Source organism: Phallusia mammillata, chromosome 5 (assembly GCF_965637545.1).
Source record: "Phallusia mammillata chromosome 5, kaPhaMamm4.hap1.1, whole genome shotgun sequence".
Lineage (NCBI taxonomy): Eukaryota > Metazoa > Chordata > Ascidiacea > Phlebobranchia > Ascidiidae > Phallusia > Phallusia mammillata.
The window spans coordinates 12,021,515-12,124,391 of NC_137256.1; the positions used below are offsets into that span (position 1 = coordinate 12,021,515).

At 39.1% G+C, this 102,877-nt stretch overlaps 10 protein-coding genes across 12 annotated transcripts; 7 read left to right on the plus strand and 3 right to left on the minus strand.

The window, feature by feature from the left end:
• Positions 1–9,569: 9,569 nt before the first annotated feature.
• On the plus strand, positions 9,570–11,983 carry LOC145229979 (sodium-dependent noradrenaline transporter-like). Its single transcript, XM_080095331.1, has 3 exons — positions 9,570–9,714; positions 10,217–10,393; positions 11,778–11,983. Exons 2-3 carry the CDS (start codon positions 10,220–10,222, stop codon positions 11,862–11,864), a joined length of 261 nt encoding a protein of 86 aa, XP_079951457.1. The 5' UTR covers positions 9,570–9,714; positions 10,217–10,219; the 3' UTR covers positions 11,865–11,983.
• Positions 11,984–14,275: 2,292 nt separating this feature from the next.
• On the plus strand, positions 14,276–21,435 carry LOC145228377 (cytochrome P450 2U1-like). Its single transcript, XM_080093423.1, has 9 exons — positions 14,276–16,075; positions 16,133–16,281; positions 19,080–19,182; positions 19,532–19,644; positions 19,726–19,841; positions 20,036–20,148; positions 20,260–20,404; positions 20,553–20,710; positions 20,948–21,435. The coding sequence occupies exons 1-9, from the start codon at positions 15,773–15,775 to the stop codon at positions 21,257–21,259; spliced, it is 1,512 nt and encodes a 503-aa protein (XP_079949549.1). The 5' UTR covers positions 14,276–15,772; the 3' UTR covers positions 21,260–21,435.
• Positions 21,436–22,232: 797 nt separating this feature from the next.
• LOC145228378 (phosphatidylinositol N-acetylglucosaminyltransferase subunit P-like) lies at positions 22,233–24,999 on the plus strand. 2 transcript variants are annotated; one of them, XM_080093424.1, is made up of 5 exons: positions 22,233–22,340; positions 24,331–24,412; positions 24,526–24,598; positions 24,667–24,767; positions 24,836–24,999. In XM_080093424.1, the coding sequence occupies exons 1-5, from the start codon at positions 22,236–22,238 to the stop codon at positions 24,997–24,999; spliced, it is 525 nt and encodes a 174-aa protein (XP_079949550.1). In that variant the 5' UTR covers positions 22,233–22,235. The 2 variants fall into 2 exon arrangements, with proteins under 2 accessions (XP_079949550.1, XP_079949551.1); XM_080093425.1 differs by lacking the exon at positions 22,233–22,340 and adding an exon at positions 23,725–23,770.
• A 21-nt stretch (positions 25,000–25,020) lies between these two features.
• LOC145228376 (cytosolic endo-beta-N-acetylglucosaminidase-like) lies at positions 25,021–30,123 on the plus strand. The gene is made up of 6 exons (XM_080093422.1): positions 25,021–25,277; positions 25,576–25,767; positions 25,901–26,018; positions 26,332–26,480; positions 28,341–28,523; positions 28,816–30,123. Exons 1-6 carry the CDS (start codon positions 25,021–25,023, stop codon positions 29,879–29,881), a joined length of 1,965 nt encoding a protein of 654 aa, XP_079949548.1. The 3' UTR covers positions 29,882–30,123.
• A 3,994-nt stretch (positions 30,124–34,117) lies between these two features.
• LOC145228569 (uncharacterized) lies at positions 34,118–60,470 on the plus strand. 2 transcript variants are annotated; one of them, XM_080093656.1, is made up of 38 exons: positions 34,118–34,561; positions 35,204–35,338; positions 35,497–35,606; positions 41,017–41,121; positions 45,404–45,526; positions 48,474–48,596; positions 48,840–48,968; positions 49,712–49,834; positions 50,007–50,129; positions 50,810–50,947; positions 51,174–51,296; positions 51,519–51,641; positions 51,813–51,924; positions 52,026–52,153; positions 52,465–52,593; positions 53,307–53,432; positions 53,532–53,666; positions 53,838–53,972; positions 54,733–54,861; positions 55,061–55,189; positions 55,258–55,383; positions 55,454–55,582; positions 55,658–55,786; positions 55,879–56,007; positions 56,082–56,210; positions 56,291–56,419; positions 56,546–56,674; positions 56,745–56,885; positions 56,965–57,081; positions 57,161–57,289; positions 57,368–57,496; positions 57,742–57,882; positions 57,979–58,107; positions 58,180–58,308; positions 58,381–58,509; positions 58,750–58,881; positions 58,961–59,089; positions 59,245–60,470. In XM_080093656.1, the coding sequence occupies exons 1-38, from the start codon at positions 34,437–34,439 to the stop codon at positions 59,430–59,432; spliced, it is 4,896 nt and encodes a 1,631-aa protein (XP_079949782.1). In that variant the 5' UTR covers positions 34,118–34,436; the 3' UTR covers positions 59,433–60,470. The 2 variants fall into 2 exon arrangements, with proteins under 2 accessions (XP_079949782.1, XP_079949783.1); XM_080093657.1 differs by lacking the exons at positions 34,118–34,561; positions 35,204–35,338; positions 35,497–35,606; positions 41,017–41,121 and adding an exon at positions 40,449–40,786.
• A 1,098-nt stretch (positions 60,471–61,568) lies between these two features.
• Positions 61,569–70,290, plus strand: LOC145227871 (uncharacterized). The gene is made up of 5 exons (XM_080092800.1): positions 61,569–61,863; positions 66,621–66,668; positions 67,138–67,233; positions 68,801–69,026; positions 69,234–70,290. Exons 1-5 carry the CDS (start codon positions 61,620–61,622, stop codon positions 69,379–69,381), a joined length of 762 nt encoding a protein of 253 aa, XP_079948926.1. The 5' UTR covers positions 61,569–61,619; the 3' UTR covers positions 69,382–70,290.
• Positions 70,291–71,041: 751 nt separating this feature from the next.
• LOC145227870 (ubiquitin-like modifier-activating enzyme 1) lies at positions 71,042–84,964 on the plus strand. The gene is made up of 21 exons (XM_080092799.1): positions 71,042–71,410; positions 72,460–72,530; positions 72,605–72,773; positions 73,238–73,372; positions 73,460–73,660; positions 74,399–74,485; positions 74,763–74,909; positions 75,198–75,344; positions 75,579–75,752; positions 76,005–76,112; positions 76,174–76,437; positions 77,148–77,313; positions 79,462–79,658; positions 80,053–80,259; positions 80,415–80,543; positions 80,608–80,755; positions 80,866–81,002; positions 81,129–81,308; positions 81,378–81,482; positions 82,282–82,493; positions 84,504–84,964. Exons 1-21 carry the CDS (start codon positions 71,267–71,269, stop codon positions 84,640–84,642), a joined length of 3,267 nt encoding a protein of 1,088 aa, XP_079948925.1. The 5' UTR covers positions 71,042–71,266; the 3' UTR covers positions 84,643–84,964.
• Positions 84,965–85,297: 333 nt separating this feature from the next.
• On the minus strand, positions 85,298–88,854 carry LOC145229467 (uncharacterized). The gene is made up of 9 exons (XM_080094805.1): positions 88,750–88,854; positions 88,523–88,640; positions 87,656–87,739; positions 87,406–87,586; positions 87,123–87,261; positions 86,842–87,047; positions 86,321–86,723; positions 85,805–86,151; positions 85,298–85,631 (listed from the first exon to the last, which is right to left on the minus strand). The coding sequence occupies exons 1-9, from the start codon at positions 88,839–88,841 to the stop codon at positions 85,327–85,329; spliced, it is 1,875 nt and encodes a 624-aa protein (XP_079950931.1). The 5' UTR covers positions 88,842–88,854; the 3' UTR covers positions 85,298–85,326.
• A 225-nt stretch (positions 88,855–89,079) lies between these two features.
• Positions 89,080–92,523, minus strand: LOC145229558 (uncharacterized). Its single transcript, XM_080094912.1, has 8 exons — positions 92,264–92,523; positions 91,973–92,201; positions 91,545–91,694; positions 90,930–91,191; positions 90,383–90,502; positions 90,190–90,326; positions 89,925–90,118; positions 89,080–89,347 (listed from the first exon to the last, which is right to left on the minus strand). The coding sequence occupies exons 1-8, from the start codon at positions 92,521–92,523 to the stop codon at positions 89,080–89,082; spliced, it is 1,620 nt and encodes a 539-aa protein (XP_079951038.1).
• A 1,174-nt stretch (positions 92,524–93,697) lies between these two features.
• Positions 93,698–102,579, minus strand: LOC145229559 (uncharacterized). The gene is made up of 11 exons (XM_080094913.1): positions 102,427–102,579; positions 102,042–102,219; positions 101,821–101,985; positions 101,592–101,747; positions 101,095–101,262; positions 100,542–100,736; positions 100,176–100,303; positions 95,210–100,112; positions 94,662–94,801; positions 94,212–94,413; positions 93,698–93,993 (listed from the first exon to the last, which is right to left on the minus strand). Exons 1-11 carry the CDS (start codon positions 102,526–102,528, stop codon positions 93,920–93,922), a joined length of 6,411 nt encoding a protein of 2,136 aa, XP_079951039.1. The 5' UTR covers positions 102,529–102,579; the 3' UTR covers positions 93,698–93,919.
• Between the last annotated feature and the right edge of the window lie 298 nt (positions 102,580–102,877).

Below are 102,877 nucleotides of genomic sequence, written 5' to 3' on the forward strand. Positions count from 1 at the left end.
GTGGTCCTGAGAGCCGCGTTTGAGAATCACTGGTTTAGATGAACGGTTTGTGCACTTTTACTCCACCATTTTAAAATTTAATTATAGGTATCTGCAAACGAAAGAATGAGACAAAGTTTTCAATCGCCCGAAAGTCACTCTGTTTTCGAAAGACGAGTGGCCTATTCATTTTAGCAATGTTAAAGCACATTTTTGTATCAATTTAGGATCTCTTAATTAAACATTTTCTGTAGTCAGTCCTCGGTCGACAATTTTAGGTAACACTGTGTTCACTGTGTTTTTGTAACATCGGGTCTTGCGGGTACGTAGGGTCAAGATCTGTTATTTGTAAACTCTACCTGAATAAATTCACATTTTATCTTCATATGAACATAGTCGACACTTCCTTTAACCTTCTTGCAGGCGACTTATCCTCGTTCCCGTTTAGGCCCGAAAGTTTGATTGATTGGTCAATACTAAAGAAGACATACACAACGGGCAATAATAGACAATGGCTTCAAACACGACATTTTAGGGCTGCTGGGCACAGAGTTGTAAGCGGGCCCGAAAAAGTACAAGCACGGTCCGAACCCGAATCATTTTTGAGAAACCCGTTTAGCTACTTACTTGGGTAATTTTATTTGAAAAACAGAAACGGAAAGAATTTAAAGTCAGGCCCGTATCAAGCCCGTTTGTTTAACAAACCCCAAGCCCGAACCAGACCCCAAACTGAAAAAGCCCAGCCCGACTTACAACTCTGGTCGGGCATTAATTACAGTCTAGCAAATAAGGTAATTTATATCGGAAAAAAATACGGACGAAGCATGTCGAACCAGAACTCGGCCCGCAAAACCCGGAGTTCTGAATCGAACCAACATCAACAAAATGGAAATATTTACAATTAAAATGAAACAAGTATCGTTTTACGTATGTGTGCAAAAAATAGATTCGAAGACTTCCGGCACAGACTATATACAAAGTATTTGTTATTGCAGATTTTACGTGGTACAGAGCTTTAAAACTATACCTGTGCGAGCAACTGATTTGCTACAAAGAAAACGACACAAATGAAAATCGGAACCAGCCACAGCGACACCAACACTCGACCAACAAAACACAAACAATAACTAAACTAGGTGTAGCATCCCTCAGTCAGTCCAAGCTTTTAGTTTACCGCTCGCGATTACCGGTTAATTAAGCAAAATTCCTAGTTTTAAGCAAAAAAAAAAAAAAAAAATTAAGCAAAATTCCTAGTTTTTGATCAGCAAAGTACCAACATCAGTATATAAAGCGTTAAAACAGACCAAAACGCCGTCAAACGTCGGTAGAGCTGCGATAAGAACTCACAACAGACCAAGTTTGCTAATTACCGATAGATGACGTAAAGGGCATAGTTATTTAAACTAGAAGGGTAGCTTAGCACATATTGCCCTTGCATATACACTATAACCTATTTTAAAACATTGATATATTTCCTATGCTTATTTTATATTGGGTCCCATACCATCTACTGTCTTTTATAACCTTAGTTGTTTCTGCAAGCAGAAACTCATGGGTCCCCACACATGCAAAGTTGTAGATAATGCATCAATGACTCAATCAATAGTACTGCAAAATTCAGCCAAATCCTCCAATGTTTAAAATGTCGACCACTAGAGGTGTTTTGAGCAACAACCTTTTTTATTTTTTTATTAAAACTGAAACCCTAACCAGGCCGATAAAAAACAACCCCGACACTGTTTAAAAAACTGACCCATTTTAGGGGGCTAGTAGGGTAACTAATGGGGTCCGACACACAAACTTAAAAAATAGGAAACCTCAATGACTCAATCAACAGTGCTGCAAAATTTGAGCCAAATCCGCCAATGTTTAAAATGTCGACCACTAGAGGTGTTTTGAGCAACAACCGACGTCATAGGGCAGAGATGGCGAACCACTGACCCGCGGGCCACAAAGTGACCCACCACGTGAATTCCAGTGACCCAATTGTAGTTTCAAAAATTTTTACTGATTACTATTGGCAGGGTTATCAGATTTCCAAGATTTAAAAGCAACACAACAGTTAACTTCAAGCCCTTTTCCAGATTGCCTATTGTCCTAATACAGATGGTTGAGTGAATTGTGAGGCAACAGATATGTTTATTAAAATGTACAAATTGAAACAATTTGTTGTAACTTTGTTGACGTTGTTCGGTTCCACGTATTCATGCGAATCCTTGTTTTCACATATGAATTTCAAAAAATCAAGTGCCAGGAATTGTCTCAGCTCAGACATGACTGCTGCGTGTATTAAACTGAAAACTTCCTAGGATTGCAAGACTTGCAGAGAAGATGCAGCAACGCTTCTCATTGACATTGACATGCAATAAAATATGTGACCCACTTTGTTTTCTTTTTGAAATAATGATCTCATGTATGACCCATTTAATGAAAAAGGTTCGCCATCCCTGTCATAGGGCAACAACCTTCACCAAGCAATCCACAAAGTCACAAACGAGTAACATACTTGCCCTTGTAACACTATTGAGCAACAGAAATCTTTTGTTTGTGGTGTTCAGTAACATACAAATACGTTTTACGCTTTGGGGGCTTGTGGGGTAAATACTAGGGTTCTTTGGACAAACAAAGTGGGATGCACATCTACATAACTTTATCTACCATCTGTATAAGTTTCAGCCACATCCATCAAACATTTGATAGAAAAACGAGTCGGACAAACTTTGGGAAGAAAAATACCCATTTTAGGGGGCTAGCGGGGTAAATACTAGGGTTTATCAACAAAAACAAAGTGGGATGCACATCTACATAACCATATCTACCATCTGTGCAAATTTCAGCCAAATCCATCAAACATTTGATGGAAAAACGAGTTGGACAAACTTTAGGAAGAAAAAAAAAGAAAATAAAATAAAATAAAAGAAACAAAAAGAAAAAAACACAAATCAATTTGAGTAAAATCAATATGCGTCCCATTCAGGGAAGGGGACCCATAATTAACAGACTGGGATTGGGTTTGGAACTAAATGTAGGGTTGGGAATTTATTGCTATAGTTATGGTTTATTGCTATAGTTGTTAAAAACCTCACCCCAACCCCAATACCGTCAGACTACTCAAGCATTTATTTAAATTGCTTCTGCAGAATCTTTGGACTTTTGCAGAATCATTAGCAAAGGTCTTTAAACGGAACAAACCGTTTTATTTTTTATTTTTTTATCAAAACTGAAACCCTAACCAGGCCGATAAAAAACAAGTTAACTTTGTTTGGGTTTTAGATGAACTGGTTTTCGAACTCGTTACTTAAGCCAAAGCCACTTACATAACTCCTAGGCACAAGTGATTTTGTTGTTAGGTGTTGGCAGTAGTCGGTGATTTTAGCAACTTGATACGTGCCAAAAAAACGGGTCCTCAGGACGAGCGGAGATTCCGTTTCCATTGAAATGTAATCAAGTTTCAAATAGCACGCTGTATGTTTTGCGAACAGAAGTCAGGATGTCATGTTCGTTTGCCACACGGCTAGGTTTCTCGGATTGTGACAAAAACGTCTAGGCTTGCCGTTGTTAAACAAACTAAAACCATGCATTTCAAAACTGGATGATTGATGTGTATGTTCATGTAACCTTCGTAACTTTTATTCGCATGTATTCTCTTTGTAGAGTGTAAAAAAAACCTATACGACGCAAACTGGGGAAAGGCACACTAACGCCTCGCCTTAGCTGCGTCGGGGCAGATGTTTGTTAAGCCTTTGTTGAAGCCCTGTGTTTGTGTAATCTATGATGTGTTGTTAGTATGTAGGGTTGTTGTCATATTATGTGTGTAAGCAGATAATCTGGCATTTTTGCCCTGTACTGTGTCATATCGTACCTCCTTTATTAATTTGTGGTGTGTTAAAGGTTGTATGCATTTAGAGGTATTTTCTTGCTAAATAGTTTCACTCTAATTTAAACTGAAATTAGCACACAAAGATCCATAAACGCAAGAATGAATACACGTTTGACTTAGTATGAATTGAAAGACTTCCTTGTTAATAGAAAACTGTATTTTAATTTGTGACGCCAGTTTAGACTTGAAACAGATATAGTAGTCTTAATAGGCTAACTAGGAACGTTACTTTCACTGATCCAAAACAATTTGCTTTGGGGTTGATTTCAAATACTACGTGACCAACAATGGATGAAAGAGATTTGATATTGATAAGAGATGAGTCTAAGTGGAGTAAAAGAGCAGAACACTAGAGCAATGAACAAAGAAGGGACAAGAGATAGGCCGACGTGGAGAAAATCTATGGACTTTTTAGTTTCGGCGATAGGGTTAACCGTAGGACTGGGTAATATATGGAGGTTTCCATACCTGTGCTTTTGAAAACGGCGGAGGTAGGATATGTGTTCATATTTTGGACGGTTTCGATCCGGAGTCGGCAACGTACGGCCCGCCAAGAAAAAACATTAAATTGACCGATTTTTGTCTTCGTTTTTTAATATTGGCAAAACGCAGCAAACAGCGAGACAATTTGATGTAACGTATATGCTAAACTCAAGAGGTTTAATAACATGGCAAACAGAAAATACTATACTGAACAAAATATGAATAATTACTACGGCCCAGGTCGACTTGGCTGATTTTAGTCTGGGCCCCTTCCACAAGGCGTAGACTAGAAAAATCTAAACCCTGGTTTGGATGTTGTTTAATTTTACTTAAAAACTACACGCATATTGAGAAATCGCTTTACTGGATTTACCATTAGGAAATTAAGCACGTCCCAAGGGCATCAAAGAAGGTTTTATCACATCAACATCTTACTTTTTATGGCTAAAAGTGTTTTTTAATATTTGAAACTACAAACAAATGAAGAGAACAGCATCCAATACCCACCATGTTTATCATAAAGTCTCTATGTCTTGTCGCTCTTATTATTCGCCGGCGCATTTCTTATTCCTTATCTTCTCTTCACTGTCCTGATTGCGATTCCTGGTCACGTCCTTGAAATCTCGATGGGCCAAAGATTCAGACAGGGACTCGTTAAAAGTTGGAGAATTTCTCCCATAATGAAAGGTCGACACTTACATCAACGATTTATTAGAGTTGCAACTAGTTGTTTAGTTATACTGGAAATGCACTTTAGCTTAAAAAACCAAAACTGCCAGAGAGTTTGTACACAGGGAATACATTTTCCCTCAGCTTAAAAAAAGTTGATACAATCATGGTTGTCTGCAATGTATTTCGAAAAACATTTCCTGCATGCAAGGTCTGGCAGTTTCGTTTTAATCACGTTGTATTTACTATTATTTTTAAACGGTTATTTTTTTCATTTACTGACTGTCAAATTTTCCAATTTTTAGATACTAAGCTTATGTACAAGTTTTTTTAGTTTATCGTTTTGGATTATAGACTTTCGTATAAATTTTTGTTTCAATAATGATTTCAAAAGTATTGAATCGTCTCTTTCTGTGCAATGTCCACAAATTACGTTCTTACCACCTTGTAGACGTTAAACAATATGTTTGAACTTATATATTCGTTGTTGCGTGATTCGTCTTTGCTAAAGAGGATAAACTCTTTCAAGTCAATTTTGCTTTTTAACTCAGTCACAAATTTCAGGAAGCATTGCATTAAACAGTAAGTTCAAGTTTGTTTTTTCACAGGCATGGCTTTCGCACAAATCGTGCTGATGATTCAATTTTCGATCTCCTACCCCATAATACTAGTATGGGCTGTTAAGTATACAGTGGCGAGTTTTTCGACAAATTTGCCTTGGTCCACTTGTCATAACGATTGGAACACTGCCGACTGCGTCACGCCGAACTATGTGAAGTTAAACGCCACACAGTTGCTTAGCAACGGAACGGCGGGAAATTTAAGCGGGATAGTGTCTGCGGCCACGGAATTTTGGAAGTTAGTGGTCATTTTTACTATCTGGAATTTTTTAAGTTTCATTACAAAATAAATGTCAGTTCAGATGAACATAAATTAAATACTGTGTAGCCCCGTTGGTAGAGCGCAAGTTTGTTCCGTTCGAAGGCTCCGTTCGTGGGTTGAATCTCACCGCATGCTAGATTTTTCTAGTCTAGGCTATGCCTTGTCATTCGTTGCAATGCTTAGTGACCGGCTGAATCAGTATGACACTTTCAATAGGCCTGAGTACTATAAAATAAATATTATTAACACATTAAATGCACAGAATTGATAGAATTCGAAGCGAGATTACTCAGATTGCAAGTTGACTTTGCCTTGTTTCCATTTATATGATTATCGAAATGTATAACAATATCACGTTAATCCTCTGTGCCATACTGCAACATTGGGGTAGGTTTTTTTTTAAGTGTTTTGATTTACAATTATAGTCTTGCGCATTTCTAGCCTTCAAGTTCTTCAGAAATCCGCCGGTGTCGAGCAAATAGGAAGTTTGGTTCCTGATCTGAGTGTTTATCTTCTTATTATTTGGATCGGACTCTACTTTTGCACATTTAAGGGTATTGACTGGTCATCGAAGGTTAAATTAAAAAAATTATTAACTTTCTTATTACAATTACAACAGTTTTGTTTACGTCATAATACAGATTGTCTACGTCACAGCTACACTCCCCTTTCTTTTTATTTTCGTCATCCTCATACGCAGTTTGCTGCTGGAGGGCGCTATAATGAAGGGATCCAGTTTTTCTTGATTCCGGATCTAAAAAAGTTGTTGGACCCTTCGGTAAGTTTTGTAAACATAGCGACAATGGCTTGCATTCAAATCTCAACCACTTACCCGGATAACGAAGAAAATCGTTGAACTAGTACGCAATAGGCTTACTTGAATTAACAAGAGTTTAATCAACAAAATAAAATTACCATAAAATTTTGCATTGTGCATTAATATGAAGTTGTACATAAATGGCAAACCTTATTCAAATAAAATCTTGACAGGTCTGGGTCAGTGCTAGGTCTCAGGTTTTATTCACAAACGGTGTGGCTTCTGGCGTTGTTTTAACTCTCAACACATTTAACGATTATCACCACGACTTGTGGAGGTAAGTCTGTACATAGTGGTTACGTTTGTAGAGGGTAATTTTTTTTTTTAATTTTTGGTTTTAATTTTTGGTTTTAATTTTTGTAGCACTACGTTGTGTAATAACAAGTTGATTTTGCACAAGAAAAATCGTAAATTAAACTTAGAGACAAAATCCGTTTTTTGGTATCTGAAGAATATATCTATTTTTATACGATTCCTGAATTTAAACTTTTGCTTAGAGATGCTTATTACATTGTGTCAGCAAACCTTGTCGCAAGTTTCACAGGAGGATTAGCGGTATTTTCGACACTAGGATTTATGGCCAACTACCAGGTATTACAATCTCTACACTGAACATAGTGTCACGGTTTTTAATAAAGCTTGGATACCAAAAAATTCAAAATACATTCCTGCATATAAATAGAATTGCAGTAAAGCCTATTACTTACTTTTTGAATGTTTTGAAAATTCGGATTATATCGAGCTCTCAAGTGCACGTTTTTCTGGGTTCGGTTAGAAGGTATTGTGACAAAATTAAAAGAGGCGTCACACATCGTAGGTCTATTTGTTCCTTTTTTTAGGTTTGACACTATTAATCATTTCAAAATAGTTTGAGCAGCAAAACATTTGAGTGCTAAAACCTTTCGCTGAAACAAGATCAGACAGTTCTTGGGTTAAAGGAAATAAACTTTTATGTTTGCATAATTAGTTCCTTATTCAAATATAATATATGTTAACAGTGATCGTCGATATCCCATACTGTTTTTAAATCCTTTTGTTAAAATGTAGTTTTTGTGTAAGTCTTGTATTAAGGCTCTGCATAACGGTCACAGAATAAAACCTTAGATGAAGTGGCCACTTCCGGTCCGGGCTTGGTCTTCATAGTTTACCCGGAAATCCTTTCACTTCTACCAGCTTCACAACTCTGGTCAGTTCTGTTCTTTCTCATGATTATTTTCCTTGGATATGACTCACAGGTGGAATATTTGGTGTTTTTTAAGATTGGTTGCATGTGGCATCAGATTACCAAACGTTTAGGTACAGCTTCATAATTCATTGTTATCAACGTCTGACCGCCTCATTTCTTTAACTTCTTTTCACATGTTGATCTCAACATAAGGAAAGCTTTTTGTGCTATTAAGATGTAGCCCGCTACGAATGTTTGGCGAGGGTTTATGTAGCTAGCTACGATTGTTTGGAAGGGTGGATCGTAAAATGGGTTTACTTATTGTCAAAAAGCAACAAAATGCCTTAAAATCATTAAATTGTTTGCATGTTGCCCCACATTTCGTTTCAGCTTAGCTTTAACAGAATAGTGTTTGTGTTTAGATTGTTTGCTTGGAAGCATTGATAGCAACAATTATGGACAACTGTCGCATGTTGAGACGATATAAATATGGCAGGGAAATATCACAAGCGATACTCTTTACTATTTTCTTCCTACTCGGCCTTCCAATGGTCACACAGGTTGGTGTTATTCAAGTTTACGATTTCGTTAAACTTTAACTATCACTGTCGCACTTCAATCATTTGTAAACTAATTAATCTCACTTTTGATGATTTCAAGCACTTTGTGTTAAAGCAGGGGCGGGCAACTTCTCCAGTCGGCGGGCCTGATATGGGAAAATGAAGTACTTGGCGGGCCGGATTCCTGAATCGATACATTAATCGTGTATTTATCCAGTGATTTAAAACGGATTTTTGACCACCTAAACCAAATACACTCAAGAACATCACAAATACAATACAGTCCAAACAATCTAACTGATATAACATAAAATTATTCACCACAGCAAATTTAATGCATACACCACAGACTTAGATACTGCTGAAACACTAACTAGGCTACAAGTGTGGAAACAAAGGAAACCGTGAAAGCAAGCCACACACATGGTTGCAATAGTAACAACGGCGGGAAAGTTTTTTTTGCTATTGGGGAGCGTTACTGTCCGGTACAACTATAATTTGACGCAGTAAGCAAGTAGTGGGGGATTGCGGCAGAGTGTGGCCGCGGGCCAGATTATCATGTAAGATTGTAAGACCTGAAACTGTCTGCGGGCCGCTCAAAATCCCGTCGCGGGCCGGGTCATGTCAATTGGTTTACAAAATATACTCAAGATACTAAATACACGCAGGAGAAATGTACCATGTCTTTAGCTGTGCCATTGATCTCGTAACATGTTTTCCACATTACAATGGATTTTATCTGCTTTCTAATCATAGGTACCAATAGCAATCACGGAAAATTCGTATATGTCTAAATCACGGAAAATTCTTAACTTATATGTCTAATTCCTTGTAATACGACTTTCTTCACTAATCTTCACCTTTTCTGTTTATGTACAAAATAGCTTATGACCATACGTCACCAGTGTACCAACGTTTACATAAACTGGGGTTTTATGATTCTATTTGAATAAGGAAATAATCATGGCATTTTGGGTGAAATATGTATTTTAACGTTTTGCAACAACAGGCTTTGGTTTTTGGAAATGTGCTTCTATTTTCAGCAAGCTATGGTGTGAAGGTAAATTTCGTATCTACTTACAGAGAGGTGTTTACATCTTTGAACTACATAGCTCTTACGGTGTTGCGGGTTGGTGCTGGCTTGTAATGGTTGTGTGTCAGTGTGTGACCGCCTCGTGGTTCTACGGATTCGACAGATATTGGGAGGCCTTAGTAAAGATGATTGGCGCGAGGAGAGGAAAAATGTGGTACAAAATTTTATGGAAGTTCATCTCACCTGGTTAGTTGTTTCAAAATTGTGAATTGCATCTGCCCTAACCAATTTCCAAGTGTTCATAGCGGCAGGTTGTGGTTTCTGATTTCTGTTTTGTATTTAGCTTTTGATTTGGCTTACAAATTCTCAACTGATACGATCTGGTTTGGTCAGATTGTTGTAGAATCAGCTTGCAGACTTTAGTTAAGACATTTGTTACTCTTTTACCCTTTTACTTACCAAATGATTTTTCATAATTTCCACACTTCTGCACCATTTGCATAATTTTAGTTCTACTAACTATATTGATATTTACTTAAATTTTACTGAATCACCCAGTCCTAACATTAATGTATAATATCAGTTGACGTATATATACTACTTACACCGTTCAAAGCATCTGCGTTGCCATATGACAGAAAAATGCTTTAATTAACTGTAAAATTGTAAAATATCTATAAAATTGTAAAATATTTTGGCATATTTAAACAGTTTTCAGGGAATGGTTAATTTTGTATTATACAAACAGACGATGGCAATCTACCTAATGGCGAACATCAAACGTCCTACATATGATGACTATACTTACCCTGTATGGACTGAATGTATTGGACATCTCACAAGTCTAAGTTCAATTGCATTTATACCAGGGTACGCAATCTACAAACTTGTAAAAACTTGGAGGAACGGTAGAAATATTAAACAGGTTTGTAGCAGTAGTCCAGGCGAAATGTTCACATTTGTTTTATCACAGTATACCTGGCCTATAACTTATAGGCTATATTACAGGGGCGGGCAACTTCTCCAGTCGGCGGGCCTGATATGGGAAAATAAAGTACTTGGCGGGCCGGATTCCCGAATCGATACATTAATCGCGTATTTATCCAGTGATTTAAAACGGATTTTTGACCACCTAAACCAGTGGTCTTCAACCATTTGAGCGAAATCGCCCCCTTGCTAGGGCACTGACTCAATATCGCCCCCCATTATATCGTTTTTTTTTTAAGTTCTTGACTCTTGAGCATTTGCGTGCAATTAGATTTACCCAGCACCAACGAATGCTTATGTTAACAGTTAAAACCCAATGTAATTGCTTCAACAACACTGAGGGTCAATTTCACGCAATTCTAACGCATCCAAGCAAAGTTTGTGACGTCATATACAAGATAACATCATACGATTATGCGCAAACAATAGCTATTTTTGTTATTTTGATTAAAAGTAATGGGGCATTACTCGGCAAAAGAGAAACCTATACATTCCACATTAAAAACTTACACTAGATTTATCAAATTTAAGGATGATACAAAAACTTCGCAGTTTTTGAAGCGCTAGCAGACCTATAGAAAGTGTAAAAGTGAAACAAGTTTGAGGGAAAGCTCGTTACCGTTATATTAAAAAGGTATAGCCGGTCACCATACATAGTGCATACATCAATTTAATGCATACACCACAGACTTAGATAGTTTTTTTTTTTGCTTAGATAGTAACGGCGGGAAAGTTTTTTGCTATTGTGGAGCGTTACGGTCCGTTACAACTATAATTTGACGTAGTATGCAAGTAGTGGGGGATTGCGGCAGACTGTGGCCGCGGGCCACATTACCATGTATGACCCGGAAACTGTCTGCGGGCCGGTCAAAATCCCGTCGCGGGCCGGATCCGGCCCGCGGGCCGTATGTTGCCCGCCCCTGGGCTATAAGATATAAAATTAATCGAGTTTTACAGACATTTTTGTTACCAGCCTAGGCGTGATATAAGATATGAATGTGTCGTTATCGTAAAATACGCCCGTATATTTACTGTTCACATCTGTTTGCATTTCGTGGAATATGATTTTCTTGTTATGCGCAATATGTTTCGCTACCCTTTCACATGGTTTGTTACTTCAGGTTAAACGCAAACTTGCAATTTGTATCAGCCACTATAACAATTTTTGCCCTACCTACATCACAATACATTTTGCGGGAAAAATTTTGAGGATAAAATCATTTGTATATCCTTGTTATATTCACATGTGAGGTTGTCTGTCATCATTGTCACTTTTTCCTAGTTGAGTTTTTGACCAAAGCGTTTGTGTGTGTTTGATTTAGTTACTGGCTGCCCAGAAGATAGACGAAGAACCAACATCCGGGTTCCCAACCACATCTGCATCTGACAACAAAGAAACGCTGCTTTGACCTCGATCTGACCTTCAGTCTGATCAACTGTACTGGCTTACTATTACCTGGATGTTACGCTTTACATTAATTTTCGATTTTGTGAGAACCCAAAGCTAATTAAAATTAGGTCTGTTTTAGCCGTTTGCACTCATCGTCAGCACTTTCACACAGTTTTACTTTCAAATTTACGTTAATGCTTTTTTTGCGCAATCCATCCGAATTTAGCAAACTTTTCAGTTCTTACGTCAGCAGATTTTCCATAGCCTGCAGCAGAGTTGTAAACGGGCTTGAAGTTGGACCCCCTACCCGAACTGAACCCGAATCGTTTTTTAAAAGTCCGTTTAGGCCCGAAAGTTTAATTGACCGGCCTATAGGCCTACATTGGAGCCTCAGTAAAGACCAAGATAACAAACAAAATAGACAATAACAAATGGTCTTGAACAAGGCGCTTTGGGGCTGTTTGACATTATAGGTCAGGCCCAGCAACTTGCTACTTAGCTAGTTAAATTTATTCAAAAATGAAAAAATAAAAAAATACTGACACAAAGTGTAAAGTCGGGCCCGTTTGTTTGAAAAAACTTAAGCCGACACCCGGCCCGACTTACAACTCTGACCCACAGATCAGTACCAATTAAATATTTTCCACTGTATTGGTTGCAGCAGTGGTCGGCAACCACCGGTCCGCGATGAGTTCGTTTCCGGGCCGTATAATTTTTCAGGTTAAATGCTCAAAAACATTTTGCCCAGGTATCCCGGGGGCATATTTCCAAAATGTAATCTATTTTGCGTTAGGGGCTTTTTAACCAATCCCAGGGACGGATTTATGCGGACTTTCGTTACGTCATGCAGGTCGTTGCGTAGTGGTTTTCTTTGCGTGTTTTCGATGTTGTGAGGTCGTCTCTGCTTTTTTAAGTCAAAATGAAGCATTCAGTACATCAAAAGTGCAGGTAATGACCATTATATATTGTATTGCAATAAACTATGCACAGGTTATTATTTTATTTTTCTGCATATTTTTTCTCTGCATAAAATTACTGATATTATGTGCACAGGTTACTTTTAGAAAAATAAATGCAATTTTGTTTTGGAGACAAGCGCATCGTGAAAACAACAGCACGGATAAAGCAAGCAGCAAGATAGAAGTGTGCATGTTTACTAAAATACAATGCTTGCACGTAATGACAACAATAAGGGATGGTCTTTTATGTAAAAAAAAATATTTTTAAGAGACTGTAAAGATAAAGAGTTCGATAATCACCATTACTTACGACATTTGAAATGACATAAATATCTGAAATCAATTCATACTGCTTAACCTCACAAAAATGTTCACAGTAGTAGTTCTATCGAAGAACATATTGCAGAGGTTCTTGGTTCTGTAGTGATTTCTATTTGTGCGATTAAACCCAGACAGCAGACACGTGAAGTGGCAAAGGTTGTTGCGGGGAAAAGTTAAGTCAAACTATAGCACAAGCAAGGAGGACCTATACCTAGCATTGGTGCGGCAATTAACCCTGCCTTACATTCGATGAGTGCACAACACAATCATCATTTTGATTTGCGTTTTCGTTTTAATTTTCGTTTTAATTTTGATTTGCGTTTTTATTTTTTAACCCTTTTTCATTTTATTGTGTTGGCACTCATGGGCCGCCATAGAACTGTTTCTCAATCTCTTTTCTTACGTGTCCCAGAAGTGTAAAAATTACGTGAGCCACTTGTCCGTAAGATTTACTTGTTTCTAGTGGAAAACTTGCCGTTAAAACTCGTAAACCAGTTTTTGAATTCTAGTTGGTGTCGACGAAAGCGCCTAAAACTACAAACACCAGACAAGCTTACAAAAATATAATTTTAAATGTGGGATGTAATGAATCTCGCCGGAACACTTGCTTTCACAACAAGTAAATAATTGTTTCATCAATAGGCGCCGAGTAGGCGGTGGCGGGGTGGCGCCGCCACCTTGGGTTTGGAAAGCACGGTGGCGGCCACCGTGGAAATTTTGGTTTGTTTATAGCGGTATCGTACGAAACACCGTAAAATCTCAAGAAAATTAGTAAAAATTTTCAAACAAACGTACTGACAATACAGCAACAAAACTTACCTTAAAACTCCAACCCGTTTTGGTTATAGTGCCTTGTTTATGACATCAAACAAGCAATTGTTCGCCAGTAAGTGTTTGGCCATTATTGTGTGCAATGCGAATGTGATGTAATAAAAAAAAGGTTATTTCAAGTGATACAAAGAAACAACAACTTGACGAAACATTTTTTAAACGTTGCTAAACCAATGATAAACAGCAACGTGTTCAATAAAACAATGCTTCAAACATTTAGTTTTTTTCTAAATTTTGACCAACGTTCCATTCTATGGGAAGTTTGTTGGGCTTTGATTTGAGCTCTTTGGTTTTGCACGCATTTGTGACGTCATATTTTATGTCCGCCACCTTGCATTTTTGTGAAACTCCGCGCTTACGGCCTATGGTTTCATCAGTCAAAGACAAAGGGGATTATGAAGTCCCATTTGGAGATGAGAAAAATTGGAACTGCGTGAAGAACATTATAACTTTTGTTTCGTGCAAGACAGACTTGGTCGACCCGTCAAATCCAGTCTTGCAATTTTGATTAGGTCTGTGCGTCTGTCTGTGGCCCACTTCTAAACTGTTCTATGGCCCACCCGCTAAGAAACGCTGCTATACACTTTGGGTATAATGTATGGGTAGTGGTTGTGAGTAATTAAAATGCGATATTTTGTATCAAACGTTTGTAGCAAGCTATATTGTAAAAGCGTCAAGCCAGATAAAGATATGCTGCAGAGTAGTGCACACAGTTTCGACCTGTAAGGTATCATCAGGTGACCAGAGATATACCGTATTGGCTAGTATAGGCTAGCCTACCCTAGCCATCCAAGGGTTTGTTGGGAGTAACAGCTAACAGGCTGTATGGGGCCGGATGGTTTATATCTTTAAAAAACCCACAGCCCCCATAACATGAAATTTTTAAAACGGCTATACTTGCTAAAGCAGATGATTCTGGAGTTTCATACTTTTTTGATTGGTACATTGCAGCGTATTTTGTAACTTGAAGTTGTTTATATCCATTTTCACCCCTTTACCCTCAAATATTTGTTTGTTTGTTCACATGTTAATGAGGTCAGAAATACCAGACTTAACCTGCTGAAATTTTAAACAGCTGTGGATAGGGTGCTCCTTGTTGGCTGTTAAAAATTTCAGTGCAATCGGCTCAGTAATTACTCTTACAGCCCCAAATATGTTTTTACATGCTGTCTTTTGTCAAATTTGTGCTAGCTCAGTGCATAGCTGACGCAATGGGGGTGATTGTCGATAGTGGGGCATGGAAAAAATGCCTCTGCTTCATGCATGAACGCAGTCGTCACTTGACCATTTTCTCACTGGTTGGAATTAAGTTGTTACGATGTTAGTTATATTGCGTGGTAAACGTTAATGTAGGACGTAGGTCAATCTTTTTCCTGGCACTTTATAACATAATTGTTTCTGCAAGCATAATCTGATGGGTCCCCACACATGTGCATATGCAATTTGGTAACAGTAAAAATAGGGCACAATCATTGTAAACTGGAATAGTGGTTTGTCCAAAACCTGTTCTGAAACAGTTTTATTAACGCTTTCACTTTGAGAAGTCACGTTACACAGGTGTAACAAATCGTGCTGCATTGTCGCCCTGTGTTTTGAAACACGAATAAGTTGACCTGGTCAACAATTATGTTATAAAGTGCCAGGAAAAAGATAGGGGCCCAATCAAATGTAGGTGCCAAATATATACCCATTATAAATATAGTAAATGGTATATGTGATACATCGTTAAATATGATGTAGTATATATAAACTGGCAATATACAAAACGACTATTCTAGTTAGTAATTGTGTTTCCACAATCAGTTCATTATTTTCCATGTTAGATTTTGTTCCAACAAACAAATGTTCAGGAAACGTAGGCTATCTTCAAATGGATTTGATTACTGCCAGTTTAGCTTTGTGTTTACTCGTAGTATTTTTGCTACATTATTACTCGAAGCAAGCTAAGAATTTACCTCCCGGACCAACTGGCTTTCCATTTCTGGGTTGCATACCATACTTAAGCAAATATGTTGAACGTACATTTTCGCAATGGTCAAAGACGTATGGACCAGTTATGTTTTTAAAAATAGGAAACCAACCTACTGTGGTATTAAGTAGCTTTGAAGCAATTCACCAGGTATGATATTTATACTATTGGTTTGATAGACACTTGGTTATAAAAATATTTTCACAGGCATTCGTTGTGCAGGGAGTTGAATTTTCAAATCGTTATCATACATACTTTACAAAATGCAGTTGTGAAGGAGGGTTTGGTATTTTGTTTTTACATCCATATAAAAGTTGGAAAGTGCAACGGACCTTTGGATTTAGAGCTTTAATGGGGTAGACATTCATTTCTGCTTAACATACCTTTCACTGTGAATGTACACAAACAACTTTTTGTTGTAAGATTTTGCTTTAACTCTTTTATTAGCAAATGTTTTTTTTTTTTGCTTTAAACCACTTTATTTGCCTGTGAATGTTGCTTATTTGCTCATGAAAGTAGATCTCTTCTATATATAATTATGGGTCCCCTTCCCTGAAGGGGACACATATTGTTTTTGTCCGTATTTTTTTTTTCTTTTTTCTGTCTAACGCTCGTTTGTAACGCTCGTTTGGTCAAGAAAGAGTGCTTTAAATTTATTGAAATTTGGACATATGTTAGATATTAATCCAAACTTGGTCCACCTGAAGTTTGACCCCAAATTACCCAGCGGTTCACCCACAGGCCCCCGAAACGTAAAATTTTTAACGCTGGTTTGTAACGCTGGTTTGGTAAAGAAAGAGTGCTTTAAATTTATTGAAATTTGGACATATGTTAGATATTAATCCAAACTTGGTCCACCTGAAGTTTGACCCCAAATTACCCAGCGGTTCACCCACAGGCCCCCGAAACGTAAAATTTTTAACGCTGGTTTGTAACGCTCGTTTAGTGAAGAAAGCGTGCTTCAAATTTATTCAAATTTGGACATATGTTAGATATTAATCCAAACTTGGTACACCTGAAGTTTGACCCCAAATTACCCAGCGGTTCACCCACAGGTCCCCGAAACGTAAAATTTCAACGCTGGTTTGTAACGCTCGTTTGGTAAAGAAAGAGTGCTTCAAATTTATTGAAATTTGGACATATATTAGATATTAATCCAAACTTTGTCCACCTGAAGTTTGACCCCAAATTACCTAGCGGTTCACCCACAGGCTCCCTAAACGTAAATTTTTAACGCTGGTTTTTATCGCTCATGTGGTGAGGAAAGAGTGCTTCTAATTTATTTAAATTTGGACACATGTTAGATATTAATCTGAACTTGATCCTCCAGAAGTTTGACCCCGATTGACCCAGCGGTTCACCCACAGGCCCCCGAAACGTAAATGTGTCTAACGCTCGTTTGGTCAAGAAAGACACTGTAGGCAGAAGTCCCAAGAGAGTAACTCATTGGTTTACGATAGCAGGAGGGCTCAGCTTGACGTCGGACAGACGTTTCACGACACGTCGTTTCGGTGATTAGAAATCAGCTGTTTTGCACAGCAATGCTATTTCGTTTTATTAAGTTATCACTCACATTTTCAGTTTTGGCAAAGGTTTCACACCTATGACGTGATTTAAACCTAATAAGCGTGCTTCGGTTTCGTATATGTCAAGCAAAACTTTGTAAATCAAAATAAAGATGAAAAAATAAACTTGACATTTTTGCAAGATAAATGTTTTTTAAATGCTCGTTGTCAGGTTGGCCGCCGCATGACCACGGGTTACTTAAGGTCAACTAGTAGGTATCACTAACACAGTTCAGAACTTTCTTTCGTCATAACGTAGCGTTTTTTGCAATCGATTTAGGAATCAATACACAAGGCATGTATAAATTAGGTTAAACGGTGTTGTTGAACACCAAGGACTGCGTGCTATTGAAAACGGTGTCAAAAGGTCAAACAGTCCTTTGGCGTGTGCACCCTGAGAGGTTACTACAGGTCAATGATACTCGTTTTGCGAAACAAAGTTAAATGAAAAACAATTTGTTATGTATACACTTGTAGCAAATTGCTTTTTAATTTAAAGTGTCTGTAACACAACTGTTACAGCTTTTTAGAAAAAAAATGTGTTTGAAACCTGACATTGGACGACAATATCTGGGTCAAAGCAAGAGAATCAATTGAAATTATTTTTTTTGTTCTTTTTTAAAGTTTTTGTAATTATACGACAATAATAGTGCAAAAAGAATACGAACAAAATTTTTTTATTGTTGGATTAATGCATTCTAAAAATTTGTCCTTAAAAAACTAAAAATCACCGCAACATTTGTTTACCGTAAATCCGCACAAACAAGCGTGTGGGGACCCATTCGTTTTTGTTTACAAAAACAATCATATGTGTAGATCAAATGATGTGTATAGTCAATTGGTAAATATCGTATAGAATATATAAAATGGTAGTATATCAGAAAGCCACCATTCTAGTTTTCTATCTATTTTTATGTAGTTTAGTCAAGAAAAAGTGCTTAAATATAAAATATGCTCTCATGTTAGTTAGTTAGTTATCCAAATTTTATCCTTCTGAAGTTTGACCCAATAATTCACCAACAAGGAACCAAGATGTCATTTTGTAATAAACAGCAATACTAACAAGCACAGAATCACATACTGAATTGGTTGATGCATTGTAAAGTATTTCATATGATTATGTACTTTTAGTTATTCACCCGTTTATCCTGATATATTTATGATATAATTGGGCTTCATGTAAGTCTGGCAAAAGTTGTAGATGAACATAAAAATTTTTAAAAGATGAACTAAGACATCTCTGAAAATGGCATTAGTTGGTCAATGAACAGTAACTGTCAGCTCGGCCTGTCACCCTGCGAGGGGTTTTTGTTGAATACAAAGGTTTAAATTTGGCCTTCAGAATCTTTTTGTACCATTAGCAAATTAAACAACACATGTGTGGGGACCCACTTGTTTTCCGAAAACAATCATGTTAGTTGGTTAAATGGTGTCTGTAGTAAATCGTTAAATAGAATATGGAATATAAGAACTGACAATATATAGTAAAGCAACTTTTCTAGTAAATGTTTCGTGGTAAATAACTTTCTTTCCAATGCATCTAATTTCTACACATTTTATTTCACACTTCACAAATGAATTTTAAACAGAAAAGGGTTAGGAGGAAACTCCATTGAGACTCGTATTTTGACTCAAGTTGAAGTTTTATTGCAGCATCTTAAACAAAAGAATGAACAACCATTTTTGTTGGAGGTATGGTTCATTTATATATTTTTTTCTTTAGTTGCTTACAATGCACATTTGGGGTGTCTATAAAAGGTAGTGATCATATAGGCTAGTGTGGCAACTTTCTGATACTCCAGTTTGTTCAGAGTAATGTCCCTAACTAGTTGAAAAGCTATGCCACACCATTTTAATGCCACTACTAGACATGAACAGTAGAGAAACTGGTCATTGTTTGTTCACTAGAACAGATAAGTGCATATGGCTGGAAACAGCTTACATTGATTGCAGCTGACATATCATATAAGGCTCCATGCTTATATATTTTGATTTGTGTTTGCTATTTTGACAACTTTATAATTACTTACATTGTGTTTAGGATGACTTACTGGCAAGTGTCGCAAATATCATCGGTGACATAATAATGAAAGAATATTGTGACAAAGAACAAAATGAAAAGCTTCTTAATTATGTATTTGAATCCGTAAAATCGTAAGAAAGATTTTGAATTTTTATTTGCAACTCATTTATGTTACAGTTTTAGGTTGTTAGTTATAAACTAACTATTTTTAGCATTCGTACATCAGCATTTGTTTTTATGGCTGTCTCCATGTTTCCATGGATACGTTTTTTTCCACCAATTTGTGGACAGTTTAATGAGATGAAAAAAGGAATGAAAATTGGCAGTGGTAAACTGAATGAAGTGTTTTAAACTTTTTACTTTAATCGATATATAATTTTGGTTGGTGTAGAATGCCCAAGCATTATCAATATGTCACATTTGTCATGGAATACATTATTCACTTGCTCTTATTCACACCTACAAATGTATTTATGATAAATATAGTTTTTCAAAATATCATGTTGATCTATTGTTTTTTAGACATTTTTAATGAAATTATTGAACAGCATCTGAAGGACAGTGAATTTCATGAAGCTAGAGATTTTACTGATTTGTTTTTATTGGAATACAAAAGAAATACACCAGGATTTTCAGTCAGTTACCGTTTGCAGCTTACTGTATTGTAAACTTGAATAATGTCAAACTTCCATTTAATACTGAGTTAAAAATGGTCTCATGACTATTCCATGTTTTTCCTTTTGCAGAAAAAGCAGCTTTTGTACTATTTGAAAGATCTTATTGCTGGTGGAGTTGAAACAAGTGTCAGCTCAATTCGTTGGATGTGTTTGCATATGGTAAAATATCCTGAAATTCAGAAAAAAATCCACATGGAAATAGATTCTGTGATTGGTGAGTGTGTCATGGTCTTGCAAATTAAAAATTTAACAGTGGTATGCTTTTTCATTCCCGATGATAAAACTAGGCCATGTGAAAATAAAGGGAAGCTTACAAAACCCTTTAAATAAAAACCAATAAATCCAAAAGCTTCTTGCAACAGGTCCAGATGGCAACGTTACATTGTCCTGTGATCTTCCATACACCAAAGCTTTTATTCAGGAAGTCTTTCGTACTTCTCCCCCTGCACCAATTGGAGTTCCACGAGCTACGACTGAAGATCTGTACTTTATGGGATACTTTATACCGAAAAACACACAGGTAAGAGTAGTTGGGTCGATCAACAGATTAATATGCATAATTGTGTTGTGGGCAATAAACTGTATGCAGGTTTTACATGCAAATAATAGTGTTGGTAAGGTTATTAAATAAAACTAATGCAGCATTTTGAGGCAAGAGATTATCAACCTAACATGGAAACTAACAAATAATATACTTTTCCAAATAAACCATGTTAAAAAATACATAAAACTTTTGTTAACCCAATAATTTTGACAGGTAATGGCCAATTTGTGGCATGTCCACCATGATCCTACAATCTGGCCAGACCCAACTAGGTTTGACCCCGAAAGGCATTTGGACAACAATAGACAGTTTGTGAAATCTGACAAAATAATTGCATTTTCGATTGGGCCACGCAGTTGCATTGGTGAAAGCCTGGCAAGAAAAGAAATATTTTTATTTTTTGTGTCAATTTTGCAAAAATTTGATGTGTGTGGAAACAAAGAACATCCGGTACCATGCATGAAAGGTGCTCCGGGTATTGTTTACTCCCCTTATCCTTACAAATTTGTGATGAAGTTAAGATAAAAGGCTTTTTTGTTTTAATTTGCCGTTTATATAGCCTATATGCAGTATGTTTGTGTGGTTACTTTTTCAGGTCCCGCTCATTACATTTATATTGCACTTCAGTTTTTTTGGGGGTTATTGAATTTCTTAGTCGCACTTTTACTAATATTGTGCAATAAACAGAAAACATAAACGTACTCATTGCAACCAATTGAAGGTCCAACATTTTGAAATGCCTTCTGGCGCATTCAGTAATGGTCCTCCAAACAAACAGAGGCCTGAAGTAGCGTTAGTTTAAGCCAGAGGTGAAAGGTTAGTGTTGCCATATCTACGTAAGCAAAATTTCGAACGGTTTCAATAAATATCTTTGGCGACACCAAACATTCGTTCCAATGCGTTATATCGCATGTTGTTACGCGTTACCAACCCAAACAGTCCCATTTTGAACAAAATAACATTACTACCACAGAGACGAAAAGGGCAGTTTTCTTTCCCAATAAGTTACAAAACAAAAAGTTTCGTAGAATCTTGTCCATTTTTCAGATTATTGTTGGCTTTCAAGGCGCAAAAAATCACCAAACAGCCTTTAATTCATGCTGATAAGTTGTTTTGTGTGTATGTAGTCAAAACCATCCCAGGTAAAATGTAAACTATTGAGTCCGTCAGGAAAAGAATTGTGAAAACTGCTGCAGGTGATGCTACAAGTTGCTAAAATTCAGGCTACATAAAAAAACACAAAATAAAAATCTGCAGCATAATCGATTGTGCTTAAAATCTCAAAAATGGATCCGTACCCGCAGTTTGCTGTTAGTTTGCAAATGAAACAAATTTGGACTTGGACTTACGTCGTACGATACTAAGCAATTATGTACATATTGGCAGAAATTATATGCAGTGGGATTGCGTGTCCTAAAACTTAAAACATCTACAATGTAAAAAAATCCCCATGTAGCCACTAACGTGTACCATTTTGTAAAACATGGATGTTTTGGAAACAATGGCAGAAACGAAAAAGACGGACAGCGGTAAACTCGATTGCTCAGATGGTTACTGTCTTATTCTCCTTCATTTCGCAGAACAGGAAACTTTTTCAAATCATCAGGTTCTTTTTTTTAATTTTGAAATATCTCTCTTGTCCCTTTGTTCCAGCGCCCATGCCCAGACTTGGGTGACATGGCGCGGTCTAAACGGTCTTAGTAATTAAGCTTGTAGTTTTGGACGGAACCCGAGCATTTGCACATCCGTACAAATTGTTTTTTAATACTCTGATCCTCATTAGGTTGATACACAAAATACTAACATGTGTTTAGTATTCTATGGTTAATATTTTAGCATGTGCAATCAACCGTGACTCATCAACATGTTTGTAAATACTAAATCAGTGGTTCCCTACCTTTTTGACCTTGCGGCACCCTATCAAAGAGATAAATAGTTTGCGGCACCCTGGCAAAACTGGATAAATCTTTTGAGGTTTCTGTATTTCAAATAACTGTATGAAATAAGGAGCCGGGAATAACTGCGAGACGCGAAACTTGATACGCACTGAAACTCGGTTAGAAATAAATAAATTCCGCACTTAACGGGTTAAAAATAAATAATGGACTGCAATATTGCAATATATCGCGGCACCCTTGACCACTTCAATTGGCACCCCAGGGTGCCGCGGCACCCCGGTTGGGAACCACTGTACTAAATAGATACAGCTTAAGTAAACGAAATATATAGATTGGCAGCTTGCGTGGGCTTAGAAAAAAAAGAAGATTTCTTTTTTGTTCTAAAATGTTCCGTTTTTAAAAAGTATGCGAAACCCTATCCAGTCGACAACTCGACATTACCTGGCAACCCTCCTTACGAGGTTATTTTTGGGCAACCAATGACGCACGATGGTACATCTAAAATATGCAGGATCGGTGCACCTTTGTAGCGCTCGGTACATGTTTTTATCACTTGGTGTACCCCAGATTGGAAAGTTTTATTTTCGCGCGGAGGATATTTTTTTCGTCACAATAATTGCGCGGAATTACAATTTTCTGCGCGGATTGATAGACTTTTGATTGATAGGTGGATTTAACGATTAACGCAATTTGTATGTAACGCCTGCAAGACTATCCAGCCGACAAAAAGAACAACTAAATAAAGTAATAAACACGACGAATCTTCAGTTTTGCTCCATTGCGCACGCAGCTGTTCTGCTAGATTCTACAATTTTTCATTTTCATAACGATTCAAACATTTTGCTGATTTGTTTTATGGGGATAGTTTGTGATTGCCAAATTGCTCTTAACTGTTTTTAATTATTTGTCACACAGGAAACATTATTTTATGTAACTTGCCTGGCCGACAGTCACTTTAATAGTCAAACTACGTCCTAAAAATACAGATAAATGTACTTTTAACGACTACGTTAGCGAAATAGAAATGTTATTTCAAGCGTGACGATCGGTAAGTTTCGATGTGCTTGACTGATTTGCGTGGATTGTTCGTCAAATAAGGCTTGTGACGACATACGGACATAGAACTTCATTGTGCAACGTAAATATAAAATTTTAAAGAAAGTTTATTGTAGTTACCTACGAAAGCTGTGCTAAGTTGCGCGGACAACATTTTTTTTAGGCCATTCTTTCCAATCTGGGGTGTACCCTTACATCACGTGATGTATCTTTACTTCGCTCGTGATCCAAGTGATCCTGTATATTTTAGATGCACTTGGCAACGATACTATATATAAGGTTAACTTAAGAACCACTAAAAGATTTGCATGCCAGTTTTCTTATTGCATGCGAAAATAAAGTGTTGCCTGGCCCTGTTTATCATTGTGTTGTACATGGTATAATTGGCAATTTGGCATACCCTAAGTCTGCACACAGAAAAGACATAGTGGTCCTTAGCTGACTCCTGCACGCCCAAACCATGTCCAGAACTGCCATATTCTGCAGACTGGTCACATGCTGCACCTTAAGTTGCTTGGTGCACTTTTTAAATGCTTGTTGCAGATATATACTGCTTATTTCACCTTCATATTGCTTGGTTCAACTTTTTTTCTCCTCTAATTAGCAATTTGTTTTTATTTTGACTACCAATAATAAATACAGATGCCACAGCATAGCCCGGCACCAACCCCAGAAAGAGCTATCTATGGATTTGTTCTTTATGTGACCAGCTTTGTTTTGTTCGGTATGTTACATGTGGTAACTTTTGAAAGAGAAATGAGCAGTTCTGTTATAATTTGTACATTTGTTGTTGTTTTTTGGTGTGAGAGTTTTCACCATGATATTGCTTTGTTTCAGGTTTCTATTTATTTTGGGCATATGTTCCAGCTAATTTCCATCAATTTCTAGGACTGAGCTTTTTGCCATCTAAGTATATATTTTTTTGTTTTATTACCTTACACAATTTACTGTTTCTTTCAACTGCTTTGTTTTTGTCAGGTATTGGGCAATTACCATTCCAGCATTTTCATCTTTTTTGTTTGTGACATTTCTTGTGTGTTATTTTTTGTTGAATTTCATAAATGCCTTTGAATTGGCTGGTAAGTGTCTTTTTAACTTTTGTTGCTTCATTTGGTTAAAGACTTTTATTTGCTTTTTTATTTTTTAGAAGAAATAAAACAATACTCTTATATTGATGATTTAGTCCCACACCAAAAATCATACAAAAAACAAATAAAAGTTGGTTCTGTTCCTCCAGTGAAAGAATATAAGATACCCAAATATACTGCCTTGGTATCAAATACTGGCTTTACTGTATCATTCAACCCATGACCATTTGTAGTTCTAAAAATAATGGCACAATCACAAACTTTTACTGTGGACGTGAAAAGGCCTTCACAATTTACTGGAAGAAGTGTACAATCGGGTTTGCCAGTAACACTTCCTCTTGATACATTGGAGGATTTGTTTTACTGGGAGCCAAATGATTCCCTTGACAAAGGACAGTCGTATACGGTAGCAATCATTCCTCATTGTCCCAAGGTTGTTCCATCAAATGGTGTAAAAACTTTGGTTTGTCATGACATGAAAGGAGGATACCTTGAAGACAGGTATTTGGTGTCATGTATAAATGAAAGTTTTTTCTTGTAGTCACTACTTTTCAAATATAATATACCAAGTGTTCCCACTGTTTATGTGTTCAGTTAAATTTAATTAACATTTTGGAGTTTGTCACACTCTGACACCTGTCTTGGTTTTACAGGTCTTTTTAAGTAATCAGTCATGGCTGGTCTTTCTTCATTGCAGCTACAACATAACTGTTTGCTAAAACATTGAGAAACTTGTATTAAACTGTTTTTCTATCTATAAATTCCCTAACATTCTTCATTGCTTCATTTGTTAAACCAGGTTTGTTCAAGGATTTAAATCAGATAAACCTGTGGGATATCACATTCAGTACTGGAGTGGGATTGACATCTTCGTTTACTTCAGTCACCATTTCATTACAATTCCTCCTGTTGGATGGATAAATGCCGGGCATCGCAATGGTGTAACTGTGCTTGGTACATTTATCACTGAGTGGACTGAAGGAGCTAAGAGGTATTACATACTTACGGTTTTCTTTAATGACTAAATATGAAGATACATTTTGTCAAACTGGAATATTGTATGATGTTACATAATAAATTTGCATGGGGGTAGGTCAGTAAAGGTATTTTTATGATCTATCAAGGTGCAGAGAATTTTTGTCATGTGAAGCGTTGTGGAAAGCCACTGCTAATCGTCTTGTGGATATTGCAAAGTTTTATGGTTTTGACGGATGGTTGTTAAATTTCGAATGTGCAATAGAAGTGAGTTTAGATTCATTTGTCAAATAATCTTTTTTAAAGTACATATTGCTATACGATTGCTGCGCGTGCATTTTTCAATTTTTTAGGTTGAAATACATTTATAAAAAAATTAGATTTTTTGAAAATTTTTTTTTTTTTTTTTGATTTTTTTTTTTCAGTTTTTGAAAAAAGGCAATTTGTCAAGGTAATGCTAATAACATGAAATTATGAAAAAATTGAAAGTATAATTGTTCTGTCACTAGTCTTTGTGTTACATTGTATGGTTACCATCTTAAGTTTAGCCATACACCACAAAATGTTCCTTTCTATTTAGCCATCTAAGGTGGAGGCACTTCAACAGTTTGTCAAATATTTGAGAGACCAAATGCATCTTCTTGACAAAAATGCTAAGGTGATATGGTATGACAGTGTGACATGTGATGGCACTTTGGCATGGCAAAATGAGTTAAATGACAAAAACAGGTAATAATTGTTTGTTTGATTGATTCTCAGTGATTTTCAACGTTTTAGCAATTTAGCCTAATTATGGGTCCCCTTCCCTGAAGGGGACACATATTGATTTTACTCAAATTGTTTGTTTGTTTTTTCTTTTTTTCTTCCCAAAGTTTGTCCGACTCGTTTTTCCATCAAATGTTTGATGGATTTGGCTGAAATTTACACAGATGGTAGATATAGTTATGTAGATGTGCATCCCACTTTGTTTTTGTTGATAACTCCAGTATTTACCCCGCTAGCCCCCTAAAATGGGTATTTTCCCCCGAAGTTTGTCCGACTCGTTTTTCCATCAAATGTTTGATGGATTTGGCTGAAATTTACACAGATGGTAGATATAGTTATGTAGATGTGCATCCCACTTTGTTTTTGTTGATAACCCCAGTATTTACCCCACTAGCCCCCTAAAATGGGTGTTTTTACCCAAAGTTTGTACGACTCGTTTTTCCATCAAATGTTTGATGGATTTGGCTGAAATTTACACAGATGGTAGATATAGTTATGTAGATGTGCATCCCACTTTGTTTTTGTTGATAACCCCCAGTATTTACCCCGCTAGCCCCCTAAAATGGGTGAGTTTTTAAACAGTGTCAGAATTGGCTGAAATTTGGATTTCTTGTATAGTATGCCATTTATAGGTGTCGATTGTTGTGTTCAACCCTGTAGTCCTAACATTTACCCCATAAGCCCCTAAAGTGTAAAACGTATTTGTATGTTTCTGGGCACCACAAACGAAAGATTTCTTTGGCGCAATAGTGTTACAAGGGCAACCAGTTTTATGTTGCTCGTTGGTGGGTTGCTTGGTGGTCGTTTTTGCGCCATGGCAGTTTGGGGCTTGTTAACAGCCCTATGACGTCAGAAACATTAATGGTTGTTGCTCTAGTGGTCAACATTTTAAACATTGGCGGATTGGGCTGAAATTTTGCAGTACTATTGATCAAGTCATTGTGGTTTTTATATATTTTTTAGTTTGTGTGTTGAACCCAATTAGTTATCCTACTAGCCCCCTAAAATGGGTCAGTTTTTTAAAACGTTAAATAGGACATACTTCAAACAAAATCTGGGGTGAATCTAATTTTATAGTTTGTATTCTACATAATATTATTATTTAAGCCCAGTGCCGATCACTGTGTTTTACCTTACAACACCCGACTTTCTCATGGTTATCTCTTGAATTGCATTATTTTCAAATTTGCATGTGTGGGGACCCATGAGTTTTTGCCTGCAGAAACGACTAAGGTTATAAAAGACGATGGCTAATATGGGACCCAATACAAAATAAGCATAGGAAATATATTAACATTTTAAAATAGGTTATAGTGTAAATGCAACAACAAAATGTGGTAAGCCACCCTTCTAGTTTTGATGCAGGATCCCTGTGTGCCAATTTAATTGAAATGCAATATGAAACAATAGAGAGTTTAAACAATTTGGGATGTTGTGACTTGTTAGGTTATTGCAAACACATGAAAGCTTTTTTTAACTCTTTGATCATTTACCTTCTACTAGTTTAAATCAACAACTCTTGATTCTTACTTTGCTGAATGTTAAAGCATGTTAAGTTCCAAATATCAATGTAATGTATATACGTTTATCGAAAACAATATACTAAGCACAGAATGATTCTTGTGTGCAGGAAATAATATTACTGCCTCTCTTGTAAAATGTTAAACCAATTTGTGTCAAAATTATTTAGAAAGCCCAAAAGTATAACTGTGAGAAAAGGACTATGTCCTATTATTTGATATTTGTTGTAATTTATGTTTTGCTGTTTTTGAGTGTACCCTTTGTTACGTAACGTACACAACAACTTATTAATACAAAAAATAGATGCTTTTATGAGGTCAGTGATGGAATTTTTCTCAACTATACATGGACTGAAAAGCAACTTGAAAACTCAAGAAAGGCATCAACAACTCCTGACAGTGTATATGTTGGGATTGATGTCTTTGGTAGAGGTTGTTTTGGGGGTGGAGGTTTTAACACTTCACAAGCATTGGCTGTTGCTCGAAGGTAAGCTTGTTGCAAAATATTGCTTTTATCTTCATGTATTTAAACTGCAGACAGTGCACACTTTCCACATATAAGGTCTCATCAGTGAAGCTGATGACAAGACATAGAACGTAATGACTAGTGTAGTCATCTAACAGCACTCTAGTTTGTTGGAAGAAACAGGCTAACAAGCTGTACCTGGCAAAATTTCTGTTTGAGAACAAAACAAGAGCAGAGTTTAATTTTAAATGCCAACCTAAAGCACATGCATGATAAAGATTATCATTGGTATGTTGAAAGTTGTGCATTACAGGCATGGATTGTCAGCTGCCATCTTTGCTCCTGGATGGGTTTATGAAGAATTTGGTGCAGATAAATTTGCTGCTGAAAATGAACGCTTCTGGAAACTTCTACGAAATTTAACACCAAACTACCAGCTTGCTGTTGGTTCACTATCCACCCAATTTTGTCCTGGTTATGGCCAAAAACGAGACCCAAATGGTGTTCGTGGTCAACATTGGTATTGTCTGAATTGGCAAGACACCATGCCCCGTTTAACAGATCACATGTTAAAACTGTCAATCTCTGAATCAGGTAATTACTTGGCTGTTGTGAAACCTCGAAGTGGACAGAAACATCAGCAAAGGGAAATGGCAGATGGAACTGTATCAACGCCTGAATTGATGACTGCGCCCCTTTTTGAGTTAAAAATGACTTCCTCTAGTGACGGCTCTGTGACCGTTAATGCCAAAGCTTGGAACGATTGGCCCTTGCCAAAACTAAAATTGCTAACTGACGTTGGCGAATGTGAGATTATTTTAGGAAGCGCTGGTACTCGAAAGTCTGGGGACTTTGTAGTTGAGGACTTGGTCAATGACTGCAACATTATCAGCAGGTGTATAAAACATCCCAAAGTGTTTTGCATCGAGTCCATGAAGGCTATTGTTGACATCAATGAAAAACGTGTTACATTTCTAGAGGTCCTACCTGGTCGGCATGTCCCAAAACAACCAATCATCGCTCCTGCGCCACTGACATGTACGTTTATTGATTGGAGCGTTGATCAAGTACATCAAAAAATGCTGCTGTTAAGTTGCTCGCTAAATTTTATCAAAATGCCTCGCAATACCCAGCACAGTGAAATATTGTTCCGCCTCGGCTCAAATTCTTCGAACCTGCTAGGTGGCGCTGCGGTGTCGGATTTTGTTAATTTCGGCCGGGCGTACACCGATCGATTTCGGGTTCACGAGTTGTCGATTAATAACCCGAAATTCGAAGGGCCGGATTGTTTTGTGGAATTTTTGGTACGCCATGTTGGCCCTGCGAATATGACATTAAGCGAGGGACGCATTAGTGTAAAATATGCAGAAAATATATAGACACATTTCGTCTCAACGGTGACCGAAAACTCATATATATAAATAGCATACTAACAGTTCATGTTTGAGAAATGTTTATCCGTATGTAGGTTATAATCATTGTTATATTCCAACTCAGGTTACATGTATTCAAACTTTAATCATGCTTTATATCTCGTTGACATTTATCTTTGTTCGCTTATAGGCCTTCACTTTTTGTGACATTGGATATTAAACATTACACTCGTACAAAAATAGACAGATTTTCTTGTTGAAATAGAAAAGATATGTTGAGTAAGCGGTCATTATAGTTTATGTACAACATTGTTCAAACAGGAACAAAGTAGGTACTTCAAGCAATACGGTTTGTATGTCAGCCATTAGTAGCTAGAGAACCTAACTGGTATGCAGAGAAATATGTTCTTGGTTTTCTACAAAGGAGAAGATCGATTTTTAAAAAACTTCTCACATTGCCTAAACTGCGTTGCATGTCCATAAATTCTAGTTTGTTGTAAAGCAGTGATTACCAACCTTGTTTTGACGCGACACAAATACTTCTAAATATTTTGTTTTGTGGTTCTTGTATCTCATGGATATGCATGATTGCAATTTTAGGTGTATCTTTGTTTGTAAAACAGGCAAGCTTCTCAACGATTGTGATTTGAGAAAAAATTCCACTCTAGTATCAAAATTTTTAGTCAAAAAATGCGACAGATATTATTCGTTTAATACTTTGCAACAAGCTCCAGTTAAGGCGTCTCAAAAAAATCAACCACGTAGGAGAAAGCTGTGATGAAATAATTATTACACAAAAGTTCAAAGCCGAGAAGAAATAAAACTCAAAAGGAAAGAATATGCCCTTGAAAGTGAAACAAAACAAGCGACCCATAGTTTGGGTAACACTCTGTAAAGGACAATCCTTTGCCGAAAAAGTGGAAGTTAAGTCGTTTCAGATAAAACAGAAGTATCAATAAAAATCCCGGAACAAAACAGCTCTCAATTGAAAACAGTAACTTATTTTAATTGGTAAAGTTGCTTTACCGAACATTGAAAGCGATGTTAGATCCACTACCAAAATTTCTTAACGTTGCGTAGTGATAAGGATCGGATGGTGAACACCAGAAACGTTATCGTTTTTTCGACCCAACAAACCACTGGTAAATTTGCCCAATCTTTTGATAAATTTTCCCTCGTTTGTTACTAAATTTTGTTCTCACCGCCGATCGTCAGACTATATATAGAAGATATAGCCTAAACATATTTCACCATATCAGAAATTAAAAAAAAACAAGCAGGCAATTTAAAAAAAAAAAAATTAGAATTATCAGTGTTGTCAAATCACTCTACTGACATTTCTACTGAATAGCTAATATTGTGTAGCATTCATCATTGCAAAAGTATTTACTAGTGTAAGCCATCGGCGGTTCACTTACATTAATTTATTTTAGAAAAATAAAAAAATAAAGTCCCTAAGTTGAATTTTCATGAAATGAATTGCATTCATGAACTTCATTTTCAGCGATGCAAATTAGGAACAGGTCCGATTGGTTCCTAAACATTCAAAACAAAACATCATGAACATTTTTATTGTTAAAAAACGAACCCAAATAGTTTGTTACGCAGCTCTTAATACCTGCAGGTACCGTTTTTTTTTCAAAACAGTGTGCCATGAAGATTGTGCTTACGGCTTGTCTATGCTTAAACGCAACGAGACTCACAATTATGAACAGTGATGCTTGCATAGGTTTGGCCTGCACATCTGCAATGGGTAATTTGGAATGGCTTGGGTTTGCCGGGCATGGCTGAAAAGATTTGAGGCCAATTTTTGTAGTCTGGAGGTCACTTCAGCGAAGGCCCCACCTCGGGTTAATTGTCTATCTTCATTATACGCCGAATTTAATTTAAAACTATTACAATCTCGGAGCATTTCCCCGAGGTTCTTGCCACAGACAACTTTATTCCAACCCCAAAGGGCCTTTAAATTAAACTGGTATCAAAGTTCAAATCAAGCGTCGGATATTTGAAAAATTGGGCAGTCATCGTTTCGTACATTTCCCACATGTGCCTTGTTCAAACGTAAGTGCGACTATTGATTCAATCTATATTTGTACCGCGACTGCTGAATCTAGAAGGTGTGTCTTGAGTTGGTACACGACCCTAACTGTCGAGACTTGCGTCCTTTGTGTCGAGAGAATGCGAAAAATGCCATTTTTTCTCTCTCTTAGCCAGGCAGGTACAGAAAGCGTCCGTTTTTTGTCGTTGTAGTATTTTTTCTCTGGCTGTGCGCATGGTAAACAAAGGACGACTTATAATATCTTTCGCACACATTGCCATCGACTAGGTAGAACGCCTTATTGAAGGACATAGGTGTTGAGCATGAATAAACTGTACCATGTTAGGTCCCGTGGAAGATCAAAGTTTTCAATAGGTTTTGCTTTTTGAGGTTCAGACGGGTGTCAACCTTTGAAAACTGTGTAGCATCTCGTTTTCGCACGTCACATAGACCAGTAAAGCGCCGGACATATTTGAAATTTACCCATTGAAAAGAAGACATTTGCGTCATGGGGGCATGCGTTAAAGTCTCTGAATGGCATTTACAAATGGTCTATCTTTAGCATTCTGCCATTCGCGATCCGGCGACGCGAATCTGAAAAAAGAGCTCTAAAACAAACCAATACACGCCAGCAGATGTTAGGTAAAGCATTTGGGGCGATTCGCACAGTTGTTGATTTGACACCAAGTAACAAGCTGCTGTAGTGAGGAATAGGAATCTTATTATGCTAATAGGTTAGCTTTTAGTATTACTGAGGTTTTACTCTTTATGCAACGTGTGTTTTTCACTCAATGGTTGAATATGGTTTCGTTTTACTGACGTTTGTGGCGAATTTTGAAAAATTAGAAATATTTGGAATATTTGTTAAGTAACAGCAATAAGAAAGTCAAAAACTGTCACAGTGACTTGAAAAGCCAGTATACAATACCGTCACGCAAGAGCCTACCTTGTGGGCGCATTCCATGAACTTTGGTTTTGTGCTGTGTATAGTCGTGCGACCAAACGTACCTATTCGCTGAGTCGGCGAGAAGTTAATGATTGTCCTAATATGACAGCAATGTCAACGGTGAATGAACTAAAAGCAAAAAGCGGTGTCGTTTGAACGTTTAGCCCCATTCAAGAAAAATATGGCTCCTTAAAATGATCTATGATTTGGTTAATTTGGCCGTGCTAAAATTCTCCTGACTTTTTACTTGTGGTTTCAGCTGCAAATATTTGGGTATTATTGAACCGAGTCCAGACTAGGTTATTTACCTATACGTCGTAAACTTAGTTTTTCGCACTTTAACGAGTAGTTGACAGACAACTCCAAGCGTTCATCGGTAAGGTCAGTGACAGAAGTCGTCTGGGTATCATTTGCATTCTGTTTTCAATTGCTTGAACATTTAATGAACTCTACATGTTTCGCAAGTCAGCTTAGCGGGTCACATTAGCCACAACAGCATCGTGTTTCTAAATTTTAAAACGCAAGGGTAAGCTATTTGTTAGATCTTAAACTATATCAAAGCAAACTGTAAAAAGGCAGTAACCGGCAATACGATTATTTTGCCCACTTTATTAAACACTTCAAATACGCCTAATAATGCTTATTAATGTCAATGACACCATCCACAAATCAGCAATTATAAATGACACCAGGAAGGGGCATCGCCGTTTAAATACATTTATTTCGTCAGGTAATAATAGTAATCAGTAAAACCTTCGAGCGCCTGAAAAGCTGACAAAGGCCCAAGCTCGGATGTTTGATGTGTGCGGCCGCAACAAGTTAGTCAGCTCTTCGTTTGATTTCAATTAGCACGTACGCAACACTCGTGTTCGCCTTGGGACGCAAACTATACGTAAAGTGTGTATTGAAAGTTTCACAGCCTTTGGGATAGTTGATGAGGCATAATGTAGCCGCATATATCATCGAGGAAAATTTATGCGGCCACCGTTGTTCCCGTGTTATTTTTGCCGTGACTTGGAGAAAGGAGTGTCTGACGTAAGGGGTAAACGCGGCGTTTGAACAAAAGCAAGTATGTTAAATGTTGCCAGCGCGACAGTTACATCAACATTGGGCTTAAGAGAAGATAGTGATAAAGTCCAGTCATAAGGGGGTTATTCTGCCCAAACAGAGATTCGCGCCTTTGGAGTTTCTGTAAGTGTCAGCGCTAGATAGATTTTAATGCTTTGAAACTTAAATTGTTTTTTCTACCAGGTTTTAAGATATCGCTTATCAGTCTTGCGTTTTCTGTTTGATAGGCCATCGATATCCAGGACAGGAACCCTGATCCAATTTAAGCAGTCTGTAGTGATTCTGCTAATCGCTGGGGTTCGACTTGTAGCTGTAGAGTTTATATTTTGCCAAGAAAACTGCGTGTAACGACATCCCGGCGGATTAGTCCGTGAGACAAGGGGTTAGAGGAACCACATCTTACGATCAGAGGTTTACACTCAAGCAAATCATTCCACCCTCTCTCGAGGAAATATAGAACAGTGCGACATAATCAAGTCGCATTTGAAGCCCAAGTGGACTTTTATTCAATGAAAATGAACCCTAAACAGCAACTACGTTTTGGAATTGCTATTTTAATAGTTTTTGTGGCGTTTGTCAACGCAAATGCAGACGAAGATAATTCGCCACCAGAAATCACGTTACGTATGGGACAGTAAGTATACTTTTGTTTCTGTATTAACGGTTATTATTAGTGAACTTAAAATTATACAAAAAATATAGTAAGAGCGTTGTAGCTTTCATCGCATGTCTCTCACTAGCTTGGGTTCATTTCGTTGGCTGTATATGTTCCTATCGTGAATAGCGTAAGTACCCGGCGGACTTAAACCTCTTGAGGACAAAGCGTTTTTGGCGCTCGACTTGCTGTAGAGTGTATGGGGATCGAGCAAAACTGGACCTTTGTGGGGAGGAGCTGCCTCACCATCTTGAGTGGGCCTCGTTGTTTTCTTATCGTCTGCCGATATCTACTTATCAATCGGTGCTGACTAGTTAACGCTACTGATCGAGGAGTTTTGGCGTTGAATCGAGAGTCGCTACCTTCCGACGAACAGTGGTCTATTGTACTTGCCACACAGCGACCACAGAACTCACATGTTCGACACCGTTGGTTGTCATAAGGCAGATATTACACTACCGACAATTGTGTATTGTTTCGAGTCAAAACACAAATAGATTTCGAGCAGGCGAACAAAATTTTTAACCCCTTTCCTGCAACGTAAAATTTGTTTTCCAAGGATCTCTTATTTGTGGAGTGTCTGAAGAAAGTTTTTAATATTACATCTCAATTTTATTTCAGACCTAATGTGTGTGAAGAAGAGGCGGTCAAAGTAGTACGTTCTGTTCAGCCATGTGTGAAAGCGTTCACGCGTTTAGTGAAAGTTTGGAAACGAGGTTGCGATAGCGGACGGTGGTGCGTCGGCTACGAACGAAGGTAACAACTATGTCATTTAAAAAGTTAACACCCACCCACAGTGATTACAATTAAACCTTCTTTAAACCTTTCGCAAAAACCAAAACAATTTTGTTGTAATGTAATTTCAAGTGTTACATGACGTACCACACATACCACCTGTACCTTTTGATTGGCAGAACTGCTTATTATACAACCTACCGCACAGCGTACGAATCTAAGCGGTCAACGAGACCCAAGTGTTGTTCTGGCTGGATTCAACTGAACGACGAGGCGGGCTGCAACCATCGTAAGTATTATGTTAATTTGGTCTAAATATTATTAGCAGTTATTTTCAAACATCCCTTATGTTTTAAAATATAGTAGCGTATTCCTATTTTATAACAAGTGTGATATAAACATGGACGGTGACCAAATTGATTCCGACTTTTGCCCAGTTTAAAGAACAAAATTAACTCCGTGATTTCATAACGGGTTTGGCTATGAAGGGCAGCTTGAAACCTATTGCAATAAGCACCACCGGATATAAAACTACTTACTTTTCCTTCACGCCCAAGGGAGAAATTCGTTTTCCAAATTCAGCATGTGCGTAAGTCGGAAACCCTTGGCAATTCACCGTCCAGTAACCGCTTTTAACACTAATTGTTGGTATTTATTTCATCAAGTTATAAGAATCAGCGTACAAGTTCATTTCGAGCAATAGTAAAGTTGAATTGGCTTTACATTAAAATTGCCTTTTTGCGACTACTTTGTCGTTTGTACCTAGACCTTAACTGCTGGTCTACTGTTGCCCTTCGCCATGGAAGAATCCGGATTGGACTTCACACTAAAACACAAATCACCTGTATGTTTACAATCTTTGCTCAGCAAAACAAAAATTAGGGGAATGGATAACAAATGCGAATTTTGGATACAAACTCAGGCATTTTTTACGCCACGCCCTGTATTGGAAGAACGTAAATGTAAACAAGACATTTCCTCGCAGTGATCGACCAGTTCGATGACATTCACATTCGTAATTCGCTTACATATTGCACCCACATATTTGATCACTATCGGTACGTGATAATAGGTCTGTGAGAGGTTGTAAATGCACAAGCGCTAATTTGAGCACGATAAAACCTGGTCCAGGTGCATCAGTCACTCCCAGCATACATCCGCAAACAAATAAGGCGAACAAATGGACGTTTGCTTCAACCCTTTGTTGCGCGTCCGTTCGTACGGATTTTCTCCTAGGTACACTTGTTCAAAGTATCTGATCAGGCTTTTCAGATGTATTAAAGTGCTATTTTTCTTGGAAGAAATTCTGGGTCCAACCGCATCTATGACCGGTTTCCGGGCCCGAGTGTCGATGTCAAGTCAGGGTGGCACATTGTGCTAAGCCTTACTTAGTTCGTTATTTTGGAGCCGCACGATTAAACGAAGTAACAAGCGTGTCCAAAGCAAAAGGACGTCGCGACACGCGCACCCTTCGACCTCAAGTCGATATTTTGATAAAGCCGAATCTGCGTTTTGTCACCACACGAATTCGCACGCGACTTTCTTTATTCCAAGTCGTCGCTTTCAAAGCTTGATTGACATGTGGCTGTGTTGCCGACATTAACTGACTTGTCAAATGTTGGAAGCCTCCAGGCGCACGCTATCTGTGCAGCACCATGAAGCATTGGACATAATTTCGTGGTTCTACTAAATTTTTGGAGGAATCTTTATCGAAGCATTAGCAAGTCAAGAATGAACAGTTATGTGATCAGTGTCTGTGAGCAACATGCCTCGAAGCTGTTTACGTTACACTCCGCACGCGTATACGGTCCACACAAACACCTTAGACCTGACTGAAAAACAAGCAAACAAAGCATGCGTTGTCCCGTACCCGGCTTTTGCGAGCGTGATTCATTCCTCCGATGACCCAACTTTACCCGCTTCGGGTAATCGGCTTACCAACCAAACACTTTTTTTCGCTTTGACGCGGCGAAGACCCCGCTTATGCGTGTTGAGGTCGGTTTAATCACCTCGTGACGTCACAACCAGTCGTCTGTTTTGTCGGCGTTCAAACTGCACCAAACAACAGGATTTGTTTATCGTGGGTTTTGCTCTTGGGTCAAATTGATGTACGTAACCTTTTGTTTATTCATAAATCACAATCATACTTCTCTGCTTTTTTGCTTTCGCATCTGCTTGACGTCTTGAAAACTTTGATGTTTTAGCAGTTAGACAAACAACTACTCGTTATCGCTATCATCTCGACGTATTGCAAAAGGTGTGCTGGCATGTCATTTCAGTCTGATAAAAACATTTTGTTTTTGCTTTTCTGGATCAGTTCAAACATCGATGCTATCATGATGTTACTGGATGTAAAAAAAATCTTCAATCGCAATTTCCCTTCCCGTTCTGGGCTTCTCCTGTCGTACGCTGGGCCTAAGTTATGGCTATGACCAAATCGGGGTGAAACCCTGATCTCCGGTCAACGGGTTGATTTGGAAGTTCGGGATTAACTTAATCCGTTGACCCATAATTTTTGACTCCATCCCTTCAAAAATCGACACCGTCACGAGGTCGGACAACGCGGCAATTTGTAACCCGATCTAGGCCTTCGTGTTCGCCGGCCGTAATGAGTGTGGCGCCCGCGCGTTGCCTGTTACATCTCTGTCCCTTGGATGAAACGATCAACGAACTGATGTAGTCTGCGCTATAGGGTTAAATGTTGTGATGCATTCACCGGGTTTGACAAGTAAAATAGAGATACCTGATGCCACACTCCATAATCTTAATGAAAATGCTTTTCGCCAGGCGCACTGCCACAATTACATTTACAAGTAGACAATTCCAACATTTTTGTGACTGCCCCCAGGCCGTAAAGTTGTCTGAAACCGAACATTAGGGTACCTCTTGGGAAGACTGTAAAATATACAGCCAAATCGAATGTAAGATGAAACATAAGCAATAAACAATTTATCATTGCAAGATATTACATGCGCGCGGTTTATTTAATAACGATGACCTGAAAGTCGTGTAGACACACATGAGGGGCTTAGAGACGCGTGTGCTCGTGAAAAGAGCGATGTATAGCAGATGACTTTGTCCCTACTTGTGGCTTGTCGATGCGCGATGCTCGGTTTCCTGTTCTGTCTCCACACCGGGCCCACGCACAAAGCAACACTCGCTCTTGCAGAGATGGGACCGCGATTGTGCACCTTTCTTACTACCAAAAATACTTCACTCTCTCCCGTTTTCCTTACACTCTTCAGGTGTAAGCGCTGCGACAAAAATTGCGATTGCGTGTTACCTTCGGCCGTCGTGCATGAAAGTGTTCGTGCTACGCAAATAAATTGTCAGACGCCGACGTCACAAGTTGGATATTCTACCTTCGATGGTGGATTTGAATCATGGTCGTTTCTTGCTGGAGAGCACGTACCTTGGCGGTTCAGCAAAACAGTGGATGACGTCACTAGGGAGAGAGACTAATTGTCAGCGGCTGGGCAATGCGTCAACATGTGATGAGAAACCTCACAAAGAACGACTTTGTGCAGTAAACTACGCACGTTGCAAGAAAGTTTTAAAATGAGAAACTCCAATCAATCTCTTAGTAGTTTGCACACCATACTATTAGACATGTTGATCATGTGCCATCTTTTATTTTCGATGTCAAGTAATGAACATTAACCTTTACATGAGGATGGAAGCAAACATTGTTCATTTTCAATAAAACGGCTGTAAATTTTCTGCTGAAAGCGGGTCACGGGGGTTATACGGTTCATTGCGCAGTGTGGATTGTTTCCAAGCAAATAGACCGCTGTGTGCGGAGTGTGTTTTCGTTCGTTGACTAAGGCGCCACGTCTTGGGTGCAGCGATTTGTGCGCTTGTCATTGGGAGAAGATCTCCTATTGACATGCCACAATATATCTGTTGCAAAGGTAAGCAATCGAGATGAGGCGGTAAATTGCTACAGTGTGCTCACGTCATTACATTTCCGGCCAGGAAATCTGTTTTCTCAATTTGTCAGTTTGCATTAGGCAGAAAAACAAGCCCGGCGTGACGCACTTGGCGAGTTTGCTCGGCAACTATAAACATGCCATCGAGATTTTGACATGAAGCCAAGGTTCAACCCTAGTGATGTAAACACCAAGCAGTTTACATAAGACAGTTGCTAGAAAACCCGTTAACTCATGCAGCGTATCATGTTCCACCTAAAGCTAAACTACAATGATACAATCGGTTTAAGCGTCAAATCCCTCTTCCAGACAGACGATAAACAAAAGCTCATATACCTCAATCTGCCGCCAGTTTCGTGTTATCATTGCCATGTCGAATTACCTTCTTAAATTCCCCTGGGCGCCTTATGTCGTTGACACGAACGCCTCACACTGACAGGGTGACGGGGATCCTATCACAAACGAATTCCTTCCTGGTCGAACGAAGATAGCCGAGGCTGTGGGAATACACAGGAGTCTCAGCGGGATATGCACTCGTTATCAGTGGCGATATGCAACATAAAGACCACCCCCTCTCGCCATGAAGAAGAGCTTGTTCTCAGTTGGAATAAAAGCTGACTTTGCAATGCCCAATGCCCTTACTCGCGACTTTCGACAGACTGGGACGTGGTGTATCGTTTACAGGCCAGAATTCTTTGTCCGAGAAGTTTTCCACTGTTATAGAGACTAGGTTACGAATAGTCATCTTTTCACTAGCTTGTTAATTGAAAACCGATGGTGAAGGACTGTGCTTGTGTCGGCACCGAATTAAGTTGCGCTAAGTGTGTTGTTAAAGGCTCTTTTCTTAAAACGTTCCTTTGTCAGGTTTTCTATGGTCGTTTTGTGCGCTGCAATCCTGACTCCGCAGAGTTCCACTTCGAATAAGGAAAGCTGATCAATAAAAACCTTAACCCTTTCGGCCTAAGCTCGGCCCCGCGATTCTAGTTTCACAAGAGAGGTTATCGCTGTAAATCAAAACACCAATGGGTTAATCCTTTGTCCGACCCTAGTGTTCCGAGTTTTGGCGAGCCCCTTTCAATATAAGACCATAGCTCAGCAAATTTTCCCTTTAAATGGGCTGAACGTTTGCGGTCAACAGTCAGTAATCATTAGGCATTTGCGAAAGATTACAGTTAGTAAGTCAGCAGGAACTTAACTCTGTGGCCTTATACCTTTTAGATTAAAGCTAGCGAGTAGATTTCGACTGGCCTTTACGTATAAGCAACAAAAATGCATTTAGTGTGGTCGCTTTGCAGCGTCCTCGCCCTTACATGTCTTTTTGTCGACATGAGTGTTTTGGGGCAGCGGGAGCGTCTTCCGTCGTACGGTAACTTGCATCCTCTCAACTTCGGTGAGGTACATTGCGGATCTGACATCTCTCGCTACCATAACGAGGATGACAATATCCAGAGAGCCGAGCCAAATTCACATCCACAGGGTTACAGGCAATCAAAACTCACCAATTTACACCTTTTAACCCGACATAGGCGATGGGCAACAGGTTGGTATTAGCAGAATTTGTGTCCAGAGTGGCGCAGCGGTATTACGTCAAATCGTTGCACCACTTCTGATTTACCCATCGTTTCCTGCCGTCTCGTACCGCAGAAGACGATGGCGACCTCGTATGAGGCGGAGACATATTAATGTCCCTGACTTTTCTGCGAAAGGGTCGTTCGATTTAGGATTAACTCGGCCCATATTAATCCTACGATTTGCGACCGCGCATTTCAGCTCAATGCTCGTACGGCGTTTGCTTCAATGGCGGGCGATGTCAGGACTCAGCGACTCAAATGTGCCAATGCTCCGGCGGATTTACCGGTGCTCGTTGCGAGCTGGGTAAGATGCATGCATTTGTATATTTAATAACCAACACTTCCAAATTCAAGCCTGGGTGGTTTTGCTTTCTAATTGGGTATATGCACCATTTTAGCCATTTTGCCCCATTATTGGACAATGTATGTCCTTAATTGAAACGTCCATGATTGTAATGTTAAATTATGCTTCAATATTAATCATGTGAAATTTTAAAATGACTACGAACCAACCGTCTGAAGCATATGCCACGAACGCGGGTCGGGTTTGACCCGTTGTGTTTTGAAAGTATTCCGCTTGACGCTAGTTCAAGCAGTCTGTCGTCAAGCATTGAAAACACCCCGGTGACGAATGATAGATGGACTAACTCTAAGCACTCATCTAAGGCAATCTCATCGTAGAGGTTCACCGCGCATCTGCTCCCTTTTGGTGGCTTATTGGTTGCGCCCCAAATGTAGTGTGCAGTAAAATCATTTCCAGGGCATGTTTGACGTGGTGACCCTGCGACGACCTTACCGATCTTTGAAACGCAGTTATTTGGTAAAAGTGTAATTAATCCTCCAGCGACTAAACCTAAAGTCCTGATTTTTTTACAATATAATATCGCGAGGTCAAGCGTTCGTTATCTGGCAAAGCGTCGGTGGCAGGATTTAGGACTTTGCCCGCCCCACACCCAACCTCTTCAAATCTTACACAGATAGCTATGCTAACGCATCGTCAACATGGCGAGCGCTGCGGGTCAAATTATGTTTGCAAACGAGGTAAAGCAGTCTACAAAAGTGCATCTGCTTTCCCTCACCGAACCCCACTACAGGCTAAACTGATACCTTGTTAATCTCAAGCCCTTGTCTCAGTGCTTTGAAATGTTGCTTGGGAACCTAACTGCATTGAAAACATGTTGTCGAAGCGAACACATTGTCTAAAAAACCATGTGACATTTGTGTTTAAGTAGTAAGTTACTATTTGAAATTCCACAACCGTCCCACGCACCCACTGACGCAATAAGCTTTATACGCCTTTTAGGCAAACAAGTGAGGTATGTTTCTCGGCAAGACTTTGTGCGTAAAAAATGATTTTTGTTTGCGTAAGGCTGGGGCTACCGAGTTACGTAATAGATGTAACTCCCTATTGTTTGCGAATGAATGTGCAAAATAATCTTAAAAGAAGGGATTTTGTTCGGTTTAATTTTTACGGTGCGTATCGCCTGATGTTCAAAAATTCCAGAGCCACAAAGCGAACGTTCAAGTTTGCTTAAACCCCCAGTGGTCATGTATTTTGTTTGTCGAGCAATTCACCCCGTCGCGTGCCCGATCGTCAACGCTACTTCTGCAAACTGCCTTACAATCGCTGATAAATTGTTGCGCCCTGTTTGCGTCCCTGGGACTTGTCATTGTCCTGAGTCTTCGCTTTCGACAGCTAATGCCGCAGGCTTGAAGATAGTTATTTGTGCCGATTTATAGACGTAAGGCTTACGCGCAACCACGCCTGTGTGTTTTTTACTGTTTTATGTATTAAATTCTGTGTTAACATGTTTGATTCGCCGAGATAATTTCCACAATAAACCATTTGGTCAATGACCATAAAAATACACTAGGTTTGCACCTGCACCAAAGTTTACAGACACCCCGAATCCTGAAATATCAGTTTTTATTGCGGGCAAATTATCGTACCAGGTATAACTTTGGTGAAACAGCATTTTCCTACATTGTCGTAATCAAACAAACCTTTTAAATTTTGGTTCGCTTATGCTTTTAACCAACAAACAACCGTTACTTAAGGCGAATTGAACTTCGCCATGTTACCAGTAAACCAGAGCGAACCACCTCAAAACGTCACCTCGGACACCACATTCCGTAAATAGGATCCCCAAAACATGCACACCCTATGACTTTATACGGGCAGCTTAACGCGGGTATTTAAACTGTTTGTGCGAACCTTTATTTGGAGTAGAACACCGATAAACAAATCCCCTTTAAGCGAATAACTAAGTGGTAACCTTTACCCAATCGGGGAGGGAAAATATCGTAGCAAACACACTTTTCTCGGTATTTTCATGTTATTGAAACCAAGTGTACAAGCTAAATATTCTTCTCGTGTTTTCACAACATACAGTTTTCAAAATGAGCCAGCACTGGTCTGATCACTAGTAATTAGCTAAAGCAGCTGAGGGAAATACACAGACTTGCTAATGAGCCAGCACTGGTCTGATCACTAGTAATTAGCTAAAGCAGCTGAGGGAAATACACAGACTTGCTTTATAATTGTCATCAGGTGCCGGATAGTCGACCTTGCTACCTTTCATTCCCTCCAGCATTGTGACGCACGCACACATCGTTAAGCTTGTCCCTCAAGCGTCATATTTGTGATGGTCGCACAAAGGCTACAGTGGAACAGAATTGCTAATCGTCGCAAAGGGTATAGAGAATGTATCTGCATTCTCAGACGGTGTATTCACTTATGTTCGTTACCAGAACGCGTGCCCAGAATCTCGCGGTTGCTTTCACCCGATGTCGGTTTCCGACTTGCGATTCCCCACAGACCCCGATGCGCCCCCGAAACACCCCTAACGCGTCTCCGTCGACCTTGCCTGAGATAATATAGCCGCTATGTCAAGAGCGCGCGCGACCGTGAAGAACTTGTGCGGAAGAAATGTAAACAACCGTGTTCTGCGGCTGGCGCCCGGACATGTCGAGCGATGGAAAGTGCGCCTTTCGATACTTTGCGATGGGACTCAATGCTTTCGGCGATTTATCAGATAAAAGTAAATCGCATGCGTCCTTGACATTTATCACGTTTTAGGCTAGCTATGGATAACTTTGATCATTTTCTTGTCATTGACCGCGCGAACTTAAGTGCTGTTGTTGGTTCTGTTAGGTAAACAAAATAATCTCTGTGTGGGTAATGTCTCGACATTTATAAAATGCAATGGCTGATTTAGAAACCTGCTAAAATTGAAAAGGGGAAGCCTGGGAGAACATTTTGACTTTCCAATGTGATTTTTGTCAAAATACCTTGGTTTTGTTTCAGTTTTTCGACAGAACGTAGTTACACATCGACTGAAAGTCCTCCAGTGACGTAAGTTGTATAAATTGGTTTAGTTAAAAGTTGTGGCGAACCACATTGAGTATTTACAACCACCACAAGCTGAGTACACAAAAGGCGCAAGTTTATGCATAACTCATAAAGTCAAGAGAAGCAGGCTGGTCAAAGGGCACTGTTGAACTAAGAACTGGCAAATTTACTGTGTTAAAGTTTGCACATAAATATGCACATAAATTTTCCAGCTTCTGGTATGGTCATTAATATCCCTGCTTGCTTTTACCTAATACGGTAAAAGAAATCTTGTACACTGCGATTTTCTATCCTGCATTCAGTGGCAATGAACGGAAGCGCCCAATACATTTCTTTCCACACGTCTCGTGTTGCGCGCTGCAGCATCAACCCCATCACCCGGCTACCCTTGGTGTCACGTGTCACTTGTTTGCGTGCGAAAGTCGGTCTCGCTCGGCTTCGTTTCATCCTCGCCAGGCAATGTCAATGCCATCGCGTGCAAATTCCACCAACGCATTCGAATCGGGATAAAATCGTCTCGGCGACACCCCCGTTGTGCGAAAAACTTAAATTGAGGCAGCAGTGGAATTCGAAAACTTTTCAGTCATTTGTAAAGTCACGTCGACACATGTTGCCACCTAAATCTTAAAAGCCTGGATGATATTGGAAATAGCACCACTGGCCATGCACGAAAACGGTCAGCTTTTAAAAACCAGAATACCCAGATTTGTTTAAAACTAAGGCTTAACATATGATTGAACGAGTCCAAACTGTGAGCGCTTGTCGTTTTTGGTGTTACTGACGAGTTAAAACTGCCAGAAATCCGTGTAATGCGCTAATCCGGTTTATTGACAAGTGGTCGGCAGTTAGACATGCGAAAGAGGCGTTTACGTGGTTGGTGCACCCCACCACACCTTAAGATTTCCTACCGATCGGATATCGGTGCCATGTCCATTTCGTGTAGTGTTTCTGTAGGGCAGTTATGTTCACTTGCCGATTAGTGTGGATACATGAATTGGATAACAGAGATTGAGTGTAATTCGCTGTTGTTGTGTCACAATGTCGTGACACAGCGAAGCACAACTGTATTTTACATTAATTCAGGCATTAAAATCTATTGGTACTAACACAAGGCTTGTACCCCCTTCGACGTTATTCCAAATTCCACAGTAAACGTAGTCAATTGTATGGTTTACCCTTCAGGCAATTTCTTTTTAATAGACTTTCAGATAAGTTTAACTTTGATTTGTTCCAGACTTGAACGAGTGTGCGACAAACAACGGCGGATGTAACCAGATGTGCTGCAACACTTTTGGCGGCTTCTTCTGCAAATGTAGACCAGGATTCCACCTCTCTTCCGATGATAGGACATGTGTCGGTAAGTTATGGCATTGTAGAGGATACTACGAATACATAGTGTGTCGGCGCAGTTGTTAAAACGCGGCCACCCACAGTTGTCGTGGTGAGATGCAAACAAGATCTCTCGGTGGCCCTGGGTTCCAATCCTTTGTCTGGGAACTCGGACGACCGAAAACGTCCATCAGTCCCCAACTACAAAGGAGATGTTTGCACAGGGATTAGAAAACCCGATGTTCGTTACCTTTAGGCAGGTGAAATGCGAGAACATTTAGCAAAAATGTGCGGTTACAAGTTTTTGTGCTCTGTTGCATTTTCGTGGTCACCTAGGATTATTCAAGCAAGCAGATGCCACGATAACGCGTGAGTAATTAACTCGGGCCTGGATGAACTGGCACAATTCGATCTCACTCGCTAACCGTCCGGCACAGAGTCAATTTAGCTCATCTCAATCACTACTGGATAATCACTACTCTTCCCAAGCGGCATTTCCGATAATCGCAAGCCTGTTACTCGTGTGAAACTGTCGGTAACGTTTTCCTTTTGCTCATTTACGGCAATTTGGGCACATTTACTGTCTGACCAGGAGCCTGGAAATGTTTCCATGGATGATAAACTATTCTGTCTTCTAACAAGTTCCCGTTAGGGTTGCACATATAAAACATATTGTATCGGATAAGCGTGATCACAATGTGCTTGTTCGCTAACATAGTACAGAAAAACATGTGACCATAAGGTCATATCTCGTGATTGCTCATGCCCGAGCCAAACCAATGGTTAACATTCTTACATTTGTGCAAATTCGTTTGCAAATCGTGGCTCACACCCCGCTCAATGCGATTGGAACCGGGTCATTCGGTGCAGATGCGGAAACCATAGGGCTGGATTTGCCTTGTGCGTCTCACCCCAACTCCCTGTGGGACAAGGCGCGAACGTCAAACCTAATTCACGGTGCGCATATAACGACATAAGTCGTCTTGTCGATTTGATGTGATTAGCCGTTCGACCTTTGAACTGACGCAAAGGTATATAGGTCATCAATCTTTGAATTCAGACCACGGTTCTCCGATCACGAGGTGCACTTGGGGTCTATTGTTTCCTGTGGTAAATAAATCCCCGTGGTCCAACATCTTTTGACGTGTCGGTACAACTTAAACGTTGGGTTCAACAATATGTAACTGCTTTTGAAAACCAATGAATAAAATACCATAGGTTTTGGATTGTTTGTCAACTTGTTAATGTAGCAAATATTATGTTCGTATCGTGGAACCATATCCGTCACACGAAGTTTCAAACTCTGTCAAAGGTACCAATCAACACCTACACACCACCAAATAAAGTTACGTCAAAATCACAAACCAAGTTGCTCTTCAATAACTCCGACTATTAAACGGGTTTGACGGGGCCAAATTGCCGTAGCTGTCAATTAAATCACTTGGCGTGAGGATGCGATCGACAAAAACGTGCCATTTGCCGGTGCTGCTCCAACCCAGAAACTACGAACGATTACAAAACAGGGCATTTATAACCGACGCCCTGCTGATCATGGGCCGTGGCTCGATTGGGTCTGTCCATCATGATGACGTGAGTACTGCGTTGTTGTGTTGCCCTTGTCCCAATCGCCATGGTCAACTTGGCGTGTTTGGACAGGATCGTAGCAAAATACTTTGCCCCTATCCCGATATAGCCTGAGTCCGCAGCAAAGATTTGCGAATCGCGTGACTGCATGTAATGTGTCGTGTGACTTAATATCGATGAGGCTGTGTAACTGGTGTTTGGTAAACGAAAGCAAATTACTGTGGCACAAATGATCCCACCGCGCATAAAAGCCTTAAATTCCTAGCTTGTCGCCACCGATTAGTTCGTTTGAGTGGGACTTTCGACTAGCACCTGTAATCCTGTAACCTTGACGAAAGTGACACTGTTGCCGCTCGGGTACAGCAGATTCTGTTGGAAAAATCAACCCAGTACTAAAACTACTTTGCGTTACCGGCGCTCGTGAGAACCTCCCACTGTTTTGGGAAACGAGATATAGGTTTGGGTTTGGTGTCACCCCAAGCCAGTTCACACCGTGTACCAGAACTTGTCAGGGATCCGGAAATTTTCTCCTCGTGTGAAGTTTGTCCGAGATAGGGGATAATTGGCGATAGACTTTCACTCACCGCCGCCCAACCCTGTTATTACTCGAAGCACGTCTTTATTATTTCTTGGCAGCGGGCGCGAACTGCACTCTGGCTCTCACAGTCACAAGGGTGCGTATAAATGACAGTCAATTGCGCGTTCACCAAGCCAAGTCGAGTTGTATCTTTAAGTCCTGGATTCGTGCCAGGAGCTCACTTCACCGGGTGCTTGCGCGTCACAGATTCAAGTGGAAAAGAATGTAATCAGGCAGCAACTCAAACAACGACGCCGCGCGAAGACGAACATTCTGGGTCTTGTCTCTGTTTATCTTCGGGTCGCAGTGGAGTGACAGGCGATCTGCAGTTGACGCGGCGACGTTTATAGCAGCCACTCACATGGGAAAAACAAACCGAAGTCATACCTCACGTATCTAGGTTCGTCTTCACAGTCGGAAGGCGCGAATCGCACACAAGTGGTTGTGATAAGAGTGCGATTAAGCGCCTCGCCTCTTGTGCTGGGAATAGCTCGCAATATACACGCCACACTTCAGAAACAGCACGGTGGAAAAATATGTGTACTCGTCGACGCTATGTGCCACTATCTAACACAGCCTTGGAAACTTGCTTCAGCTTTGTGGTTTGGGTTTGGGATACAAATCACCTTCAATTCCAAACATCACTTTGGGTATTAAATCGGTACCAATGGTTCTAGCTCAAAAAGGCAATAAATATAAAATTAGAAGAATGACTCAGCTTTGGCCCGTAATCCAATCAGTGCTTTATTGGCACATATAGCGACGATACTTACTTCATTTGCAACCAGTTACAAATTGTGTTCGTTATTTTCAGACGATGATGAATGTTCGGATCACAATGGAGGTTGCGCTCACATTTGCGTTAACATCAAGGGCGGACACTACTGCGAGTGTAACGATGGATACAGACTTCATTCCGACGAAAAGACATGTGTCCGTGAGTGTTTTAACAAAGCACGCGCATTTGGTCCAAATGTTCCATTTCATGAATCCCTTGTTTCGGTTACGCGCGTTACGAAATGTTGCATTTTTGCTGAACAAATGTAAATGAGGATTTTACTCAATACAAGGTCCCGTGACCTCTAGAGGCAGATTCACGGTAAACGATCGTTTAACCTAATCTTTTACGAACTGGAATAATCTTGTCCATTCTTTACACTGAGGTGTGTGTTTGTTTCAGCAACAAACATGTGCGAGATCCGCAACGGAGGCTGTGAGCAGATCTGCGAACCACAAGGCTCAAGCGGACGCTATTTTTGCCGATGCGAGCAAGGTTACGTGTTGAATGCAAACGGACGAACCTGTGACGGTATAACTATGCTTTTTGATACAGTAATGTTCATTATGGCCTGTAATATTTCCACATATGATGCTTTTATTTCACTTTTTCGCCAAATCACTTGAATCACTGGGTAGTTATAAATAATTCACGGTCATAAATTCCTGTTTTAATCTTTTGCTTGAAACCTGGAATATGTGACTTTACAACCGCCAGTAGCAGTAATAGTCTTGTACAGTAAATTGATTCAAAACTGTCAACTGCCAGAGCAAAGGCTACAACTTATCAAAAGATTATCTCAGCGTGAGTTGCGTACCGCAATATTTTCGTGCTTCATGGTTCGGCATTTGTTTACAACGGGGTCTGCAAATCGCATGTTCAATCGCAAAGTTGGTCAACCGCCTTGGTGCACGACAGTTTGTCTTGCAGTGGGGGGCGCATACCAAAATGATGTTTGAACTTCATTACTTTCTGAAAAACAACCGTAGTGGCCGAAGTTCGTTTTGCTATAAACGCCTTCGGATTTGCTTTTTCGAGAAATGTTCTAAAGGTCGTCACGAAATGACACTAGAGCAATCGCGGTTAAATCGCGGACCTGATTCAATCTCAGTTCAAATTCTTTTGGGCCATAAAACTGTCACAGTCGCCCACACACTGGTCTGTTGTGGGTTGTGGCCTTTGTAGAAAATCCACCGAGAAGTTTTACGACGGTCACCAACCAAGTACTTTAACAAAGGTATTTGGAAGGTTCTTACTTTTATTTGTGTGTTCAGTTGCCGATCCGTGCGAACGTAACAACGGAGGATGTATGCACAACTGTATTGCGGTGGGCTTCGTAGCGCAATGTTCATGTTTCGAAGGCTTTGAGCTTGATGCCGACAATAGAACCTGCACAGGTATACCAACTGGACTCGAACTTTAATAAAGTCTGTTTATAAGTAATCTGAGTTTGAAATAGTTCAAGAAATGTAAAAGCGACTATAATTGCAAGTATGAAGTAACTGCAAAACACCACTTGTGTGATTTGAAGCACTGTTGTCAATTGGAAATCAATTTTGTGTCTAATAGATGTCGACGAATGTCAAGTAAATTTGGGTGGTTGCTCTCACACTTGCCTTGACACCATTGGGTCGTACACTTGCCTCTGCAATCCTGGGTATGAACTTGGAACTGATGAGAAGACATGTTACCGTAAGTACAACCAATTCTGTGATCTTGTCTCAGTTTGACCCAACCCCTCGGCCAGTTTTTCCACCGTTACGCCGATCTTCTCACGCAGATCTGTTGTTTTTGGTCTGGGTCCCGAAGTAATGTTAATTTCTTGTGATAAGCATCAGCACAAGCGTGGAATGTTCCGTACCTTTTACAGCACCTACCTCGCATTTTGCCACCATCTATGCAAATTGCTTGTTCAGTTGTTCAAAACTCGTCTGAACGTTTATCCGCACTGCGCGGCGCCGTGTCCTTAATTTCACGGGCACTCGGACCAGGAATTGTTAACAGATTGAAATCTCATGGATTTGTAGTTGACGCTGATAAAATCGTACTTGGATTACTAGAAGAAACTTGACTTCAAACGTTTGTGAGTTTTATAGTGTTGACCTTAGCTTTGCTGCAAAGGCGTTTAAAAGGAAGTATCCGGACGCATTGTGCAGGTATTTGAACAAAAGCTACAAAATAGAATAAACGGTCCATAAAACTTCATGACCACCATCCTTTTGCCTTGGCACGTTGCATCCTGAATCATTAACTGAATCTTGCATTCCAATTTATCGACAATCGCTTTAACAATGCAAGGACAATTAGCCAAACAAGGATTAAAGTGGATACCAAGTAGATGTGCAGCCATTAATCATTTCCCTTTTGCACAGGTATTGAAATGGAAGTAATCAAATCATGTTCAGCTATGAACGGAGGTTGTATGCATGTTTGTAACGAGGATCTTGGACGCATCCAGTGTAGTTGTAACCCAGGATATCAATTGGAAGCTGACCAGAAAAGTTGCACCGGTACAAACGATTGCACCCTTGGCCAAATTATTACATTGTTTATCAACGTCTGTCACGTACACATGTACTTGAAATTGTTTATCAAAAGCGCGTAAAAGCTTGTCAAATGTATAAAGAAGAGTTCATAGATGGATTGCTCGATTGAGGATAACTAATAGATCCTAAGGGTTGTGTGTAGTTGTAGCAAAACCGACTGTGTGGTGATTTATGTTGTGTCATGCCACAGACCAAGACGAGTGCAGCGACGGGTCAAGATGCTGCGAACAAGCATGTGCGAACACACCAGGCAGCTACGACTGCAGTTGCCGCGAAGGATTTCAGCTGGCCGCGGACTTGTGTGGTTGTGCAGGTATGCGTTTGCAGCGACCATGTTAGCGAATGTCAGCGTAACAAAAAACCTAGTGAACTGAGTTGTACTCTTAGTTCGAAATGATACACGGGGCATGAAAGTAAGGGGACCTATGTTAGGTTTTGTTCATACTTGTACGAGCTAGGTTCTGTTAGCCCACAACATTATTATTGGAACGCCTGAGCAAGCTCCAACTATTTACACTGAATCCTCTTTTTGCAGATGTCAACGAGTGCTTGAATAACAACGGCGGCTGTGATCAGCGATGCGTGAACAGCGCTGGTTCGTACCAGTGCGCATGCGCGGGGGGATTTATGTTGGACGACAACCTACACTCGTGCAACGGTAAGTCGTAACCGTTTTACATGTCATTACCGTGGTTTGGTGCCTGCATAGCGTTTCTTCGCACGCAATACAAATCTAGCACGCACGACTTCACCAAACAGGAGAAAAAAACATTTCTTGTACTGGTGTTATAGGAAAAAAGTTTAAAATATTTTTTGTATCGGTCTGCAGCTATCTTGAACGATCAACCGATTCGTGTTGCCCCCGTCATCCGCTTTAAACCTGAAGTACGTCAAATCGACACTTCCAGCGAAGAGCTTGGTGCCTTCAGTCTTATTACAAGGTAAGAATACAATTTAAAAATGTTTGCCAATATGTGCGTGATAACATGCTGTTTACAATGGTTTCGTATTTACCTCTATTTGTAATTGTATCGTTGTGCAGGTGTGAGCCTGGACATTTCGGTCACGAATGTCAGTATCAATGCTCGGATTGCATAAGCGGATCGTGCAATGAAGAGCGCAGTGGATGCAGATGTGACCCTGGTGTGACTGGAATTGTCTGCAACGAAAGTAAGGGAGCAAAACCATGTTGCAAAACAAAAATACTAAAAAACCCAAACATATACAAACCGGGTATTATTGTCGACTAAAGGTTGGTTTGTTGTTGGCAAGCTATAATCCTTCCATTCTGTTAATTGACCCCAGTCCCAGGTCATTAGACACGCGTGGGTTTGAAAAACAAGTACAGATTGCCGGTAGTGAATGGCTCCATTCACTGGCGCTATGCAAGCAACTTATTGGGTTGCCAACGTGTGACTCATCAGTAAGCCTCTGATCCTCAGTAACCCTCAGAACAATCACTGACTGTTTGCATTTTGCAGCATGTCCCAATGGAAACTTTGGTCAAGACTGCGAACAGACTTGCACGTGTCAGAACGAAGGCGAGTGTGACCCCAAAACAGGCCACTGCAAGTGTCCACCAAGTGTCCGAGGTGTCCATTGCGAAGACGGTAAGTAAAGGGCTGTTTAGCCCATTTGACTATAACTATAATGTACTTCATAAAAACAATCACAGATTATAATCGGACTTAAGGCGATTTCCCTTTGTGAGAAATAATACAATGCTTCTTGGTTCCACATTCTAACTTTGCATACCAATTTATAAACGATCTGCACCATACCGTTTACAGTATCACTGAAAACGACAATTCGGAAATGGACAGGCGGCGAGTCTTTTGGATCGCATGGTCGCCAAACGCGATGAAAGTGACCTTTGTTGATAAAAGCGCATACCAAGACAGTTTAGTTGTGATGAGGATTAAGAGCCATTTCCGTCAGACGACTGCCGCTGAGGTGTCGCGTTTCAATGCTATATCCATCGTTGTTGCGGCCCATTGAGACAACTCGTTGACCTACACATAAGCTAGTTTTCTCTCGGATATATTTTTAGGCACGTTATGCTGTACTATTTCAAACTAATTTTCAAAGGCGCCAGTGGCAATATTCATACATTTATGCTTGTTTCATGACATCGTACCAATAAACTATAAGTGTCAGCACGCGGAAACCCTTGTGTATAAATATCAGCTGCACAAAATGTAAACTTATTTCCCAACGGAAGCGGTTGCTACAGTTGTTTGAAGTGACAACTTAAACGAATCCCTGGTGTTCGTGACGCCTGGAGAAGCATTAAAACTAAGTATTCAACCTTTGTTGCTTTCAGCTTGTCCCAAAGGCTTGTACGCACCAAATTGCAATCGTAAGTGCAACTGCCAAGGTGCCAGATGCCATCGAAACTTCGGGATTTGTTTTTGCGATCCAGGACGCTACGGAAGGAGGTGTCACAAATGTAAGCGACGTGACAAAAAGTTAAATGATTTCAGTCAAATAATCAGCGTAAAAATAAACACTTACTCAGCCTTCTTTAATTCTAACCTTATATTCTTAGCTTGTCCACGATGGGCTTTCGGTTTCGGCTGTCAAAACGAATGTCGATGTAACAAGCGCCACACTTCCAACTGCAACAAAGTGACTGGGCATTGCAAGTGCAAACGCGGTTACACTGGAGAAACATGCGACTCGGGTAAGTTTTTTTTGTGTAAATTTTTGATTTCTTTATTTGCGAACAGTTACTGATTACAATTGTTGTTTAAATCAAAACCCTGTGCTCAGCATGTATCTTGTAAGCTTGGGCATTCCACAAATTTTCGGTTATTTCGTGTGGGACCTGCGCATAACTGTTTTTTTTTGGCAGTTTGTGCGCAAGGAACATACGGTAGAGGATGCAACAGGCGTTGTCGATGTGAGGAAGGTGTCGATTGTGATCATGTCACAGGCTCATGTCAACGTGATTGTCCTCCTGGATTTAAAGGAGCCAACTGCTCACAAGGTACAGAATTCTCTTGAGTTGCAATAAGGTCGTGAAATCTCATACTCATTAGGCACTTGACAGGTTATTTCACAGTTTACCTATTACCCGCATCAACACTTCCTTACGAACAAAACGCCGTAGATGTTTAGTGCAATACTAGTATCATACTCAAAATATTTTTTATGGTTGTTATAGCGAGTTGAGACAAAAAGTGACATTCTACCCGGTTCCAGTAAATTGAGGATTAGCAAAAGTCCACGTCACCATTTTTGTGGCTATGTCCCAGCAATACAACAAGCGCAACAATAATAGTAGTTAAGGTGGTGTATGATCTGCATATAGCCTAACGCAGTCTAGTTTGTGGATAACTGGAGATGTATTTGCAGATATACGTAACTCTCAACAAGCTATCACCTGATCAAAATTCCAGATATTCGCGGCAAGTTTTTGTGGCGCCGTTGAGCGCATTAACATACTTGCGCAAACCAATGTCAAAAATACAACACCATAACATATTCAGGGTTACGCTAGGGCTTATAATGCTTGATGTGACAATTTTAAAATAAATGTTCGGCCATTATTGCGCTCATAAGAAATCCGCCTAGGGCTGATAAATGTTTATATAAATAAACATACGTTTTTTTCTCAAAAAAGTAAGAACTACATAGTATGGTAGTATGGTGAGTGGGTAGTCGCCAATAATGATATCGGAGTACCATCTATTTATTACTAGGTTTACGATGATTGGTTAGGTAACGTGATACCTATACATTTGCAGAATGCTCCGCTGGAACCTGGGGGGTAAGCTGTCTTGAGGTCTGCAGCTGCGCCGATGGAAGTCAATGTGACAGAGTGACAGGAGCTTGCATCTGTGGACCCGGAAAAACTGGATCAACTTGCGAAGAAGGTTGGTTTCGCGATAAACAACTTTAAAACGAAATATCACACCCAGTGCCGAAAGATAGTCGGCTTATTGGTGGTGGTAATCAACTATTGCCTATTGTATTGTATCAATTAAACATGATGCAGTTCCTGAACGAATTGACGTACGTGGAAGGTGGTGTAAGTAATTTGTGTAACTCATGTTTACTTAAATTGCAACCCAGACTGTCCCGGAAATACGTGGGGCCAGGATTGCGCCAACACGTGCTCATGTTTAAACAACGGCAAGTGCAACAAACAAACAGGAGTGTGCGAATGTGCCGCCGGCTTCGTTGGACAACTTTGCGCTGATCGTAAGTCGAAATTGCGTCCAAGGTCGAATGGTCGGTGCCAGTATGTAATATTGTAATTCACATCACAGGCTGTCCAAGGACCCGATATGGCATGCAATGTCGCAATAGGTGCAATTGTGGTAACGGCGAATGCAACCCGGTTGACGGATCGTGTTCTTGCAATCCAGGCTACGCTGGGCGCAATTGCCAGAAGAGTAAGTAGTTTTCAACCCAAATGTCGTTTGCCTTCTGTTGGTGCATCGAACTTAATCTAAATTTGGTCAGCTTGCGGACTCGGATACTGGGGACAGAACTGCGCAAGTCGATGTGACTGCGAAAATGGCGAACCTTGCGATCCTGTTGGTGGTGAATGCAACTGTGCGTCTGGATGGAAAGGACGTCGTTGTGATGAAAGTAAGTGAAAAAAATCACACGTTTGTTTTCTATTAAATAGCTGTTTAATTTAAAACAATCGTTTGTACATTGTAGCTTGTCCATCCGGGACATACGGACCTCAATGTCAACAGGAGTGCTTGTGTGAAAATGGCGCACTGTGTGATCACGTGAGCGGAGCTTGTACGTGTATTGCTGGATGGAGAAACACCTTCTGCGATCGTCGTAAGTCTTACACTCAAATCTTCTAGAAAATTTATAACTTACACACACGAAAGGGATCTCGACAACCGATTAATGTTGCTGTTCAACTACAGCTTGTCCTGACGGTTACTATGGTTTGGATTGTTCTAATACATGCGCATGCGGCAACGGAGCCGAGTGCAACCACGTCACTGGTGAATGTTCTTGCCCGCCTGGATGGGTTGGAGAAAATTGCAACCAACGTAAGTCATTTAAATCTTTGTGCGCTGTTCAATTTCAGCCTGGAAACACATCTAATAGCTTACTTCCGAATCAGGTTGTGATGGAACCACTTGGGGAGCGAATTGTGCCAATCAGTGTGAGTGTTCAAACGGGGCCACGTGCGATCACGTGACGGGAAGGTGTATTTGTGGACTTGGCTTCACGGGACCAAGATGTGACCGAGGTAAACTTCCAAACGATATAATCCTTTTTTTTCATTTTTTTTTTCAAAAATTTCATTTTCTGAACTGTCTGTGCTTGTAGTTTGTAGCCAAGGCTACTTCGGCGCCAACTGCCAAAGGACGTGCACCTGTCGTAACTCTCTAGGATGCGATCCGGCTACTGGGCGATGTGCGTGCGAGCCGGGCTGGATGGGAATCGGATGTGAGATGGGTACGTTGAAATGTTTGAGGATATCACCTTTTTCGGTGTTTTTATGGATTAGAAAATTGCTCACCACATTCTCCTTTCTTTGAAAACCTTAAATATTATACATGCCTTAAAATGCGGTATATACAGAATGCTCAGTTGGAACATTCGGACAAGGATGTGGGGCATTCTGCTCTTGTCACAACGGTGGTAACTGCAATCCCTCAACTGGAGAATGTGCGTGCCGATCAGGTTGGATTGGATCCGACTGCAGTGAAGGTTTGTAACCGTGTTTTCAGGACTTAAAAAGCATGACTCGACTTAAAATTAATATGTACAAACTTGACAGCTTGTGATCCTGGCTTCTTTGGTGATCGGTGTGAGGAAAAGTGCAACTGTGAAAATGCTAACGGCTGTGACCACGTGACAGGAAATTGTTTGTGTTATCCGGGCTGGAGGGGAAGCAGCTGCGATCGACCTTGTCTGGCAGGTAAGGCGAAAACTACAACTATCGATGCACGTATAAGCAGCTAAATTGTTCTTGTTGGTAACACGTTTCTGCCTTATAGGATATTTCGGTGAGAACTGCGATCAGAAATGCTCGTGTGCAGCCGGCGAACCGTGTCATCATGTGACTGGGGAGTGTTCTTGTCCACCTGGCATGACTGGATCTGGTTGTCAGAACGGTGGGTGGAGTCCCAAAGCATTGGTTTTGTTAACTCTTACTGTGGCAGTTGGCCTAAAATATACCTATTTTACTTTTAGTATGCCTGCCGGGTAGATTCGGAAGCAACTGTGAGAGTATTTGTTCGTGTGGCGCCAACTCGCAATGTGACCCGAGAACTGGAGAATGTTCATGTGCTCCTGGATTCACAGGATCCGACTGTCGACAGAGTAAGCCAACATACCCATGCGTGAAATCATTGTTTATACTTTGTAGCATAGCAATAAAATCACTCTTTCGTTGTGCAGGTTGCTCTAGTGGAAGATATGGGGCAAACTGCGAACTTCAGTGCACTTGTGACAACGGAGCTCACTGTCAGTCAATAACAGGAGCATGTGTATGTACCGCTGGGTACACTGGACCAACTTGTAGCGAATGTAAGTTCCATGTCTGTTTTACCTGCGGCTTTGACTCCTCGATGCGCTATCTAAATATTATGTCGCAGATTAATCCTTATCGTACACTAAATCATGTAAGATTGTTAAATGTGCACATTTAACTTGTTTTTTGGATCGTGCCACAGTCTGTCTCCTGACGAACACCTTGCAAAGTCGTTACACAAGTGCCTTATTATAAAACCTATAGCTGCTTTATGTTTAACTCCTATGTTTTGTCCCAACAGCGTGTCCAACCGGGTTTTACGGCCTTGGTTGCAAATCTTCGTGCAACTGCGGTAGTCATGGAGGTTGCGATCCCATTACTGGGGACTGCGTGGCCAAAACGAGATGTCCAGCTGGGAAAACCGGCAGCAACTGCGAATCGAGTAAGTAAATGTACAAGTTTGACGAGATAACGAAACATAAGTGGAGCGTTTACGCAGCAATCGAACAGAAAGAAAATATTTTTTGTGCTTTCGCAGCTTGCGCTTCCAACACATGGGGATTGAACTGCGCCAATCAATGCACTTGTCTCAACAATGGCGTTTGCGACGTGATCACCGGTGAATGTAGTTGTGGTCTGGGATGGAGCGGCCAAAACTGCGACGAAGGTATACTTTTCATAAAAATAACATGCTTCATGTAAAATTTTGCAATCTTTAACGCTGTTATGTCGATGTCAGAGTGCTCACCACGCAAATGGGGACCCAACTGTGAATTAGACTGCACTTGCAACCACAACGGAACTTGTGACCGATTCAACGGTTGGTGTCACTGTGCTCCAGGATATTACGGGTTGGCCTGCGAATCAAGTAAGTTATATTTTTGGTATAAATCAAATGCCGATGAGTGAGTATAAATAACATTTTTATCATTTTTAACAGCCTGTCCGAAAGGTTTTTATGGCGATAGATGCGCAAGGAAATGTGATTGCCAAAACTCTGTTGACTGCGATGCTGAAACTGGAAGATGTCGATGTGCCGCTGGATGGCATGGCCCACAATGCGAGCAAGGTAAGCAGAGTAAAACAGAAACGTTAGGGCAGGAACCTGGCCGAATGGTCTGGCGCGCCTGACCCACATACAGACATAAAAAAAACCTTGATCGGGATTCGTCCCAGGGAGTGTCCTGGGTTCGAACCCCGTGAAAAAACGTTTAAAAAACATGAAAAATTTTTTTTTGGAAATGAAAATTTAAATAAAACTAAACGTTAAGATTACATTCTGTTGAGATTCTACTTCATCTTTTTGTAGAATGCCCAAGTGGAAAATTCGGCCCAAGTTGTTTGACATCTTGTGAGTGTGGCAACCGTAGCAGCTCATGTGACCCTATCACTGGCAAATGCTTGTGTCCACCAGGCTTTGGCGGCGATAATTGCCAACAAGGTAAGTCACCAGTATATCTTTAACTTGGTGTTAAGCTTAAACTGTAAATTTCAAAAAACTCACCTGTTTACTCTTTCAGTGTGCAGCGTTGGAAAATATGGACCTGGTTGTGGATTAGAGTGTCAGTGTGAACATGGCGGCAACTGCGATCCAATCAGTGGGTCTTGTACATGCAAACAGGGATGGTTTGGAGCAACTTGCCAGGAAGGTAAAATGCACTTCCTGCTGTTTTTACTATAGCTAACAGATAGACATTAAATTGTATAGCTGCTTCTTAAGCGACTGACATGTGCCGAGTATATTAGTTTTATCTTAGCAGCCAAACCAAGTCCAAGTGTTAACATGGTTACAATCTCGTTGCAGCTGGTATGCTGGCCTCTCTGCGACAATCGTACGGTCGAACTGCAGTGAGCAATCTTGGAGGATCCCGAACTGAAATCCGTACCCGTGTTGGTAAAAGGATTCAGCGCACCCACTATCGAACCAGGATTTCATCTCGCGGGCGCCAGCGTGTGGGACACGGCACCCTTACCAGATCGCGGACCGCATAGAGAAGCAATTCACTCTGAACCTTTACCACAATTTGTCGCGAACCAAAGTATGCGCTGAAAACGTGCGTACTCCTTGTTGGAGTGTTTTGTTGAAGTAACTCGTGTTTGATTATTGGCTTCTTTCTTACGTTGTATTGGCAGCGTTTTCTTTTCTTGCCGTTGCTCAGTTTTTGTTGTCTGTTTGACGAAGCGACTTGTGACGTACCCTCCGTGGACACTTAGACTCTTGCCGCTCGCTCGTGCGTAAAGCTGGTCAGCGTCCCAACCTAACACACACATCAATACCATCAACCCCTACATTTTTTGAAACAAAGGTGCCTATTTTCGGAGGCGTACAGTCTTCGTGTGTAGTTTTAGATCTTTCGCTCCTTTTATTCTTCTTCGTATTTTACACCCATTTGTTTTCATCGTCAGTTCCAGGCTTGCCCGATGCATAATTTGCCTCGCGGCCGTGGTCATTAGCAGCCAGTGTCTAATTCAGCATCGGATGTGTGCTTGCGTCTTGCAGATTGTAATACCTAAGCAAGTGTCATAGATTTCACCGTTGTCGTCACACTTTAGACTTGTTTTGTGTTTACCTAGATTTGTTAGTAGTTTAAAGACTGACTTACTCGACCAGTGGTCTTGGCTCTCATAGCTTTGCATTTCGTGTGCTATTGTGAGTGTGCTGTAGACCTGATGGTAGTTGTAGCGAACGATGGCTAGTGGTTACGTTCACCCGATTTCCAACCAAAGAAAACAACTAATTACAAGTAGACTATTACGTGCTGTGCAAAAAACGAAGGTGACATGTAGCACCAAGATTAATGTACATAGAGAATCAAATACCCACGAGTAGTGTTTGTATTTATTCATCTCATTGTGTTGATTGGGACCTGGATTGTGAACAACACCATGTGAATTGTTCTTGTTTAATGTTCGATTCTCGCCTCATTGCGTGTTGAAGTTTCATCGCTTTTATGTACTGCTGATGCGGGGATGCTAAGCCTGCTGTCAGTTTGCCTGCATGTAACAAAATAAACATCAACTGCGCCCAAATGTTTACTTCAATTTGACAAAAGCTTACCTCATGACATCTCTAATTGCAACATGATCTGCTTGTTGCAGTATCGTCCGGAGGGTTTGGCCAGGCGATCCTTGACCATTTTTCGGTCACTTGTTCAGGTAGAGATTGTGATTTCGGCATGTTGTTCTTACTGTGATTTCGGCTGAGCTTTAATTGATTTAGTATTTTAGTGCCAGGCTGGAAGAGTTTTTCATCATGTGTTCAAACACCACCGCTTTTCAGGTTTTCCAATCCGTTTTGTCCCAGAACATGTCTGGAATATGGACTGTGTTTTGAGATGAGTTTAATTCGATTGATGAAAGAACACACAGCGACACAGTCATCTTCCAAAGTCCACCCAATTAATTACGATGATCAGATGAATACTAACTGTTATAGCATTCCCACAAAACAAATGAAAGGTGTACTTTCAGTTCGTGTTGTCCTCGACTGTTTCAAAAACCGTACATAGAAATTGCAATTAAAATGTTTTTTTTCACAAAGCAATAGCATAAACAAGTCGTTTAGGGGTTAATAATTTTGTGCCATTAGCTGTATAGTAAAACTAAATCATGGAATTGTCATTTAGTTTGTAAAAATGTAAGTTAACTCAACTCAACTCTAGTTAACTTTGAAAAGTTACCTTGTTTGAATCCCGCAATTCAACGGTACTACGAACGTGCCGTGTGCACAAGCACGTGCCAGGATTGTAGTAATTGATGTATGACGGCATTCCGATATTTTCGATTTTCACTGGCAGTAACATCGTTGCGATTTGGTTTTTGTGATTTTGTGACTACTCTAAGCTTCGCTTTATGTATAAATATATATATATATATATATATAAAATATATGTATTTATTATATATATATATATATATATGTGTGTGTTTTACGCGTTAGGAAAAAACAAGTACTATGCAATAAAAATATTGAAAATATTTGTATGTATGTCTCACAGGAGTGTTATCGCAGATTTAGAAAGCAGATTGATTAGCAAAAAAAGAAGTATAAAAATAATTGACAGTCCCAGACTTGAGACTCCCAGTCAGTCTTAAAATTTTACAACACCTTATAAAGAAACTAACATGTACTTTTGCAATTTAGAACTTAGTAAGTTCAATAGTGTTTTTTGGTTAACTATGCCTGGAAAAACTGATACTATGGATTACAATTATGAGACCAGAAAGGTCCGGGTTCATTCAAAAGAAGAGGACAAGTGTTTTTATTGTGAGGGATTTGGTCATTGGGCTCGTGATTGTCCAGAAAATGAGGATCGTGACTTGTATCCAGCTCGGGGCAGAGGTGGTGGCTACCGTGGGCGAGGCAGGGGTCGTGGCCGAGGAAGAGGACGGGGTTTTGGTGGATATAGATCTCGACCTGTTGGTTAGTGCTATTTATCCTTATTATTTATCAGTGTTTTATAAACAACTCCTTTTTAATATATTTACTGACATACATTAAGACTTTATTCCATTTTTTGTCAACGAATTTTAAAATATATATGTTATTTGCCAAAAGTAAATGTAATGTTTGTTTTATGTACAGTCCAGAGGGCCAGTATGCATGCCCAATTTTTTGAAAAGTTTTTTTTTGTACTCCAATTTTTGGGTTTGCATGCAAAAATTGTGCACCAAATGCACTGCCATCCATGCACTGCAGACTGAAATTAATGATCTTGTTTTTGATACCAAAAAGGTCATGTAATGTTAAAAATACCAGTTCACACTAAGGGCTATAGATTCGCGTTTCTCAACGGGTGGTACTAAACACCGCATGTGACCGCATGTTATTCTGCTTACAATACTGCATTGTATGCGAAATGTGGGTATACAAGCCCAACAAGGGTAAAATAAACCAGATTCTAGCCTTTTTTTATTTATAAACCCTCAACCAGTGCGAATAGCTCCAACCGTTAGCGCTTTCAAAAGTCCGCAAAATTTTATTTTGCGTAAAAGCATATTCAATTCCTTTACAACCTTCTGTCGTGTGATAACATGCGGTCACATGTGGTAAACAATGCGGTCACCTGCAGTTAAATGCGGTTACATGCGGTCACATGTGGTTACATGCAGTAACATGCGATATCATGCGGTATTTAGTACCACTGTTTCTCAACCTGTGGGACATAGAGCAGTTTGCAAGTGGGCCACAGACCTAGGCGAAAATGTTGGACTGAATTTGATGGATCAACCAAGTCTGCCTTGCACAAAACCAAATGTCATTCATCCAGCTCTAGTTTTTATTCGCACTATATTGGCTTTTATTATGTAACATCTCCCAATGTTAGGTAGTAATCGCCTTTGACTAGTCAAACAATTAACTTCTTGTTGTAAAGCAAGTGAGACTCATTTACACCTCACATTTTAAAGTTGTTTTTGTGCCCTTGTCTGATGTTACTGTGTTCTACAGCAAGTTTTGCACTAAAACAATTTGATTTTGACAACATGCTGGGCAATGAGTTTTTTTGCTTTGCTGTCTGGGTCATGTAAAAGCCATGCATATATAGGCCATCAGTGTCCAAATTGTGGCAAGCATTTAAAAACAACATTTCAATTTATGCCAACAGTTAACATAATATTAAGATTTGTCACACTGTCTAATTGTTGGACCATCAATTTGTTCAAAATACACACAAATTGCCAAAATTTTGATAATTGGTATGTAATTTGAGCCCTATGTTTCTCTCTTTTGAAAGATCACCAGAATTTTGTACTCCTAAATAAACTACATCACTGATCAATCAAAACATGACAAATTAACTGATCATTGTCTCTACAAAGTTCATGTCTGCAAAAAATAATACACATACACAGTGTTTTTTTAAAGGTGTTTTGGGGGACCGAAACGGTCCCCCAAATTTCTCCAGCGGTTTCCCAAAATTTGCCAGTAGCCTAATAAATAATTCGTTTAAGCAAATATGGCTATTTTTTGGTATTTAAATGAAACACTTGCGGTCTCTTAAAACTACTTAGTGGTCACCCAAACCAAACCTTAAAAAAAAACCTGCACATACACATGAGGAGATAGAGTGGGACTACTATATTTGATGAATGTTTGTATGCACACCATTTTGTCGCTTTGTGTTTGCAGGATAACGCAGCTATTTGTTGTACTGCATGCTTCGCAAGTACAGATTTAATCAAAAATCTATAAATTGCAACTCATGTTAATCCTGGGGGTTACTGTTAGAAACAAAAGAGCCATACAATTGCAAAAAGAGTTATTAAGAGTTTTATTAGGTTTAGAAGAATCAATTTTACATTGTTAACCTTACGTTGGCACAAGAATATTTTATTAGACAGGAATTACCACGGCAGCATATTGGAATTGGACATTAAACCATTGATTCACATTTGGGTTCATAGGAAGGCAATTTAATTTGTAAAGGGGCAAATGAGGTCTTGCTGCATTCCTGTGTGAAATGTGGGCAAAACACGCATGCAGCCACTTTGTAACAACTTAAAATAATAGTAAGCACTAGTGCAAAACTAAGTGCAGTGAATAAAGCATCGATAAGTATACAATGAAAAGCAGGTTTTGTATTATTAAAAGCTGCCATAATGTTGGCAATTGAATTTGATGCACATGGTGCTGTACATGTTAAACACTGTATCTTTGTAAAAAAATTGGAGATCTTATGTAATTTGTTACTTTGCCTGCTATGTGAAAAAATAAATACAACAGAAAATGTACTTGACATTTCTTGGTGGTGAACTCCAGTATATAATTACTGTGAAATTTTGGGTGAAATCAGATCTGCACAGCTCATGTGCGACACAATTGAGTCACCACAGGGTTAGGTAGTTAAGTTTAGATGATGCAACTTACATTCTGTTTTCTTATTCGTCAGTATGTCTCATTGTTGGGTACAAAAGTGTGAGAATTAGTGAAATTAAAGAAGTATTACCTATTCTACTGTGGACCCTTCTTACTTTGTGTAAGGCCAAGAAAAGGTCCAGTTTTTTCATACAACATAAACTATCTGTTTATATACGTTGTAATGTCAGTACAATTTGTTTTGAGTTATGTAATTAAATGTAAGTTGAATAATAAGTCAAGTGGGGTAAAAAAAAACAATTTTTTGGAACTTTGTTACCAAACTTTTATTTTAGGCAACAAAAGGTCAGTTTTTCTTCCCAACAAAGCTGATAGGACTACTTTTATAGTTATGTGACAAGTTTTTGATTTTACTAAAAAACAAAAAAAATATTTGACAAAAACTGTTGTTCTTTTTTAACCTGAAAAAGGTACAAAAAAAACAATGTCGGGGTAAAAAAAAAACAAGTGAACATTAGTACCATTTAAAAAAAAGTTAAGTGGCAGTTGGAACTTCAATTCAATTATATGAACTTAATCAACCATCTTAAAGTCAAACATCAGACAGAAATTTCATTAACAACTCTGTTACAATAAATAAGCCAAAAAAACACGAGCCACATAAAATTCTTTGTTTTCGAAATTTTACAAACCAAACTTACAGCAGTTAGTAAACTGTTTGTAAATTAATAAAACACTTTCAAATTGGTGCTAAGCCTTTCCATGGCTTTGTACCTTTATTGCACTGCATTTATTGCCTTTGATTTGGTCTTTTTTGTCATTTACCAGTCTTTTGTTGGTATGCAACTAGGTTTAAATAGAGCTCACACACTTGCTGACTGGTCATGTAACCTAAAACCTTATTGAAATAAAGTTTAATTTTCTACCCAAAACTGCTTGAATTACCACATAATGATTTGATAACCTCTTTTTCTTACTTTGTAGCATTTTTCTTTAGGCCTGGATCCCAATTTGTACTTTTAGCCATGCAGGTATACTTTTTGGTAAAAATTTCTCCAAAACTGGCCCCCCAAAGCAATTTTATACAACTTTGGTTTCAGTACATGTTTTATAGGCTTTCTTTTTTATTTTCTAAACTTCCAGGTGACAAATAAAAATGTTTGGGCCAAAAAAAATTTTGGGGTGCAAAAAATACATAGTTTTTTATTACCCCATTCCTATAGAACCGTTTGGGGTAAAAACGAACAACAAGATATCTGAAAAAATTTAGAAGCTAGCCAAGTGGAGTCTTTTTTGTTTAATAGGTCATAGTTATGACACAACACAGAACAAAGGTCATTGACACCAGACTTGTAATAAAAAATCTGCAGGAAAGTTTCTAAAGGTTGTTGAAGACTTTTTAACATACGAATTTTACTACTGTTGTTTCAACCTGCAGAACATTGCCTACAAACAAAATCTGAGAATGGTTTATGGCTTATTTTATAGGTAGAGAATAAATCCATCCTATGAAAAAGAAATCATTTAAAAAAAAATTTTGGTTTATCTGTGAGGGTATTGTTTTTTTTTACCCCAACTTCAGCAAAAATTTTTTTTACCCCATTTGACTATACTCACTAAACTAGTTGAATGTGGACAAAATGGTAAAAGATTTAATATTAATCCAACAATATCCTAATACTAAGTTCTTTTCACTAGTGATGCGCTGAACCCTCTTTAAATGGTTTTAGCCAAATTCGAACTTGTAACCAAAAGGTTCAGCTAAACTTGTTTGAAGTCATCAACACTGTTACATACACATTTACTGTTTCAAAACATGTTGCTTTGTTACCTGCAGGTTAATATACCTAAAAATCCGTTAAAATAAACTTGATGAATGATGTAACCAGGTTTTTTTTAAGTTTTGGTTTGGGTGACCGCTAAGTAGTTTTAAGAGACCGCAAGTGTTTCATTTAAATACCAAAAAATAGCCATATTTGCTTTTTGGGAAACCGCTGGAGAAATTTGGGGGACCGAAACGGTCCCCCAAAACACCTTAAAAAAACACTGGATGTAACATAAGCTGAACGTCTCATTTCACAGACCAATATATAAAATTATAACACATTTTCATACTTACAATTATATAGTTTGTGTCCTAATTCTTTTTTGATATTCATTAGTTTGCTCAGTATTTGACAAATAAACATCTTTGTTACATCACTTTCACTACTGTTCAATATAAACCCACTTTACAGCAAGTTTAGTCGCATACAAGTTACTGATATTACATGTACTTAACAAAGTACAGTATAAAATATCTATATTTGTTCCAATAGGACATGCACGTGTGGTATATTGCCTAAACTTTGTCTGTTTTGCAGACTGCTACAAATGTGGACAACCTGGTCATTTTGCCCGTGACTGCCATGGTAAGAAAATTTGTGTTTTTTGACACAAGTTAAATATTTTTAAGTCAATATTAGGGTATTGGTTGTTAGCTTTGTCAGTGTTTAACATGTTACTTTATCTTTATTGTGTCTTGACTCATGTCAAGGATGTCCTACCCAAGGACGCAGGCCACCTTTCGCTTGTATAGAAATTTGTGTAGCTTGAAATGAAGTTTAAACTTGCCTAATTGTAAACTAACTTTATCTCAGTTGTTACAGAATATAATAAAAGCCATGTGTAGAATGATGTAAAGATTTGTTCACAGTTTGTGACTTGTTATAGTAATACATATGCGCGTTATGTGGCCTTATGGTCAAACAAGTTTGACTTCCTTGTTGGGGGTTTTCGTAATTAGTATACACATAGGAATCTGGAAAGTATATGTATATATCAGTGTTTGTGTGTCATTTGTTAGTGAATTATTAAGGATCTTTATGGCCCACTTTTCAGATGGTGAGGGAGAAAGGCCTCGTCACAGAGGAGACCATTGCTTTCGATGTGGTTTAGCTGGCCATATGGCTCGAAATTGCGAATCTGATCAAAATGGTAGGTCAATTTAACGAAAAAGAATTTATCATAATTACTCAAACTGCCACATGAGGTATAAACATGTTTTTTTATGGGTCCCCTTCCCTGAAGGGGGCACATATTGATTTTACTCAATTTGTTTTTTTGTTTTTTTTCTTCTGCCCAATGTTTGTCCACCTCGTTTTGCCTTGAAATGTTTGATGGATTTGGATGAAATTTTCACAGATGGTAGTTATAGTTATGTAGATGTGCCATTTGTTTTGTTTGACTCGATAGCCCCAGTGTTTACCCCACTTGCCCCATAAAATGGGTAAATTTTGAACAATGTCCGAATTGGATTAAATTTGGACAGTTTGTTCATTGTGCCATTTTAGGGCATCGTTTGTTGTGTTTTAGCCTGTAGCCCCAGTGTTTACCCCACTAGCCCCCTAAAATGGGTGATTTTTTAAACAATGTCCGATTTGGATGAAATTTGGACAGTTTGTTCATTGTGCCATTTTAGGGCATCGTTTGTTTTGTTTTACCCTGTAGCACAATATTTACCCCACTAGCCCCCTAAAATGGGTGATTTTTTAAACAATGTCCGATTTGGATGAAATTTGGACAGTTTGTTCATTGTGCCATGTTAGGGCATCGATTGTTGTGTTTTACCTTTTAGCCCCAATATTTACCCCACTAGACCCCTAAAATGGGTGATTTTTTTAAACAATGTCCGATTCGGATGAAATTTGGACAGTTTGTTCATTGTGCCATATTAGGGCGTCGATTATTGTGTTTCACCATGTAGACCAATATTTACTGCTTAAGCCACCTATTTTTCAAAAAACGTCCAATTTGGATGAATTTTTGATAGTTTTATTAATTTGGCATTTGTAGCTGTTGAATATTGTGTTTCACCCTGCAGCCCTAATATTTACCCTACCAACCCCCCAAAATGGGTGAATTAATCAACAATACATTTTGACAGTTTGTATAATATGCCATTTTGAGTGTTTTATGCTATTTATGCACACAATCTTATAACAATGTCTCAATTGCATGAGATTTGGACAGTTTGTACTTTACATAACTTATTTTTTTAAGTAACACTACCAATCACTGTGTTTGACTTTATAGCAATGTTTCTTATGGTTGTCTGTTTACAACTTTGCGGTTTTGGGGACCCATGAGTTTCTGCCTGCAGAAACAAATCAAGATTATAAAAAATGTTGGCTAATATGGGACCCAATATAAATAAATATAGAGAATATATTACAGTTTGCAGAATAGGTTGTAGTGTATATGCTGTAGTAAAATGTGCTAAGCCACCCTTCTAGTATTGTAACAAATTTGCATAAACATCTGTGTGGCTGCCAATTTGTTTTGCTTGCAAAAACAATCATGTCAGTTGGTCAAATGGTATATATAGCATACAAATCGGTGAATAGGGCATAAAATATATAAAATGGAAATATATACGAAAGCCACATTTCTAGTTTCAAAAAAAAAAACTACTATCAAACATTTTGAAAAACGGCAGAGCTGAATGCGTATTGTGTTACAAATATGAAATTCATTCTGGTAAAATCTGTACTTTTATATGTAGCTTGCTTCAACTGCCACAAGGAAGGGCACATTGCTCGTAATTGCCCAGAGGACAGTGAATGCTATCGCTGTGGCAAAGCTGGTCACATAGCTCGAAACTGTCATGAGGATATGGATGATTCAAATGATGGCAGATATTCAAGGAGGGATGCTGGTACAAAGGAGTGTTATTTGTGTGGAAGCCCAGATCACATTCAGGCCCAGTGCCCAAATGCTACTTGCTACAGGTAGGACTTCCAAATGCATAAAGCACTCTAGTTTTTGCAAATAAATGAGAAATGTTAAAGTGCTTACGACATAAAATCATAAAAGTGCTTATGATACTTATACTGTGTAATTTTAACATCTCTGATCTTGACATCTATGGATGCCACTGGGAGTTTTAGAATAAGGATCAAAACTAAATGCACAGGTAATCACGTTTGAATACACAGGTGTCAGGAGCATGGTCACATTGCTCGCAACTGCACTTCTAATGGTGATGAAGGCCTCAGCAAAGGTGGGCGAAGACAAGAGGCAAGCAATGACGAGGCAAGTAATGATGAGGCTGAAGAATGTACTGAAAACCAGGAAGAATCTTAAATCAACTTCTCATGTGGTGTCTGTCAACTCATCTCATGAGCAGTGGCAGCTTGTGCAAGTCAACATGTGTGGTTCATGGACACTGAAAACTACAATTTGATTAAAAAAAACGTGAAGACCTGCAAACAGCACCTACGGGGGAAAATGACTTTTGCTTGGTTTTGTGTGGAGGATTTGATATTAGTAGTAGCTTTTGAGATTCAGTTGTGACGTTTAATCTGAGGCGCTTTGCGAATTTATATCATGAGTTGCTCTGTTAATATGAATTTGGGTAAGTCAGTCAGAGCAACGTGAAACCAATTGTTGGGTTTCAGTCATGTAGTTGTGTATTGTCTTTTGTAGTAGTGAATGATGCTAATGAAGTAACTAAATGTGGATACTTCTATCATCAACAAAGAAACTTGTGTGCTTAGCTTTTGCGTATCTTTATCTAATGTAAAATACCATTTATTAATTGCTCTAACAATTTTTTAATGATTCAAGTGGTTTTACGTCACCAACAGTTTTTTTGTTAATTTAAAGTTTACATAAAGAAGTGTGATAGTAAATGTCATCCATATAAGAACTCAAATTGCAAACTAATGTTTATATTTGGTAAGTTTGGAACTATTCTGTAAAACTGTATTTGCTGAAGTTTCAAGATGTTTCCTGTTTCCTCTGCTGATGTAAATGTGTATGGTTTTATCAGGTTTAAATTTTTGCTTGGTTGAATACCATAAAGACCTTGGTTTGACAATGTGACATCAATTTCGTATTTGTTTGGTTGACCTTTTCCTGATTGAAGCACACTCCTGATTTTATTTCTGCATGTCCCATTTTAAATTGCATGAACTTTTACTCTTTTTTGCCATAACTATCTTGAATGGAAGTCCTGTAAATATTCTGGAATACACAGACCCTGGCCAAGCATTTTCACTATCTTAACTCAGCTATGTTATTGCACAAGAGTTCATATCATTAGAAAAAAATGGAGATAAACCTTTTGTGGTTCTTAGGCTTTAAAGATGTGATTTAGTGCTATACAGCGTCCATCAGTTTGTGTGTCACTTCGAGGATGCCTGTAAAATAAATATCTCCTAAGTTTTGGCTATAAATGGGGGCGTTTTAAATCCCCCAAGCTGTTTAGGGAGGAATCGGAAAAAGGTTCCAGAATCACAGGTTCAGTTTAATCACGAACAGAACAGTGTTCAGTATGCCAGGAATAGTTAGTTCATAAGTCTGTACTGCAGGGAACAATCTGGAAATGAAAAAACGCATGTTTACTGTGACGCTGACAAATATTTCTTAACAATATCCAGGAATAATAATGTCAGGTTCCTCTTGCCAAACCCGTCGTCTTTTTGTGTCTATAGAGACTATGGACAAACACCCTTCTCGAAACTTCCAGATGGATGGAAAAAATCACATACGCATTATTACATTTGCGTGTGTTCTGTAATAGTTTATGTATTTTAACGTTATATGATGGTAGCTCAAAAAGAGAACCATGTTTGCGTGCAAATTTGTTGAAACTGGTGAAACGTGGTTACAACAGAGTATGAAGTTTCTTAATTTTCATTTCTCAATTCTCACGCATTGGTTCGTCACGGTAGAATGGCTTTTTTCTTTGTGATTGTTCCACATGTTTTCGTAGGATGGCGCAAGTTGGGTCGCATTGGTGGTAAAATAGCTCGAAAGGCATTTATAAAGCTGCACTCCTGCTCAGGTAGCGGCTAAAAGTTTGTAGGGGGACTATTGTTTCAGTTTCATGTGTTATTCAATCGTTAAGCCATAAACGCAAATAATTTTGATTAATCATTAAACAGAGCACTCAGTTGGTGACCAGGCGGGGTGTACGGAGTGATGTTATAACAGAGCTGCACCAATAAACCTGAAGTAGTTTTCCATGTCATCTGAGGCCGGCAATAGTTTTGATTCTTCTCACCATCCGTTTCCAAGCACTTCTCCTCCAGCCAAGCAGCGAAAAATAGGTTCAACTACGGGTTCCTTTTGCACTAAGACTTCATCAGCAACTATCAATATGAACTCTGTAAGTGTTTTTTTGTCATCTTATAAGTGTTTAAAATTCATGTTCAATTCAATTATGAGTAATGCGTGTTGCTAAATCAATGAAATCTCCTTGCAAGTAGAGCAAAGGACTGCAACGACTCAGGGTCAATAACTTATGACTGCTGGAAATTTCAGAGTAAAAAACAGTGAATCAGTCACTGTATTTTATTTAATAACATTATATCTCAATCATTAGATACCCCTTTTAGGCTTATATTCTAACATGCAATGGGGGTGATACTAAAAAACTGAGTGTTAACACTTGCTCTAAAAATAGCCCAAAGGTATCTAAGATCGAATTTATTGTTATTCTAGTTATAAACCCTCACCCAAACCCTAATAGCCCCAACTGTCAGCATTTTCATATATTTTTGCAAGAGATTGAATATTTTAAAGTAGCCCGTTTGTGCTAGGATATAAAAAAATGTAAAAAGTTTTTTTTATATATAGTTATACTTTAATGTCTGTGTACATCAAAAGTAGGTTTAAATATGGAAATATTGTAAAGTATCAGATATATATTATACCAATTTACATAAAACCTCTAAAACCATCGGGCATTTTAAAAGGGCCTCTAGTTACCATTGTTTAAACATGATTGGCACTTTACACCAGGGTGCAGTAAAGGGACCAACAGCTATATTTTTGCCCCAGACACCCTATATAAAATGCTGTAATTTGTCAAGTCTACTAATACTGTAGCCAACTTTTCTCTTACAAAAAAACATATTTTTTTACTAAACACATGCTACAGTTCATCAACTGTTTGTGAAACAGCAAAAAAACACAGATAGTTAAAGTAATCAGTTTAATTGTAACTCATTGTATTTTTGTTGTATGATTATACTCATATAATTGTTTGTTATTCTTTGCTATTTTAAAGTTACTTGATCCAAAAGGTTAAGAGATTCACAAGCAACATATCACAGTGGTATTACTCTGACAAAAAAATGCTAATGATGTGTGCCTGACAATAGCAGTGTACTTGTATGAAACAATGTTGACACATTTACATTCTTTGCTTTAAAGGAAAATGCACAAAATGGCGATTCCAATGGAAGCGTACCTGCCATTGATGAAAGCTTGTATTCAAGACAATTGTAAGTTTCAGAACATCTGACAAACATTGCCTAATGGAAAAAACACGTAGCATTGTCTATTTGTTTGCATGCAGATATGTTCTTGGACACGAAGCTATGAAGCGCATGGGGGCAGCCACAATCCTCATAAGTGGCATGAAAGGCCTAGGAGTTGAAATTGCCAAAAATGTTGTTTTGGGTGGCGTTAAATCTGTAACACTACATGATTCTGAAGTAGCCGTAGCTGCTGACCTTAGTTCCCAGGTTTGTGTTTTATTTCTTCTGATGTTTAATTGATTATATATGTCTTTTTTACTACACATATACTGTATTATGACCAGGGTTTTTTTAAGGTTTGGTTTGGGTGACCGCTAAGTAGTTTTAAGAGACCGCAAGTGTTTCATTTAAATACCAAAAACTGTAGTTGTAGTTGCAAGTCCAAATTTTGGGAAACCGTTGGAGAAATTTTTAAAACACCTTAAAAAAACACTGATTATGACATGATGTTTTTGCAAAAAATACAAGGGGTGATATAAGTTACTAACTATTCTAAAAACAGCTCCCTAAGTGTACATGTTGTTCCAATTGTGATATTTTATGCCAATTCAATTAAATGTTTTTTTAAAAAAAAATTTGTTAATGAATTTGCATTTAAACTACAAATGTTGCTTTATTAAATTTATAAATTGTTTTTATGCAAACAGTTTTATGAATGAATTTATGTACAGTTTTTCCTTACTGAAGCCGACATTGGCAAGAATAGAGCAACAACTTGTGCTCCGCAAGTAAATGAGCTAAATCCCTATGTTGCTGTGACATCTTATACTGGAGAGCTTACTGAAGAATTCCTCCAGAAATTTCAAGTATGTTTATTACAGGCCTATGTTGGTATTTCAGCCACCAAAAATAAACATTTGTAAATAACCATGCTGAAAATCTACTTTCAATAGGTCATTGTCCTCACCAACTCCACACTTGATGAACAATTGAGAATTGGGGATTTCACCCACAAGAACAACAAGTGTCTGGTTGTGGCAGATACCAAGGGTCTATTTGCCCAAATTTTCTGCGACTTTGGTGAAAAGTTCACTGTATTTGATGTGAATGGAGAACAGCCACAAAGTGTTATGGTTTCAGCAATTACCAAAAATGTAAGATTGTGAAACTGTTGTTTGTGAATATAACAATTCTGGCTAATCTGAACATCAACAAAGCATTTTCTCCTAACATTATTGTTTGAATACAATACTACCCTTTTAAGCTAATAGCTATGCCCATTGTGTAAATTTTAAATTTGGATTTACTAAACACTTGTCTCCTTTGCCTATCCTTGGTAATCATAACATTGATAACAAATGTAGAGGAAAACATTAGTGATGGGACGAGTACCTGATACTCGGTACTCGATATCGATGGTATCAAATGATTTTAGTGGTATCGATACTCCTACACGGTATCGAAATATTTTGCCTCAGTTTTCGATACCGAAGGCCGGTTTACACCATAAAAATAAGGGCAACTTTTTGCCAATATTTGTTTCCGCCAGCACAAATCGGAAAAAGTTCAGCCAGGTTACGTATATTTTTTTCGATATTACGTGGAGATCACAGTTTTCTACATGCTTCTGCATGTGTGTATGCGCGCATAAATTAACTAGTGATATTCAACCAAGTACAACACTATATTTAAGTACTCGGTACTCGGAATCAGTATCGAAAAATCGGTAAGTATATAAACCTGGTACTCAAAATCTGGTATCGTCCCATCACTAGAAAACATGAAAGGTTATTTTACGCCAACAAAACGTATAGGATTCAGTAGTTTGTATAAACAAGGAAGTGAAGGCATGGCCTACTAATTAAACTAAATTTATGTTTATGTATGCCCAGGAAAATGGTGAAGGAATAGTTGCTGGACTTGATGAAAGCCGTCATGGATTTGAAACTGGTGATTATGTGAAGTTTGATGAAGTAAAGGTGACAAAGACATTTACATTTTTATAAAAGTTACCTTTTATCTGTGTACCATAGTCAAAATGACATATATACTGCATTTTGTGTGTATCTTGTCATTTGCTCTTTGCCGAAACCGTATCTTAATGTATTGTATCCTGTGTTTTTTGTTCGGTGTTTAATTGTAGATGTTAATCCAATAGTTTGTGAGTTTTATTTTGTGCATAAGTAACTGGAAACTACTGGAAACCCTTTGCCTTTGGGTTCTACAGATTTCTAATCAAGTACCAATGTTTTATAGGGTATGACTGAAATCAATTCAGATGAACCAAGGAAGATCACTGTGCTTGGTCCATACACATTCAATATTGGTGATGTTTCTAAATTTTCAAACTATGAAGGAGGTGGTATTGTTACACAAGTCAAGATGCCAACTATTGTAGAATTTGTAAGTTTTTTTAAATAAAGAAGTGTCCATGTACTTATTTTTGTTTGGGGGTTTAATGTGTGCTTTTAAAATATTAGTTACATTTTTATGAAAAAAATAGCTAGTATTTTATACATTTACCTTAATTCAAAAACGACTTTTCATCACCCACCTAACTAATGTATTTTTTGAACAAGTTTTAATCCATATGTACAAATCCATTTTAAATAATCTGGATGAAATTTTAGAATATACCATTTGTCATCACAAGAATTAATGTTATAAATAAAATCTGTAACTACCTTTCAGAAATCTCTACGTGAACAACTAACTTCACCAGAATTGATGTTGACTGACTTTGCCAAATTCGAAAGACCTGGTCAACTGCACATTGCATTTCAAGCTCTGCATAAATTTGTTGGTGAAAAACATGCTCTGCCGAAAGTGCGATGTAGTGTAAGTGCAAAAAGTTTTACTTGTTCACTCTAAAACAACCAAGGTCATGGCAATAACTAAAGACATTGCCCCCAAAAAATCAACTCAAATAAGAACACTGCCTCAAATACAAGGATAAACCATTCAGAAGTCAAAACAATCTGTTTATGTTTGAAAGCGACATTTGAAATTAATCGTAAGCTTGTGCATGTTTTGTACTACAAAGAGTTTTATGCATTGCATTGATTCAAACAGGAAGATGCCAAGGAGCTTGTTCGCATTGCCAATGAAGTGAATGAAAAGGCAGGCTCAGCAAAACAAGATTCACTGGATGAGTCTCTAATTCGTAAACTTGCTTTTATTGCTCGTGGAGATGTATGTCCAATGCAGGGGGTCATTGGAGGAATTGTTGCACAAGAAGTCATGAAGGTCAGTAAATAGATTAGGAAGCATTTGGGTTGTGTATGTTGCTGTAGTTTTATGCTGTTTATGTGTATAAATCTGGTAATAATTACTGGGTTTGGCATTTTCTGTGTTATGGTTTTAAAAATACAAGTTTTTATTTTCAAGAATATCTGTAATGCCAGAACAATGGTTGAAACCATGTTCTAAACCCTGCGATTCATTAAAGGTTTGTTGTTCTCAATGTTAAGATAATAACTATATCCATTAATATAACAGGCTTGCAGTGGAAAATTTATGCCAATTAAGCAATTCTTCTACTTTGATGCTCTTGAATGTTTGCCAGAGGAAGACATTTCTGAATCATCAAAATCAGAAGCAGTACAAGTAAGTATACCAATCTAATAACAAATTCCAGAAGTTCATTCATTGTATGTTCCATTTTCAGACTGATGGTCGCTATGACGGGCAAACTGCAGTCTTTGGGTCTGAGTTCCAAAAGAAAATGTCATCTCAGCAGTGGTTCGTTGTTGGTGCTGGGGCAATTGGTTGTGAGTTACTTAAGAACTTTGCAATGATGGGACTTGGTTGTCGGCTGAATGCCTCCGATGACAGCAAGATAGATAATGGAAGTATCTTTGTAACTGATATGGATTCTATCGAAAAGAGCAACTTGAATCGTCAGTTTTTGTTCCGCCCCCATGATGTTCAGGTAATATAATGCAAAATTTTAAATATACAAGTCTTACCACATTACAAATCATTTGTACCTCAAATTTCGTGTGTATTAGACCAGTGTTTCCCAACCGCCGGTCCGTGTAAATATTTTACCGGTCCGCAAATTATCTTACTTTATGCCAAGCTTCTTTTTAAAATGGAATAATAAGTAGGCCTATTGCAAAGTTGTTGGTACCTGCGAAACTCATTTTCCGCTTGGCAGTAAAACTGAGGTAGCTCATACATAATCTTGCATTATGTTGTGCAACAACATGTTTGGTGAACAAAAAGCTTACAAATATTTGTTACATTTTCTGCTATTTTTTGTTGCCGGTCCGTGGATTTTTTTTACATTTTTACCGGTCCCGTGGTGTAGAAAGGTTGGGAACCACTGTATTAGACAAAGATCTACATTTACTAAATCTGGTTTAACGAAGGTTTACTGTATATCCTAAATGTGTGTGTGTGTACTTTAAGCGGCATAAAATTTATCTTTTAAAATTTATGTTTGGTCACCAAAATGTCAGAGATCAAGTAGTTTTGGAAATGCAGACAAAGTTATTATATATTTTACATTGGAATATTCTTTAAGGCCTTATATAAATGTCATGCATATTTGAACTGGTGGAAATTACCTCACCTGAAAAAATGGTCTTAAGTTTCCTTGTAAACTGCAATAAACACATTTCATTTGTTTTCATAAAGAAAATGAAATCAGAGTGTGCAGCAAAAGCCATCAAAAGGATGAATCCATTGGCAAGAATTAACGCACGCCAAGATCGTGTAGGACCTGAAACTGAAAACATTTTCACTGATGACTTTTTTGAAAAACTTGATGGGGTGGCTAATGCTCTTGACAATGTCCAAGCAAGTAAGTAAACTTTCATATTTTTTACATCTGAAAGAGATATAGTTATTGTGTGTGGTAAAGCTAGCTGCAGAACAAATTGTTTCTGCAATTGTGGCACTACAGTTTTTAATTATGGGTCCACTTCCCTGAAGGGGACACATATTGTTTTTGTCCGTATTTTTTTTCTTTTTTTCCGTGTAACGCGGATTTGTTCCCACGTTTTGGTCAAGAAAGAATGGTTCAAACTTTTTCAAATTTACACACATTACAGATATTGGTCTAAAGATGGTCCATGTGAATTTTGACCCCGTTTGATCCCTCGGTTCACCCACAGCCCCCCAAAACGTGAAATTTTTAGCACGGATTTGTTCCCACGTTTTGGTCAAGAAAGAATGGCTCAAACTTTTTTAAATTTACACACATTACAGATATATATTGGTCTAAAGATGGTCCATGTGAATTTGGACCCCGTTTGATCCCTCGGTTCACCCACAGCCCCCCAAAACGTGAAATTTTTAGCGCGGCTATTGTTCCCATGTTTTGGTCAAGAAAGAATGGTTCAAACTTTTTCAAATTTACACACATTACAGATATTGGTCTAAAGATGGTTCATGTGAATTTTGACCCCGTTTGATCCCTCGGTTCACCCACAGCCCCCCAAAACGTGAAATTTTTAAATCGGCTCTACTTGCTAAAGCAGAAGCCCTATGGTGCAGAAATATTTGAACATTTTAACAATTGTTTAAGCAGGCTATTCGTTTAGTATTTAAAATTTTGCCAGTTACCTTTACAATCCATAATATGTGTACGCTATCAGTCAGATATAAGTCCCAAGGGAGGAATTCACTGGTTTACGATTAAGGCCGCAGAGCGGGAGTGCTCAGCTTGACGTCCGGACAGACGTGTTTTACGAGACAGTCGTTTGGGTGATTAGAAATCAGCTGTTTTTGTGTGCAGCAATGCTGTGTCGTTTTATTGAGTTACTACGCGCATTTTCAGTTTTGGCGAAGGTTTTACACCTAAGACGTAATTTAATCTCAATAAACGTACTTCGGTTTCGTTTATGTCGGGCAAAACGTCGTTGATCAACATAAATATGAAAAATTAACCTAACTTTTTAGAACGCCGCGATAAATGTTCTTTAAATTCTCGTTGTCAGCTTGGCCGTCGCATAACCACGGGTCACTAAAGGTCAACTTTTAGGCATTACAACACAGTTACGAATTTTTCGTCATAACGTATCTTCTTTATTTTTGACACATCAATTCAAGGATCAGTACTTAAGTCATGTATAAATTAGGCTAAACGGTATTGTTGAACACTAAGGACTGCATGCTGTTAAAAACAGTGTAAAAAGGTCATTAAACGGTCGTTTTTGCCAAACAAAGTTAAGTGAAAAACAAGTTGTTATGTATACCTTTGTAGCAAACGACTTTTTTATATAGTGTCTAATATAACAGTTAAGGCTTTCTAGGAAAATTTATGTTTAAATACTGAACTTGAACGACAATATCAAGGTCAAAGCAAGAGATTAAATTGAAAGTATTTTTCCCGTTCTTTTTTCACCGTTTTTTTGTAATTATATGACAATATAATATAATTTTTTGTAATTATATGGATGCAAAAAGAATATGGACAAAAACTTTTAAAGTTAAGTTAATGCTTTTATCTACAAAATCGAAAAATAACCGCAACATAGGTTTACCGTAAATCCGCATAAACGCGTGTGTGGGGACCCATTCGTTTTTGCTTGCAAAAACAATTATACATATAGATAAATTGTGTATAGTGTAGTAAGTTGGTAAATGTCGTATAGAATATATAAAATGGAAGTATATCTGAAAGCCACTTTTCTAGTGGTTTCTGTAATTAGGACTTTTTTCAGTTCTGGGACAGAAAATTTGCGATCTAGGTTAATACTGACAAAAAGAAATATACCAACATTGTTATGTGTTCTATCTGTATGAAATTATGGCTGTAAAATTATCAAAATGGCATTTTGAAGAATATGACTAACGGAAAACATTAAAAATGTAAGCAAATACATACATGGACTACTAAATTGTGTTTGGTGTCCTAGCATAAGGTTATTAGTTACATCAAAATACTTTCTACTGATCTGAGTAGTTTTTTTTTATATGGTAGTAAATCTTCTGTGTTTGTTTTCAGGAGTTTACATGGACAGACGATGCGTTTATTATCGCAAGCCACTCCTTGAATCTGGTACACTGGGAACAAAAGGCAATGTACAGGTTGTTCTGCCACATCTTACCGAGTCATACTCATCTTCACAGGATCCACCAGAAAAGTCCATTCCGATTTGCACTTTGAAAAACTTTCCGAATGCCATTGAACATACTCTGCAGGTAAATAACTGTAGTCTTTAAAACTGTATTGTTTTCCAATGATTTGTATCACTGTTTAACAAGTGATGTGGCAAAACTCAATCTTTTTTAAACCAGACCACTTGAAACTAAGAAATTATCTGTATACTAAAAATAAATGTTGGGTGTTCAACTTAAATTTGCAGCATATGTATTTTCAAAGTTTAGGTTTTTGACTTAACTCAGCACAAAGTTCTAACATTACACTAAAATGTCTCCTGAACAGAATAGTTAAATAATCTTAATTTTTAACCTAGTGCATACAATAAAAAGTAACCCTACATTACTTTGTTGCATGTTCAACCAGTCAAAAAGCACAAATGGTTACTGTGCATCCTTTCTGGCCATATATGCAACAGCTTTTCTTTTTTTGCAGTGGGCCCGAGATGAGTTTGAGGGTTTGTTTCGAAATCCAGCTGAAACTGTCAACCAGTATATTACTGACAGCAAATTTTTTGAGCGTACTTTGAAACTACCAGGCTCGGAACCAATTAGTACCATGGAGCTTGTTTATGAAACTTTGGTCAAACAGAAGCCTCAAAACTTCAGTGATTGTGTACAGTGGGCTAGGCTGAGATTTCAGGTAACAACAACCATATATGTTTATACATTTTCTGTGCATTTGGAATTGCGTTTTTGTGGATAATACATGATTCTAAATAGTTATTAAAAAGTTTCATGCTATTGCTATACCTGCCCAAATTTAACCTGTTAATATACCGAAGCTGTCTTTTGTAGGAACTCTACCATAACAACATCAAGCAACTTCTTCACAACTTTCCAAAGGATCAAACAACATCGTCTGGTGCACTTTTCTGGTCAGGTCCTAAGCGCTGCCCCCACCCTTTGGAGTTCGACCCTGAAAACGTAGGATGTTGCTCTTGTATTTAAATGAACTACGATTTTTATGAATTTTGTAAAATATATACAGGAAACTCATATCAATTACATTATTTCCACTGCCAACCTACGGGCGTTCATGTATGGACTCAAGGAAAATAGAAATGTGGATGAAATGAAACAGTGTATTTCAGGAATGGTAATCCCGGAGTTTCAGACCAAATCTGGTATCAAAATTGGTAAGTAGGCAACAGCCCAGCGAAGTAGTAAAAAGTTTTGCCAGGTTTTAACTGTACAGACATGTTGTATACGTACAAGGTAAATCAGCAAACACAATGAATATTTCTAGCTACTACTGATTCGGAGGCCCAGTCATTGAGCAATGCTGGGTCAATGGATTCCGAACGATTTGATCACATTAAAGGGCTTTTGCCAACCCCTGAAAAAGCTAAACTGTCTCGTATGGTTCCAGTCGATTTTGAAAAGGTAGTATATTACATTAATGTCATGACAAAAATATGTTTATAGAGTCAAAACTAATCTTTCCTGTGTCAATCAAATGCTGACCCTATTTGTGATAAATATTCCACTGAGAATATAAACTGTTTGTAGGACGACGACACCAACTTTCACATGGACTTCATTGTTGCTGCTTCAAACTTGAGAGCCGAAAATTATGAAATCTCGCCCGCTGATAGGCACAAGAGCAAGTTGATTGCTGGCAAGATTATTCCAGCTATTGCCACCACAACCGCACTTGTTGCAGGGCTGGTCAGCTTGGAGCTATACAAAGTACATTTTAAATGTTTTGTTGTGTTTATATGCGCTGTGTTTTAGTGCCTTACATACTCGTACTTATAGATCATCCAAGGACACAAAAAGTTGGAGAGCTTCAAGAACGGTTTTATCAACTTGGCTTTGCCTTTCTTCGGCTTTTCAGAACCAATTCAGGCCCCAAAACTGAAGGTTAGTTAACCCCTTAACCCAGCGGTCCCCAACCTTTCTGGTGCCGTGACCCCTGATGATATTTGCCAAGTTGGGGTGACTCCAAGGATAAAATTAGTAGGCTAAATATTAAAATTACCCTCTGAATATCCGAAAATTTATTGGCACAAGGGTTTTTATTTACAAATTTTTCAATAATCAAATCTTAGTGATATTATCGCGAGAATGCACAAGTTGGCAGGGGAAGTCTCGGTGATTATGTATTGTAAATGCAGTATTATTACGTAATACAAGGCAATAATCAGCATTTTGGAGAATAATTAAGTCTTCAAAAATTAAAGATCCACTCTTGCTGTAATTACAAGTTTCAATACTAAATAACAAACCATAGCGGGAAGTAATGTTGACCCCTTTGGATATATTTGTTTAATACATTTTGGACCAAAATGTTTGTTTTTTTCTCAAAATGAAATGGTCCTTGAGTTTTTTTTTAATTGGGGCTAGTGGTCAATGGCCAAAACGAGTTGGGAACCACTGCCTTAAGCGAACCCAGGCAAATTGTCAGGCGACCCACAGGTTGGGAACCGCTGCCTTAACCCTTACAACAGAAAAATACAACAGAAACAAGCATTTGAATAGGGACTTCTCTTGGTGCATATCTGTATGTTTTTGCAATTAGTTGTTAATCACTCCTATTTAATGTGAATTGTGTACCTTTAATTAAGAACACGACCAAAGATATAATATAAGCCCATCACTTATCTTATGAAATGCGCAGTAACGATTCAACTTTGAATGAACATATATCATTTATGTATAGTATTACGACACCGAGTGGTCACTGTGGGACCGATTTGATGTGGACGGAGTCAATTTGGCACCAGATGGCGCTGGAGAGATGACCTTGGGTGATTTCCTTCAGTACTTTGAACGGGAGCACAAGCTGGAAGTTACCATGCTCTCACAGAACGTCGCAATGCTTTACTCGTTCTTCATGGCAGCTGCAAAACGAAAGGACCGACTGGCGACTAAGTACCTTATTATGGGTCCCCTTCCCTGAAGGGGACACATATTGATTTTACTCAAAATGTTTTTGTTTTTTTTCTTTTGTTTTCTTCTTTTTTCTTCTACCCAAAGTTTGTCCGACTCGTTTTTCCATCAAATCCTTGATGGATTTGGATGAAATTTACACAGATGGTAGATGTAGTTATGTAGATGTGCATCCCACTTTGTTTTTGTTGATAACCCCAGTATTTACCCCGCTAGCCCCCTAAAAAGGGTATTTTTTCCCCGAAGTTTGTCCGACTCGTTTTTCCATCAAATGTTTGATGAATTTGGCTCAAATTTACACAGATGGTAGATGTAGTTATGTAGATGTGCATCCCACTTTGTTTTTGTTGATAACCCCAGTATTTACCCCGCTAGCCCCCTAAAATAGGTATTTTCCCCCGAAGTTTGTCCGACTCGTTTTTCTATCAAATGTTTGATGGATGTGGCTGAAATTTACACAGATGGTAGATGTAGTTATGTAGATGTGCATCCCACTTTGTTTTTGTTGATAACCCCAGTATTTACCCCGCTAGCCCCCTAAAATGTTTTTTCCCCCCAAAGTTTGTCTGACTCGTTTTTCCATCATATGCTTGATGGATGTGGCTGAAACTTGTACAGATGGTAGATGTAGTTATGTAGATGTGCATTCCACTTTGTTTTTGTTGATAACCCTAGTATTTACCCCGCTAGCCCCCTAAATGTGAAACGTTTTTGTATGTTGCTGCGCACCACAAACGAAAGATTTCTGTGGTGTAACGGTATAGTATAGGCAACAGAACATATGGTACATGTGTTTGTGCATTACTTGGTGGGCATTTTGGACATGCCTGTCAGAGGGGGTATTAACAGCCTTATGACGTCAGAAGCGTTAAGGAATGTTGCTAATAACACCCCTAGTGGTCAGAATTTTAAACATTGTCCGATTTGGATAAAATTTTACATGACTGTCGATTAGTTCATTGTGGTTTAATATTTGATACTTTTGGGTGTTAAAACCCATCAGTTACCCCTCTAACCCCCTAAAATGGGTGAGTTTTTTAAACGGTGTCAGAATTAAGTGAAATTTGGACAGCTTGTGGAATTTGTCATTTTTAGGTGTCAATTGTTGTGTTTACCCCGTTAGCCCCCTAAAATGGGTGAAATTTTAAACAATGTCCGAATTGAATGAAATTTGGACAGTTTGTTCATTTTGCTATAATAAGCTGACGATAGTTATGTTTCACCCTGTGACCCCAATATTTACCCTACTAGTCCCTTAAAATTGGTAAATTGGTGAAACAATGCAGGAATTGGATGAAATTTGGACAGTTTGTTCATTTTGCCATAATTAGCTGTTGATTATTTTGTTTCACCCTGTAGCCCCAATATGTACCTCACTAGCCCCCTAAAATGGGTGAACTTTTAAACAATGTCAGAACTATATGGAAGTTGGACAGTTTTGAGTACATTATTCATTGATGTGTTTTACCCTGTAAGACCCACTAATCCTTAAAATAGGTAAATTTTGCAAACAATTGATGAATTAAATGTGACTTGTGTAGTTTCTATCTCACACAGCATGATTATTTCTGCTGACTTTTTTTCGTCCTGTTTAAACTCATAGCACCAAAATTTATTATAGTTATTTCAAAAAATGCACTATTTACAACTTTGCATGTGTGGGGGACCCATGAGTTTCTGCTTGCAGAAACAACTAAAGGTATAAAATACAGTGGCTGATATGGGACTCATTACGAAATAGGTTATAGTATATGTGCAATGGCAATATGTGCTAAGCCACCCTTCTAGTTATGTTTTAAAATAGATCATAGTGTATGTGCAAGGGCAATATGTGCTAAGCCACCCTTCTAGTTTTGTGTTTACTTGTATCAGGGTTAAGCGGTGTAGGGTTAGTATTCATTGTAAAGTTGTACAACATTTTTAAGCAACAATTTGAAGGTGGTTTTAAAACATACATGTGCGGTTTTTATTTAACATCTATTACTTCTGCAGACTGAGCGAGGTGGTTCAGAAAGTGTCAAAGAGAAAATTGCGATCCCACGAGAAGGCTCTTGTACTTGAAATGTGCTGCAACGATACAGAAGGCGAGGATGTGGAAGTCCCTTACGTGCGCTACGTATTTCGCCATTGAGCTCGTACCAATCTGTTCAACTCCCGTGCTGCAAAGCTGTCGGGTTCGGTTTTGTGCATTTAAACAGACACTCTAGATGAATTTTTGTGAAATGTATTTGTGTGTTGTGCTATAGCCACTCTACCCTGCTTGTCGCCGTTGTAAAGTTTTGTGTTCTCATTTTTGGTTCCATCTCCGACGTATCCACGCCTGCTACTAACACTTGTCGTGAGCGTCGTCGCTGTGAATCTCGAAATTTAATTTTCCGGGTGAAAAATCAACCACCAGTTCAATTTGCTTTCCTATAGCCGCCTAATAATAAATTTACCATCGCCCGTTGAAATATTTTCTTATTATTCGTCAAGCAAAGCAGAATTATTCCAACATGTTGACACCGAAACACATTTCAGTCGAAAATAAAGCACAATATTCGAATAAAGGTTCGATGCAACGACAGTTTTTAACCATTAAACGTATACAGCTAGAAAGTCATTTTGTACAAACTTAATTTACACAGCATGCTTTCAATTAGCATTAAGGTAGGGTTTAACTAAAGAAGAAAACACTTTTTACCACAAGTTTGTAACTTGGAATCAGGCTTGCCAAAATTTGACGGGCAGTATCAAAAAGACGTCAAACGCATCTGGCCAGTCTGAAAAACTGGCACTGTGGCCTGCTGCGAACTTAGAAAATAGGAGAGAAAACTTAATTTAAATTAAATCCAGCATTGGTAATTCCTGTCGTTGCGGCGTTCTCAGCTAAATCGCACATTCCTTTGTAAAAGCCTGTTCCGTTCGTTGCCGTGCAGCAGCAGCTGTACAGAGAGCGCGTGCTGTCACACGAACTGCTACTGTACATGCGGGAACGATGTACAGATTGTTCGTGTGCTGGAATTTCCGCCAGTGCAGCAGGATGGTTGATATCGTGCCAATAACTTGACGCTAACGTTGCTGGTTGTTCATCTGGCGCCACTGATTTTCTTTTAGTCCGTTGTACTTGAAGAGTCGAAACTACAAATTAACAAAAAACCTTGGCAAACACTTGCAATAACCTTTATGTGGTTATCAGTTGCATATACGATAATACGAATATATATTCCATCATGGATATATATATAAACTATTTTACCGAGTTTTTAAACGTTACAGTTATCATATTTAACCGTGGTACACAATCAAAGTACCTTTTGGGGCTGAATTTCCCTTGACAAGATTCCTGTATAAGGTGAACACCCGACGTTTGCACATAAACGCCACAAAAATAAAAACGCCTTGGAGTGGGACGGACAACTCGAATATATACCACATAACTTCCATTTCCACCACCACAGCTGCAAAACCGATTGCCCAAGTGAAACCCATTACCGTCGACATCTTTATGTACAAAATAATATTGATTCGAGCTTGGCCCATTGACGATGTCATGGAGCTTGTGCTTAGATTTCGCTTTCGAATGTTAGGTTTTGTATCATAACTTTTGCGGCCAGTTGTTGTTGGGAATGTGAAGACGCTATCTGCTGATTGTCGTGACCTTAAAACGAAAACAAGGCATAAAGACCACCCAATGATGTTGGAAACTTTTTATTTCATTTTTTTGTATAAATTACACACTACCTTAGTTCCCATTTGTCCCAGTTTGGCTACAAACGTGTTTTAACACTAATGTGATTCATTATAAGTGGTATGAAGACAATACCAACCCAGTCTTGTTGGGAGATGGAGACTTTATCTTTGGTGACACTGTGACTGATGGTCTTGAAGCACCCAGTTGTGCTTTTCTGTTTCTGCTGTTCACGCGTCGAAGGGCCAATATAGAGGCCGCAAAGAACACACCATTCACGAGCAGAATTGCTCCTAACGGAAGTCCAAAAGCCAGGATGTTGGTGGTGGGATTTGAAATCCAACACATTGGAAAGTTGGGATCAAAACGGTAACCGATTGGCGAATCCGTGGATCCAAACTCGATTGCCGCGCAAATAGCCACCAAAAGCAATGGCATGCCCCATCCGTATATCATGTAGCGTATAACAAAGTATCCAAGGCTTTGACGCGATCCGAAGCTTCCTCGACTAACCAGGGATCGGCGAAAGGTTTTCTTGATACCTTAAATTTTGAGGAATTAAAACAAACCATTAAAACGTGTTTAACCCTAAGTGAGCCAAATGTGTTGTGGAACTTTAAATGACAAAAGCCTTGCTGAGATCCTCAACATGATACCGACCTTGTCCGAATGTAATCCACACGTCATACGCCATAACATTGTTCCAGAAGAATGTTGCGAGGAAAAGATAATGGACGATGATAGTGATCGCAGTGCATATGTCTGGATACTCTGTTTGCTTTACTCCGACCAGAAACGTGAGCAAGGCCAAGAAAAGTGCCACAGTAAGATTTATTATATTCCACCCTGCCACCGAACGTAATTCCCTGAAATATTAAACAACGTAAACAAGGCGTTGAAAACGAGTACCTGAATTGGAGATTGCCTTTGTGGCTACTCACTTGAAAATGCAATAGGTTACAAAGGTAAATGTAAGCGCTGCTAGAGAGAAGATTGTAAGTCCAAAGGACACCCATGCCATAACTTCAGCCACCAGGTTATGAACTGGGGCTTCAGTTGCTGTTTCTGGCGTTTCTTGTTCTAATAGTGGAAAAAAAATGAATGAAGTGTAGAAATATCTAAACAACAAAAATCTATTCGGTGAACATATTTTGTTGGTCTCCGATTTGTTGCCAATGCTGTCAGTGAGGTCAAAAGCATTGAGGCCAAATACCATCAACTTACCCGGTGGCACATATCCGTCCAAACACAACGCATAGCCCTCTCCGAATGTAATGTATTGGTCGGGCTGGACAAGCACGTTTCGTTCAAATAGCCACAAAGAAGAATTTTCCAGCAAAATGTATTCGGACTCATTTAAAGGCAAGTAAATACTACACGGACTCAGGGTTGCCAACGGGTCGTTCTGAAAACAGTTATTTATTGCGATGTTTTTAGATAAAACAGTTTAGTGTACGCAAGTCGGGCTACCTACCGAAACACAAACGGCGGCTCTAGACTCTTCTGCGTATCCATATTGGGTCCCGTTGTTCGTGATTTTGATTTTGTAGTCCAGCAACTGGAATGTAAATGTCGAAATAGTTCACAATTGCAATAAAGAATGCTTTTTATAAAAATCTTTGTGTAATTTACACTCGTTTTAACTGAATAACATAACATGCCAGCGAACATTTTCTTGTACGTGCAGCGCTGGTGATCTGACTTTTCTTACTGCTACGTAACAAAGCGTCTGCCATGATTGGTGGAGAAATCTCAAACGTAACAATGCGTATGATGTGGTGCAATCTTGTGCAGTTAACGTTTGATAGTTTCTTTCTGTGCTGTGAGCAGCCTTTTTGCAGTCGTAGTTGTGGTTGAACTAATTTGGTTTGAAAATATTCACGTTCTAACTTTACAGTTTATTGTGTGCAGCCATATGAAAATGAATTTTAAAAGTGATGAAACAGTCCCGGTGTTGTCGAATCGCATTGAGTTTAACCTGGATTCCTCACATGTTGGTACGTAATATGATGTGTGTTTAAATATATAGAGTTAACGTGCTCATAGCGTTTGTGTATTGAATGGCAAGATGGTGACTTTCTTAACGTCAAATGTTTCGTTTTGTGAGTTTATCTGCCATATTGTGTATGCATGTGACTTTTCAGTTGTGACACGTTTTTGTCCGTTTAAAAGAGAACCAATGCTATTGCGCAACAGAGGAAGATTTTGTAACTATCAGGCAGACAATGTTGTGTTCAAAACATATAAGGAAACACCTAGTGTGGCGGGCGGGCGATCGGTACAGATGCAGGCTGCACAGATTTTTGAGTAGATTACGGCCGCTACACATAAATTTACTGACTTGGTACTCGTCTTCCGTGTATACCGCCTCCGTCGTTGGCACATAGAGAGTTTGTCTACCATCGAAGGTATGCAGCTCATATTGCGAGCGGTTATATTGTACCTTTGTCGAACCATCTCTGTGCAATAAAGGCACTAACGTTTAAATCTGCGTTTTTTGTCAGGATAGTCTTGCCTTGAAAGTCATCTCAGCAATAAATAGTTAAATGCCCGTTAGCTGTAGCCCACCTGCATAACAAGTTTCCAATATCTGAGCTTGTTTCCACAACTAGTACACTGTAAGAATCCGAATCAACGACCATTCGCTGAAAAGTCACCATTTCGTTGATGCTGTCCACAATCTGTTTGAAAATGAAATGGATTAAAAAGTGTTTGGCGTAGAGGGTTTTTAACACTGTACTTACATCAATTATCATATCATCGGTGTAGTTGCTTGGTGCGACGATAATAAACGAGACAGTCATAATGTATACACCGTCGTCTGATTTCACGTTGCCTTGCTCCGTGTCGTTATCATTTTCTGCACTGTTGATTACTGTGAAAAAATGAGTTTTTAAATTATGTGAAGGCTGTAAAACGCTTGAAAAAGTCGTTGTGCAACTTACTTGATTCGTGAACTGTAACATTCTGCGCTGTTTCGTTAAAAAATCTTTCGAAGGTGAAGGTCAAGTAATTGGTGACGTTTGAATAATATTCGTCAGTATAATTTTTCACGTCGTCCATTGGCACCTCAATTGTTACAGTTAGCGTTGGAGCAATGGGAATCGGTTGTTTCGTCGCTGACGTCACATTCACTATGACATCCGGGTACACCACAGGAATGCATCTGTCATTTATAATTAGGGTTGACATACCGTCCTGATTTCTATTATTTATCCTTATTTTAAAGGACAATGTCTTAAAAAATGTATTGTTTTTATTTCTAAGAAATGTCTATGTTTTTGACTTGAGTGTTGAGTCCTTAATTTGTCCTATTTTCCACCATCACAAAACTTCCAAGATATACCAAACCATGTTTTTGCACCGAGATTTTGTGACGTCATAAATAAAATGTGACATAACAACGGCAGGCAATATGTCATAGCTCGTAAAAATGCAAAGATTTGTTCAAAAGCGCTTGATTCGTTTCGTAAAAAAAAAATTTTTCGGTTGTCCTTATTTTGGGATCCATATCGATGGCAACCCTGTTTGTGTTTTTTTTATGCAGTGTTTTTTTTAAGGTGTCAAATTTCTCCAGCGGTTTCCCAAAATTTGCCAGTAGCCTAATAAATAATTCGTTTAAGCAAATATGGCTATTTTTGGTATTTAAATGAAACACTTGCGGTCTCTTAAAACTACTTAGCGGTCACCCAAACCAAACCTTAAAAAAAGCCTGTCTACATGTAACTAGAGTAACACCTTACCCTTTGTCTGTAAACACCATGTCATTCGCACAAACCACCAATCTACAAGATCCATAGAATGGATCGTAAACTTGGCTTTGATTGCAGACTTCTTGAGGTGGAATAGTCACCGCAGTTGGGCTGCCATCTTCGTATGTCACCTCAGACGCGCCGTCTTCGCGAAAATGCATTAAAACCGAGAATGATGGCGGCGTCTGCAAGTTAACTTGCGTTAATTGGCGCCTGATGTTTCTGAAATAGGGTTTAAATCGGCAGTTACACCCACCCAGTAACTGGTTTTGAAGTTATGGCTAAACGCAGGCAACATGTTTGATTGTGTATCCGACGTGTCTAACGACCAGAAAACTTGATCATAATAGTAGGTGGCAATCCATACCGGGCACTTGAACTCCGAATGTTTTTCTACAAAAGCAGTAGGTGGAGAAAAAAGTGTTGATATGGAAGTTTAGCCAATGTACCTTTCGCGACAGTTCCTTCCTTTGGTTGTATTGGGGGACCAATAGGCTTGGTGGGTATTGAATAACCGTGGCATAACGCACAGGCTGGATTTTTAAACACGCTCCAACTTTCGTTTGTGTCTGTAATACAAACACTCACTTTAGAAACTCATTTTCTTCACATGAACAAGCTCGAGACAAATTGTCTGAAAATAATTATGCATATAGTATCACGTATATGTAGTTCATTTCTGTTAAACATAAGATTCAGATCAGGTCGTGAAAACAGGAATTTTAGGTTTGGTCTGACACAGTAACGTCTACTGGCCGGATATGACGCGGGTTCGCTTTGGTGTACCTTCCGAAAAATGTAGAGGGTGAAAGTGAGATGCGTTTTTTGTCGCAAACGTGGGTAATTAGTAATTTCTCAATGTGTTAGGCCGTGCACTACCAGGAGGCCTGAACAGAACAGAGTAAGTAGTGTTAGATGATCTTTGGATGTATTAAACTTTTAAACCATAACCATAAATATCAGTCTTATCGCAAACCGAATTTCTAATAAACCTACGTTTCGCGAGCACGATCGACTGATAATCTGTACACATATTAGAAATTGCTTCCTCTTGATAATTGTTCGGACAGAAGTCGATTAGTTGTTGCTCACATGGCCTCAAAGAGCGTCGCCACTCAAGCAACTGCTCTAGCGTTTCCCTGGAATATGTTACATTTCCATCGGAGGTCGCAGTTGAAAAGGTCAGGTCTTGCTGAACTTGCATGTTGCAAAAATGCTGTACATAGTAACTAAGCATTTCCGGGTCTCCGTTTAGCACCTGGAAAATTACTTGTTATCTATAAAGCCTGTATGTATTGATTGAGGTTGTGACAAAACAATATAATTTATTATGTGCTTGAGAAATTATTTGCGTTTAAGAAGGCTCATATTTGCGTGTAATAATTTTTTGTACCGCTGAAGCGCGATGTTAATTGTGATCACACAAACCCTGCACCGCTTTACGAAAGATCTTGACCTTTGGATGTTCTATTTTTGATGTAACGTGGTCTATAGGGCTACGTACAAAACAAACATATTGGGCGAAACTCATCGACACACACTTAAGTTTAAAACATTTAGTGCCAATATCAAGTGTGTGGAAAGATTTTATTGTAAAAAAACTTTACGTACCTCGTCCGGTGCACTTCGAACGCACTGCGCTTTTACGTTCCAGTATTTGTACTCTTTGATATTGTTGCATTGTGCACAAAATATATTTCGGTAAGTCCACCCAGTTTCGCCAAGGACAGGAAGAATACTAAGAAAATCACTGCTTGTCACCTGGTGAAAAGATTTTGGTCTGTTTGCTTTTATCTGTACTGATGCCAATTGTTATTGTGCAAAATGTAGTCAGACTGAAAACGGCCAAACCTCCATGGTTAACTTTTTTACACCCGCCTTGCGTTCAACTTTGAATCTAGTCTTGAACGCTGAAACCGAATCAAAGCAATTTTTTACAACATTAAATGCTTTGGTCCTAAGTTACCACATAACAGCCCTCAAACATTTTTCACGCATCTCGTTGTTCATCCAAACAAACATACGAATTACCAACATACTTGCGAGCAGCGTCGGGCAATTTCGTCATCCGGCCAAAGTGTATGACACTTGTTGATCATCCAAAACGATCCCTTTGAGAATTGATCGACCACAATGCACTCGAAGGCCTCTTTTCGGGGCAGAACTTCTTCCGGTTCATTTTTGACTTTTGGTTTTGCTCCCGCTGGATCCTTGGGCTGTGGTGGCACATTTAGATTGCACTCTGTGTGGTAATCCCAGCAACAATCACTGCATAGCAAATTAACAAACGTTGCCATGAGTTGGTTATTCAAAAAACATGTAAATCTTACTTAAAAGTTTCACAATCTCCGTCGCAGAAGCAATTTAAATGGCCCAAAGTTACGTTCTCTATTGAGAGCGGTGCGAATGAGTCCTTGATGCACCGATTCGCACAAGAGTCATTCGGGGCACAGGGCTGTGACATACGCCGCTGTCCTAAGACATTATTATGCTGGCTCTTCTCTTCCCCAGATATAGTTTCACTTGAAGCACCAACTATTCCACCGAGTACCAAAATATATAACACATAAACAAAACGTAGGTTCGCCATTGTGAACTACAACTCGAAATCTGATTACTCTTGTCTCATGAAGTAGCGATGATAAGTTTGCGGCGTTGGCGGCATCGCCTTGAGCCGCGAATAAAGTGAGTCAACTTCTTCGCCTGGTTGTTATTCTCGGCGGACGTGAATTACAAGAAACAGGACTCGCATCCGACGCGTGGCGTCAATACAAACAAACGAGTGGGCTGATGAAGACCCTTTCCATGTATGCATAGGCACAAAACGCGTGCGCGACGCGCTCCGACTGATAACAGGCACTTTGTGCAATATTTCTTGGCTCTGTTAATTATTGCTTACCAATGAAGACAGGTTGAAAGTTTAAGGAAACGAACGTCATTAATTCGAAGTGGTGTGTGGACGGCGCCTTGAGAACGACGCCACGTGCTCATGCTGTTGTTTGCAGTTGCTATCTCTTGAACACAATGTAAACGTTATTGGGTTGTACCATAATGTCCACTTAATGTATATGCTACAAATAGACCGCCTTTATGAAAACAGTTCACAAACACGTTGAAAGTTTTGCAGAAAGCAAGATTATTTTTGATATATACCACCGTTCTTCGAACTTACGACAATATTTGTGAAATATTGCTGTTTTTACTGCAGAGTGTTAACTAACTACCACAATTTATTTTAAAACAATTCTTCTGTTTTGATTGTTATATGGGTAATCAAAATGTCAAAACTTAATTTTTATCAAGAGGACAATACAAATCCACCAGCGATTAGCCCAATCCTGCATCAAACAGAAATGTTTGTAAATGCACGTTTGGAACGACATTAATACTGCCCAATAGCTTATATATTAATACTGCCCATTGCTGACATGGTTATGGCAAGGAACGCCCTTGCAGCGAGAGTTTTCCACTTGAGCTTGTTTGTTCATTAATGCGGCACAGGAAGGCATAAGGAACGCTCGGCTATACTTGCCAGATGCTACTGTTTAAGTTGCGGCAGAAGTCCAGAGAAAACTAAACAGCTACTGATGATAATAATTGATTTGGGGTAATGTCTGCCTTCAGCATGTGGCTTCTGTGTTGTTTTAAAATGTCAGCACTTTTCAAAGTTGTTTACTGAGTTGCGACAGAAAGCCGTAATATAACTTAGCTACAATATATTCATGGTGGAAACATTGACTCAATGTGGTGTAATCGATATTAAACAGACTGCGGAATACAAACAAAAAACATAACACATTTACTGTACACCTCACTGGCAAAATAAATACTAAAGTACTACAATTTTCACAACATTTTTGGAAAGAAATGTGCATTCGCTTGCTGGTGATCAGCTTTCCGCAGTTAATAAATAAATTCGGCACTTTTAAAATTGGCGCGGAACTGGCAAAATTGAATCACAAGGATAGTTTTTCCGAATTTCGTTCTCATCCTGACAGTAGTGGTCGATAGCAGGGCTGACAGAATGGCTGGCAAGCTTTGCACAGAGATCGGTGCATCCCTAAAAAGACAACTAGTGGTTAAAAAGAAAGTGGAACATAGGTTTGCAACACTAAATATGCGTCTTCAACTAAAAGTACCCAAATGGCAAAATGTATTTACAACAAGATTTGAATCGACTTTGACATGCTTAACTCAGGTACGTTAACTCTAGCAATATCTGCTGATACCTTGATATATCGATAGCCTTATTGTCGTATGTTTATCTTATTGTCTTACGTTTCCCCCAGCTGTTACAGACCGGTTTTCGGCAACACAACACTTTCATATATTCTTTCCGGTTCCTGCACAGACACCGCGTCATCCCACGTGCGGAGATCATCGATTCGAGATCCATTTCTTCGCTTAAACCGAATTCGGTTTGAAACATTAACGACAAACAGGAAGACATAGCCTCATCGTCTTTGGTGTACGTGTCGTTCTGAACAAACGATAAAAAAGTACAAAGTAGCCCAAAAAAAACTATGATCGTATTTGTTTAACGGTAGTAGTACTTTAATTGTGTTATTTTTATCTGTCGCTCTTGACATATGTATAAAAAAGTTTTTTTTTAATTCGCTTGACATGTACTTTTCACGTTCATAACTGTTTAAATTAGTGGCCTAAGTTATACTTTTTTACAAACGTAATACTACAGTGTAATTCAAAGTACGCTAATTCGATACTTACAACGACGTTACAGCATCGTTCGAGCTCGGGCGTAAGCGGAAGATCGTCACATATTGATCCTGATTTTTGTTTCTTTTCTATTAGTTTTTCTGCTGGTTCGTCATAGACTGGCTCATCAGTGTAATCGTAAAGACTGTAATCTGTTAGCAACAGTAAATCAGTTTATTTAATAACTTACACTCCAAATCATTGTTGCAGATTGTTTAAAAGACCCTGACCGTTTAAACTTTCAAAAGATAAAGTCAAGTTTGAAATGAAATCAACCTTAGGCTACAGTAGCAGTTTTCCGGTGATTACTGTTCTCTACATCAATATAATCCAAAAGGCCAAACAGAATCCGTTGTACACAGTATATATTATTTCCGTGAAAATGCTGTGTACAACGGTTGATTCTGTTTGGCCTAGGGTTTTATTCATTGGGTTTTGGATTATACTTTCAAAAGTTAACATATCAGACACAAAAATCAAATAATATTCGATTTCATGTTATGTCGCTGCTTAGTTACCGTAAATTGTTATAATTGCTACAACATTCAAACTGCACTGACCGCCCGATCCAGAATGATCCGCTTCCGTTTCGTAGTTCTCGTCCATTGTGACTGTGTTTTTTAAAACCATGTTTACAATCATTTCATCGGAATCATCGTGAAAAATCTGTTTGTGCTCATCACTTTTGACATTGAGTCCAAGAGCGTCAAGATCCCCGTTAACACGATGTGAGTCTTCGTTTGAATCATGACCCTCAGACTGTTCATTTAAAACATGCTCCTGTTTAAGAAGTTTGTCATTCAACGTTGGTTTGGATGCAGAAGTTTCAAGGGGGGCGGTGAGTGTTGGTACCTTGTCAACTGCTGGCGAAATTGGCAAATCCAGACTTTTTGAAACTTTTGGTTTTTTATTTGTCTTGTGTGAAGTTTTCTTCTCAGCTACAGCCAAAAGCAGCCCGTCTTTCTCTAATTGGTCACGTAAATACGCGTCTTTCTCCGATCTGTCAGTCACAGCAAGTTTCACATCTTCTTTTGTTCCGCCGTTTCGGACCGGAAGAATATCGTAATAGTTGTAAATTTCGTTGAAACCATTTACAGTCGGATACTGCGAATCTGTATTATAGTCTGGCGGCATGCCACTGCTGTCAAACTCTATCGCATCTGGATATTTATTGTAACTTACTGGTGAAATTTGCACGTCTTCTCTGTCGCTTACTCCTAAATTGAGGTTTTTGTCGAATTTTGCAAAATTAAGCAGCTCAATATTAACCGAAGGAGAAGTAAACGCTGAAGACAAATCTTCTTGTTTGTCGGTAATTTGAGGCGAAGAATCAAACGTATCAGTGGCAATAGTAACTGTGTTGGCTGAAAACGTTGATGTTGCTAAAGGACTCGGAGTATTGGACTTGCAGAGCATCAGTGTCGATTCGGTTATGCTTCTCGCTGAAAGAGCTTCTTCATTTAGTGGGTCCGGTTGCAGAGAGTCTCCCGAGAATTCCAAAGTATAGTTTGAAAGCATTGTTTTGTTTTCAGTGTTACTTTTAGTTTTGTGTCCCTGAGCACTCTTTTCAAAGATCTCTGTTTCAATAACGTATGTTGTTACGGTAATGTATGTAATATACACTTTTTTAGAGACAGTTTTGGATGACACAGTGACTTTAGGTTCCGACATTGGTTGTTTTTTTGTTGTTGGTTCGGCGTACTTTTCTGTTTCAACATTTTGCAAAACAATGTTGGTCGTTGCTGGTTCTTCGACTAAGTTTTTCGACGATTTTCGTGCTTTGGTTGTTTTGTGGGGTGATGTAGTAATGTACGCAGTGTTTAAACCTTGGTCAGCATTAGTGACATAAAAATCTTGCTCAGTCGCCGTGGACACTATTGGCATGTGCGGAGACGTCGTCTCCATTTGGTCAGTTGCAGTTGGCAAATCCGAAAACACAGGCGTTGAAAATGTTGGCGCATGCGATAATTTTGTTTCTGGATAACCTTCCGCGGAAAACGTGGTTGCAAAATTTCTGTCATTGTTCTCCTGCGTTAAACGTTCTGACTCCGTGTGGGACTTGGTTTGCCCAAAAACCGAGGTGTGAAAATATTTATTGTAACTTACTGGTGAAATTTGCACGTCTTCTCTGTCGCTTACTCCTAAATTGAGGTTTTTGTCGAATTTTGCAAAATTAAGCAGCTCAATATTAACCGAAGGAGAAGTAAACGCTGAAGACAAATCTTCTTGTTTGTCGGTAATTTGAGGCGAAGAATCAAACGTATCAGTGGCAATAGTAACTGTGTTGGCTGAAAACGTTGATGTTGCTAAAGGACTCGGAGTATTGGACTTGCAGAGCATCAGTGTCGATTCGGTTATGTTTCTCGCTGAAAGAGCTTCTTCATTTAGTGGGTCCGGTTGCAGAGAGTCTCCCGAGAATTCCAAAGTATAGTTTGAAAGCATTGTTTTGTTTTCAGTGTTACTTTTAGTTTTGTGTCCCTGAGCACTCTTTTCAAAGATCTCTGTTTCAATAACGTATGTTGTTACGGTAATGTATGTAATATACACTTTTTTAGAGACAGTTTTGGATGACACAGTGACTTTAGGTTCCGACATTGGTTGTTTTTTTGTTGTTGGTTCGGCGTACTTTTCTGTTTCAACATTTTGCAAAACAATGTTGGTCGTTGCTGGTTCTTCGACTAAGTTTTTCGACGATTTTCGTGCTTTGGTTGTTTTGTGGGGTGATGTAGTAATGTACGCAGTGTTTAAACCTTGGTCAGCATTAGTGACATAAAAATCTTGCTCAGTCGCCGTGGACACTATTGGCATGTGCGGAGACGTCGTCTCCATTTGGTCAGTTGCAGTTGGCAAATCCGAAAACACAGGCGTTGAAAATGTTGGCGCATGCGATAATTTTGTTTCTGGATAACCTTCCGCGGAAAACGTGGTTGCAAAATTTCTGTCATTGTTCTCCTGCGTTAAACGTTCTGACTCCGTGTGGGACTTGGTTTGCCCAAAAACCGAGGTGTGAAAAGGGATAGACTCCAAAACAGAAGCAAATGGTTTTAAATGTTTTTCGGTTGGATTTACCTTTAATTCAGAAGATGCAAAGTCTTCAGGTGTGTTGCTTTGCTCTAATGAAGGTCCTGTGGCTCTTTGAAAGGGCTTTGTTACTACAAGATCTCTTGTTACTGTCTTCTCCGATGTACTAGGGAGCGTCGTGTTTTCTAACTGGTTGATAAGAGGTTGTGTGACAACGCCCCTAGTTGATGCCATACTCTGAGTTTTATCGTTTGTGAGAAGAAGTTGGTGATTTGTTTTTGGTTTCTCTGTGGTTGTTTTGTTGGTTTTGTGGCCTCTGTTTTGTATGTGTAGTCCTTGATTTTTTGTGGCAGATCCATCTTGTGTGGTTACATCAGGATAGCTGATCGCACTGCCATGTGACAGCTCTTTGTTGGGAAGGCTAGCTGTGCTACCACTTGGTAAAGTGGGCATGTCAGAAGTGATGTATGATGCCCCTTGTGATGTTGGCGTTTCTATAGATCTAATATGTCGAGTTTGAGTGCTTACTTCCTTAGTTTCCATGTCTGTGAACAAATCTATACCAAGTTCTTCATCGTTCTTTGTTTTTCGGGCATACGCATTTTCACGTATTTCGTCAATGGAATTCAATGTATCGAATTGGTCATCTGGTGGAAACACCCAGTTAGAATCTGCGTTCGTTGTTTCAACATGCCTTGTGGGTGTAATTGTTACAGTGTTTTTGTCTGTTGGGTGCCAATAAGATGTAACTGAACCAGAACTTCTAAACTCAGGTATTTGAGAAAGCGTAGGCGTGAAAGCTGTTGGCAAGGCAGCTTCCAATCGTGTTGCGGAGTCATCGGTTTGAGTTTTCATTAGGTTGGAAGTTTGTGTCCTTAAAGTCTGTTTAGTTTCTGAGGACGTTGCTCGATTTTCCAAGAGAATTCTTCCTTTAGTCATAGCGGCAAAAATATTCGAGTTTGTTGTGTATTGCAAAGTGTTGGATGAAGTCGTTTTTTGAATACCAGCGTCTGTTACTTGGTGTGTCTGTGATGTTTTGTCCCTTGAAGTAATTTCTTGGTTTTGTAGTCCAAAGCTAGTTTGTTGTGTAGAAATGTCTTTAGCTTGTGTCTGAAGTTGAGACTTGGTGGCCTCGAGGGTCTTGGTTATGGTAATACTTGTTGCATCTCCGTCTTTGGTGTTATGAGGAATGCTGGTACGCCAGCTTTTTGAATCACGTTTTGTGGTAGATGATGTCACAATAGACGTCGTGTCGGTTTTTTCTCTTACTTTGTCGTCGTTATGAGGTTCAAATGTTGTTGTATGTGTGGGATCCAACGGCATAGTTGTTAAAGTTAAGGTCGTGTCAAACAAAGTCAATGGTTCTTGATCGACTGGTGGTAGTGTAGTGAAGCCATCCAGAAATCTGATCTGCAAGGATTCATCTGTCAAATCATGAGATGTGGGTTTTGACCCACCTTTAACTGTTTTGGGCAAAGCTGTAATATCTGCAAACTCTGTGGACGGATTTGAAACTAAATTTTGAGTTAAGCGATCAAACACAGGTGATGGGTCGAGAGTCTCCGGCCGTGTTACAGAGTTGTATTTTGTAACACTAGTGTCTATATTTCCTAATGAAACCTTCTCGGTTTCTTGTGATTTCTGCAATGTCTTTATCATTGCGGTGGTGGCAGCAACGTCTGCTGATGAAGTTTGGCCCGTTGGTAAACCAATTGTGCTATCTTGTGTTCCAACATACTCAGACGGCTGCATGACGACGGTCTGTGATGTCGTGTCCGTTGTAGAAGGAGTTGCAAATTGAGACGTTTTGACCTGATCTTCGGTTGTATGTTGTGGGCGAGGTTTTGTTTTCGACCTCGTTTGGCCAGCAGTCGTAAACATTGTTGAGCTGCTGTTGAAATTTTCTTGCGCTGTAGTCGAACGTGACGTCACATTCGAAGTTGTGTTGATCATCGCAGATTGTGTGATGGTTAAACGGTTTTGTTGTAAAGAATCCAGAGATTCAGACAGTCCTGGCAAACCTTTGTCGATTGAAGGGCTTGTATAATCTTTCGCTTTGGTAGTTTCTGTTTGAGGTGTTTCGCTGTTCCCAGGCGACAAGGAAACGCCTGCCGTATGTTTTTGTACTTTCAGGTTTGCACCTGTCTTGCTTGTCGAATTGATATTACCTTCAATTTGGTTGACTTTTGATACCGTTCTGTCTTCTTGTGTTGATAAAGCAAATTTCGTTAAACGAGGAGTTACCGACGTGGTCTCTACACTATCTATTTTTCTGTTTCTATTTAATGCTGAGTCATGGTAATGATGCGAGTGATATTTAATATCTGACTCCATGGCGACACCACACGGATCGCTGCCATCTGGACAACGCGGTAAGGTGCAAGGTGTGCTTTCCATCACTTGATTCTGATTACACAGCAAATAGGGCTTTCCAACGATGACCTATTAAATGAACCGGTTAAATAGTTTTACTACATAATGTTTTTGCCAAATAAAGTTACGTACGTCGACGTGCCAGTCTTGTGCATTTGAGAACGGTGATTGACAAATCCTGGTGCGTTTACGCTTGCCACATTGTCCACATGTTTCGCTACATTGGGACCATATGCTCCATTGGCTAAGGAAACCTTCCACTTGAAAAAGATTCGAACAGTTTAGGTAGGGACTGAATTTATATTTTCAAGCTGGGCAACTTGCTGAAAAACGTTTAGAGTTAAGCATACTTACACGCAACGCTCAAAAATAAAAAATAAAAACTTAAGTGCGGTGTAGGCTAAGCCCAAATTCGCTGAATTTATACTTGGTCCAATTTATGGTGGTAAAGATATTCCAGGTTTTGACCAGACCGCTGAATATTGCAAACGAACATACCATGACATTCGCCCATATTAAGACATCGGCGACGCAAGTGATAATTTCCTTCGCACGCCAGACCGTTGTTGGACGATGGAGGATGATCGCAGACCCTCAATCTGATTTGATATCCCTTGTTAATGGAGCATGGAATGGCAGAACATTGACTCCAGCTCATCCAATTTCCCCACCCTCCGTTTACTGGACAAGGGTCTGAACGAAAACAGATTAGAACATTTTTATAATTTTGAAATTATAACTTTGAGTGATAACTACAAAACAAAATCTACCCAAAGTTTGGTTTGGGCTATTGACGTGGCCTTTTTGTTTATAATAAACTTTAATATTATACGATCTTTGAGAAGTTTAATATTATACGATCTTACACAAAGCCGTTCACGAATTACCTATATGTCGACCGATTAAGGTTAAGAGCAAAAGGTTTTTTTACGATGTTCAATGACATAATATTTCTTAAATAGGGTTTTTGGATCATTTGCAGAGATTGGCGAAATTATAATGGATTTCGAGGTGTGAAACGATGCCAGATCTTTAAGGCTACATTGTTTACCAGTGGCGTTGCAAACTTGCGTTTCCTTGTCAGGTCCGCCACAGGGTTCGCTGCTGTTTATCGGTGAAGGGCAAGCACATAAGCGCGTTCGCTTCGTTATTCCTGGCTCCGATCCACAAGATTTGCTACACGACTCCCAATCTGTCCACGGACACCACTTTGCCGTTTCTGCAAAACAATCCTTGTGGTTATCGCTATTTAAGGCATGTCAGTGATACCAGCAGCCGAATGAGCAACTGGACGGCCGACAAACTATTTCCGACTGCTTTGGCGAGTATAGGTTGTTACGACATGTGGATACAAAAAAGCATGGGTTGAGTATGCAACTGGGCGTCCGTTTAAGGAAAAAAAGGTGGGGTATCTCAGGAAACTGCAGAAGAGCTGTAAAATCATCGTCATTTTACCAACTGAATAATTTGGTCACCAGGAAACCGGTAAACAAGAAATTTCGATGACACGTAATCGCTGCCAAGTGCGGTCACAAATTATTCACGTACTTGGACAGACTCCTTCATTGCACGGGACTTCATCTTGGGACAGGCCCTCACAATAATCACCGTGTGTTGAAATGCATTCTCGATATCGGAAAGTCGTACCTTCGCCACACGTTGCACTGCATGGGCCTTGTGGAGCCCACTGACCCCAAGTAGCCGCTAAGTATAAAACGCAAATTAGTTTGCAAAACAAAACAGAAACCAGAACTTCAGAAAAACATACACATGTGACATTGGGGCGCAAAGCATTCTTTAAACTGTCGTGCAGGACCTTGGCAATCTAGCCCGCCGCATTCAGGTGGAGGCGAGTTGCAGACTCTCGAACGAAATTCGATGCCCGTACCACAAGTCACAGTGCAGCCTGTCGATTCTGACCAGCTAGACCAATGACCGTTCACTGAAAAAGGAAAACAAGATGAAATAGAAACTAAGTATGGTTGTCATGTATTTTACCTGGACAGCATGGGCTCCATGTGCATTGCCGGGTTTGAAACGTCCGTTTGCTTCGCATTCCCGCACAGACGGTTGTACTGCAGGTTCGTCGGCGATTTTGCCTTCCAAGGCCGCAAGTGCTCGAACACGCGCTCCATGTTGTCCAAGGGGACGCTACACCACGTATCGCCATGCATGACTTAAACACAAGGGACGCTTATTAACATTGGCCAGCTTATATAATCTCGTGTCATAAATAATTGCCGAAACGTTTGATCATAAAGTCATGACCTTTTAATTTATAATACGGTCAGTGCATTTAAATTTGACCATATACTACGCACGAGAAACGTTTCTGTACCTAAACGATTATAACGTAGCATGTGCTTTTTGTTATTTATTGTACCTGACACGCATTAGGCACACCCCAGCCTTGAGCATGAATTCTACGACAGCAGCTTTGATATGATTTGATAAAAACACCCATTTCTCGTCGCTGTCCTCCCATCGGAAGTCCACACAAACCTCGACCGAAGTCAAATGGTCTGAATCCCCGAAAGCACACGTTCGCACCTTAAAAGTTAAAAAAACACTGTAGTTTTTAATCAAACTCGAGTTACTCTATAACAAAGAACTTGCCTGCATAAAAAAGTTGCACTATTAATATGCCTGTAACCGTTGTAAATTTGTACATTTTGCTATTCTTGAATTTGACAAAGTGCAGGTACTGACAACACAATACTTAAAAGTGCGCTTTCGTCTCGCGGCTTTTTATTTGCTGCGCAATTTAATCAAAAACTTCCGATTGAACGGCGCAGTGTGACGCTCTTGTTTTGCAGGCGCCCCAATAACGTCAC

What these genes read in the sequence shown, in the direction of transcription:
- LOC145229979 (XM_080095331.1), top strand. Translation starts at nt 10,220, where the DNA reads ATGGCAATCTACCTAATGGCGAACATCAAACGTCCTACATATGATGAC. An exon ending in ACGGTAGAAATATTAAACAG is followed by an intron (nt 10,394 to 11,777) that starts GTTTGTAGCAGT and finishes TGTTTGATTTAG; the next exon opens with TTACTGGCTGCCCAGAAGAT.
- LOC145229558 (XM_080094912.1), bottom strand. Translation starts at nt 92,523, where the DNA reads ATGGCGAACCTACGTTTTGTTTATGTGTTATATATTTTGGTACTCGGT. An exon ending in GGAGATTGTGAAACTTTTAA is followed by an intron (nt 92,202 to 92,263) that starts GTAAGATTTACA and finishes TTTGCTATGCAG; the next exon opens with TGATTGTTGCTGGGATTACC. An exon ending in GGAAGGAACTGTCGCGAAAG is followed by an intron (nt 90,327 to 90,382) that starts GTACATTGGCTA and finishes CTGCTTTTGTAG; the next exon opens with AAAAACATTCGGAGTTCAAG.
- LOC145228376 (XM_080093422.1), top strand. Translation starts at nt 25,021, where the DNA reads ATGGCACAATCACAAACTTTTACTGTGGACGTGAAAAGGCCTTCACAA. An exon ending in GGAGGATACCTTGAAGACAG is followed by an intron (nt 25,278 to 25,575) that starts GTATTTGGTGTC and finishes TTGTTAAACCAG; the next exon opens with GTTTGTTCAAGGATTTAAAT. An exon ending in TGGACTGAAGGAGCTAAGAG is followed by an intron (nt 25,768 to 25,900) that starts GTATTACATACT and finishes TGATCTATCAAG; the next exon opens with GTGCAGAGAATTTTTGTCAT.
- LOC145228377 (XM_080093423.1), top strand. Translation starts at nt 15,773, where the DNA reads ATGTTAGATTTTGTTCCAACAAACAAATGTTCAGGAAACGTAGGCTAT. An exon ending in GAAATACACCAGGATTTTCA is followed by an intron (nt 20,149 to 20,259) that starts GTCAGTTACCGT and finishes TTCCTTTTGCAG; the next exon opens with AAAAAGCAGCTTTTGTACTA. An exon ending in TTATACCGAAAAACACACAG is followed by an intron (nt 20,711 to 20,947) that starts GTAAGAGTAGTT and finishes TAATTTTGACAG; the next exon opens with GTAATGGCCAATTTGTGGCA.
- LOC145228378 (XM_080093424.1), top strand. Translation starts at nt 22,236, where the DNA reads ATGGCAGAAACGAAAAAGACGGACAGCGGTAAACTCGATTGCTCAGAT. An exon ending in CTGAGCTTTTTGCCATCTAA is followed by an intron (nt 24,599 to 24,666) that starts GTATATATTTTT and finishes TGTTTTTGTCAG; the next exon opens with GTATTGGGCAATTACCATTC. An exon ending in AAATGCCTTTGAATTGGCTG is followed by an intron (nt 24,768 to 24,835) that starts GTAAGTGTCTTT and finishes TTTATTTTTTAG; the next exon opens with AAGAAATAAAACAATACTCT.
- LOC145229559 (XM_080094913.1), bottom strand. Translation starts at nt 102,528, where the DNA reads ATGGGAGGACAGCGACGAGAAATGGGTGTTTTTATCAAATCATATCAA. An exon ending in ATGGAGCCCATGCTGTCCAG is followed by an intron (nt 101,986 to 102,041) that starts GTAAAATACATG and finishes TTCCTTTTTCAG; the next exon opens with TGAACGGTCATTGGTCTAGC. An exon ending in AGAATGCTTTGCGCCCCAAT is followed by an intron (nt 101,748 to 101,820) that starts GTCACATGTGTA and finishes TTTTATACTTAG; the next exon opens with CGGCTACTTGGGGTCAGTGG.
- LOC145227870 (XM_080092799.1), top strand. Translation starts at nt 71,267, where the DNA reads ATGTCATCTGAGGCCGGCAATAGTTTTGATTCTTCTCACCATCCGTTT. An exon ending in CAACTATCAATATGAACTCT is followed by an intron (nt 71,411 to 72,459) that starts GTAAGTGTTTTT and finishes TTTGCTTTAAAG; the next exon opens with GAAAATGCACAAAATGGCGA. An exon ending in CAAAATCAGAAGCAGTACAA is followed by an intron (nt 76,113 to 76,173) that starts GTAAGTATACCA and finishes TTCCATTTTCAG; the next exon opens with ACTGATGGTCGCTATGACGG.
- LOC145228569 (XM_080093656.1), top strand. Translation starts at nt 34,437, where the DNA reads ATGAAAATGAACCCTAAACAGCAACTACGTTTTGGAATTGCTATTTTA. An exon ending in GGGAATCGGATGTGAGATGG is followed by an intron (nt 56,420 to 56,545) that starts GTACGTTGAAAT and finishes CGGTATATACAG; the next exon opens with AATGCTCAGTTGGAACATTC. An exon ending in TGGACCAACTTGTAGCGAAT is followed by an intron (nt 57,497 to 57,741) that starts GTAAGTTCCATG and finishes TTGTCCCAACAG; the next exon opens with CGTGTCCAACCGGGTTTTAC.
- LOC145229467 (XM_080094805.1), bottom strand. Translation starts at nt 88,841, where the DNA reads ATGGTGACTTTTCAGCGAATGGTCGTTGATTCGGATTCTTACAGTGTA. An exon ending in ACACGGAAGACGAGTACCAA is followed by an intron (nt 87,740 to 88,522) that starts GTCAGTAAATTT and finishes TTTACATTCCAG; the next exon opens with TTGCTGGACTACAAAATCAA. An exon ending in GGGAAATTCAGCCCCAAAAG is followed by an intron (nt 85,632 to 85,804) that starts GTACTTTGATTG and finishes GTTAATTTGTAG; the next exon opens with TTTCGACTCTTCAAGTACAA.
- LOC145227871 (XM_080092800.1), top strand. Translation starts at nt 61,620, where the DNA reads ATGCCTGGAAAAACTGATACTATGGATTACAATTATGAGACCAGAAAG. An exon ending in TTTTGCCCGTGACTGCCATG is followed by an intron (nt 66,669 to 67,137) that starts GTAAGAAAATTT and finishes CCCACTTTTCAG; the next exon opens with ATGGTGAGGGAGAAAGGCCT. An exon ending in TTGCGAATCTGATCAAAATG is followed by an intron (nt 67,234 to 68,800) that starts GTAGGTCAATTT and finishes TTTTATATGTAG; the next exon opens with CTTGCTTCAACTGCCACAAG.